Raw genomic sequence first — 144179 nt, 5'->3', positions numbered from 1 at the left:
CCTCCCAAGACCTTCTTCTCTCCTCCACACTTATTCGCTCCTCACCCAACTGCCTCCAAGACTTCTACCGAATATCCCCCATCCTCTGGAATTCTTTGTCCCAACAAGTCCGACTATCATCCACATTCGGATCCTTCAGATGGAACCTGAAAACTCACCTCTTCAGGAAAGCCTACAGCCTGCTCTGACCCCACTGCCTTCTCACCACTACCGAAGCTACCGCCTCACCAACACCGGAGCTCCTGCAACCCTCAACCCATTGTCTCCTTCGGCTGGAGTCACACTCAGCGTAAGACAATACGGTCCGTATATTACGGCCGTAATACGCTGAAAAGTCCCCAAAATAGTGGTCCGTAGCTCCTCCGTAGGTAGGGTGTTTCAGCGTTTTTTGCGCATGGCATCCTCCGTATGTAATCCGTATGGCATCCGTACTGCGTGTTTTCCTCGCAGGCTTGCAAAACCGACATACGGCTATACAAGGGATCCATGTGTAAAAAACAAACAAACAGATATAATGTCTATATATATATATATATATATATATATATATATATGTCAGTAGACACATATATGTATATATATTATTACTTCATACAGCGCTAGATAGCTTTAAAGCTGGTAATTCAATGACCGGCTTTTGCTATCTCCTTCCTAAACCCGACATGATATGAGACATGGTTTACATACAGTAAACCATCTCATATCACCTTTTTTTTTTGCATATTCCACACTACTAATGTTAGTAGTGTGTATATGCAAAATTTGCCCGTTCTAGCTATTAAATTAAAGGGTTAAATGGCGGAAAAAATTGGCGTGGGCTCCCGCGCAATTTTCTCCGCCAGAGTAGTAAAGCCAGTGACTGAGGGCAGATATTAATAGCCTGGAGAGGGTCCATGGTTATTGCCCTCCCCCTGGCTAAAAACATCAGTCCCCAGCCACCCCAGAAAAGGCACATCTTGAAGATGCGCCTATTCTGGCACTTGGCCACTCTCTTCCCATTCCCGTGTAGCGGTGGGATATGGGGTAATGAAGGGTTAATGTCACCTTGCTATTGTAAGGTGACATTAAGCCAAATTAATAATGGAGAGGCGCCAATTATGACTAGGGCTGAGCGACTTTTACTTTTTTAGGGTCGAGTCGGGTTTCGCGAAACCCAACTATCTCTAAAGTCGAGTCGAGTGAAATCGGCCAATTATGGCGAAAAGTTGGGGATCGACCGAAACACGAAACCCAATGCAAAGTCAATGGGAATTTTTTATTTTTTTAAATTTATTTATTTATTTATTTTTTTCTCTACCCCTCTCCCTCTCTCTCTCTCTCTCTCCCGTCCGTCCCTGAACAGAAAAGCTGGTGTTACACATTGCAAATCGCTACTGCGCATCGAGAAGATGACGATAGGCGTCCACGCCCCTAAGACCTATGTCATCACTCTGCCCACGCTCCTTCATTGGCTGAAAAAATGGCGCCAAGCGCGTCATACGAAACGCGACTTTGGCGCGAAAGTCGCGTACCGCATGGCCGACCCCACACAGGGATCGGGTCAGGTTTCATGAAACCCGACTTTGCCAAAAGTCGGCGACTTTTGAAAATGAACGATCCGTTTTGCTTAACCCTAATTATGACACCTATCCATTATTAATCCAATACTAGTAAAGGGTTAAAAAAAACACAAACACATTATTAAAAATTATTTTAATGAAAAAAATCACAAAGGTTGTTGTAATATTTTATTCTACGCTCAATCCACTCACTGAAGACCCTCGATCTGTAACCAAAAAAAAATAATAAACCAACAATATCCATACCTTCCGAAGATCTGTAAGGTCCCACGATGTAAATCCATCTGAAGGGGTTAAAATATTTTGCAGCCACGAGCTCTGCTAATGCAGCGTTGTTCGTGGCTGCAAAACCCCGGGGAATGAAGGTAATGTAGGTCAATGACCTATATTTACCTTCATTTGCGGTGAGGCGCCCTCTGCTGGTTGTCCCTAGATCGTGGGAACTTTCCTAGAAAGCTCCCAGGCTCGAGTTCATAAGAGGCGCCCTCTGCTGGTTGTCCTCATATGAACTTGAGCCTGGGAGCTTTCTAGGAAAGTTCCCACGATCTAGGGACAACCAGCAGAGGGCGCCTCACCGCAAATGAAGGTAAATATAGGTAATTGACCTACTTTACCTTCATTCTCCGGGGTTTTGCAGCAAGGAGCAGCGCTGCATTAGCAGAGCTCCTGGCTGCAATTTTTTTTTAACCCCTTCAGATGGATTTACATCGTGGGACCTTACAGATCTTCGTAAGGTATGGATATTGTTGGTTTATTATTTTTACTTTGTTACAGAGTGAGGGTCTTCAGAAGGATTGAGCGTAGAATAAATTATTACAACAACCTTTGTTTTTATTTCATTAAAATAATTTTTAATAATGTGTTTTTTTTTTAACCCTTTACTAGTATTGGATTAATAATGGATAGGTGTCATAACTGACGCCTCTCCATTATTAATTTGGCTTAATGTCACCTTACAATAGCAAGGTGGCATTAACCCTTCATTACCCCATATCCCACCGCTACACGGGAATGGGAAGAGAGTGGCCAAGTGCCAGAATAGGCGCATCTTCCAGATGTGCCTTTTCTGGGGTGGCTGGGGGCAGATGTTTTTAGCCGGGGGGGGGGGGGGGGGCAATAACCGTGGAGCCTCTCCAGGCTATTAATATCTGCCCTCAGTCACTGGCTTTACTACTCTGGCGGAGAAAATTGCGCGGGAGCCCACGCCAATTTTTTCCGCCATTTAACCCTTTATTTTAATAGCTAGAACGGCCAAATTTTGCATATACACGCTACTAACATTAGTAGTGTGGAATATGCAAAAAAAATGGGGATATGAGACGGTTTACTGTATGTAAACCATGTCTCATATCATGTCGGGTTTAGGAAGGAGATAGCAAAAGCCGGTAATTGAATTACCGGCTTTAAAGCTACCTAGCGCTGTATGAAATATTAATATATATATACATATATGTGTCTCACTGACATATATATATATATATATATATATATATACAGTGGGGCAAAAAAGTATTTAGTCAGTCAGCAATAGTGCAAGTTCCACCACTTAAAAAGATGAGAGGCGTCTGTAATTTACATCATAGGTAGACCTCAACTATGGGAGACAAAATGAGAAAAAAAATCCAGAAAATCACATTGTCTGTTTTTTTTAACATTTTATTTGCATATTATGGTGGAAAATAAGTATTTGGTCAGAAACAAAATTTCATCTCAATACTTTGTAATATATCCTTTGTTGGCAATGACAGAGGTCAAACGTTTTCTGTAAGTCTTCACAAGGTTGCCACACACTGTTGTTGGTATGTTGGCCCATTCCTCCATGCAGATCTCCTCTAGAGCAGTGATGTTTTTGGCTTTTCGCTTGGCAACACGGACTTTCAGCTCCCTCCAAAGGTTTTCTATAGTGATGAGTTCTGGAGACTGGCTAGGCCACTCCAGGACCTTGAAATGCTTCTTACGAAGCCACTCCTTCGTTGCCCTGGCGGTGTGCTTTGGATCATTGTCATTTTGAAAGACCCAGCCACGTTTCATCTTCAATGCCCTTGCTGATGGAAGGAGGTTTGCACTCAAAATCTCACGATACATGGCCCCATTCATTCTTTCATGTACCCGGATCAGTCGTCCTGGCCCCTTTGCAGAGAAACAGCCCCAAAGCATGATGTTTCCACCACCATGCTTTGCAGTAGGTATGGTGTTTGATGGATGCAACTCAGTATTCTTTTTCCTCCAAACACAAGTTGTGTTTCTACCAAACAGTTCCAGTTTGGTTTCATCAGACCATAGGACATTCTCCCAAAACTCTTCTGGATCATCCAAATGCTCTCTAGCAAACTTCAGACGGGCCCGGACATGTACTGGCTTAAGCAGTGGGACACGTCTGGCACTGCAGGATCTGAGTCCATGGTGGCGTAGTGTGTTACTTATGATAGGCCTTGTTACATTGGTCCCAGCTCTCTGCAGTTCATTCACTAGGTCCCCCCGCGTGGTTCTGGGATTTTTGCTCACGTTCTTGTGATCATTCTGACCCCACGGGGTGGGATTTTGCGTGGAGCCCCAGATCGAGGGAGATTATCAGTGGTCTTGTATGTCTTCCATTTTCTAATTATTGCTCCCACTGTTGATTTCTTCACTCCAAGCTGGTTGGCTATTGCAGATTCAGTCTTCCCAGCCTGGTGCAGGGCTACAATTTTGTTTCTGGTGTCCTTTGACAGCTCTTTGGTCTTCACCATAGTGGAGTTTGGAGTCAGACTGTTTGAGGGTGTGCACAGGTGTCTTTTTATTCTGATAACAAGTTTAAACAGGTGTCATTACTACAGGTAATGAGTGGAGGAAAGAGGAGACTCTTAAAGAAGAAGTTACAGGTCTGTGAGAGCCAGAAATCTTGATTGTTTGTTTCTGACCAAATACTTATTTTCCACCATAATATGCAAATAAAATGATAAAAAAACAGACAATGTGATTTTCTGGATTTTTTTTTTCTCAGTTTGTTTCCCATAGTTGAGGTCTACCTATGATGTAAATTACAGACGCCTCTCATCTTTTTAAGTGGTGGAACTTGCACTATTGCTGACTGACTAAATACTTTTTTGCCCCACTGTATATATATACCTATTCTATGTGTACACATTTATTCTACCTATTCTAATGTAAGCTGTCAGCGTGATTTTACTGTACACCGCACTGAATTACCGGCTTTTCTCTCTAACACCGCTGCGTATTTCTCGCAAGTCACACTGCTGGTCCGTGTGTAATCCGTATTTTTGGGGCTTCCATAGACTTTTATTGGCGTTTTTTTTGCGTAATACGGTGACAAAAGCAGCATGCTGCGATTTTCTACGGCCGTAGAAAGCCGTATAATACTGATCAGTAAAATACGGCAGATAGGAGCAGGGGCATAGAGAATAATTGGGATGTTTGTTAGGCGTGTTTTACGGACGTATTTTATGCGCTCATACATCCGTAAAATTCGCTAGTGTGACTCCAGCCTTCCCCACCATCCTGTAGAATGTAAGCCCGCAAAGGCAGGGTCCTCGCCCCTCTGTATCAGTAATTGTTAGTTTGCTTACTGTAAGTGATATCTGTAATTTGTATGTAACCCCTTCTCATGTACAGCACCATGGAATCAATGGTGCTATATAAATAATAATAAAAATGCACCAACTGTATCAAAGTCTGCATTTTGTCACGGAAGCGCATGACATACTCCACGATGGACACTTCTGAAGAGTTTGGCTCCAACCTAAGTCCGGGGACCAACCTAAGGGGTCCCCGGACTCACATGCCATACAGGAGCTCGAAAGGGGAAGAACCCCGTTGAAGCCTGCAGAACCTCTCGGTAAGCGAATAGCAGGTGTGAGAGGTACCACTCCCAGTCGCGTCCCTGGTTCTCAACCAGCATGCATAGCATCTGTTTGAGGGTCCCGTTGAAGCGCTCACACAAACAATTGGTCTGGGGGTGATACGCGCTCGATACCAGACGCTTCACCTGCATTTTCTTACAGAGAGCCTCCACAAGGTGAGACATGAATTAGGTCCCATGGTCAGTAAGCATCTCTTTGGGAAATCCTACCCGTGAAGAGATGGCCAACAGTGCATCCGCTACCTTATCCACCCTAGTTGAGGACCGAGCCACTGCCTCTGGGTACCGGGTAGAGTAGTCTACCACAGTGAGGATATATTGCTTTCCAGAGCTGCTGGGGATGGCCAGTGGGCCCACAATGTCCATTGCGATCCTCTGGAAAGGCTCCTCTATCATTGGTAAAGGGATCAGGGGAGCCTTAAGAGCAGGCCCTGCCTTCCCCACTCTTTGGCAGGTGATACAGGAGTGGCAGTAGTTTGACACATCTGTCCCCATGTTGGGCCAATAGAAGTGTTGAGACAGCCGGGCCTTAGTTTTGCTGATCCTCAAGTGTCGAGCGAGTGGGATGTCATGGGCAATCCGCAATAACTCACCCCTGAATTGATACTGGACGACCAGCTGTCTTTCCCTCAACCACTCTTTTTGGGATTGACCGGGCACTGTCTCCCAGTATAACCTCCCTCGTTCCCAGAACACCCTCTCCTTATCAGTCAATTCAATTCAATTCAGCTTTATTGGCAGGACTAAGTACATGTTAGCATTGCCAAAGCATATGGTAAAAATACGGGGGTGGGGGAGGGAGGCATATAGAGGTCCAGGGTATATCAAATTCCTTTTAGAGGATAGGGGATGTTTCCAGGGTGGGGTATAGGAGTCCATGACATATCAGGCTCTTTAGTCGGGGGATAGGGATATGTCCAGTGTTGGGGTACGGGAGTCCATGACATATCAGGCTCCTCTTAGTCTGTGGCAGGCACTGACATATTCCGCTGCTACGGCCACTCCACTTTCCTCTTCCCCCAGTATTATCGGTAGTTTCTCTTCCTCCTCCTTGGAGGTGAAGTCTGGGAGGAGATCAGACAATCTCTTGAAGTGAGTGTCCCTCAGTATTTGGGGCACCTCAGCAGGAAGTGGGCCTCATCCTCCATGGCCTCCTGGGGGCACTGCTGGCAGAGTCTGCTCTCTCGGGGCTTGTAGTTCTGTCGGTGCCGTCCGGATTCGATCAGTAGGCTGTGGGCACTCAGTCTGTACCGGCTCAGGATCTGTCGATCTTTGGGGTTTTCTAGTTTCTCTAGATATGGGGCCAGTTTGTACTCCCTCTGTAGATTCCGGTATATTGTCAGTTTCTTGGATTTGTTTATGTCGTTCCTCCAGATGCTGAGATATTCCTCTTTGACTTTGTGTACCAGTCACAGAGGTTGGAGTCTTAGCGAGGTGTCTCAAATTCTCCAGGCTCGCATCTGAGTGCAGAGCAGCCTGGAACTCCTGGCTGGGGGCAGCCAGAAGTGACGTCAGGGTCCCGTCCCCACGGGAACCCTCTGGGACCTGCTCTGGGTCCATCTCTGGTCCAGTCACCCCTGTGACTGAGGAGGGTCCAGAAGGCAGAACGTTATCTGCGTTCCGGGCACTCTGACTGCGGGTGACAGCAGCTAAATAGGCTGTCTCCCCGGGGATTTTCACAGACCCATCAGCCGGCACTACTATGGGTTCTACCTCCGCCTCCACCATCTCAGGAGCAGTGCTACCTATGGGGCAGTTATCTTCCTCTATGGCACTGGTCAATTGCACGGCATCACCTTCCTCACGGTTCCCATGCATCTCCCCATTTCTCTTAGCACCATCGCTTGCTCCTGTTAGAGGTTCCTCAACCATCCCACCCTGCAGAGTGATGTGGCTGAACACTCCTGCACCTGTAGACACATCATCCTTAGGAAATAAATGGTTAGCAGATAAAACATGCATATTTTAATTATCATCATCATCAGTATGAGATAAATCACTCTCAGGTAACGCATACAATTCATCATTATCATCAGCAGCATTAGCATCACCATTAGCATCAGATTGGGTAGGGGGATCAGGGACGTAATATTGCAAGCATTCTCCCAAATCCGTCCCCAATAAAACATAGGTGGGCAAGTTATCGGACAACCCTACTTCCTTCACCCCACTCCCAGCACCCCAATCTATAAACACCCGGGCCATTGTCAAGGGACAGCGGATGCCCCCAATCCCGGTGGCAGTCATGGTTTTCCCTGGAATAATCCCTTCAGGGGCCGCCCGTTCTGGTCGGATGAGGGTTAATTCAACCACGGTCTCCTTGAGAACTCTAGCGACATGGACCCCTACGAAGACGTGCTGCACGTTGTCACAGACCCTCCGAACCGCCCCACACACCAAAAGAACTGCAGCATTAGGCCCTGGCTTGGGGATTCTTCTGCTTTTCCAGACAGTTGGTGCTGATATGACCAGTCTTATTGCAGGCAAAACACTTGCGAAGGTCGGTGGTAGGTCTGGTGCTGGCAACGGGGACAGGACCTCTGGTGAGTCAGCTGGCAGGGGCACTGGGGTTAGTTGCAGGCTTACCCCTGTTGTGAATTCTGTGATCAAGCTCCCTCCTGTGGTCACGAGTGGTACTGCGGCTTCTGAGTTTCCTTCCTCAGGTGATGAGGTTAAGTCGTTAGGTGCTGCTCTATTTAACTCCACCTAGTGCTTTGATCCTGGCCTCCAGTCAATGTTCTAGTATTGGTCTTGCTTCCTCCTGGATCGTTCCTGTGGCCTGTCTGCTCAGCATGAGCTAAGTTCTGCTTGTGTTACTTTTGTTGCTATATTTTCTGTCCAGCTTGCTTTTTTGGTTTTGCTTGCTTGCTGGAAGCTCTGAGACGCAGAGGGAGCACCTCCGTACCGTTAGTCGGTGCGGAGGGTCTTTTTGCCCCTCTGCGTGGTTGTTTGTAGGTTTTTGTGTTGACCGCAAAGCTATCTTTCCTATCCTCGGTCTATTCAGTAAGTCGGGCCTCACTTTGCTAAATCTATTTCATCTCTGTGTTTGTATTTTCATCTTAACTCACAGTCATTATATGTGGGGGGCTGCCTTTTCCTTTGGGGAATTTCTCTGAGGCAAGGTAGGCTTATTTTTCTATCTTCAGGACTAGCTAGTTTCTCAGGCTGTGCCGAGTTGCATAGGGAGCGTTAGGCGCAATCCACGGCTACCTCTAGTATGGTTTGATAGGTTTAGGGATTGCGGTCAGCAGAGTTTCCACGTCTCAGAGCTTGTCCTATGTTTTGTGGTTTTTGTCAGATCACTTGTGTGCTCTGAACTTCAAGGTCCATTGTGGTTCTGAATTACCTATTTATAACAGTACTGGAGGCCCAAAGTACTATGCTTCTCAATAGAGGGAAAAAAGAAGTTCTGAGACCATTTTTTTTTCTTTGCACTGTGTTTTTCTTTTTATTTCCCCTAGACATTTGGGTGGTTCAGGACACAGGTGTGGTGATGGACATTAAAGGTCTGTCTTCATGTGTGGATCTTCTCACTGCAAGAGTACAAAATATTCAAGACTTTGTGGCTCAGAATTCTATGTTAGAACCAAGAATTCCTATTCCTGATTTGTTTTCTGGAGATAGAGCTAAATTTCTGAGTTTCAAAAATAATTGCAAACTGTTTCTGGCATTGAAACCTCGCTCCTCTGGTGACCCAGTTCAACAAGTTAAGATCATTATTTCTTTATTACGTGGCGACCCTCAAGACTGGGCATTTTCCCTTGCGCCAGGAGATCCTGCATTATGTAATATTGATGCGTTTTTCCTGGCGCTCGGATTACTGTACGATGAACCTAATTCAGTGGATCAGGCAGAGAAAAATTTGCTGGCTCTGTGTCAGGGTCAGGATGAGATAGAGATTTATTGTCAGAAGTTTAGAAAGTGGTCTGTGCTCACTCAATGGAATGAATGTGCTTTGGCAGCAATCTTCAGAAAGGGTCTCTCTGAAGCCCTTAAGGATGTCATGGTGGGATTTCCTATGCCTGCTGGTCTGAATGAGTCTATGTCTTTGGCCATTCAGATCGGTCGACACTTGCGTGAGCGTAAATCTGTGCACCATTTGGCGGTATTATCTGAGCATAAACCTGAGCCTATGCAGTGCGATAGGACTTTGACCAGAGCTGAAAGGCAAGAACACAGACGTCAGAATGGGCTGTGTTTCTACTGTGGTGATTCCACTCATGCTATCTCCGATTGTCCTAAGCGCACTAAGCGGTTCGCTAAGTCTGCCACCATTGGTACGGTACAGTCGAAATTTCTTTTGTCCGTTACTTTGATCTGCTCTTTGTCTTCCTATTCTTTCATGGCATTTGTGGATTCAGGCGCTGCCCTGAATTTGATGGACTTGGAGTTTGCTAGGCGCTGTGGGTTTGTCTTGGAGCCCTTGCAGTGTCTTATTCCATTGAAAGGAATTGATGCTACGCCTTTGGCCAAGAATAAGCCTCAGTATTGGACCCAGCTGACCATGTGCATGGCTCCTGCGCACCAGGAGGATATTCGCTTTCTGGTGTTGCAAAATCTGCATGATGTGGTCGTGTTGGGGTTGCCATGGCTACAAGTCCATAACCCAGTATTAGATTGGAAATCAATGTCTGTGTCCAGCTGGGGTTGTCAGGGGGTACATGGTGATGTTCCATTTCTGTCTATCTCATCATCCACCCCTTCTGAGGTCCCAGAGTTCTTGTCTGATTACCGGGATGTATTCGATGAGCCCAAGTCCAATGCCCTACCTCCGCATAGGGATTGTGATTGTGCTATCGAGTTGATTCCTGGTAGTAAGTTTCCTAAGGGTCGACTGTTTAATTTATCTGTACCTGGGCACGCCGCTATGCGGAGTTACGTAAAAGAATCCTTGGAGAAGGGTCATATTCGGCCGTCGTCATCGCCATTGGGAGCAGGGTTCTTTTTTGTGGCCAAGAAGGATGGTTCGCTGAGACCTTGTATTGATTACTGCCTTCTAAATAAAATCACGGTCAAATTTCAGTACCCCTTGCCGCTGCTATCTGATTTGTTTGCTCGAATTAAGGGGGCTAGTTGGTTCACCAAGATAGATCTTCGTGGTGCATATAATCTTGTGCGTATTAAACGGGGCGATGAATGGAAAACTGCATTTAATACGCCCGAGGGCCATTTTGAGTACCTAGTTATGCCATTCGGACTTGCCAATGCTCCATCAGTATTTCAGTCCTTTATGCATGACATCTTCCGAGAGTACCTGGATAAATTCCTGATTGTGTACTTGGATGATATTCTGGTCTTTTCGGATGATTGGGAGTCTCATGTGAAGCAGGTCAGAATGGTGTTCCAGGTCCTGCGTGCTAATTCTTTGTTTGTGAAGGGATCAAAGTGTCTCTTTGGTGTTCAGAAGGTTTCATTTTTGGGGTTCATTTTTTCCCCTTCTACCATCGAGATGGACCCTGTTAAGGTCCAGGCCATTTATGATTGGACTCAGCCGACATCTCTGAAGAGTGGAACTTCCACCTGATGAAGACGGTTTAACCGTTGAAACGCGTTGTGGTTCAACACTAAAATCCTTGTTTTGGTCTCATTCCCAGCGCTCCTAGGACCGTTATTACTATTTACTGCATTTTGTATCCTCCTAGAAGGTTAACGGCTGGAGCTGCGGTGGACCTTTTGCTTTCAATTGTAACTGTGACCCTCACAGCGCTCCCTAGTGACCGCTTTCTTTTCCCTTGAATTGCAAAAGTTCCTTGGCTTTGCTAATTTTTATCGTCGCTTCATCTGTAATTTTTCTAGTATTGCTAAACCATTGACCGACTTGACCAAGAAGGGTGCTGATGCGGTCAATTGGTCTTCTGCTGCTGTGGAAGCTTTTCAAGAGTTAAAGCGTCATTTTTCTTCTGCCCCTGTGTTGTGTCAACCAGATGTTTCGCTTCCTTTCCAGGTTGAGGTTGATGCTTCTGAAATTGGAGCGGGGGCTGTTTTGTCGCAAAGAGGTGCTGATTGCTCGGTGATGAAGCCATGCGCCTTCTTTTCCAGGAAGTTTTCGCCTGCTGAGCGAAATTATGATGTTGGCAATCTAGAGTTGCTGGCCATGAAGTGGGCATTCGAGGAGTGGCGTCATTGGCTTGAAGGAGCTAAGCATCGCGTGGTGGTCTTGACTGATCACAAGAACTTGACTTATCTCGAGTCTGCCAAACGGTTGAATCCTAGACAGGCTCGTTGGTAGCTGTTTTTCTCCCGTTTTGACTTTGTGGTTTCGTACCTTCCGGGCACTAAAAATGTGAAGGCGGATGCCCGGTCTAGGAGTTTTGTGCCCGACTCTTCGGGTTTGCCTGAACCGGCGGGTATTCTCAAAGAGGAAGTAATTGTGTCTGCCATCTCCCCTGATTTGCGGCGGGTGCTGCAAAAATTTCAGGCTAATAAACCTGATCGTTGCCCAGCAGAGAAACTGTTTGTCCCTGATAGGTGGACGAATAAAGTTATCTCTGAGGTTCATTGTTCGGTGTTGTCTGGTCATCCTGGAATCTTTGGTACCAGAGATTTGGTGGCTAGATCCTTTTGGTAGCTGTCTCTGTCGCGGGATGTGGGGTCTTTTGTGCAGTCCTGTGGGATTTGTGCTCGGGCTAAGCCCTGCTGTTCTCGTGCCAGTGGGTTGCTTTTGCCCTTGCCGATCCCGAAGAGGCCTTGGACACATATCTCTATGGATTTTATTTCGGATCTCCCCGTCTCTCAAAAAATGTCGGTCATTTGGGTAGTTTGTGATCGCTTCTCTAAGATAATCCATTTGGTACCCTTGTCTAAATTACCTTCCTCCTCTGATTTGGTGCCATTGTTCTTCCAGCATGTGGTTCGTTTACATGGCATTCCAGAGAACATCGTTTCTGACAGAGGTTCCCAGTTTGTTTCGAGGTTTTGGCGAGCCTTTTGTGCTAGGATGGGCATTGATTTGTCTTTTTCCTCGGCTTTCCATCCTCAGACAAATGGTCAGACTGAACGAACCAATCAGACCTTGGAAACATATCTGAGATGTTTTGTTTCTGCTGATCAGGATGATTGGGTGTCCTTTTTGCCGTTGGCTGAGTTCGCTCTTAATAATCGGGCCAGCTCGGCTACCTTGGTTTCACCGTTTTTCTGCAATTCTGGGTTCCATCCTCGTTTCTCTTCAGGACAGGTTGAGTCTTAGGACTGTCCTGGTGTGGATACTGTGGTGGACAGGTTGCAGCGGATTTGGACTCATGTAGTGGACAATTTGACCTTGTCCCAGGAGAAGGCTCAACGTTTCGCTAATCGCAGACGCTGTGTGGGTCCCCGACTTCGTGTTGGGGATTTGGTTTGGTTGTCATCTCGTTATATTCCTATGAAGGTTTCCTCTCCTAAGTTTAAGCCTCGTTTCATTGGTCCGTATAGGATTTCTGAGGTTCTTAATCCTGTGTCTTTTCGTTTGACCCTTCCAGATTTTTTCCATCCATAACGTATTCCATAGGTCATTGTTGCGGAGATACGTGGCGCCTGTGGTTCCATCTGTTGATCCTCCTGCCCCGGTTTTGGTGGAGGGGGAGTTGGAGTATATAGTGGAGAAGATTTTGGATTCTCGTGTTTCGAGACGGAAACTCCAGTATCTGGTTAAGTGGAAGGGTTATGGTCAGGAAGATAATTCCTGGGTCTTTGCCTCTGATGTCCATGCTGCCGATCTTGTTCGTGCCTTTCATATGGCTCATCCTGGTCGGCCTGGGGACTCTGGTGAGGGTTCAGTGACCCCTCCTCAAGGGGGGGGGGTACTGTTGTGAATTCTGTGATCAAGCTCCCTCCTGTGGTCACGAGTGGTACTGCGGCTTCTGAGTTTCCTTCCTCAGGTGATGAGGTTAAGTCGTTAGGTGCTGCTCTATTTAACTCCACCTAGTGCTTTGATCCTGGCCTCCAGTCAATGTTCTAGTATTGGTCTTGCTTCCTCCTGGATCGTTCTTGTGGCCTGTCTGCTCAGCATAAGCTAAGTTCTGCTTGTGTTACTTTTGTTGCTATATTTTCTGTCCAGCTTGCTTTTTTGGTTTTGCTTGCTTGCTGGAAGCTCTGAGACGCAGAGGGAGCACCTCCATACCGTTAGTCGGTGCGGAGGGTCTTTTTGCCCCTCTGCGTGGTTGTTTGTAGGTTTTTGTGTTGACCGCAAAGCTATCTTTCCTATCCTCGGTCTATTCAGTAAGTCGGGCCTCACTTTGCTAAATCTATTTCATCTCTGTGTTTGTATTTTCATCTTAACTCACAGTCATTATATGTGGGGGGCTGCCTTTTCCTTTGGGGAATTTCTCTGAGGCAAGGTAGGCTTATTTTTCTATCTTCAGGACTAGCTAGTTTCTCAGGCTGTGCCGAGTTGCATAGGGAGCGTTAGGCGCAATCCACGGCTACCTCTAGTGTGGTTTGATAGGTTTAGGGATTGCGGTCAGCAGAGTTTCCACGTCTCAGAGCTCGTCCTATGTTTTGTGGTTTTTGTCAGATCACTTGTGTGCTCTGAACTTCAAGGTCCATTGTGGTTCTGAATTACCTATTCATAACATACCCCCTCTCCAGCTGGCGGTGACTGGCTTTGCTCTTCTGATTTACGGTTGGCCTCATAGGCATCGGCAATCTGTGCTGGTTTATCTGCGTCTTTGGGCTCTCGGTCCATCACGAACTGTCGCACCTCAGCAGGGCAAAGATGTAGAAACTGGTCTTTGATCATCAGGTCTTGCAGCTTCTCAAAAGTGGTCGCTGACAGAACTTGGATCCCCTGGTCAAAGTGGGTCCTGAGTCCATGCACCACATCACTATAACTGTCGTGTGGGTCACGTTGGAGGTTCCGGAACTTTTTACGGTAAACCTCAGGGGTCAGTTGGTAGTTCTTTATCAGGGCCTGCTTGATGGCCTCATAGTCTTCATCTTAGTCTGGCGGGAGAGAAGCAAACGCCTCCAGAGCTTTGCCTTTTAGCCCTGGGTTCAGGTATCGGGCCCATTGGTTCTCTAGCAGCCGGTACTGTCGGCAGGCTTTCTCAAAAGCCCTCAGAAAAGTGTCCAAGTCCCCGTTCTTTTCCATCACAGGAAAGTGCTCTGGCCGGGGTTTGGGGAACTGAGCATTGCTGGACTCCCTGCCCTGGGTGGTGGATGGTACTGCCCCAAGTTGGGCCATCTACACTTCATGGGCCCTCCGAGCTTGGGCCTCCTACTGGGCTCTCTCCATCTCCCACTGCTCCGCTTTCTCTTGGTATTGCTGGATCAGTGCCAGACATCCATCACGGTAATCGGTGGAGAGTTGTTCCAAGGCCATCTGCAGGTGTGGGTGCAATCCGCCCTGGTTGCAAGTAGGGCCAGCATTCCGTGGTTGGACTTCTGCAGCAGCACCCTTTCCACTTGGGCTGGCTTCCGCGTCCACTAGGCTCTGAGCGATTTCCAGTTGCACCAGAGCCGCAACCAGTTGGCTTTTGTTTTTGCCCGTGGCGTCAATCTGTCTCAACCCGCAAAGGGCAATAAGAGTGTCCTGGTTATGCCTCTTATACCAGCCTTCTCCCAGCATAGCCATTGTTGCCAAATAAAAGATAGAGGATAGAAAAACAAAGAGAAAGGGAGGGGTAACCACCTATACACACTATTGTCTCAGGACTATTAAACACAGAGCTCGTTCTCCAAAACTTTTGCGCAGGGTCCTCACAAGAACCGTGCAAGTTTTTAGTGAGAGGAATGATTGCTCAAACCCGATCACTAATGCTCTATTATCCCACTATTGCCATCAATATGTCATGAATCACAGGGGGAAAATATTTGATCATCCCACCGCTGCCACGAATATGTCATGAAGCGGGGGTGTTTGGTTGCCTCCAATTCTTTCTTCAAGGATTTATTTATACCCCACTTCCCAGTTCCAGTTTGGAACTTGCAGCTCTCTGGCTCCCCCTTTACCCTCAGGTCAGTTCAGGAACTGCACCTAGGATAATTAGTTGCCAGAAAGGCTGCCTGCTGTGCACTGGCTATTGGGTACACACTGCAGTGAGGGCGATATAACTATTCCCAGCCACAGCCAGGCAACACACTTATAAGCCCCGTTCCATCACTACCAGCGTTACCCAACAAGCTCCATACGATCTGCTACCACCAGCTCCTATTCCTATGACTAATAGCGGGTCAGGAGCCAACCCAATCAGTAGCACTAGCTTAGGTTGGAGGACTTGGGGTACGTTTTAGAGCAAGGAAAACGAGGCTAGTAAATATTATAATATTTACTCCAAAAAAAGATTAGGCAGTGTTTACAAAATTATATAGAAAGATATTGCCAAAATGAGACAATCATAGTATGTACAAGACAATTACAAATAAAAAGGGATTAAAAGAAGAAAAGAAACTTGCAGATCTCTCATATCATGGCTGACCATGCGGTGTGGGGGAAGGGGTGACATCAAAATACATCACAGAGCTTCTCATAGGCTGGTTTCACATTTGCAGACGTGGGCTTTGCGGAGGGCTGCGTAGTTCCTACATTAAGCCCCGCCCACTGCCACACCTCTTCCATTCAGCTCCGCCTATGTCGAGATGCGTCCTGCGTACCTATCTTTAACATTGAGGTACGCAGGTCATGCGGATGTCTGCGCATGCGTCGTTTTGACGCTGCGCCGACCGTCATTGAACGCAACATGTGCAGTAATAGAATGGAGGAACTTGATGACAATGGTTAGTGACTTACAGGCCATGTTGCGGACATTCAGCTCAGGGAGAAGCTTGATATACACTGGGTGCGGAAAGTATTCATACCCTTTTTTATCACTCTTTGTTTCATTGCAGCCATTTGGTAAATTCAAAAAAAGTTCATTTTTTTCTTATTAATGTACACTCTGCACCTTATCTTGACTGAAAAAAACAAATGTAGAAGTGTTTGCAAATTTATTAAAAAAGAAAAACTGAAATATCACATGTTCATAAGTATTCAGACCCTTGGCTCAGTATTGAGTAGAAGCACCTTTTGAGCTAGTGCAGCCATGAGTGTTCTTGGAATGAAGCAACAATTTTTTCGCACCTGGATTTGGGGATCCTCTGCCATTCTCCCTTGCAGATCCTCTCCAGTTCTGTCAGGTTGGATGGTGAACGATGGTGGACAGCCATTTTCAGGTCTCTCCAGGGATGCTCAATTGGGTTTAGGTCAGGGCTCTGGCTGGGCCAGTGAAGAATGGTCACAGAGTTGTTCTGAAGCCACTCCTTTGTTATTTTAGCAGTGTCCTTAGGGTCATTGTCTTGTTGGAAGGTGAACCTTTGGCCAAGTCGGAGGTCCAGAGCACTCTGGAAGAGGTTTTCAGCCAGGATATCTCTGTACTTGGCCGCATTCATGTTTCCTTCAATGGCAACCAGTCATCCTGTTCCTACAGCTGAAAAACACCCCCATAGCATGATGCTGCCACCACGTTTCACTGTTGGGATTGTACTGGGCATGTGATGGGCAGTGCCTGGTTTTCTACACACATACCACTTAGAATTATCACCAAAAAGGTCTATCTTCGTCTCATCAGACCAGATAATGTTATTTCTCCTACCCTGGGAGTCCTTCATGTTTTTTTTTTTTTTTAGCAAACTCTCTGCGGGCTTTCATATGTCTTGCACTGAGGAGAGGCTTCCATTGGGCCACTCTGCCATAAAGGCCCGACTGGTGGAGGGCTGCAGTGATAGTTGACTTTGTGGAACTTTCTCCCATCTCCCTACTGCATCTCTGGAGCTCAGCCAAAGTGATCTTGGGGTTCTTCTTTACCTCTCTCACCAAGGCTCTTCTCCCACGATTGCTCAGTTTGGCTGAACGGCCAGATCTAGGAAGACTTCTGGTGGTCCCAAACTTCTTCCATTTAAGGATTATGGCGGCCACTGGACTCTTAGGAACCTTGAGCACTGCAGAAATTCTGTTGTAACCTTTGGCCAGATCTGTGCCTTGCCACAATTCTGTCTCTGAGCTCCTTGGCCAGTTCCTTTGACCTCATGATTCTCATTTGTTCTGCCATGAACTGTGAGGTCTTATATAGACAGGTGTGCAGCTTTCCAAATGAGGTCCTATCAGTTTAATTAAACACAGTTGCTCCAATGAAGGAGTAGAACCATCTCAGGGAGGATCACAAGGAAATGGACAGCATGTGACTTAAATATGAGTGTCTGAGCAAAGGGTCTGAATACTTATGACCATGTGATATTTCAGTTTTTCTTTTTTATTAAATTTGCAAAAATGTCTACATTTCTGTTTTTTTTTCAGTCAAGATGGGGTGCAGAGAGATTGAATTCATACTGGTTGGAGGTAGGAGAAGCAATTGGGAAATCGTATGGCTGTACAATCGCAAGCGATCCTGTGATATATATTTTGGAATGTGTGGAAGAGATCCGAGTTCCAAATCATCATAACATGGCCATAGCTAGTTTATTGTATGTTGCGCGAAAGCTAATTGCCAGGCACTGGTTGAGTGAGGTACCGCCAACTCTGCAGGAATTTTATAGACAGTCTGATATGGTTATTAATATGGAAAAGGTATTTATGAAAAAAGGAAAAGTATGAAAAGTTTTGAAACACTTTGGAAACCTTGGATGGAGAGGAACTGATTCCAGTGGGATGTTTTATTATGTAAGCAATGTATGCTATTGTCCTATTCTTGTTTATAGGGAGGGTGGGGAACTGGGAGATTGTTTCAAAATGTTTGTAAACATGTTTATTCTCCTTTGCTGACACAATTGTGTGTAGTTGTCAATGTGAATATTAATAAAAATTATCTGATTAAAAAAAAAAAATGGGGTGCAGAAGTGTACATTAATGTGAAAAAATGAACTTTTTTTAATTTACCAAATGGCTGCAATGAAACAAAGAGTGAAAAATTTAAAGGGGTCTGAATACTTTCCGTACCCACTGTATGTTAGGGCTGCATCTTGCATTCTTGATGCTCCTCACTCAACAGTATGACATGTTCATTGTACTTTAAAATAACAAAAGCAGCTATGTATAAACTGAGTTTGTCAGCAGGTTTTTGCTGTGCAATCTGAGAGCAGTGTGACCATGACCTTCCATTGATGTATCACTTACTCGGATGTTTGCTGCAGTTTTGATAAAATTGCAGTTTTATCTGCTGCAGATCTACGAATTCTCTGAATGCTGAGCCCAGTATAATATCACCCACACCACTGATTTCCTGTGTACACTGTGCATAGGCAGAGAGCTGCCAATCAGTGGTGGGGGCGGGGTTAACCTGAGCAAGAGGACAACATGGCACAGGACCCTAGTCCTGCAATTATATTCTCCTGCTTATAAAACACTGATTGTAATGGAACCATAAAACACAGCCCAGTAAGTGACACATCGCTGGAATCAGTGTTATGTTTGCTAATGACAGGTGTTATGAAGGCAATCCAGAAACACAGTGTGCTTAGCGATCAGAGCGCACACAGTGATCTGACAAATACCCAAAAATACAAGAACGAGCTCTGAGACGTGGAAACTCTGTAGACTGCACACCTGATCCTATCCTAAACACAACTAAAAGCGGCTGTGGATTGCGCCTAACAACTACCTAGGCAACTCGGCACAGCCTAAGAAACTAGCTAGCTTGAAGATAGAAAAATAGGCCTGACTTGCCCCAGAGAAATTCCCCAAAGGAAAAGGCAGCCCCCCACATATAATGACTGTGAGTAAGATGAAAAGACAAAACGTAGGGATGAAATAGATTCAGCAAAGTGGGGCCCGATATTCTAGGACAGAGCGAGGACAGTAAAGCGAACTTTGCAGTCTACAAAAAACCCTAAAGCAAAACCACGCAAAGGGGGCAAAAAAAACCCACCGTGCCGAACTAACGGCACGGCGGTACACCCTTTGCGTCTCAGAGCTTCCAGCAAAACAAAAGACAAGCTGGACAGAAAAAAAGCAACAAAAAAGCAAAAGCACTTAGCTATACAGAGCAGCAGGTCACAGGAAGAATCAGGAGAAGCTCAGATCCAACACTGAAACATTGACAAGGAGCAAGGATAGCAGCATCAGGCGGAGTTAAGTAATGAAGCAGTTAACGAGCTCACCAGAACACCTGAGGGAGGAAGCTCAGAAGCTGCAGTACCACTTGTGACCACAGGAGTGAATTCAGCCACAGAATTCACAACAGTACCCCCCCCTTGAGGAGGGGTCACCGAACCCTCACCAGAGCCCCCAGGCCGACCAGGATGAGCCGCATGAAAGGCACGAACAAGATCGGAAGCATGAACATCAGAGGCAAAAACCCAGGAATTATCTTCCTGAGCATAACCCTTCCATTTAACCAGATACTGGAGTTTCCGTCTAGAAACACGAGAATCCAAAATCTTCTCCACAATATACTCCAATTCCCCCTCCACCAAAACCGGGGCAGGAGGCTCAACAGATGGAACCATAGGTGCCACGTATCTCCGTATTCTATGGAATACATTATGTATGGAAAAGGAGTCTGGGAGGGTCAAACGAAAAGACACAGGATTGAGAACCTCAGAAATCCTATACGGACCAATAAAACGAGGTTTAAATTTAGGAGAGGAAACCTTCATAGGAATATGACGAGAAGATAACCAAACCAGATCCCCAACACGAAGTCGGGGACCCACACGGCGTCTGCGATTAGCGAAACGTTGAGCCTTCTCCTGGGACAAGGTCAAATTGTCCACTACCTGAGTCCAGATCTGCTGCAACCTATCCACCACAGAATCCACACCAGGACAGTCCGAAGACTCAACCTGTCCTGAAGAGAAACGAGGATGGAACCCAGAATTGCAAAAAAATGGAGAAACCAAGGTAGCCGAGCTGGCCCGATTATTAAGGGCGAACTCAGCCAACGGCAAAAAGGACACCCAATCATCCTGGTCTGCAGAAACAAAACATCTCAGATATGTTTCCAAGGTCTGATTGGTTCGTTCGGTCTGGCCATTAGTCTGAGGATGGAAAGCCGAGGAAAAGGATAGGTCAATGCCCATCCTACCACAAAAGGCTCGCCAAAACCTTGAAACAAACTGGGAACCTCTGTCAGAAACAATATTCTCAGGAATGCCATGCAACCGAACCACATTCTGAAAGAACAAAGGTACCAAATCAGAGGAGGAAGGCAATTTAGCCAAGGGCACCAGATGGACCATTTTAGAAAAGCGATCACAGACCACCCAAATGACTGACATCTTTTGAGAAACGGGAAGGTCAGAAATGAAATCCATCGAAATATGTGTCCAAGGCCTCTTTGGGACCGGCAAGGGCAAAAGCAACCCACTGGCACGAGAACAGCAGGGCTTAGCCCTAGCACAAATCCCACAGGACTGCACAAAAGTACGTACATCCCGTGACAGAGATGGCCACCCGAAGGATCTAGCCACTAACTCTCTAGTACCAAAGATTCCAGGATGACCAGACAACACCGAACAATGAAGTTCAGAGATAAGTTTATTAGTCCACCTATCAGGGACGAACAGTTTCTCTGCTGGACAACGATCAGGTTTATTCGCCTGAAATTTTTGCAGCACCCGCCGCAAATCAGGGGAGATGGCAGACACAATGACTCCTTCCTTGAGGATACCCGCTGGCTCAGATAAACCCGGAGAGTCGGGCACAAAACTCCTAGACAGAGCATCCGCCTTCACATTTTTAGAGCCCGGAAGGTACGAAATCACAAAGTCGAAGCGGGCAAAAAATAACGACCAACGGGCCTGTCTAGGATTCAAGCGCTTGGCAGACTCGAGATAAGTCAAGTTCTTATGATCAGTCAATACCACCACGCGATGCTTAGCTCCTTCAAGCCAATGACGCCACTCCTCGAATGCCCACTTCATGGCCAGCAACTCTCGATTGCCCACATCATAATTACGCTCAGCGGGCGAAAACTTCCTGGAAAAGAAAGCACATGGTTTCATCACTGAGCAATCAGAACCTCTCTGTGACAAAACCGCCCCTGCTCCAATCTCAGAAGCATCAACCTCGACCTGGAACGGAAGAGAAACATCTGGCTGACACAACACAGGGGCAGAACAAAAACGACGCTTCAACTCCTGAAAAGCTTCCACAGCAGCAGAAGACCAATTAACCAAATCAGCACCCTTCTTGGTCAAATCGGTCAATGGTTTGGCAATGCTAGAAAAATTACAGATGAAACGACGATAAAAATTAGCAAAGCCCAGGAACTTTTGCAGACTTTTCAGAGATGTCGGCTGAATCCAATCCTGGATGGCTTGGACCTTAACTGGATCCATCTCGATAGTAGAAGGGGTAAAGATGAACCCTAAAAATGAAACTTTCTGCACACCGAAGAGACACTTTGATCCCTTCACAAACAAAGAGTTAGCACGCAGGACCTGAAAAACCATTCTGACCTGCTTCACATGAGACTCCCAATCATCTGAGAAGATCAAAATGTCATCCAAGTAAACAATCAGGAATTTATCCAGATACTCACGGAAGATGTCATGCATAAAAGACTGAAACACAGATGGAGCATTGGCAAGTCCGAACGGCATCACTAGATACTCAAAATGACCCTCGGGCGTATTGAATGCAGTTTTCCATTCATCTCCTTGCCTGATTCTCACCAGATTATACGCACCACGAAGATCTATCTTAGTGAACCAACTAGCCCCCTTAATCCGAGCAAACAAGTCAGATAACAATGGCAAGGGATACTGAAATTTAACAGTGATCTTATTAAGAAGGCGGTAATCAATACACGGTCTCAGCGAACCATCCTTCTTGGCTACAAAGAAGAACCCTGCTCCCAGTGGTGATGACGATGGGCGAATATGTCCCTTCTCCAGGGATTCCTTCACATAACTGCGCATAGCGGCGTGTTCGGGCACGGATAAATTAAATAATCGACCTTTAGGGAATTTACTACCAGGAATCAAATTGATAGCACAATCACAATCCCTATGCGGAGGTAGAGCATCGGACTTGGGCTCTTCAAATACATCCTGATAATCAGACAAGAACTCTGGGACCTCAGAAGGGGTGGATGACGAATTCGACAAAAATGGAACATCACCATGTACCCCCTGACAACCCCAGCTGGATACCGACATAGAATTCCAATCCAATACTGGATTATGGGTTTGTAGCCATGGCAACCCCAACACGACCACATCATGCAGATTATGCAACACCAGAAAGCGAATAACTTCCTGATGTGCAGGAGCCATGCACATGGTCAGCTGGGCCCAGTATTGAGGTTTATTCTTGGCCAAAGGTGTAGCATCAATTCCTCTCAATGGGATAGGACACCGCAAAGGCTCCAAGAAAAACCCACAACGTTTAGCATAATCCAAATCCATCAGATTCAGGGCAGCGCCCGAATCCACAAACGCCATGACAGAAAACGACGACAAAGAGCATATCAACGTAATGGACAGAAGGAATTTGGACTGTACAGTACCAATGACGGCAGACCTAGCGGACCGCTTAGTGCGCTTAGGACAATCAGAAATAGCATGAGTGGAATCACCACAGTAAAAACACAGACCATTCAGACGTCTGTATTCCTGCCGTTCAACTCTAGTCATAGTCCTATCGCACTGCATAGGCTCAGGTTTAACCTCAGGCAGTACCGCCAAATGGTGCACAGATTTACGCTCGCGCAAGCGTCGACCGATCTGAATGGCCAAAGACAAAGACTCATTCAAACCAGCAGGCATAGGAAATCCCACCATGACATCCTTAAGAGCCTCAGAGAGACCCTTTCTGAACAAAGCTGCCAGCGCAGATTCATTCCACTGAGTGAGTACTGACCATTTCCTAAATTTCTGACAATATACTTCTATATCATCCTGACCCTGGCACAAAGCCAGCAAATTTTTCTCAGCCTGATCCACTGAATTAGGCTCATCGTACAGCAATCCGAGCGCCAGGAAAAACGCATCGACACTACTCAATGCAGGGTCTCCTGGCGCAAGAGAAAATGCCCAGTCTTGAGGGTCGCCGCGCAAAAAAGAAATAATAATCAAAACCTGTTGAATAGGATTACCAGAAGAATGAGGTTTCAAGGCCAGAAATAGCTTACAATTATTTTTGAAACTTAGAAACTTAGTTCTATCTCCAAAAAACAAATCAGGAATAGGAATTCTTGGTTCTAACATAGATTTCTGATCAATAGTATCTTGAATTTTTTGTACATTTATAACGAGATTATTCATTGAAGAGCACAGACCCTGAATATCCATGTCCACACCTGTGTCCAGAATCACCCAAATGTCTAGGGGAAAAAAAAAAAGTGAACACAGAGCAGAAAAAAAAAAAAAAAATGATGTCAGAACTTTTTCTTTCCCTCTATTGAGAATCATTAGTTTGGCTCCTTGTACTGTTATGTTTGCTAATGACAGGTGTTATGAAGGCAATCCAGAAACACAGTGTGCTTAGCGATCAGAGCGCACACAGTGATCTGACAAATACCCAAAAATACAAGAACGAGCTCTGAGACGTGGAAACTCTGTAGACTGCACACCTGATCCTATCCTAAACACAACTAAAAGCGGCTGTGGATTGCGCCTAACAACTACCTAGGCAACTCGGCACAGCCTAGGAAACTAGCTAGCCTGAAGATAGAAAAATAGGCCTGACTTGCCCCAGAGAAATTCCCCAAAGGAAAAGGCAGCCCCCCACATATAATGACTGTGAGTAAGATGAAAAGACAAAACGTAGGGATGAAATAGATTCAGCAAAGTGGGGCCCGATATTCTAGGACAGAGCGAGGACAGTAAAGCGAACTTTGCAGTCTACAAAAAACCCTAAAGCAAAACCACGCAAAGGGGGCAAAAAAAAACCACCGTGCCGAACTAACGGCACGGCGGTACACCCTTTGCGTCTCAGAGCTTCCAGCAAAACAAAAGACAAGCTGGACAGAAAAAAAGCAACAAAAAGCAAAAGGCACTTAGCTATACAGAGCAGCAGGTCACAGGAACAATCAGGAGAAGCTCAGATCCAACACTGAAACATTGACAAGGAGCAAGGATAGCAGCATCAGGCGGAGTTAAGTAATGAAGCAGTTAACGAGCTCACCAGAACACCTGAGGGAGGAAGCTCAGAAGCTGCAGTACCACTTGTGACCACAGGAGTGAATTCAGCCACAGAATTCACAACAAATCAGGCTCTCTGCCCCAACGTCAGGCAGCTCTCAAGATTACATAGCAAAAACCCTGCTGGCGGATACTTTTATTGATTAATATTCAAACTGAATCTTTACAAATACACATTTAATAGATTAATATTAGTGATCTAATATTGTCTATAACTGAGGGTGGAGAATGCATGTTGTCATCACGTGATTGACACATTCAGATATAGCACATGTAACAAAAAAAAAAATCAGGCCAGAAACTAAACCAGTCTCTTTTCAATACTACACTTAGATATGAATGCTAGAAATAATTAATGTGCATTTTCTTGTTCTCCGCATGAAAATGTGTGATAAATGCAGAAGTAAAACACATAAGCCCCTAGCAATAACTGCTGCAACAAATATCTCCGATGGCGCTGTGAAATGCTTCCACCACTAGAGGGGAGCAGAGACACAGTTTTGGCAGCGGAGCATCAAGCATTTTTATAGTTGCAGCTTTTTATCCCCATAGATGAGACCCTTCTGATCTGCAGGGGTCCGACCTTTGGGACCCCCACCAATTATAAGACTGAATGGAGTGGTGCAGCTCTCCATCCTGATGGGGAACTTCAAACAGGATTGTTGAGGTTCCCCGCTATCAGTTCAGTAAGGTCTCGCCTCTCCTTGTGATAACTTGCAAGTTTGGGAATAAACCTATTAAAGAAACAGGTGAAAATGATCCACTGTAATGGATGTGGCAGGATCTTGCACCCGGCATTTTCCTGGCTTATCTCTTTAAATCTGCAACATTGTAATGACGTGATACAAGAGACGACACACCGGGGCAGTGTTAATACACAATTTCTTTACTTTGGATATTTCTTGCCATGTCTGGGTCTCGGGATTAATCCTTCTCGTCGTTCTGTTTTGTTTTTTAAATTTTTTAATATAACATTTAAATTGAAACAAAAATAATTCTCTACAAAAAAAAATTTCATAATATACAATATATGAATAGAAGCTCTCTTGCTCTGCCCGCAATATCTTTATATATATAGATCCCATACGTCTCAGCCCCTTCTCTTCCCCACCCCTTCCCCCCCGGGGCCTCCCGAGGCTCCTCCCACCTGGAAAATTTCTGATCCCGGTGTGTCACAGTGAAGGTGATTGCTCCATATACACTAGGACGATGGATAATGAACTTTTACTGGAATTTCAAAAAATAAAATATCTAGATATCTCAGAGGGAAAGTAGGCAGATGGGATTAGAAATTTCCTCCCACCCTCCCCAAATAAAGCAGAGGGGGGGGGGTGTAACAGGCAGCAAATGGTTAACAGACAAAGAGAACATCAAACAGTCGGAGCCAAATGGGTTTAATTTAGATGCTCCCCTCCCCCCAGTTCTGCGTCCCCCAAAAAAAATCCCCTGGTGGCTGTGAGCGACGTCAACCCTCCAGATTGGTGTCTGTCTTGCTTTTGGCACAAGGTCCATGTCTGCTTAGTGATAAGTTATATATCATCGATCTAGGTCTCCGCCCCTATTTAATGCTGAAAGGGGGAGGTGCTTAAAGTGACGTCCATCTTGTATAACCGGGCATGGATTCAGCTGGGGCCCAACTATACGCCAGCTCTCAGAATCTAAAGCGTGGGTAGATATTGCCACCAAGTCTACAGAAGCCTGAATATGATTCTTCCACCTGAGGGCCGCAGTGGCATCTATCTCCACCTTGGATGCTAGAACATGGGCTTCTTCATGTTCTTCTAAAGTCCCATGTGACACGCGACAGTAAGGCACTGCAGAAGTGGAGTTACCATCTCCCGTAGGTCGGATGGTGCATCCTCACAGGAGGATTGCATGATGTGTAGACACCTCCTGCAGTTGTGCGCCCACGCGAAGAACCGTGGTGCAGGGTCGTTAAATGCCTTCCATGCTCAGGAGGATTGCACAGACGAGAAGCAGAGAGGAAACCATCAGCGTGCCAGAGGCGGAGTCACAGTTCCTGTGGGTGGAGTCACATTTAACATCTTGGCACAGGGCTCCTTTAAAGCCACTGGGGCAGATGCATCGCTGTCCCTGGTGACAAGTACCACCATTCTGGCAAATTAACAGTTCGTCATCACACACATTTGCTGGAATAAAAAGACAAGAGATTAGGGTTAGGGCATAGAATAATGGATCAATGAGTGGTTACTGTTTCCTGTATACAGAGATTACAAAATTACATGTCTACAGCCACCACTAGGGGACGCTCCCTGCAAATAGTTACCTGATAAGATTGTCTGCAGCCACCACTAGGGAGAGCTCCCTGTATACAGAGATACATGATAAGATCCTGTCTGCAGCCACCACTAGGGGGAGCTCCCTGTATACAGAGATACATGATAAGATCCTGTCTGCAGCCACCACTAGGGGGAGCTCCCTGTATACAGAGATACATGATAAGATTCTGTTTGCAGCCACCACTAGGGAGAGCTCCCTGTATACAGATATATAAGATCCTGTCTGCAGCCACCACTAGGGGGAGCTCCCTGTATACAGAGATACATGATAACATTTTGTCTGCAGCCACCACTAGCAATCTCAATTCCAGTCAATTTTGCATTGAAAAGTCAAACGGCACTCCTTTCCTTCTGAGCTCTGCCATGCTCCCAAACTGTGGTTTACCCACACATATGGGGTATCGGCGTACTCAGGACAAATTGTACAACAACTTTTGGGGTCCATTTTCTCCTGTTACCCTTGGTAAAATAAAACAAATTGGAGCTGAAGTAATTTTTTTTGTGAACAAAAGTCAAATGTTCATTTTTTTAAACATTCCAAAAATTCCTGTGAAACACCTGAAGGGTTAATAAACTTCTTGAATGTGGTTTTGAGCACCTTGAGGGGTGCAGTTTTTAGAATGGTGTCACACTTGGGTATTTTCTACCATATAGACCCCTCAAAATGACTTCAAATGTGATGTGGTCCCTAAAAAAAAAAAAATGGTGTTGTAAAAATGAGAAATTGCTGGTCAACTTTTAACCCTTATAACTCCCTAACAAAAAAAATTTTGGTTCCAAAATTGTGCTGATGTAAAGTAGACATGTGGGAAATGTTACTTATTAATTATTTTGTGTGACATATCTCTGTGATTTAAGGGCATAAAAATTCGAAGTTGGAAAATTGCGAAATTTTCAAAATTTTTGCTAAATTTCATTTTTTTAACAAATAAACGCAGGTAATATCAATGAAATTTTACCAAGAACATGAAGTACAATATGTCACGAGAAAACAATGTGAGAATCATCAGGACGCATTGAAACGTTCCACCTCATAAAGGGACAGTGGTCAGAATTGTAAAAATTGTCCCGGTCATTAACGTGCAAACCACCCTTGGGGTTTAAGGGGTTAATGTATGTTTTTTTTTTTGCGGTTTTATCGCGTTTTTATAGTGAAAAAACGCGAAATAAATGTGAAAATTCCTGAACGTGTGTATAGAGCCTTAGGTATCTTTTTAAACACTTAGGAAGCCTTTGCAGGTGTTTTTGTTAAATATTCTAATTTACTGAGATAATGACTTTTGGGTTTTCATTGCTGTAAGCCGTAATCCTCAACATTGACAGAAATAAACACTTGAAATAGATCACTCTGTGTGTAATGACTATCAGAGTTTCATTTTTTGTATTGAAGAACTGAAATAAATTAACCTTTTGATGATATTCTAGTTTTGTGAGAAACACCTGTATGTATATGTATGTATGTATATATACACTACCGTTCAAAAGTTTAGAGTCACCCAGACAATTTTTTGTTTCCCATGAAAACTCATACTTTTATTAATCATATAAGTTGCCAAATGAATTGAAAATATAGCCCAGACATTGACAAGGTTCGAAAAAAAGATTTTTATTTGAAATAATAATTTTCTCCTTCAAACTTTGCTTTCCTCCATGAATGCTCCCTTTGCAGCAATTACAGGATTGCAGACCTTTGGCATTCTAGCAGTTACCGTATATACTCGAGTATAAGCTGAGATTTTCAGCCCACTTTTTTGGGCTGAAAGTCCCCCTCTCGGCTTATACTCGAGTCATACCCAGGGGTCGGCAGGTGAGGGGGAGCGGGGGCTGCCTAATTATACTCACCTGCTCCTGGCGTGGTCCCTGCAGGTCCCTGGCTTTCCGGCGCCAGCAGCTTCCTCCTGTACTGAGCGGTCACATGGTACCGCTCATTACAGTAATGAATATGGGGCTCCACCTCCCATAGAGGTGGAGCCCCATATTCATTACTGTAATGAGCGGTAACGGTGACCGCTCACTACAGAAAGAAGCTGCAGCGCCGGGGAAGCAGGGACTGCACAGCGCCAGGACCAGGTAAGTATAACGGGGAGGGGAGCGCTGTGCGATACTCACCTGCTCCTCGTTTCGGCGCCGCTCTGTCTTCAGTAGTGGCGCTCAGGTCAGAGGGCGTGGTGACGTAGTCAGTGCGCGCCCTCAGCCTGAACGCCAGTGTCGAAGATGGAGTGGCGCCGGAACGAGGAGCACGTGAATATTGAAAGTGCCGGGGGCCTGAGCGACGGAGAGGTGAGTATGTGATTTTTTTTTTTTATCACAGGAAATGGGGCAATGTTGTGAATTCTGTGGCAGAGCTCCCTCCTGTGGTCACAAGTGCTACTTCGGCTGATTCTCTCTGTGAGCTTCCGTTGGTGGAGGAAAGTGGTACTGCGGCTTCTGAGTTTCCTTCCTCAGGTGATGTGGTGAAGTCGTTAGGTGCTGCTCTATTTAACTCCACCTAGTGCTTTGATCCTGGCCTCCAGTCAATGTTCTAGTATTGGACCTGTTTCCTCCTGGATCGTTCCTGTGGCCTGCTGCTCAGCATAGCTAGTTCCGCTTTGCTATTTTGTTTGCTGTTTTTTCTCTCCAGCTTGTCTATTTGTTTTTTCCTGCTTGCTGGAAGCTCTGGGACGCAGAGGGTGTACCTCCGTGCCGTTAGTTCGGTACGGAGGGTCTTTTTGCCCCCTTTGCGTGGTTTTTGTAGGGTTTTGTGTTGACCGCAAAGTTACCTTTCCTATCCTCGCTCTGTTCAGAAAGTCGGGCCTCACTTTGCTTAATCTATTTCATCTCTACGTTTGTCTTTTCATCTTAACTCACAGTCATTATATGTGGGGGCAGCCTTTTCCTTTGGGGTATTTCTCTGAGGCAAGGTAGGCTTATTTTCTATCTTCAGGCTAGCTAGTTTCTCAGGCTGTGCCGAGTTGCATAGGGAGCGTTAGGCGCAATCCACGGCTGCCTCTAGTGTTGTTGGAGAGGATTAGGGATTGCGGTCAGCAGAGTTCCCACGTCTCAGAGCTCGTTCTATGTTTTTGGGTTATTGTCAGGTCACTGTATGTGCTCTGACCTCTATGTCCATTGTGGTACTGAATTACCTTATCATAACAGTACTGGAGGCCCAAAGTACTAATGATTCTCAATAGAGGGAAAAAAGAAGTTCTGAGACCATTTTTTTTTCTCTGCACTGTGTTTTGCCTTTTTTTTCCCCTAGACATTTGGGTGGTTCAGGACACAGGTGTAGCGATGGACATTAAAGGTCTGTCTTCATGTGTGGATCAGCTCACGGCAAGAGTACAAAATATTCAAGACTTTGTGGTTCAGAATTCTATGTTAGAACCGAGAATTCCTATTCCTGCTTTGTTTTTTGGAGATAGAACTAAATTTCTGAGTTTCAAAAATAATTGTAAACTATTTCTGGCTTTGAAACCTCGCTCCTCTGGTGACCCAGTTCAACAAGTTAGGATCATTATTTCTTTTTTACGTGGCGACCCTCAGGACTGGGCATTTTCTCTTGCGTCAGGAGATCCTGCATTAAGTAATATCGATGCGTTTTTCCTGGCGCTCGGATTGCTGTACGATGAGCCTAATTCAGTGGATCAGGCAGAGAAGAATTTGCTGGCTCTGTGTCAGGGTCAGGATGAGATAGAGGTATATTGTCAGAAATTTAGAAAGTGGTCCGTACTCACTCAGTGGAATGAAGGTGCGCTCGCAGCTATTTTCAGAAAAGGTCTCTCTGAAGCCCTTAAGGATGTCATGGTGGGATTTCCTATGCCTGCTGGTCTGAATGAGTCTATGTCTTTGGCCATTCAGATCGGTCGACGCTTGCGTGAGCGTAAATCTGTGCACCATTTGGCGGTATTACCTGAGCTTAAACCTGAGCCTATGCAGTGCGATAGGACTTTGACCAGAGTTGAACGGCAAGAACACAGACGTCTGAATGGGCTGTGTTTCTACTGTGGTGATTCCACTCATGCTATCTCTGATTGTCCTAAGCGCACTAAGCGGTTCGCTAGGTCTGCCACCATTGGTACGGTACAGTCAAAATTTCTTCTGTCCGTTACCTTGATCTGCTCTTTGTCATCGTATTCTGTCATGGGATTTGTGGATTCAGGCGCTACCCTGAATTTGATGGACTTGGAGTATGCTAGGCATTGTGGGTTTTTCTTGGAGCCCTTGCAGTGTCCTATTCCATTGAGAGGAATTGATGCTACGCCTTTGGCCAAGAATAAGCCTCAGTACTGGACCCAGCTGACCATGTGCATGGCTCCTGCACATCAGGAGGTTATTCGCTTTCTGTTGTTGCATAATCTGCATGATGTGGTCGTGTTGGGGTTGCCATGGCTACAAGTCCATAATCCAGTATTAGATTGGAAATCCATGTCTGTGTCCAGCTGGGGTTGTCAGGGGGTACATGGTGATGTCCGATTTCTGACCATTTTGTCATCCACCCCTTCTGAGGTTCCAGAGTTCTTGTCTGATTACCGGGATGTATTTGATGAGCCCAAGTCCGATACCCTACCTCCGCATAGGGATTGTGATTGTGCTATCGATTTGATTCCTGGTAGTAAATTCCCAAAAGGTCGACTGTTTAATTTATCTGTGCCTGAGCACGCCGCTATGCGGAGTTATGTGAAGGAGTCCTTGGAGAAGGGGCATATTCGCCCGTCATCGTCGCCATTAGGAGCAGGGTTCTTTTTTGTAGCCAAGAAGGATGGTTCACTGAGACCTTGTATAGATTACCGCCTTCTAAATAAGATCGCGGTCAAATTTCAGTACCCCTTGCCGTTGTTATCTGATTTGTTTGCTCAGATTAAGGGGGCTAGTTGGTTCACCAAGATAGATCTTCGTGGTGCGTATAATCTTGTGCGTATCAAGCGAGGCGATGAATGGAAAACTGCATTTAATACGTCCGAGGGCCATTTTGAGTATCTAGTAATGCCATTCGGACTTGCCAATGCTCCAGTGTTTCAGTCCTTTATGCATGACATCTTCCGAGAGTACCTGGATAAATTCCTGATTGTGTACTTGGATGACATTTTGATCTTCTCGGATGATTGGGAGCCTCATGTGAAGCAGGTCAGAACGGTGTTTCAGGTCCTGCGTGCTAATTCTTTGTTTGTGAAGGGATCAAAGTGTCTCTTTGGTGTTCAGAAGGTTTCATTTTTGGGGTTCATCTTTTCCCCTTCTACTATCGAGATGGACCCTGTTAAGGTCCAAGCCATCCATGATTGGACTCAGCCGACATCTCTGAAAAGTCTGCAAAAGTTCCTGGGCTTTGCTAATTTTTATCGTCGCTTCATCTGCAATTTTTCTAGTATTGCTAAACCATTGACCGATTTGACCAAGAAGGGTGCTGATGTGGTCAATTGGTCTTCTGCTGCTGTGGAAGCTTTTCAAGAGTTGAAGCGTCGTTTTTCTTCTGCCCCTGTGTTGTGTCAACCAGATGTTTCGCTTCCGTTCCAGGTCGAGGTTGATGCTTCTGAGATTGGAGCAGGGGCTGTTTTGTCGCAGAGAAGTTCTGATTGCTCGGTGATGAAACCATGCGCCTTCTTTTCCAGGAAGTTTTCGCCTGCTGAGCGAAATTATGATGTGGGCAATCGAGAGTTGCTGGCCATGAAGTGGGCATTCGAGGAGTGGCGTCATTGGCTTGAAGGAGCTAAGCATCGCGTGGTGGTCTTGACTAATCATAAGAACTTGACTTATCTCGAGTCCGCCAAGCGGTTGAATCCTAGACAGGCTCGTTGGTCGCTGTTTTTTGCCCGTTTTGACTTTGTGATTTCGTACCTTCCGGGCTCTAAAAATGTGAAGGCGGATGCTCTGTCTAGGAGTTTTGTGCCCGACTCTCCGGGTTTATCTGAGCCGGCGGGTATCCTCAAAGAGGGAGCAATTGTGTCTGCCATCTCCCCTGATTTGCGGCGGGTGCTGCAAAAATTTCAGGCTAATAAACCTGATCGTTGCCCAGCGGAGAAACGGTTTGTCCCTGATAGGTGGACGAATAGTTATCTCTGAGGTTCATTGTTCGGTGTTGGCTGGTCATCCTGGAATCTTTGGTACCAGAGAGTTAGTGGCTAGATCCTTTTGGTGGCCATCTCGGTCGCGGGATGTGCGTACTTTTTTGCAGTCCTGTGGGATTTGTGCTCGGGCTAAGCCCTGCTGTTCTCGTGCCAGTGGGTTGCTTTTGCCCTTGCCGGTCCCGAAGAGGCCTTGGACACATATCTCTATGGATTTTATTTCAGATCTTCCCGTCTCTCAAAAGATGTCAGTCATTTGGGTGGTCTGTGATCGCTTATCTAAGATGGTCTATTTGGTACCCTTGTCTAAATTACCTTCCTCCTCTGATTTGGCGCCATTGTTCTTCCAGCATGTGGTTCGTTTACATGGCATTCCAGAGAATATCGTTTCTGACAGAGGTTCCCAGTTTGTTTCGAGGCTTTCCATCCTCAGACTAATGGCCAGACCGAACGAACCAATCAGACCTTGGAAACATATCTGAGATGGTTTGTTTCTGCTGATCAGGATGACTGGGTGTCCTTTTTGCCTTTGGCTGAGTTCGCCCTTAATAATCGGGCCAGCTCGGCTACCTTGGTTTCGCCGTTTTTCTGCAACTCTGGGTTCCATCCTCGTTTCTCTTCAGGGCAGGTTGAGTCTTCGGACTGTCCTGGTGTGGATAATGTGGTGGACAGGTTGCAGCAGATTTGAACTCATGTAGTGGACAATTTGACCTTGTCCCAGGAGAAGGCTCAACGTTTCGCTAATCGCAGACGGTGTGTGGGTCCCCGACTTCGTGTTGGGGATTTGGTTTGGTTATCTTCTCGTCATATTCCTATGAAGGTTTCCTCTCCTAAATTTAAACCTCGTTTCATTGGTCCGTATAGGATTTCTGAGGTTCTTAATCCTGTGTCTTTTCGTCTGACCCTTCCAGATTCTTTTTCCATACATAACGTATTCTATAGGTCATTGTTGCGGAGATACGTGGCACCTATGGTTCCATCTGTTGATCCTCCTGCCCCGGTTTTGGTGGAGGTGGAGTTGGAGTATATTGTGGAGAAGATTTTGGATTCTCGTGTTTCAAGACGGAAACTCCAGTATCTGGTTAAGTGGAAGGGTTATGCTCAGGAAGATAATTCCTGGGTCTTTGCCTCTGATGTCCATGCTCCCGATCTTGTTCGTGCCTTTCATATGGCTCATCCTGGTCGTCCTGGGGGCTCTGGTGAGGGTTCGGTGACCCCTCCTCAAGGGGAAGGGGTACTGTTGTGAATTCTGTGGCAGAGCTCCCTCCTGTGGTCACAAGTGCTACTTCGGCTGATTCTCTCTGTGAGCTTCCGTTGGTGGAGGAAAGTGGTACTGCGGCTTCTGAGTTTCCTTCCTCAGGTGATGTGGTGAAGTCGTTAGGTGCTGCTCTATTTAACTCCACCTAGTGCTTTGATCCTGGCCTCCAGTCAATGTTCTAGTATTGGACCTGTTTCCTCCTGGATCGTTCCTGTGGCCTGCTGCTCAGCATAGCTAGTTCCGCTTTGCTATTTTGTTTGCTGTTTTTTCTCTCCAGCTTGTCTATTTGTTTTTTCCTGCTTGCTGGAAGCTCTGGGACGCAGAGGGTGTACCTCTGTGCCGTTAGTTCGGTACGGAGGGTCTTTTTGCCCCCTTTGCGTGGTTTTTGTAGGGTTTTGTGTTGACCGCAAAGTTACCTTTCCTATCCTCGCTCTGTTCAGAAAGTCGGGCCTCACTTTTCTAAATCTATTTCATCTCTACGTTTGTCTTTTCATCTTAACTCACAGTCATTATATGTGGGGGCTGCCTTTTCCTTTGGGGTATTTCTCTGAGGCAAGGTAGGCTTATTTTCTATCTTCAGGCTAGCTAGTTTCTCAGGCTGTGCCGAGTTGCATAGGGAGCGTTAGGCGCAATCCACGGCTGCCTCTAGTGTTGTTGGAGAGGATTAGGGATTGCGGTCAGCAGAGTTCCCACGTCTCAGAGCTCGTTCTATGTTTTTGGGTTATTGTCAGGTCACTGTATGTGCTCTGACCTCTATGTCCATTGTGGTACTGAATTACCTTATCATAACAGGGCAAGTGACTGTATGGAGCATCTATGAGACCATAACATTTGTGCAGCACTATAAGGGGCCATAACGTTTGTGCAGCACTATAAGGGGCCATAACGTTTGTGCAGCACTATATGGGGCCATAACATTTGTGCAGCACTATATGGAGCCATAACATTTGTGCAGCACTATATGGGGCCATAACGTTTGTGCAGCACTATATGGGGCCATAACGTTTGTGCAGCACTATATGGGGCCATAACGTTTGTGCAGCACTATATGGGGCCATAACGTTTGTGCAGCACTATATGGGGCCATAACGTTTGTGCAGCACTATATGGGGCCATAACGTTTGTGCAGTATTGTATAGGGCAAGTGTCTATATGGGGCCATAACGTTTGTGCAGCACTGTATGGGGCCATAACGTTTGTGCAGTACTATATGGGGCCATAACGTTTGTGCAGCACTATATGGGGCCATAACGTTTGTGCAGCACTGTATGGGGCCATAACGTTTGTGCAGCACTATATGGGGCCATAACGTTTGTGCAGCACTATATGGGGCCATAACGTTTGTGCAGTATTGTATAGGGCAAGTGTCTATATGGGGCCATAACGTTTGTGCAGTACTATATGGGGCCATAACGTTTGTGCAGCACTATATGGGGCCATAACGTTTGAGCAGCACTATATGGGGCCATAACGTTTGAGCAGCACTATATGGGGCCATAACGTTTGAGCCGCACTATATGGGGCCATAACGTTTGTGCAGTATTGTATAGGGCAAGTGTTAGAATAACACGCGATCAAAAAGACGGATATAAATGACCGTGGTACCGCTGAAAAAATCATCTTGTCCCGCATAAAACGAGCTGCCATGCAGCATCATCAGCGAAAAAATAAAAAAGTTATAGTCCTCAGAATACAGCGATGCAAAAATAAATAGTTTTTATCATATAAAAGCGCCAAAACATTAAAAAAATGATATAAATGAGGTATCACTGTAATCGTACTGACCCGAAGAATAAAACTGCTTCATCCATTTTACCAAACGCGGAAGGGTATAAACACCCCCCCAAAAGAAATTCTTGAATAGCTGGTTTTTGGTCATTCTGCCTCACAAAAATCAGAATAAAAAGCGATCAAAAAATGTCACATGCCCAAAAATGGTACCAATAAAAACGTCAACTCGTCCCACATAAAACAAGAGCTCACATGATTCTATGGACCAAAGTATGGAAAAATTATAGCTCTCAAAATGCGGAGACGCAAAAACTATTTTTTGCAATAAAAAGCGTTTTTTGGTGTGTGACAGCTGCCAATCATAAGAATCCGCTAAAAAACCTGCTATAAAAGTAAATCAAACCCCCCTTCATCACCCCCTTAGTTAGGGAAAAATAAAATAAAAAAAAATGTATATATTTCCATTTTCCCATTAGGGTTAGGGTTGGTGCTAGGGTTAGGGTTGGGGCTAGGGGTTACGGCTACAGTTAGGGTTGGGGCTAAAGTTATGGTTAGGGTTGGGGCTAAATTTAGGGTTGGGGCTAAAGTTGGGGTTTGGATTACATTTATGGTTGGGATTAGGGTTAGGGTTATGGTTGGGATTAATGTTGGGGTGTGTTGGATTTAGGGGTGTTAGGGTTGGAGTTAGGGGTGGGGTTGGGATTAGGGTTAGGGACATGTTTGGGTTAGGGGTGTGGTTAGGGATATGGTTAGAGTTGGGATTAGGGTTAGGGGTGTGTTTGGGTTAGGGGTGTGTTTGGGTTAGGGTTTCAGTTAGAATTGGGGGTTTCCATTGTTTAGGCACATCAGGGCTCTCCAAACACGACATGGCGTCTGATCTCAATTCCAGCCAATTCTGCGTTGAAAAAGTAAAACAGTGCTCCTTCCCTTCCGAGCTCTCCCGTGCATCCAAACAGGGTTTTACCCCAACATATGGGGTATCCGCGTACTCAGGACAAATTGGACAACAACTTTTGGGGTCCAATTTCTCCTGTTACCCTTGGGAAAATACAAAACTGAGGGCTAAAAAATAAATTTTTGTGAAAAAAAAAGTTTTATTTTCACGGTTCTGCGTTATAAACTGTAGTGAAACACTTGGGGGTTCAAAGCTCTCACAACACATCTAGCTAAGTTCCTTAGGCGGTCTACTTTCCAAAATTATGTCACTTGTGGGGGGATTCAATGTTAAGGCACATATGGGGCTCTCCAAACGCGACATGGTGTCCCATCTCAATTCCAGTCAATTTTGCATTGAAAAGTCAAGCAGTGCTCCTTCCCTTCCGAGCTCTGCCATGCTCCCAAACAGTGGTTTACCCACACATATCGGGTATCATCGTACCAGGACAAATTGCACAATAACTTTTGGGGTCCAATTTCTTCTGCTACCCTTGGGAAAATAAAAAATTGGGGGTGAAAAGATCATTTTTGGGAAAAAATATGATTTTTTATTTTTACGGCTCTGCATTATAAACTTCTGTGAAGCACTTGGTGGGTCAAAGTGCTCACCACACGTATAGATAAGTTCCTTAGGGGGTCTACTGTTGTGAATTCTGCTCTTGGGCTCCCTCCGGTGGTTGTTGATGGTAATGCAGTTATTCCTGAGCAGCAGTCTTGGACAGGCGTTTCTGCTAATTGCAATTCTGACTGGGGTATTTAGCTGTGCAGGACTCATTAGTCCTTGCCAGTAGTCAATGTTCCTTTGGAAGTGTTGGTCCTCTGCCTGGCCTCTCCTGCCTGCTGCCAATTCAGCTAAGATAAGCGTTTGCTTCATTTGTTTAGACACACTGCTGTGTGTTTATTTTCTGTGCTTATATTGTTTCTATTTTTGCTCCTGCTAGACTGTGCCTGATGTTTTTCTCAGTCTAGTTGGACACGCTGGAGTCGCAGATATACTCTCCACATCTTTAGTTAGGTGGTGGAGTTTTTGTATTTTTCTGCTGTGGATATTTTGTAGTGTTTTAATGCTGACCGCATAGTATCCTGTACTTTCCTTTCCTATCTAGGTAGAAGTGGCCTCCTTTGCTTATCCCTGTTTTCTGTCTGCGTGTGTCTTTTCCTTTCCTACTCACAGTCATTATTTGTGGGGGCTACCTATCCTTTGGGGATCTACTCTGAGGCAACAGAGTTTTCCTATTTCCATCTTTAGGAATATTTAGTCCTTAGGCTGTTTCGAGGTGTCTAGGTCTGGTTAGGCACACTCCACGGCTACTTCTAGTTGCGGTGATAGGATCAGGGTTTGCGGTCAATAAAGTTACCACTGCTCCAGCGAAGGTCATTTCATGCTGCTCCAAGGCCACCTGATCATAACAGTCTACTTTCCAAAATGATGTCACTTGTGGGGGGTTTCAATGTTTAGGCACATCAGTGGCTCTCCAAACGCAACATGGTGTACCATCTCAATTTCAGTCAATTTTGCATTTAAAAGTCAAATGGCGCTCCTTCCTTTCCAAGCTCTGCCATGCGCCCAAACAGTGGTTTACCCTCACATTTGGGGTATCCGGGTACTCAGGACAAATTGTACAATAACATTTGGTGTCCATTTTCTCCTGTTACCCTTCGTAGAATAAAACAAATTGGAGCTGAAGTTAAATTTTTTGTGAAAAAAAGTTAAATGTTCATTTTTTTTTTTAAACATTCCAAAAATTCCTGTGAAACACCTGAAGGGTTAATAAACTTCTTGAACGTGGTTTTGAGCACCTTGAGGGGTGCAGTTTTTAGAATGGTGTCACACTTGGTTATTTTCTATCATATAGACCCCTCAAAATGACTTCAAATGTGATGTGGTCCCTAAAAAAATGGTGTTGTAAAAACAAGAAATTGCTGGTCAACTTTTAACCCTTATAACTCCCTAACAAAAAAAAAAATTGGGGTTCCAAAATTGTGCTGATGTAAAGTAGACATGTGGGATATGATACTTATTAAGTATTTTGTGTGACATATCTCTGTGATTTACGGGGATAAAAATTCAAAGTTGGAAAATTGCAAAATTTTCACCAAATTTCTGTTTCTTTTTCACAAATAAACGCAGATAATATCAAAGAAATGTTACCACTACCATGAAGTACAATATGTCACAAGAAAACAATGTCAGAATCATCAGGATCCGTTGAAGCGTTCCAGACTTATAACCTCATAAAGGGACAGTGGTCAGAATTGTAAAAATTGGCTCGGTCATTAACGTGCAAACCACCTTTGGGGGTAAGGGGGTTAAATCCTAGCTACACAGATTCTGATTATATCACTTGGCTAGCCCTGCATATAACTAGGCGAGCTGTTCTCCTTAGTCAGTCAGCTCAGGGAAGCTGACCAGAGTGGATGCGTCTTGGAGCTGAGGAGAGACACAACACAGAAACTGCAGTGGCGGTGTGCAGAGAACTGCAAATATCAATGGCCAATAGCTTCTTATTTGACCAAGCCTAGGCTAGCTCAGCCATGTATGAGTAGCCAGGGCCTATTATGTTTAGTGTCTAGGCAAGGCTAAGTTTATAAGATTGTTTGGTGCTGTGCAACCTCTAAAAAGCACTAAATACTGCATGTGTTTGTACCAAAGCGGCATTACCTGTGTGAACGCTACTTAATTCCTAGCAGAGATAGTGAATCCCTACAACATATGTTACGTGGCCTATGTATAAAGCTTTTTATTTGGTATACATACTACTATTCTGTTTGGCTTATTAACAAGGATTGTGTTTTAGGTGTTATTTTAAGTAAAGACTAAAGACACAAATCTTGTAATGCATCAGAACAAACGGAAGCATGTAGATATAGTGTATGGTCAGTTAATCTCCCGCCAGTAAAGGTGTAGGGCTCATACTGTGGGGAGCAGGTCTACAGAACACTATATCTGCTTGTCCTCCTAATCTGCGTCATTTGTCACAGTAATGAATGCAAATTATTCACCTACAGCAAATCATAATTAGACCGTGATGTACAATACAACTTACGTTGGCAACCCTGTCTCCAGTGGTAGCCAAGTAGGCACTCGTCACATTTTGTTCCGGTAGCTCCTGGCCGACAAACACAATCGCCAGTTTCATTGCAGCGTTCATGTTCAGAGCCATGCTGGTTACAGTTACATTCTACAAACCAGAAAACATGGAAAATTAGCAACAATAAAAAAAAGAAGCAGCATTTTAGTAGTTATATTCTTGCAAGTAGGAGCAGTGTTATAGTAGTTATATTCTTGTACATAAGAGCAGTATTATAGTAGTTATATTCTTGTTTATAGGGGGCAGTATTATAGTAATTATATTCTTGTAGGTAGGGGCAGTATTATATTAGTTATATTCTTGTATATAGGGGACAGCATTATAGAAGTTATATTCTTGTACATAGGGGCAGTATTATAGTAGTTATATTCTTGTACATAGGGGTAGTATTATAGTAGTTATATTCTTGTACATAGGGGCAATATGATAGTAGTTATATTCTTGTACATAGGGGCAATATTATAGTAGTTTTAGTCTTGTACATAGGAGGCAGTATTATAGCAGTTTATTATTATTTATTATTATTATACATTTTTATAGCACCATTTATTCCATGGCGCTTTACATGTGAATACGAGGCAAATATAGACAAATACATTAAACATGAGCAGATAACAGGCACACGGGTACATAAGGAGGGAGGACCCTGCCCGCGAGGGCTCACAGTCTGCAGGGGATGGGTGATGAAACACTAGGAGAGGGTAGGGCAGGTTGTGCAGCGGTTCAGTAACTTCAGGATCACTGCAGGCTGTAGGCTTGTCGGAAGAGGTAGGTCTTCAGGTTCTTTTTGAAGGTTTCTATGGTAGGCGAGAGTCTGATGTGTTGGGGTAGAGAGTTCCAGAGTATGGGGCAAGCACGGGAGAAGTCTTGGATGCGGTTGTGGGAAGAAGAGACGAGAGGGGAGTAGAGAAGGAGGTCTTGAGAGGATCGGAGGTTGCGTGTAGGTAGGTACCGGGAGACCATGTCACAGATGTATGGAGGAGACAGGTTGTGGATGGCTTTGTATGTCAGTGTGAGGGTTTTAAACTGGAGTCTCTGGGCGATAGGAAGCCAGTGAAGGGCTTGACATAGGGGAGAGGCTGGGGAATAGTGGGGAGACAGGTAGATTAGTCGGGCAGCAGAGTGTAGGATGGATTGGAGCGGTGCCAGAGTGCTAGAGGGGAGTCCAGAGAGTAGGAGGTTGCAGTAGTCGAGGCGGGAGATGATAAGGGCATGCACTAGCGTTTTTGCGGTGTCGCGGTCAAGGAAAGCACGGATCCGGGAAATATTTTTGAGTTTGAGACGGCAGGAGGAGGCAAGGGCTTGGATATGTGGCTTGAAAGAGAGGGCAGAGTCGAGGATCACCCCGAGGCACTGGGCATGTGGGACTGGGGAAAGTGAGCAGCCATTGACATTGATGGATAGGTCTGGTGGAGGGGTAGAGTGAGATGGGGGAAAGATGATGAATTCTGTTTTGTCCATGTTCAGTTGTAGAAAGCGAGCAGAAACGAAGGCTGAAATAGCAGACAGACAGTGCGGGATTTTGGTAAGTAAGGAGGTGAGGCCAGGTCTGGATAGGTAGATCTGCGTGTCATCAGCAGTTATATTCTTGTACATAGGGGGCAGTATTATAGTAGTTATATTTTTGTACATAGGGGACAGTATTATTGTAGTTATATTCTTGTACATAGGGGACAGTATTATAGTAGTTATATTCTTGTACATAAGGGCAGCATTATAGTAGTTATATTCTTGTACAAAGGGGGCAGTATTATAGTACTTATATTCTTGTACATAGGGGCAGTATTATAGTAGTTATATTCTTGTACATAGGAGCATTATTATAGTAGTTATATACTTGTACATAGGGGACAGTATTATAATAGTTATATTCTTGTACATAAGGGCAGTATTATAGTAGTTATATTCTTGTACAAAGGGGGCAGTAATATAGTAGTTATATTCTTGCATATTTGGGATAATGTGACAGTTGCTACTACTGTGGGTTAAAGAGAACATGAAATCTCTTGTGTCTTGTGATATGAGGGACATTCACAAGAAAAAAAAAATAATGGGTTTTGTGCAGGTACGGACTGGGGCTGAAATTCAGCCCTGGCATCTGAAATCACACAGGACCATGTTGTCCCCGTCCCCATGAACCAGATGGGAAACATTACTAATGTTACCCTGGATGGAGGAAAGGAAGATTTTCTACAAGACCAATATATCTAATGATACCCATGGGCTACTGGGGTAAGTGATTGAGTCAACGACTTTATTCTCCATCACAACTCTTAACAGTATGGGTGTCTTGAGAACATTGATTCTGTTAATAATGTGGCAGACAAGGTAGCCCATGACCAGACAGGCCCTTCTGGCATTTGCCAGAATTGCCAGATGGCCAGTCCGGCCCTGGTTTTATGTAAATCTTATGTTTCTGACTTGTATTTGGGCTAGTCAGACACTGTTTTGTTATTTATATTCTTGTTACATTTCGGTCTTCTCTTACGTTTTTGTAACCTTCATTGTGAAGCAGCATGTCGCCACCTAGTGGTGGTGTACTGGTCAATGCAGGCAGCAGATGACCGTGTGGAGCGGCACTTTATTATAGGTAATTGGGTTACTCTTGGATGGGTTTCCAGCCACTTCTGCTGTTATTAGTTTGTTAAGAGTCAGGATAATCTATAGCGGGAATACTGTGATCCACTCCAGTGTCTCATCCGCTCAGACGCTCCACTATTCACTATAATCATATTAGCGCAGCCTCCTAGGCCATTACTCAGCTGCACGTCTCTGCAGTCACCAGCTCGGTGCAGGGTCTCTAATGTGTTTATAGCTTGTCCTTATACAGAAATGACTGAATTATTCTCTACTGCTGTAGAAGGGACATTAATTGTAAGTGACGGGACGCAGAACATCAAGAGACTCGGGAAGGGGGGCACAGGACCATCTGACGTGTCACCCCAATACAACTTCTACTCCTCTACAGAAGAGGCTGGAAGAATGTTCAAGAAAAACTAGCGCCTGCCCAATATGACGCAATAGAAGGGGCAAAATATGGTCATATAGCAATGTCAGGAGATGGCAAAGTCACCAAAACCCATTCCTTCAATGATCTTCACTCTCAAAGTCACCAAGATCACACAGATAGCCAGCAATGATCGGGCAGTCTGGTCTGGGGTCATAATTGGGGACAGACCAGTGGTTGTACATAGGGGTAGTCCAGTCTGGGCTCTGTATAATTGGGGACAATCAGATCGGTGGTCTCTATATAGGGGTAGTCAAGTCTGAGATCTTCGTAATTAAGGATAGTCAGACCTGCGGTTGCATACAGAGGTAGTTCAGGTTGGGGTATGCATAAAGGATTGTGCTGAGGCCTGTATACAGGGTGTGGGAATGGCCCGTGGCCTTAGTTTAGCGAGGACTGGTCTGTATTAATGGCTGGATTAAGCAAATATCTATGTAAATGTCTGGGCTGGCCTGGGTCGGTATAAATCAGAAACTGGCCTGTGGACTGTGTAGAGGGGCGTGGAAATGGCCTGGGGTCTCTATAAAGGTCTGGGCTATAATGGGGTCTGTATAAAGGAGGGGTATCGCCTGAGGTCTGTAAAAAGATTTGTTCTATACTGGGTGTATATAAAGGAGGGGGTCTGGTTTGCAGAAGGGTTTGGCCTTGAGCTTGTATAAAGGTCTGGGGACTGTATAAAGGAATGGCAACTGGCCTGGGGTTGATGGCTTTATTTAGGGGGTGTATAATGGGGTTGATGGCTTTATTTAGGGGGTGTATAATGGGGTTGATGTCATTATTTAGGAGTGTGTCATGGGACTGATGTCTTTATTTAGGGGTGTGTCATGGGACTGATGTCTTTATTAAGAGGTGTGTCATGGGACTGATGTCTTTATTTAGGGGTGTGTCATGGGACTGATGTCTTTATTAAGGGATGTGTCATGGGACTGATGTCTTTATTTAGGGATGTGTCATGGGACTGATGTCTTTATTTAGGGATGTGTCATGGGACTGATGTCTTTATTTAGGGATGTGTCATGGGACTGATGTCTTTATTTAGGGATGTTAAATGAATAAGGCAGCACACTGCAGCACTAGAACATACAAACTTGAAATACGAAATTTGAACTGCATTACTGCACTAGAAATACGAAAAATGAGAGCGTTTAGCACATAAAAATGGCCAATTTTATGTGTACCTGGTAGCCACTTTACGGCATCTCTCTTATACCAGGTCCTATGCTTGCCTTACCTCGCTGAGAATAAACGTCTCCATCTGAATGGATACATGTGAAACCTCTTCCTAGACTAAAATTCTCTCTCTCTATGGAGGGGTATTGGACCTGCTGTAATTAAAACACCTGTGGCTAGAAGGCGGAGTGCACGATCAGAAGGCTAGAGAATACATTTCAAAAACCTGACCTGCACATCCAAACATACACTAAGTGTGAACAGGTGCTGAACCTAGAGTCGCCAACTCGTATATAGTTAAATAAATAAGGCAGCACACTGCAGCGCTAGAACATACAAACTTGAAATACGAAATTTGCAGTTCAAATTTCGTATTTCAAGTTTGTATGTTCTAGCGGTGCAGTGTGCTGCCTTATTTATTTAACTATATACGAGTTGGCGACTCTAGGTTCAGCACCTGTTCACACTTAGTCTATGTTTGGATGTGCAGGTCAGGTTTTTGAAATGTATTCTCTAGCCTTCTGATCGTGCACTCTGCCTTCTAGCCACAGGTGTTTTAATTACAGCAGGTCCAATACCCCTCCATAGAGAGAGAGAGAATTTTAGTCTAGGAAGAGGTTTCACATGTACCCATTCAGATGGAGACGTTTATTCTCAGCGAGGTAAGGCAAGCGTAGGACCTGGTATAAGAGAGATGCCGTAAAGTGGCTACCAGGTACACATAAAATTGGCCATTTTTATGCGCTAAATGCTCTCATTTTTCGTATTTCTAGTGCAGTAATGCAGTTCAAATTTCGTATTTCAAGTTTGTATGTTCTAGCGCTGCAGTGTGCTGCCTTATTTATTTAACTATATACGAGTTGGCGACTCTAGGTTCAGCACCTGTTCACACTTAGTCTATGTTTGGATGTGCACGTCAGGTTTTTGAAATTTATTTAGGGATGTGTCATGGGACTCATGTCTTTATTTAGGGGTGTGTCATGGGACTGATGTCTTTATTAAGGGATGTGTCATGGGACTGATGTCTTTATTTAGGGGTGTGTCATGGGACTGATGTCTTTATTAAGGGATGTGTCATGGGACTGATGTCTTTATTTAGGGGTGTGTCATGGGACTGATGTCTTTATTAAGGGATGTGTCATGGGACTGATGTCTTTATTTAGGGGTGTGTCATGGGACTGATGTCTTTATTTAGGGGTGTGTCATGGGACTGATGTCTTTATTAAGGGATGTGTCATGGGACTGATGTCTTTATTTAGGGGTGTGTCATGGGACTGATGTCTTTATTAAGGGATGTGTCATGGGACAGATGTCTTTATTTAGGGGTGTGTCATGGGACTGATGTCTTTATTTAGGGGTGTGTCATGGGACTGATGTCTTTATTTAGGGGTGTGTCATGGGACTGATGTCTTTATTAAGGGATGTGTCATGGGACTGATGTCTTTATTTAGGGGTGTGTCATGGGACTGATGTCTTTATTAAGGGATGTGTCATGGGGTTGATGTCTTTATTAAGGGATGTGTCATGGGGTTGATGTCTTTATTTAGAGGATCTGACTTGGGGTTGAAGTCTTTATTTAGGAGGGTTTAGCCAGGGCTTTATGTCTTTTTGTGTGTGTGTGTGGGGGGGGGGTGTCTTGTGTGTAATCTGCTTTATATTTATGTGAGAACATTTTACATCATTATTAGCCCCCTGTAAATTTGCTATGGATCCTCAGCCATTCCTGACACCTGCTGGGTACTTTTGGCATTAGGTGCATCATATGCAGAGTGACGCGGCTGGTAGCAGGTGACGGCGGCCGTACTAGAATTTCCGCACCATCACCCTGGGGACATGTAGGTCTGGTCTTACAGCTGACAGATCACTCACGTATGCAGACATTCTCATCCTCCAGCTCGGCAGACACGTTGCGGTAGAAGCCGAGGCGGCAATGCTGGCAGTGCTGACCCCGAGTATTGTGCTTGCAGCTGACACAAGTGACCACATTCAGGAAGTCGATGAAGCTGCATCTGCTGGAATGTCCATAACATTCACAGTCTGAAGAAGGAGGAAAACCAAATGAGAACAAGCAAAGAAGGACCCGACTCCTCAAGCACCTGGGATGTCCCATCACCTAATCCAGAGCATAGATCTTCTCTGCCCAAGCCGGAAAGTCATCAGAACCTCATGGCTGATCACAAGGATCTCAATTATCCATTACTAAAAGCCTTAATTCTACAGAAACATGGCTGACTGAAGGAATTGATATAAACTCTGAAAACTATGGGTCTCTTCCCCTCCATGAACCAGGCCGTGAGCTGCTAAGCAAATCTGATTTGTTTCTAGCCGGATTTAGCGTTGCCCTTTAAATTCTTAATCTTGACTCTTCCACCAGGTCGGTGACAACTAAAGTCATTGCAGTCCCCCGTCAATCACAATCCTCTGAGCTTATGGATGTTTCAATTAAGCTTCATTGTGCACAGGGAGAACGGTGCCGGATCCATGACCTTGCCGAGGGCTACGGACATCGCTACCAGATTCAATCAAACGAACCTCACATGTAAGTGTCTCTCCCTGCAGCTCGGCCTCAGGGCAGGAGCCAAGGGCAGCGACTACTTCACAAGGGTGATGCTGATCAAAATCTCGGACAACCCAAAGTCATGAGGAGTCGGCGTGAACATCAAAGCTGGGGGGTCATTCACATGCACGGTGATGACAAGTCATGATGATGGGAGAGGGGTGACGCGGGATGAAGGTATAGAAAGTCTTAAGTCACATTCACGCCGCCATTCATAGAAGAACATCCCCAAAAACTCACCAGCATCATAAATCATACAAGACATTTTATAGGATCTTCCAATATCTCAGCATTTATTATCAACCCAGGTAAAACAGTCACATGTCCAGAAATCGACTCCTGATGTGTCCCCCTGGTCCGAGTCTCAGGGGCGGAGGTAGGTGCACAACCCACTCCTGAGGCTGCTCCAAGGCCTGGATCCAAGAGATTAATCCACATGAAGATGGCATTCAAGCCAATCTCACCTGCAGGTGATCCCAGATAATCAACACCCATAGGATATGTAATAAAGAGGAGCTGCCGTCCGGTAAACATGCCCCATTAGGACTTCTGGTCACAGCTGCCAGACACCGCAAAGGAAGTCTTAGCACATAAGACGATGGCTGGTCCAACCTGACGACTTTGGTGGGATTGCCCAACAATCTAATATGCGTGATGTCTGGACTATGATAGATAAAAAAAAGATTGGGCATATCTAATTTCAACATGTCCCATCCTCTGCTCTTCAGGTGTCTGACACTGGCATGCTAACCTCTTCCCATTCAGAACATGTACATGCCCTATATAATGAGCGTGCATGTGATTAGGGGTCAGGAGTAATCCGTATCAGTCCAACAACAGAAATTGAAGGGAACCTGTCCACAGGATATACCTCTAGGGGATATTAGGAGCTTTATTAGCCTCTTTGTTTTTAGTGGTCCCTGTGTTTTATTTAAACTTTACATGTGTGTGTTTCCAAAAATGATGTTAAAGGGAACCTGTCACCTGAATTTGGTGGGACTGGTTTTGGGTCATATGGGCGGAGTTTTCGGGTGTTTGATTCACCCTTTCCTTACCCGCTGGCTGCATGCTGGCTGCAATATTGGATTGAAGTTCATTCTCTGTCCTCCATAGTACACACCTGCACAAGGCAAGATTGCTTTGCGCAGGCGTGTACTATGGAGGACAGAGAATGAACTTCAATCCAATATTGCAGCCAGCATGCAGCCAGCGGGTAAGGAAAGGGTGAATCAAACACCCGAAAACTCCGCCCATATGACCCAAAATCAGTCCCGCCAAATTCAGGTGACAGAGTCCCTTTAAATCCTCTCTGCTTGCGATTAGCGAACTGGTCCGGGACCACTGTCAATCACTGGGATAATGCCCACAGCCACGTGACTGACATCATAGTATGAGCAGGGATGAGGATGAGGAGAAGTCCCTCTTCTCCTCCCTGCACCCCCCCCAGCACACGTTGGTCTGTCAATCAGTGGACTAAAGCAATGATTGAAGGTGTCGCTGACTAGTCCGCTAACTGCAGGGATGATTTAATATTGTTTTTCAACACTTGGGCAGCATATAAGTATAACACGGGAATTCGTATAAACTCTCCGATGAGCAAATCCATGTGTGTGGCCACCTAATTGCGGCATGTGCTTGTGGTGAAGATACCAGGAAGGGCATACCAGTCAAATCCAATGATTGCCGAGACCCTGAGTGATCAACTGTGGCCACCAAAGTGGCTATAACATGTGCACGTCCCCCACAACAGCCACAAACAGACACACTTGGCCCCATTTACAGGACCTCTCTAAGACCTCGATGTGCCCCAATAAATAAGTCCCAGCAGGACAGACGAACCTCCAGTGTCATTAGTACCTTTCGGACTCTTGATCGTATCGGTGACATAGGCTGGAGTGGGTTCAGTACGAATGAAAACCTTGGAGGATTCTTGAATTTGGAGAAATCAGATATGATTATTGAGTCTAGGCTAATCAATACGAGTAAGTCCACACCGTGCAAAGTACCACAGGCATCTAGGCTACCACACGTCTACTGGGGGCCGTGGGAGTCACGATACCTGTTTCAGGATATTTCTCGGTGGGTGGCAGTGGCTCCTTTTGCATCGGTGGGTTGGCTGTGTTTTATAAATGTGAAGGGTATAAGAGACAAGGTCAAGGAGGAACCTCAAGGAGCAACTCCAGGTAATAAATAACCAATGTGGATACATTCAAATAGTAACATTTTGTTGCAATGTATCAAACTCATTTTGATACAATTTATATTGGCGCGAGTTCTCTTTGGCCACTCCTCTGCCCGAGATGTGCGCTGGACATCGCCGGAGGCTGCACTGACGCCTGGCTGCATCCACAATCTCCAACCTCTCCCCTTAAAGAACTCTGCAACTGTCAGAGCATGCTGGGAGTAGTAGTTGCACTGACGCTTGGCTGTTTCACAACATCTGGAGAGCCAAAGGTTGTAGACCATCTGCTACATTAAAATGCATGCAAATGTGAAAGAAGGCCAAGCTGCGGGGAGAAGGCATGGGACTGCGCCCCAAATACTGTCTGGGATAGAGCTTGATCAGTTGTGATGAGAGAGAATGACAGATGATCAGCAATAATTCTCTTTTTACCAACAGGGTTGAACAATAATTGTCTCCCGCGTAAAGTAATTTTACTAATATCCAAAGTAGAAACAACTATTTTCCTCCTATGCGATAGATTAATAATCGCTCATAAATTGGGGTACCGGGCACCATCATTGTTATGACGGCAAATGGGTTAACAGGCCAAAAACACGGATGGAAAATGTTTCACCTGCTTCTTTGCCATCCCATAAAAAAACTGGGCAGTATGATACTTCTAGGCTATGTTCCCACAATGAGATGTTGGTGAGTTTATGATGTTGGAGATTCTCTGAACATTAAGGATAAACAGGTTACTTGCATTTTTTTTTTTTTTTAAGATATGCAGAGTTAAAAACTCACCAAAAACTTATTATAGGAATGTAGCCTACATTCAATATGCACCCTGAAAAGAGCAACAAATCCTCTGCATAAGAAAGGAGTAAAATTCTGCGTGCAGCCACCACTAGGGGGAGCTCCCTGTATACAGAGATACCTGATAAGATTCTGTCTGCAGCCACCACTAGGGGGAGCTCCCTGTATACAGAGATACATGATAAGATCCTGTCTACAGCCACCACTAGGAGAAGCTCCCTGTATACAGAGATACATGATAAGATTCTGTCTGCAGCCACAGCTAGGGGGAGCTCCCTGTATACAGAGATACATGATAAGATCCTGTCTACAGCCACCACTAGGGGGAGCTCCCTGTATACAGAGATACCTGATAAGATTATGTCTGCAGCCACAGCTAGGGGGAGCTCCCTGTATACAGAGATACATGATAAGATTCTGTCTGCAGCCACCGCTAGGGGGAGCTCCCTGTATACAGAGATATATGATAAGATCCTGTCTACAGCCACCACTAGGGGGAGCTCCCTGTATACAGAGATACTTGATCAGATCCTGTCTGCAGCCACCACTAGGGGGAGCTCCCTGTATACAGAGATACATGATAAGATTCTGTCTGCAGCCACCACTAGGAGAAGCTATGATAAAAAAAAAAAAATCATATTCTCACCTTCCGGCGTCCACGGCAGCCTTTCCTGCTCCTCGCAATGCTCCGGTCCCAAGAATGCATTGCGGCAATGACCCCAGATGACGTAGCGGTCTCGTGAGACCGTTACATCATCACGGGTTATTGCTACAAGGCATTACTGGGAACGTCGTGACGAGCATCGCTAAAGGCCTGGGCTGCATCCGGGGGCCGCCGTAAGGTGAGTATATAACTATTTTTTATTTTAATAATTTTTTTTAACAGGGATATGGTGCCCACATTGCTATATACTACGTGGGCTGTGTTATATACTACGTGGGCTGTGTTATATACTGCGTGGGATGTGTTATATACTGCGTGGGATGTGTTATATACTGCGTGGGATGTGTTATACACTACTTCGCTGTGCTATATACTACGTGGGCTGTTCTACATACTACGTGGCTGTGCTATATACTACGTGGGTTGTGTTATATACTGCATGGGCTGTGCTATATACTGCGTGGCCTGTGTTATATACTCAGTCGCTGTGCTATATACTACGTGGACTGTGCAATATACTATGTGGACTGTGCTATATACTACGTGGCTGTGCCATATACTACGTAGCTGTGCCATATACTACGTAGCTGTGCTATATACTACGTGGCTGTGCTATATGCTATGTGGCTGTGAGACTAGCCTGGGGCCCTCAAAAACTTGGAGCCGGCCCTGGCTTCACTGATTGATTGTTGGCGGCCGGCCGGGCGCGGCCAATTAGCGAAGCATGGTTCAAATCCCGTGCCAATTCACAGCCGGACTGCGCCTGTTGCTGATTGTTCGTGGCCGTCCAGGCGTGACCAGCGACAGGCGCAGTCCGGCTGCGAATTGGCGCGGGATTTGAACCACGCTTCGCTAATTGGCTGCGCCCGGCCGGCCGAATCCTGTATATTCATTGCATTATTCTGAAATCTTCATAAATAAACTACATACATATTCTAGAATACCCGATGCGTTAGAATCGGGCCACCATCTAGTAAAATATATGCTAATAATCATCAAATCTTAAATAGTGGGAAAAAAACGTGCTTGCTTACATAATGAGGTCTTTATGGGCGTGTGTGGGGGGGGTAATTTTAATGTGTCTGCTCACAGGTTGCAGGGGATTGATCTCTCCTTTCCTGCTGTACTATAACTTCTGATATGTGCAAACCGATTCATAGAAGTTAATTAGGGAGATGCCATGCATGCAGTTTCCTAATACTTAGACTTGAGCTTGGCTTTAATGTTTGACAGCCCCTGCCGCCTTTGTGGAGCCTCTTGTCTGCAGCGACATTACTGCTTTCCTTCACTCCAGGATTTACTCCAAACTTCTGTCTAAATATAAACTTCAAGGCTTGAGCATTTTATAGAACTATTTCCTTGCCCCGCGATGTCATGGCAGCATCAGTCTTCTGGGTAACATCTAATTGGCATTTGCTACAGTATTGGAAAAGTTCCAAGTGACACTGGTCTGTGCTGACATAGGGGTCATTTAGAGGGGTGACAGTGTGTATTAATCATGGACGTACCTCTTATTCTCTCTGGAAGTTCCTGACGCTGAAGCTTAGGTTCTAGCAATGGAGGAGCTGGTGAAATCCAGGGTGCTTCAAACAAACAGATTACAGGATGAGATCTATAGGTGTCAAGAACAGGGAGCGGCATTGTCTCCTAGCACTTGTAGGCAACAGTAGTGCATAATAAGGAAGGCGGATGGCACAATTAAAGCAGGAGCTAATGCAGACAAAAAAGATTCACCGCAAATATTAGAACCCCAAATGATTAATTCTTTTCTTAGATCTCTAAATACCTGCTCAGTGCATAGATTTATAAAATCACCACTAGGGAAGCTCACTACATACAGATTTACACAGTAACCACTAGGGGAGCACAATACATACAGATTTATATAGTAACCACTAGGGGAACCCACTTCATACAGATTTATACAGCCACCACTAAGGGGATCTCACTATATTCAGATGTATACAGTCAACTCACCCCTATGGGGGGCCCACTACATACAGATTTATACAGTAATCACTAGGGGGCGATCACTACATACAAAATTATACAGTCACCACTAGGAGGTGACTGTATAAATGATAGCCATGTGTCATCAGTGTGACATGTACCGATGCCTGGGAATCAGCAGTACTGTTCACGCTGTTCCCCAGTACCAGGTGCTGAAGACCACTCACATCATTGTCCCTTGATTGTACTGTGATCAGAGCTAGCAGGGGAGAATGCTGAGTGCAGACAATGATGGGAGCGGTCTTCAGTACCCAGCGGCGAGGAACAGCGAGAACAGTACGGTTGATTCTCGTCTCAGGCGCCGGTACGTGTGATACTGATGCAGCACACGGTTGCCACACGTGTTAAACACACACACATGAACAAGGATATCTCTGGTACTGTTTTTCCAGTACCGGAAATATCAGGTGGTGTGAAAAAGTGCTTAGGGTATGTGCACATGATCCAAGGTTGCTGTGGGTTTGACAATGCGTACTTATGCAGTGTCAACCAGCAGCGTCTAGATGTTACAGCATAGTGGATGGGATTTCAAGGAATCCCATGTCCACTATACATCCACAAGATGCCTGCGGAGATGGATATGCGGCACGTCTTTCAGGACCACAACAAGCGAGTTTCTCTTGCGGAGATGCGAGTCCCTGCAAGAGATATTTCACCCATAGAATGTTTTAAATGCAGTGAAAATGCACGGTTCAGTGAACACAAGCGGATTTACCTGCGTTCAATAGATAGCAGCGCTTTGGATGTAGCCAACATATGCTGCATTCAAAGCGCTGCTATTTCCAGATCGTGTGCACCCGGCCTTAGTGAGGACTTCCTCTCTGCCAACAGTGCCAAGATAATCCATCCTCCCCACAGGTGTGGCAAATCCAGATGCTGATGACACATGATTATTGCACACCTGTTGCAGATCCAGATGCTGATGACATGATTGCACAGCTGTGGCAGATCCAGATGCTGATCAGACACATGATTATTGTACAGCTGTGGCAGATCCAGTTGCTGATCAGGCACATGATTATTGCACAGCTGTGGCAGATCCAGTTGCTGATCAGACACATGATTATTGCACAGGTGTGGCAGATCTAGTTGCTGATCTGACACATGATTATTGCACAGCTGTGGCAGATGCAGTTGTTGATCAGAAACATGATTATTGCACAGGTGTGGCAGATCCAGATGCTGATCAGACATGATTATTGCACAGCTGTGGCAGATCCAGATGCTGATCAGACACATGATTATTGCACACCTGTGGCAGATCCAGTTGTTGATCAGAAACATGATTATTGCACAGGTGTGGCAGATCCAGTTGCTCATCAGACACATGATTATTGCACAGCTGTGGCAGATCCAGATGCTGATCAGACACATGATTATTGCACATCTGTGGCAGATCCAGTTGCCGATCAGACACATGATTATTGCACAGGTGTGGCAGATCCAGTTGCTGATCAGACATGATTATTGCACAGGTGTGGCAGATCCAGATGCTGATCAGACACATGATTATTGCACAGCTGTGGCAGATCCAGATGCTGATCAGACACATGATTATTGCACACCTGTGGCAGATCCAGTTGCTTATCAGGCACATGATTATTGCACAGCTGTGGCAGATCCAGTTGCTGATCAGACACGATTATTGCACAGGTGTGGCAGATCCAGTTGCTGATCAGACATGATTATTGCACACCTGTGGCAGATCCAGATGCTGATCAGACACATGATTATTGCACAGCTGTGGCAGATCCAGATGCTGATCAGACACCTGATTATTGCACACCTGTGGCAGATCCAGTTGCTGATCAGACACATGATTATTGCACAGCTGTGGCAGATCCAGATGCTGATCAGACACGATTATTGCACAGCTGTGGCAGATCCAGATGCTGATCAGACACATGATTATTGCACAGCTGTGGCAGATCTAGTTGTTGATCAGACACATGATTATTGCACAGGTGTGGCAGATCTAGTTGTTGATCAGACACATGATTATTGCACAGGTGTGGCAGATCCAGATGCTGATCAGACATGATTATTGCACAGGTGTGGCAGATCCAGATGCTGATCAGACATGATTATTGCACACCTGTGGCATATCCAGATGCTGATCAGACATGATTATTGCACAGCTGTGGCAGATCCAGATGCTGATCAGACACATGATTATTGCACAGCTGTGGCAGATCTAGTTGTTGATCAGACACATGATTATTGCACAGGTGTGGCAGATCCAGATGCTGATCAGACATGATTATTGCACAGGTGTGGCAGATCCAGATGCTGATCAGACATGATTATTGCACAGCTGTGGCAGATCCAGATGCTGATCAGACATGATTATTGCAAATCTGTGGCAGATCCAGCTGCTGATCAGACACATGATTATTGCACAGGAGTGCACGGACCTCGAAGCTGACAAAGTAGAATCTCAGTTTAGCACTGCTCTCTGAAAACATCCACTTTAATTTTACTAGATAGATCCCACTGAATTGAACTAGTGTAAAGGAGACCTCCACCCGAAACAGACTCTGAAAAACACTGCTGCTGACCTTCCTCAGATGCAATGCACACAGGGAAACCATCAATAAGGTGCAATTTGTTTCTGAGTTTTCAGCAGGCATTGGGCGTTCTATCAGGGGTGTACATATTATTGATTTATGTCCACAGGGGTCTTGAAATAACATCAGTTTTAATAGATTATCCAATATCTCTGCTTACTGTAGGTAAACAGAAAATTGACCCACGCTAACCAAGTCCTGTCTGCACAGCTTATGGTTTGTTACAATGTATCCATGTAGGGAAACTTTTAAACTAAATATAACAGCAGAAAACAGCCCTTGCCTAAACTGATACTATTGTTCACATGTTGCATTTGCTACTTTCTTTTATGCAATTTTTAGCTGTGTTTTACAATACCAGCAAAAGCTGACACATGAGCACCACTGTTTTTTTTTTTTCCTGACTGAATTGGAAAACTGCAGCATGTCACTTCTTTCCGTTTTTGCAGTGTTTTTCACCCACAGAAAGCAATGAGTAAGTGCAAAAACACAGCAAAAAAAAAAACAACAACAAAAAAACCCAGGCATTAGGTTTTGCTGCGTTTTTGGAGCAGAAACCTTAAGGAGGTTGCATCATGTTTTTTGGGGGGGGCAATAAACTTCATCAGCATGCACAAGAGACAACAAAAACGCAGCAAAACCTGCTTTTTGAAAGCAGCTTCTTTAGGGTATGTGCACACGTTGCGGACTCCATTGTGGATATTTCCACGCAGATTCTGCAGAATCCGCAAGTAAAATGTCCTGTGTTTTACATGCTGATTCCCCACGTATTTACTGCGAAAACGCTGCGGAATCCGCACAAAGAATTGACATCCAGCGGAAAATAAACTGCTGCATTTCTGAGCGGAATTTTCCGCAGCATGTGCGCTGCGGATTTGGTTTTCCATAGGTTTACATGGTACCGTACACAGCATGGAAAACTGGTGCGGATCTGCAGCCAAATCTGCAACGTGTGCACATAGCCTTTCTGCCAACAGAGCAGGTTTCGACTACAGAAAAAAAAGAAAAAAAAACGCAACATGTGAACATAGCCATCCATTGTAACAACCTGGGCCGCTGACAGAGTCAAAAAGGTTATTCGGCATAATTAATGTTCCCATTCACTAACCGCAAGCAGAGATTTTTTTTAAATTGAAATAAACTGAAACGTAAAGTCCATCGCTAATCTAACAATTCCCTTTAAGGAGAAGGTCGGAATTCTACTCTACATCTCGTCTACCGGATGATACCTGCTTTCTCCTCGGTTTCCTCTGTACGAGCGACATCTGACGTCTGAATGACCAGATCCCCTGAGATCATCATAGATTGCAAAAAAATTTAAAAAAAAAAGTCAGTCCAAACTACTTAAAGGGGAAGCACCTACTTTGGCATCTAAGAGCTACATACAGCATACTACTACTCCCATCATCTACAGCAGCAATCAGTATATATCAATGTGTCATCTGTACGTCACAATCTTGGAAAATGCAGTTTTGGTGACATTCTTAGAAATTATAGATGCAGCTTGTGCAGGGAGTGGAGATTGTGCAGATTTTATGCAAACAACTGGCAGGATTGGCAGATACAAGTGCTGCGCAACTTCCCAACAGGGCGGAAACGTTTGGATGGTTGATGATTTCCCCTTTAAATTCTCGCACCGGCGGCATAACCTTCAGCCGAGAGAAGGGGAAGCCAATCTCATTGAATTACACAATCTTTAAGCGTTGACTGCTTTCTGCCACGGAAAATGAGCTGAGGATTTGTGCCGCTGCCGGTGCCAGCTCCCTTCACCCGCTGATGAATTGCTCTGTAATTTACTTGTGCACAGACAGGACATGTAATAGAACAAAGGCGCTACCAACGGCCGCAAATTTATAGCATTTTAATACCGGGGAAAGCCTGTTAGATAAGTACTAAAAGTAAAGAAATATTACAGATTCTGTTGGAAAATCGCTTAGTGGACAATTCCCTAACAGACAATGTTTAAATGAAGGCGCAGAGAAGGTGCCATCACGAAGCGGGAAAGCGGCCTATTATAAAGTTGCTCCAGGGATGGGGTCGTAGTGATGACATATTACATTGAAGCCCCATTTCACCAGTCAGTAGTGACCATGAAAACCATCAGTAAGTAGGCCATGGGTTTCTATTTATGGCTTGTGTTCCTTAGTAAATCCTGGAGCTCAGCTTCTTAACGCACGGACATCCAAATCCTTTAATTGGCTGTGACCTCACTGCAGCCGTCTTGGTTTGTTTTGCTGCGATTTTCCAAAACTACCGGAGAATACTGAGAAAAAGTGCAAAGTTTGATCGCAACTAAATACAAGTGTCAGTGAGTCACAGCGCAGAAAATGGTACGGTCAGAAAGACTTGTGCTATCTGCCATCAGCAGCTTGCTGACAGTTTCCAGTTAGGAGTAAGAGAGCTCAAAATCAGTCTACTCAGATGATCATCAGCTCAAGTATTAATGCCAGTATGGAGACCATGCCTGGAAAGCAATAAAGCCATGGGCAGCACGGTGGCGCAGTGGTTAGCACAGCAGCCTTGCAGCGCTGGGGTCCTGGGTTCTAATCCCACCCAGGACAACATCTGCAAAGAGTTTGTATGTTCTCTCCGTGTTTGCGTGGGTTTCCTCCGGGCACTCCGGTTTCCTCCCACATTCCAAAGACATACTGATAGGAATTCTAGATTGTGAGCCCCATCGGGGACAGTGATGATAATGTGTGCAAAACTGTAAAGCGCTGCGGAATATGTTAGCGCTATATAAAAATAAAGATTATTATTATTATTATTATATATCAGCAGCAGCTTGCTGACAGTTTCCAGTTAGGAGTAGGAGAGCTCAAAATCAGTCTACTCAGATGATCATCAGCTCAAGTATTAATGCCAGTATGGAGACCATGCCTGGAAAGCAATAAAGCCCTTATTTATCAGCAGCAGCTTGCTGACAGTTTCATAGCAGCATGAGATCTCAGAATCATAGGTGTTATCACTGAGTACTGATTTTTGAGCTGAGCTTTCCTGTGAATTCCTACTATATTGGAAATACAAATATATCCATAAGCTAATCTACTTGTTGATGGTTTCCAGTTTGTTTGTTTTTTTAATTTATGACTTGTTGTGACAGTTTAGATATATAATAATGTGGCTCATAGTCTGTAATGGGTAAAGGAAGAGGAAGGAGCCTTGGCCTCGGTCACCCAGGAATATAGCAGAAGGGGAGCTATGCAGCGGAAGGGGGTTGTGGCACTTGCTTTACTGTAAGTCACAAACCTGCTGTAGTGATGGAAACAAGGGTCGTGTAGGAAGTTTTGGGGTCGGATGTGCGGACTAGTCTGGCCGTGGTGACCTCAGGCCTTGCAGTGTCTGACACTAGTGAGACACAAAGACAAGATATGTCTATTCACCACGTGCTCTCAATGTCTGGTGGCAGCTAAAGTCTGGACTCACACTCCACTCACATCCAGAGCTGCAAGCAAAATTCTGCTCGTTCCCCAGGATCTGCTGGTGCATGCTGTATTGTGGAGCATGTGCGGCTCAGTTCATTGTCGCATTTGTACCTATTTTTTCCTCTGATTTTCCGTTTTTTAAAGCAAAAACTCTCAATATCTATTAATGTCCCAATACTTAATGAATCTGCAGCAGACATTTGGGTTACAAAAACCACAGAAGCATGTGGAAAATAGGCTCAAATTAAGGAGAACTTGGCGCAAAACAACAATAAGAACGGCCTTAAAACAGGGAAAACTAGACAAAAAAAAACAGGTGCAAATGCGATAATGACTGGAACCTGTAGGTTTCCTTGTGACTGCAGCTCTGGATGTGACCGGAGTAAACAGGATTAAACTAAAATGCAGATTAACCCTTTTAAAATAAATAAAGTAAAAAAAGGAGACAAACCCACCGGACACTTAAAGGGACGGTGCACCTGTACACATCTGACATGTTGTTAATCGGGGTCTGTGCACAGTGACCCCCACAATTGTTGGAACACTGGTGGTCACAGCGTTCATCCGAATATCACACCCCACAGTCTTAATTTTAAATGGTCTTAGAATCTCCCCAACATGAAATGGCTGATTACAAGGATCAATAAATTGTTTCAACTGCACAGCAAAATGGAGAGAAGACGGGCGTTAGTCAGGACATGTCGGCTAAGTGCACCCCGGACCTGTCTAGCAATAGGCACTTGCAGTTACTTCATCACGCCCTAAGGTGGCGCTGCGGCTACGTAACAGTTCAGACACATTGTGCTGCAAATGTAAAAAAAATCATAAAAAACTGAGAGGGGGTAAATGCACAGCACCTGCGCCCCCTCCCGTGGGATCACCCTCTGTGTACACCAGGAGACGTACTGGTGGCTGATAACAGTGAGCAATTGCATGGACACATCAGTGCTATATAGAGACCTGTACGGGGCGGCACACACACATCCTCGTCCTGGGCGCACACCACAACGTAACGGGTCACCGAAGCCAGGCAACGTGCTACCAGGATGCGGGGAGGAGAGATGAGATGGGGGCGCATATGGTGGGGACAAGACTGAGGAGTACAAGGGGTCTACTCACTGCCCAAGGACCCCGACGCTGCACCTAGAAGTAAAAACATGTGATTAATCAGGAGGCTGCAGACTGAATTCAACGGGGCCAACCTCCCCATATCGATTCAACACTGGAACAGAGCGATGGTTAATTGTAACGTGTCCATTCACTGACGGCATGCAGAGGTCTTGAAAATGGTAAAGAATTGAAACAAAGCATATTAGAAAATAGCCCACCATTCTCCATTGTATCACACCTGGCGCAGGCGCTGAGGGGGCGGAGCAAAACAGACCAGGGAGGTTGGCGGTACAGGCTCCGCCCCTGCACTAAGGCCCGCCCAGTCTGAACCTGTCTCATGAGGCAGGTACGGACTGGGGCTAAATTACAGTCCTGGCATGTGAAATCACACAGACCCATGTTGTCCCCGTCCCCATGAACCAGATGGGATATATTACTAATATTACCCTGGATGGAGGAAAGAAAGATTTACTACAAGACCAATATTTCTAATGATACCCGTGGCCTGGTGGGGTAAGTGACGGAGTCAGTGACTTTGCGCTCCATCACAACAGTTAATAATATGGGAGTCTTGAGATCACTGATTATGCTAACAACGTTGCAGACAAGGCAGCCCATGACCAGACAGGCCCTTCTGGCATTTGCCAGAATTGCCAGATGGCCAGTCCAGCCCTGTCATGAGGGGTAAATTTGATCTGTAGACACTTGTCAAACTTTAGACGTCAAATTAGTTGGCACCACTTTTTTGTCCCCAAAAATGTTAGCGCATGTTGCGACATTTTAAACCGGCCCCATTCCATCTAAGCCATGCCCCTTGTTGAATAAGGCACAAAACGCACAATAAACAGATCCAACAATAGAAGATCGGCTCCAATGTATCATGCAGGGACGTGACAACTTCTGCACCCAGAGACCAGGTTGTCACCTGGTGATCTACTCACCTACTGTATCCTCACCCATCCCTTGTAGATTGTGAGCCCTCGCGGGCAAGGTCCTCATTCCTCCTGTACCAGTTGTGACTTGTATTGTTTAAGATTATTATACTTGTTTTATTATGTATACCCCTCCTCACATGTAAAGCGCCATGGAATAAATGGCGCTATATTAATAAATAATAATAATAATCTACTGACATGGGAGGAGCCGGAGGATGGGCAAAACAGAGCCCCACCCGACTCTAACCTCCAGGATCCAGCGTAGGGGATCATACCCTCCCCCATTACCGTACCGTCCTACGGCACATGACCCCACGGCAGATGGGCAGGCGCTGCAGCCTCGTTCCCTCCGTGCGAGCTGCGATTAGTGGCGGCTTCCCCTCGCTGCACTTGTAATCTGCAGATTATGCTTCCTACCTGCGGCTGCTTTGTGTTTCCATTCTTCACCACTTTCAATATCTCTGCTTGCTGCCAGTGAATGTGAAATCTCTTCTTCACTACTGATCTAATACAGGCCTTCAACAAGCATGGATCCAGAAAATCTGCCAGGCCGCTACAGTGGATCACTGCAGACAGAATAGTCCAGGCCGGACACTTCCCACAGCAGAGGGTTTGTTACAATCGGATCAAGTTGGATGTAAAGAAAATGATTCCCATTCTGTGCCAGCAAGCAGAGGAATGGAAACACAAAGCCTTGTGTAGGGATCCGTATATGCCAGCCTATCGTTTTCTATACACGACTGTGTGACGTACGCCAGCACTCCGGCCAGTCAGGGGTTCCATCTCACCAAGAGAAAGGGCAAAGCGGAGGACAGAGAGGAAAACTTACAAAACAAGGAATCCGGAGAAGAACAAGGCTCAGCGGCCGGGGCTTGTCAGGTCCTGTGAAGGGATGCGGACTGCTGACAAGCTTGTTCTCTATGAAATCCTCCACTGTGGTGACTCCCGGGTCTCTGCGCCGCGCTCGGGACTGTGGTCACTGAAAATGCAGATGTTTGTAAAGGGGAAGGGGAGGCTGTCTACTTGGAAGACCCCCAGAACCGACCCCGAACGTCCACAGAATCCGCCATCTGCAGAGGACGCCATGGCCAAGTCACGTATATGGGGGCTCCGACAGGTGGAGTCCAGCGGTTGTGGCCCTATACCACTTGCTTGGTGCCAATGGCGGTCTCCCAGATCCAGGGCCGACGCCAGGTTTACACAGACCCTTGGGTGACAAAGTCCCAGGGGCCCCTCTTCACTTTCCACTATTGCTCCTTGCCTTCCATGACTAAAAGCTATTTTCAGAGAAAGACATGCATTTTTTATGGCTTGATAAAGGCTCTGCGCAGTATCGCGTTATATGCAGATGACATCTTACTGTTCCTGGCGGACCCGGATGAAGCCTTGAATGGGGCTATCGAGATCATTGGGAAATTTGGAGCCTTGTCGGGATTGAGGATAAATTGGGATAAATCGGTCCTCTTCGAGGTGGATGGGGTGGAGGAGAGCAGAAGTGAGCCATTGGGAGAGGGGCGGCTTAAGGTGGCATCCCTTTTCAAATACCTGGGAATATGGATCTCGATGCCAGTTACAGAGTTTTTGTATAGGAATTTGACTCCTCTCATGGGCGCCCTTAAAGCAAAAGTGGATGCGTGGAATAAATTACACCTATCGGTGGTGGGTAGGGTTAATCTCATTAAAATGGTTCTGATGCCCAAATTACTTTACGTCCTACATAATGCGCCAGTTTGGATTCCACGTGGGAAATTCCGGCAGATTAATGCTCTTTTTAGAAGCCTGATATGGGGGAGGCGGTACCCACGTATTCGACTGGAGACGCTTCAGCGACCCAAGGAAGATGGAGGATTGGCTTTACCCAATCCTGAGTTATATTTTCTTGCAGCCCAGAGCCAGCATTTGAAGGGCTGGGCGCGGGGAGCGTCTACCAGTGCGGTACAACACTTGATGGAGAGGGTGACAAACCGAAGACCGGTGGCGCAGTGTCTGGAGGATGGCTCCTTGGGAGTATTGGGGAAATTATACCCAACTATGTTTTTGATACATAAATTATGGACCAGACTGCGACATATTCGGGGGGTTACGGGGCTGACTAAATTTACACCGATATGGCTTAATAATAATTTGGTGGAGTTTGCGGCTCTTGGAGTGCTGGCGGAGTGGCAGGCCAAAGGAATCCACTTGGTGGCTCAGATAATTCAACAACAAGGATTAAAGTCCTTTTCGCAGCTGCAGGGGGAGTTTGGATTGAGACCGACTGGGGAGTATCAATATGCTCAGATGAAACATGCCTTTAAAGCGCAAAGCAAGGGCGGTGGTATTGAGATCCAGGAGGACATAGTTCTGGAATACGTATGTGGGGAAGGGTCCACAAGGGGAGTCATTACCACCCTTTATAAGGACCTTCTACATGCATATTTACTAGACTTCCCTCTAAAAGCGAGAGCGAAATGGGAAAGAGATTTAGGCCCAATGGAGGATGAAACCTGGGAGTCGGTGTTGGAGTGGGTTCCACGAGTGTCACTGAGCGAGCCGTATAGACTATCGCAGCTGTACATCTTGCACAGAGTCTATAAATCACCGGAAGTGTTGTACAGAGCGGGGTTGCGTGCGGACTCTGAATGCCCGAGATGTAAGACTGAGAATGCAGGAATATACCACATGATGTGGATATGTCCAAGACTGGTTGCTTTCTGGTTGGTGGTAATGAGCCGTGTGGAAGGGGCGTATAAATGCAGAGTGCCGAGAGATCCGATAGTGTGTATACTGGGACATGTAGAGGAAATTAGAGTGGATAACACCTGGAAGATAGCAATAGCTAGGCTATTATATATGGCAAGGAAGGTAATAGCAAGGAACTGGATCAAGGATGAGCCGCCTACAAGGGGTGAATTCCTGAAATATGTTAAACATGGTCTCAATTTGGAAAAGGGGGTATACAAAAGACGTGGGAAAATAGAAACGTTTGATAAAATGTGGTCTCCGTGGCTCGAGCTGGGATAGTAGGTATGGGAAATGGGAGGATGAGGGCCTCTGAAAGGAAGAGAGTGCTAAAGAACAAGCGGACATAAGTGATTCAAATGGCTCAAAGAGCCATCAATACTGGTAACAAAGTATAACTGGGTATGAGCTGTCAGGGGAGGGGGAGGTTTGGGTTTTGTTGGGATTGTTGGGGGTTTAGAAAATGTAAAAATTTTGTAATATACTGGAAAATGCATAAATTGTATTGTTCATATTCGCTTTCAATAAAAATCTATTTAAAATAAAAAAAAAAAAAAGGCTCTGCGCAGTGAAACGTTGTGATTTTTCTGCATTAATAAAGATACATAAAGGAGGCGGTCTGGTGCCCTGGTTCTTGCTGCAGCCTTGTGGGGGGTCGCACCAAGCATGCACGGACAGCAGAGCGGGGCCTCATCTATCGCGAGAACGGGCTTTACTTTTCGGCACTGCTACCATTTGGGGTCCACATGACTTTCTGAGCTCTTTTTATCCACTTTCGTTTTGTTTTTTAGCAGAAGTAACCAGAGTATCAGCATTTCTGTCATGCATTTTTAAAGGGGTTTCCCTATACTAGAAGCACAGGGAGGCATCCTTAGGTTTCTCTATAAGTTGTGACTCGTAATGCAACTCTGTGGAAGTAAGTAGTGCCGAGATGCAATACCACACACAGCCTGTGGACAAGGGTGGCGCCTTTTCTGGACTAGAGCAGCCATGTTTCTCTAATCCTGCACAACAGTAATGAAAGAGAACTCTGGCTCTGTTACTTACATGAGTTTGGAGACCCATGAGGCAGCGGTGTGTAGGACCCTGCTCGCCACGATCGGTTGCGGAAGCTTTTCTTGCACCTGCCGCAGTCCTGCCCGGTGGTGTTATGCTCACATTCACACTGCAATGCCCCCTCTCGGAAGTTACATGCGTTGGCGTGTAAGTTACATTTACACCTGTGAACAGGGAACAGTCATGTGAATATTGATAGGCGGCCATCAAGCAAGATGCTGCAAGATCATCCGGTCAGGAAACAGATGGCGAATAAATGCTCCAGGCAGAAAACTAACAATGACACCAACCACAATGTACAACATGTTCCATCCCTCCACACTGTCCTTTAAGATTACTGTGTTTTGGGCCCAAAACTTCATAGGAGAATCACAGGCTTACACATCTTCTATATTCAAAGAGCTCCCCCTAGTGGTGCCTACAGACAGACAGAACTTTATAACATATCTCTGTGTACAGGGAGCGCCCCCTAGTGGTGGCTTCAGACAGAATCTTATCATGTATCTCTGTATACAGGGAGCTCCTGAAGAAAAGAAAAAATCGTTCCAGCTCCAAATAGTAAAATCCAAATTCCAACTTTATTAAACCAATATAAAAACAACGGTGGACATATACTCTACATGTGCATATCAGGACACGAGCTCGTGTCCTGATATGCACATGTAGAGCATATGTCCACCGTTGTTTTTATATTGGTTTAATAAAGTTGGAATTTGGATTTTACTATTTGGAGCTGGAACGATTTTTTCTTTTCTTCAGGAGATGACTGCGTGGATCAGCGTTGGGTTCCGTGCTCCTGCGGTGGCTACTTGGTGAGCTGGCTTTTTTTCTTCTTTGCTATACAGGGAGCTCCCCCTAGTGGTGGCTGCAGATAGAATCTTATCATGTATCTCTGTATACAGGGAGCTCCCCCTAGTGGTGACTGCAGACAGAATCTTATCATGTATCTCTGTATACAGGGAGCTCCCCCTAGTGGTGACTGCAGACAGAATCTTATCATGTATCTCTGTATACAGGGAGCTCCCCCTAGTGGTGACTGCAGACAGAATCTTGTCATGTATCTCTGTATACAGAGAGCTCCCCCTAGTGGTGGCTGCAGAGAGACAAAATTTTATAACATATCTCTGTGTATAGGGAGCTCCCCCTAGTGGTTCCTGCAGGCAGAATCTCATTAAGTATGTCTGCATGAAGGAGCTGTATACTGAGGTGCAGTGGCGTAATGACCGCAATCGCAGGGTCAGGAGCCCACCGAAACCAGCAAAAACTTCAATTAGATGTGAGTCATTGCACATGCAACTGAAGTGTATTGCCCCGCACAGACACATTGGTCTGTGAGACATAATACTCACTGCCGGCCAACCAGAAGGCAGCAGTTAACGTAGGCGTGCATGTGACCAGGAGCACATAGCAGTGACATCATGTGCTCCCGTTGCACACTGAACTTAGCTGCCGGCTTCAGGAGAGGATGTGCGCGGCGGGGGAGCGAAGGGAAGGTGAATATATATTTATAAATAATTGGCCACACTAGTACATGGATAACAATGGGCTGAGTAGTATATTACATGAGGACTATGGCGAGTGCATTATAGTTCTGCTATGGAGCCCTTCGTGAGTATAGTCATTTATTTTTTTCTATACATTAAAGCACAGCAGCAGAACGGGGGACATACAAGTGTTTCTTACTAGTGTCATTACAAACAGAGTGATCGATTTCAAATGTTTATTTCTGTTAACGTTGATGATTATGGCCAGTGCCGTCATCAGGGCATTACTGCCCTGACTGGCGTATGGGGCCAGATGAGTAGAGGGGGCCCGCATTGGGTCCCGTCTCTTCTGCTCATAGGCCCCCAGCGGCAGGATTCTGCCGGTGCAGAAACTGAACCTGCATCAGAGATAAAATAGTTAAAGTTATAATAGTTAAAAGCCGCCAGCCAATCGGAACCTGGCATCTGACATCAGCGCGCACCTCGCCGCTGTATAACGTCATTGTCATTCGCCGACAAGTATGTGCTTGAAATGCCTAAGGTGGAACATCGGCACTGGACCGCGACCAGGTAAGGAGAAAGTTTTTTTATTTTTATTGAAAGCTGCAAACCGGGGCAGAATGGAGACATGGGGCAGAATGGAGACAGGGGGCAGGATGGAGACACAGGGGGGCAGGATGGGACATCACATGAGGGGCAGAATGGATATTCATGAGGGCAGGATGGGAAAACTTATGGCTAGAGCCAGGAATGAGACACATGGGGGCCAGGATAGAGGATATTATTATCACAGGGGCTAATTAAGGGATATTAATACTGCAGTGATGCATTTATTTATTTTTTTAGGATACTGTTTTAAATTGGGGGGCGGTCCTGATACTGTGCAGAGCGACCCTATGTCGACTTTTTCTTTATCTGGTGTAGTGTAGAAGTTGGGGAAAAATTAAGCAATGTGTTCTGCAAGCGGTGCTCTAGATAACTGTTATTTCCTGCAGAGACAAGCCATGGCTGGGATAAGTGATGGCGGTCTGTGCTGGATGAAGATGAAAAGTGAAGATGAAGGACTTCACCTAGAGATGTCACTGGTGAGTCAGTGTGATACCTATACACTGACACTATACACTGTATACTATATACAGAGGTCCTGTGTACAATGTCTCTGGTGATCACTGTATTACCTTTACAATGACACTATATACAGAGCTCCTGTGTATAATGTCATTGATCACTGTATAACCTGTACACTGATATTGTATACAGTGCTCCTGTGTATAATGTCACCGGTAATCACTGTATTACCTGTACCAGGACACTGCATACTATGTACAGATCTCCTGTGTATAATGGCACTTATGGTGATATTAGAATTGTGATTTTCTATTAATGATCAGTATTGTAGTATTCAGTCACTATGTGGTGGTAATATGTTGTCTGGCCATGGTGTGCCAGTATTTGTTCCTTGTATGTGCTGTTATTTGGTCACTATGTAGTGGTAATATGTTGTCCGGTCATGGTGTGATGGTATTTGTCCCTTTGTATATGCTATTATTTGGTCACTATGTGGTAGTAATATGTGGTCTGGTCATGGTGCGGTGGTATTTGTCTGTTGTATGATATTATCCGGCCACTGTGGTGGTAATATGTGATCTGGTCATGGTGCGATGGTATTTGTCCCTTGTATGTGATATTATTGGTCATTTTAAAAATTGAAAAATAAATAAGAATATACCTAAATTGGGGGGCGTGGCCTGAGAGTCCATGTGAGCGGACGTGCGGCTGTGAGCTCCCGCCGCTGTATATTGTAAAATCCTGCAGAGCCGCTGCTGTTTGGTCCCTGCGGGGGCTTACTGGCTGCGGGGAGACTTGGAGAGGCCGGCGGTGCTGTTCGGTAGCGCTGGAACCGACGAACATGACCAGGAGACGGCAGAAGGACGCGGGAGCCGGGGATGCAGGCGCAATCCAAGATGGCGCCGACTTGAGGGAAAAGGCAGACAAGGAGAACGCCGCATGCAGAAAGCGCATGGAGGTAGCGGCAAAGCTCCAGCAGTTTGCGAGAGCGGAGGCCGCAGAGGAGGGAGCCGGAGCTGATACCGAAGAGGAGGAGGAGGAGGAGAGCCCAGCAGGAGAACATGAGGTACAACAGGGGAGAAAGGAGAGTAAAATGGCGGTGGCAGAAGGGGGACCCGAGGAAATGGCGCCAGAAGCTGAGCCTACCCTAAGAGACGTTTTTGCGCTAGTCTCTTCATGTAAACAATCTCTGACCATACAGATACAGGAGGTTAAGGGGGACACAGCCCAGATAAACGCAGCCATGCAGAAGATTGACAAACGTGTGGGGGAGGTAGAGGAGAGAGTGAGCACTGCAGAAGACCATATAGTGCAGCTGCAAAAAGCAGAGAAAAAGTTCACTCAAGCAATAGCTGAATTGGCTGCGAAAAATGAGGACCTTGAGAACAGGTCCAGAAGAAATAATATTCGCATAGTGGGCATCCCTGAAAAAGCTGAAGGGAGGAATCCAACGGAATATATTGAAAAATGGCTGTTAGAGACATTTGGAGATATGGCGCTAACAAAAGTGTTCGCGGTAGAAAGAGCGCATAGGGTCCCGCCGAAACCACCTGTCCCTGGAGCGAATCCCCGTACCATGCTCGCCAAAATTCTAAACTATAGAGACAGAGACATTATCCTGAGGAAGGCCAGAGACATGACGGATCTGACAGTTGAAGGTCAAAAGATTGCTATATACCCAGACTATTCTACTCTGGTGCAGAAACAACGGATGATGTTCACGGGTATCAAGAGACGGCTGAGGGAATTGGGTGTGCAGTATTCCATGATGTTCCCAGCAAGACTGAGGGTGGTGGCGTTTGATAAAATTCATTTTTTCCAGAAGCCGGAGGACGCTACCCAGTGGATCGATATTAATGCTAAAAAGCTTAAAGGAAAAGGAGACTGAAACTGTGGGAAGAGTCTGAAGTTGTTTACTTATCTGTCAGTTGGAAAAGAGTCATGTGATTGACAAGCCAAGGGGTTTGGGGGGGGAAGAAGGGAAAGGGATGGTGTAATGGCTGCTGGGAAAGGGGGAGGAAGGGTTTGCGACATATTTTAAGTTTATGCAGACTTCTTGTGTGTGCAAATAATTCTAAGTTAAAATGTTTTGAGAACGTTATTTTTCAAAATGTCTGAAATCCTGTTATGTACAGTGGTGGGAGGAGGGTTGGGAAGGTAATGCCAAACGGAGTGTTCGCTATGGGCGATGATGCCCCACTCTTGGAAAGAGGTGGAATGGTTAGATGTGAGGGGGGAAGGGTGGGAGGGGGAGTTGGGAGGGGGTGGGGGGAGGGTAGTTAGACAGCCTGAGCTCAAAATTGATGATACTTATAGTGAAGATGAGCCAAGTGATGGGGACCCGTTTTAAGATTTTGTGCTGGAATGTGAGAGGCCTAGGGGAGAAATCTAGACGTGCTGCGTGTTTGCAATATGCAAGAGACCAAAGGGCCTCAATGATATGCTTGCTGGAGACGCATTTGGTAAGGGAAAAAGTGGATGTTTTGAATAGACGATGGATCCAGAGGGGATATCATTCTACCTTCTCCACGTATGCAAGAGGAGTCTCAATCTTGGTTCCAGCGGGAGTTCAGTATGAGGAGGTGAAGGTATATGTGGACGTGGAGGGACAGTATGTACTATTACGGTGTATACTGTATGGAGTGATGCTGTGTGTTGCCGCGATGTATATTCCGCCTCCCTACTCTAGCAGGAAGATTAGAGAAGTAATGGAGCGAGTGGAAAAATGGGGACAGACACCGTTAATAATTATCGGAGATCTAAATAACATCTGTGATGAATATTGGGATAAAAATAAAAATACTCAGAATAGGTCGGAGGGACACATAACATTTGGCACCTATATACAGGAGATAGGTTTGATTGATCTGTGGAGGGTTAGACATGTGGGGGAGAGAGGGTACTCATGTTATTCACCGGCACATGCCACACTCTCTAGGATTGATATGGCTCTGGGTAACAGGATTTTGGACACATTGGTTGGGGAGGTGAGATATCTGCCAAGGGCCTTGTCGGACCATAGTCCAATTGAAGTAGAGGTTAGATTGGAGGGGGCTCGCTCGCTAAGTGGGAGAGAATGGAAGATTCATCCTAATTGGTTACAGAGTATTGAGTTGGAAAGTATAGGACGGGAGGTGGCGGAAATCTTTCTCTTAAATGATGGAAGCGCCGACGCTCTTACAATTTGGGATGCAATGAAGGCGTACCTGAGGGGACTACTGTTTAGGGACATTAGTAGGTGTAAGCGGAGGACGAGAGAGGTAGAAAAAGCGGCAGTTGAGGAGTTGAAGGAAGCAGAGGATGGGATGGCCACACTGGGAACCCCTGAGGCAGAGAGAAGAATGAAAAACGCACAAAATCATTTGGAAAAAATTCTGCTAGGCAAAGCTGAGAGGAAACGAGATTTCCAAAGGGTATTGTTCTATCAGGAGGGAGAAACAGTGGGACATATGCTGTCGGTAGTGGCTGCTGCTCAGAGAGGTTCTTCATATATACACTCTTTGGATTCTGCTAGTGGAGGTAAAATAACGGAAACACCTGAAATTTTGAGAGCCTTTGCGGACTTCTATGCAGATTTGTATTCCTCTCGGGTTGGTGAATCGGTCGAGGATGCACTGACTTTCTTGGAAGGTCTGGATTTGCCGAGACTGAGTGAGGCAGATAGGGAGAGCCTTGAGGCCCCTATCACTGAGGAGGAATTGAGTCGGGCATTGATGTCTATGGCCAATGGGAAGGCGCCTGGGGTCGATGGGTTACCCGCTGAGATCTATAAAGGGTTGGCAGAAGTGTTGATTCCTAGATTAAAAATGGTATTGGAGGAAGCTAGGTCTTGTGGGCGCTTGCCAGCCTCTATGAGAGAGGCCATAATAGTGGTCATTCCAAAGGAGGATAAGGACTTGGGGAAACCGGAGTCGTACCGCCCAATTTCTTTACTAACAATTGATGTCAAGCTTCTGGCCAAGGTGTTGGCTCTCCGCCTCTCTAGTGTTATTGCGAGTCTGGTGCATTCGGACCAATCTGGCTTTATGCCGGATAGATCAACGGCGATCAATTTGCGGAGGTTATATGTAAATTTGCAGGTAGAGTCTGATAACTGTGGTCGAAGAGTGATTGTATCGCTAGATGCACACAAGGCGTTTGACAGCGTCGAATGGGGGAACCTCTGGCAGGTGCTGGAATGTATGGGGTTTGGCCCGCAGTTTGTGGCCTGGATACAGCTGTTGTACTCATTACCATCCGCCAGAATTAGAGTAAATGGGGAGCTATCTCGTCCTATAGGGCTGGCTAGGGGTACTAGGCAGGGATGCCCGCTTTCACCCCTCCTGTTCGCGTTGGCTGTAGAACCTCTTGCTGCTAAGATTCGGCAGTCGGATGGGGTCCCTGGGTTTAGGTATGGCAAAGTAGAGGAAAAAATAGCGTTATATGCGGATGATGTTTTGCTGTTCCTGGAGGATCCAGACAATTCACTAAGAGGGGCCGTTGAAATTGTTGAGAGATTTGGTACTGTGTCGGGACTAACAATTAATTGGGATAAGACGGTTCTTTTTAGAGTGGATGACGTAGGAGAGAATGTGAGTGAGGATGTTGGGGATGAGAGGCTGAAGGTGGTTTCCCAATTTAAATATCTTGGAATATGGATTTCGGTGCCGGTGGCGGAGTTTCTGCAAAGAAATTTGACTCCTGTTATGGGGGTACTCAAGGCAAAGGTAGACGCCTGGAATAAGCTACATCTATCGGTCGTCGGTAGGGTAAACCTTATTAAAATGGTCCTTATGCCCAAAATTCTTTATGTTCTGCATAACGCACCAATTTGGATCCCTCGGGGGAAGTTCAGGCAGATTAATGCCCTCTTTAGAAGTTTGATATGGGGTAGACAATATCCACGTATTAGCTTGGAGACGCTTCAACGACCCAAGGAAGATGGTGGTTTGGCTTTGCCCAACCCGGAAATATACTTCCTTGCGGCCCAGAGCCAGCATTTGAAGGGCTGGGCGCGAGGGGCGTCATCCAGTGCAGTACAACAGCTATTGGAAGAGGTGACGGACCGACGACCGATGGCCAGGTGTTTGGAGGATGGCTCATTGGGCGCGCTGGGGAAAATATACCCAACCCTGTTCCTGATTCGTAAATTATGGAATAGATTAAGGCAGATTCGTGGGGTTACAGGGTTGACTAAATTCACACCGATATGGTCTAACCACAACTTAAAGGATTTTGAGGCCCTGGGAGGATTGATGGAATGGCAGAATAAGGGAATTTGCTTTGTTCACCAGATAATCCAGCAGCAGGAGCTGAAGTCCTTTTCCCAATTGCAGGAAGAATTTGGTTTGCGATCCACAGGGGAATATCAGTATGCGCAGATGAGACATGCCTTTAGAGCTCAGAATAAGAAGGCTGATATCAGGGTTCAAGATGATATAGTGTTGGAGTATGTGTGTGGTGAGGGTACTACAAGGGGAGTTATTTCCACTCTGTATAAGGACCTTATGCACACATTTCTGCTAGATTTCCCTATAAAGGCGAGAGCTAAGTGGGAGAGAGAAGTGGGGCCGATGGAAAATGAAACCTGGGAATCGGTGATGGAGTGGGTTCCGCGACTATCCTTGAGTGAACCATATAGGCTCTCGCAGCTATACATTTTGCATAGGGTATATAAATCTCCGGAAGTGTTATACAAAGCGGGATTGCGTGCCAATTCTGGGTGTCCGAGGTGTGCGAGTGAGAAGGCAGGAATATATCACATGATGTGGACGTGTCCGAGACTGGCTGCCTTTTGGGTGGTGGTTTTGAGCCGAGTTGAAGCAGCGTATAAGTGCAGAGTTGTTAGAGACCCGATAGTATGTGTGCTGGGATATGTGGAAGAAATTGGAGTTGACAATACTTGGAAGATTGCAATTGCTAGGCTACTCTACATGGCCAGGAAAGTAATAGCACGAAACTGGATAAACGCGGAACCACCTGTGAGAAGGGAATTTCTCCAATATGTTCAACATGGTCTAAAATTGGAAAAGGGGGTGTACAGTAAAAGGGGGAAAATAGAACTCTTTAATAAAATATGGTCTCCTTGGCTTGATTTGGATTGAGGAGTATAGGCGTCGTGTTTCCTAAGACCTGGAAGAGGATAAATTACAAGAGGCAGATAATGCCTCGGTGGGGTGGAGATTGAGACTGAGCTGTCTTATGGGGGAGGGGGGTAGTTGGGGTAATGTTGGGGTTTATTAAAGTAAGAAAATGTGTATCTGATATAATGCAATGTAAATGGCATTCTGTTGTTCTCCTTTTTTTTTATATTGTTAATAAAAATCTATTTAAATTAAAAAAAAAAAAAGAATATACCTAAATTGTATTGCATTTTTTAACAAATGTTTAATAGGTTAGAGTAGAGTAGTGCCTGGCCAAAAGATTCTACCTTGTGGTAGCGGCTTAAAAAATCTTTTGGCCAAAACCAAAGCTGCTGGCTATGTATGTGATATGGTGAAGGGAACCGTGGAAGGTTCGAGGGGTGGAGGCGGGGCTGGGGTGGATCCTGGGCAGAGTCTCAAGGGGGCCCTGAAAATTTTGCCAGTATGGGGCCCCTAAATTCCTAGTGGCAGCCCTGATTATGGCTTAAGGTACCTTCACACATAACGATATTGTTAACGATATCGTTGCTTTTTGTGACGTAGCAACGATATCGTTAATAAAATCGTTATGTGTGACAGCGACCAACGATCAGGCCCCTGCTGGGAGATCGTTGGTCGCTGAAGAAAGTCCAGAACTTTATTTCGTCGCTGGATCTCCCGTGGACATCGCTGGATCGGCGTGTGTGACACCGATCCAGCGATGTCTTCACTGGTAACCAGGGTAAACATCGGGTAACTAAGCGCAGGGCCGCGCTTAGTAACCCGATGTTTACCCTGGTTACCATCCTAAAAGTAAAAAACAAACAAACAGTACATACTTACCTACCGCTGTCTGTCCCCGGCGCTGTGCTCTGCACTCCTCCTGTACTGGCTGTGAGCGTCCGTCAGCCGGAAAGCAGAGCGGTGACGTCACCGCTCTGCTTTCCGGCCGCTGTGCTCACACAGACAGTACAGGAGGAGTGCAGAGCACAGCGCTGGAGGACAGACAGCGGTAGGTAAGTATGTAGTGTTTGTTTTTTTTACTTTTAGGAAGGTAACCAGGGTAAACATCGGGTTACTAAGCGCGGCCCTGCGCTTAGTTACCCGATGTTTACCCTGGTTACCGGCATCGTTGGTCGCTGGAGAGCGGTCTGTGTGACAGCTCTCCAGCGACCAAACAGCGACGCTGCAGCGATCCGGATCGTTGTCGGTATCGCTGCAGCGTCGCTTAATGTGAAGGGGCCTTTATTGTAAATGAAAACCCAAAAGTCATTATCTCAGTAAATTAGAATACTTTATAACACCAGCTTGAAAAATTATTTTAAAATCCGAAATGTTGGCCTACTGAAGTGTATCAATTTTGTATCAATTACTGCATCAATGCGGTGTGACATGGAGGCGATTAGCCTGTGGCACTGCTGAGGTGTTATGGAAGCCCAGGTTGCTTTGATAGCAGCCTTCAGCTTTTCTGCATTGTTGGGTCTGGTGTCTCATCTTCCTCTTGACAATACCCCACAGATTCTCTATGGGGTTAAGGTCAGGCGAGTTTGCTGGCCAATCAAGCACAGTGATACTGCTGTTTGTAAACCAGGTATTGGTGCTTTTGGCAGTGTGGACAGGTGCCAAATCCTGCTGGAGAATGACATTTCCATCTCCAAAAAGCTTCTCGGCAGAGGGAAGCATGAAGTGCTCTAAAATTTCCTGGTAGACGGCTGCGCTGACTTTGTTCTTGATGAAGCACAGTGGACCTACACCAGCAGAAGACATGGCTCCGGAAACCATCACTGATTGTGGAAACTTCACACTAGACCTCCAGCAGCTTGGATTGTGGCCTCTCCACTCTTCCGCCAGACTCTGGGACCTTGATTTCCAAATGAAATGCAAAATGTACTTTCATCTGAAAACAACACCTTGGACCACTGAGCAACAGTCCAGTTCTTTGTCTCCTTGGCCCAGGTAAGATGCTTCTGGAGTTGTCTATTGGTCACGAGTGGCCTGACACAAGGAATGTGACACTTGTAGCCCAGGTCCTGGATACGTCTGTGTGTGGTGGTTCTTGAAGCAATGACTCCAGCAGCAGTCCACTCCTTGTGAATCTTCCCAAAATTTGTGAATGGCCTTTTCTTAACAATCCTTTCAAGGCTGCGGTTATCCCGGTTCCTTGTGCACCTTTTTCTATCACATTTTTCCTTACACTCAGTTTTCCATTAATATGCTTGGATGCAGCATTCTGTGACCAGCCGGCTTCTTTAGCAATGACCTTTTGTGGCTTACCCTCCTTGTGGAGGGTGTCAATGACTGCCTTCTGGACATGTGACAAGTCAGCAGTCTTCCCCATGATTGTGGAGCTACTGAAACAGACTAAGGGACCTTTTTTTAAAATGCTTAGGAAGCATTTGCAGGTGTTTTTTGTTAATTATTCTAATTTACTTGGATAATAACTTTTGGGTTTTCATTGGCTGTAAGCTACAGTCATCAACATTAAGAGAAATAAACACGTGAAATAGATCACTCTGTTTGTAATGACTCTATATATGAATTTCACTTTTTGTATTGAAGAACTGAAATAAATTAACTTTTTGATGATATTCTAATTGAGTGAGAAGCACCTGTATATACCAGGATGAGGCACATATATACTAGGATGGAGGGCACATATGTAGATATATATAAAATGCATTCAGGATGGGGGGTGCTCCAGTCCAAATCTTGCACCTGGGCCCATCAGCCTCTACTTATGCCTCCGCTGAGGTGCTATAGGCAATGCATGCAATCCTCATAATGTAACACCCTCACACACATATATTTGTAACCCCTTTCCATGGTGTATACAACTCCCAGCAGCAGGCGGTGGCACATGACATCACTTTGGTGGAGGCCCCAGGAGTGGTGACTCTGACAAGGTGCTCAGTCTCCAGTCCTGCGTGCACCGAGCAGCCCATCTCCACCAAGGATCCTTTGATATATCATCCAGATTATAAATTAACGAGGAGTTGGGGAGACGGCGCAGGAATTAGTAATTTTTTCAGTGTTTGATCTGCAATGAGAGGCCCCACAGCTTAGATGTAAATTTTATAAGCTTTACTGGAAGGACAGATTGTGAATTGGTTAAATGCACCGACTAACGTGACATTGAGAGGTCGTCACTGCTGGAGAAGAACTCGCCAGGGTAAGAGAATGATGGGGGTAGTGCTCTGATATGAGGATGTAATGGCGAGGACACAGATGAAGAAGCGGGGTCAACTAACAGCACAGAGTGTTTCAGGAGAGGTGTGTGCTGATCTTTTGGAGGGTTAGAAACTGAAGAATACATAAAGGAAAGAACAGGGCCCCAGCAGCACAGAGTATTTCAGCAGATCAGAGTATGGCTCCTATGTTGGTAGTGACCTGCTCACTTATGTCACCGCACAGGCTAATAGAGGAGAATTCCTCGATCCATCAGTCATTTTCCCCTGTTCTTGATATGAGGTGACAGGTGAACATTATTCAGCAGTTTATAGAGAAAGCCCTGACTCAATGGAGCACAATCTGCATTTCTGTCCTGTCCACTTGCATAAGGAAACAATGAGGATGTGAATTATTTAATGTCCACGGCCGGCTGCATCCGGCACCTGCCACTTTAATCAGTGAGGTTACTGTAAGATGGGCACATATGTATACACACCCTGCCTGGTGCAGGCACACATGAGCGAGCACAGGCCATGTTCACCATTCGATACACAGAAATGCCTCAGGAGCTTCCATCACTCCACAATCATGGACGGGATGCGCAAGGATGACTCCACCACGTGCATGAAAATGAGCCTTCAAAGGGCATTACATCATGGATCATCTGGGGGTTTTTAGATGAAGAGTGTGAAATAAACAGTTAAATTACTTTCTTAGGTTTAAAACTGAATTTTGAACATATTCTTGTGGTTATTAGCTGTGTCTCCATGACATCCTTGTTTGTGGAAATGCTGAGTAATATTTGGCCTTGACAAGACAAGAGTTTGGCTATAGTGGTGACTGTATAAATCTGTATGTAGTGATCTCCCCCTAGTGGCGACTGTATAGTGGTGACTGTATAAATCTGTATGTAGTGATTTCCCCCAAGTGGCGACTGTATAGTGGTGACTGTATAAATCTGTATGTAGTGAGGTCCTTCTAATTGTGGCTGTAGAAATCTGTATGTACTGAGCTCCTCCTAGTGGTCACTGTATAAATCTGTATGTAGTGAGCTCCTCCTAGTGGTGGCTGTAGAAATCTGTATGTAGTGAGCTCCTCCTATTGGTCACTGTATAAATCTGTATGTAGTGAGCTCCTCCTAGTGGCCGCTGTATAAATCTGTATGTAGTGAGCTCCTTCTAGTGATGGCTGTATAAATCTGTATGTAGTGAGCTCCTCCTAGCGGTCGCTGTATAAATCTGTATGTAGTGAGCTCCTTCTAGTGATGGCTGTATAAATCTGTATGTAGTGAGCTCCTCCTAGTGGTGGCTGTAGAAATCTGTATGTAGTGAGCTCCTCCTATTGGTCACTGTATAAATCTGTATGTAGTGAGCTCCTCCTAGTGGCCGCTGTATAAATCTGTATGTAGTGAGCTCCTCCTATTGGTCACTGTATAAATCTGTATGTAGTGAGCTCCTCCTAGTGGCCGCTGTATAAATCTGTATGTAGTGAGCTCCTCCTAGTGGCCGCTGTATAAATCTGTATGTAGTGAGCTCCTCCTATTGGTCACTGTATAAATCTGTATGTAGTGAGCTCCTCCTAGTGGCCGCTGTATAAATCTGTATGTAGTGAGCTCCTTCTAGTGATGGCTGTATAAATCTGTATGTAGTGAGCTCCTCCTAGCGGTCGCTGTATAAATCTGTATGTAGTGAGCTCCTTCTAGTGATGGCTGTATAAATCTGTATGTAGTGAGCTCCTCCTAGTGGTCACTGTATAAATCTGTATGTAGTGAGCTCCTCCTAGTGGCCGCTGTATAAATCTGTATGTAGTGAGCTCCTTCTAGTGATGGCTGTATAAATCTGTATGTAGTGAGCTCCTCCTAGCGGTCGCTGTATAAATCTGTATGTAGTGAGCTCCTTCTAGTGATGGCTGTATAAATCTGTATGTAGTGAGCTCCTCCTAGTGGTGGCTGTAGAAATCTGTATGTAGTGAGCTCCTCCTATTGGTCACTGTATAAATCTGTATGTAGTGAGCTCCTCCTAGTGGCCGCTGTATAAATCTGTATGTAGTGAGCTCCTCCTAGTGGCCGCTGTAGAAATCTGTATGTAGTGAGCTCCTCCTATTGGTCACTGTATAAATCTGTATGTAGTGAGCTCCTCCTAGTGGCCGCTGTATAAATCTGTATGTAGTGAGCTCCTTCTAGTGATGGCTGTATAAATCTGTATGTAGTGAGCTCCTCCTAGCGGTCGCTGTATAAATCTGTATGTAGTGAGCTCCTTCTAGTGATGGCTGTATAAATCTGTATGTAGTGAGCTCCTCCTAGTGGTGGCTGTAGAAATCTGTATGTAGTGAGCTCCTCCTATTGGTCACTGTATAAATCTGTATGTAGTGAGCTCCTCCTAGTGGCCGCTGTATAAATCTGTATGTAGTGAGCTCCTCCTATTGGTCACTGTATAAATCTGTATGTAGTGAGCTCCTCCTAGTGGCCGCTGTATAAATCTGTATGTAGTGAGCTCCTCCTAGTGGCCGCTGTATAAATCTGTATGTAGTGAGCTCCTCCTATTGGTCACTGTATAAATCTGTATGTAGTGAGCTCCTCCTAGTGGCCGCTGTATAAATCTGTATGTAGTGAGCTCCTTCTAGTGATGGCTGTATAAATCTGTATGTAGTGAGCTCCTCCTAGCGGTCGCTGTATAAATCTGTATGTAGTGAGCTCCTTCTAGTGATGGCTGTATAAATCTGTATGTAGTGAGCTCCTCCTAGTGGTGGCTGTAGAAATCTGTATGTAGTGAGCTCCTCCTATTGGTCACTGTATAAATCTGTATGTAGTGAGCTCCTCCTAGTGGCCGCTGTATAAATCTGTATGTAGTGAGCTCCTCCTAGTGGCCGCTGTATAAATCTGTATGTAGTGAGCTCCTCCTATTGGTCACTGTATAAATCTGTATGTAGTGAGCTCCTCCTAGTGGCCGCTGTATAAATCTGTATGTAGTGAGCTCCTTCTAGTGATGGCTGTATAAATCTGTATGTAGTGAGCTCCTCCTAGCGGTCGCTGTATAAATCTGTATGTAGTGAGCTCCTTCTAGTGATGGCTGTATAAATCTGTATGTAGTGAGCTCCTCCTAGTGGTCACTGTATAAATCTGTATGTAGTGAGCTCCTCCTAGTGGCCGCTGTATAAATCTGTATGTAGTGAGCTCCTTCTAGTGATGGCTGTATAAATCTGTATGTAGTGAGCTCCTCCTATTGGTCACTGTATAAATCTGTATGTAGTGAGCTCCTCCTAGTGGCCGCTGTATAAATCTGTATGTAGTGAGCTCCTCCTAGTGGCCGCTGTATAAATCTGTATGTAGTGAGCTCCTCCTATTGGTCACTGTATAAATCTGTATGTAGTGAGCTCCTCCTAGTGGCCGCTGTATAAATCTGTATGTAGTGAGCTCCTTCTAGTGATGGCTGTATAAATCTGTATGTAGTGAGCTCCTCCTAGCGGTCGCTGTATAAATCTGTATGTAGTGAGCTCCTTCTAGTGATGGCTGTATAAATCTGTATGTAGTGAGCTCCTCCTAGTGGTCACTGTATAAATCTGTATGTAGTGAGCTCCTCCTAGTGGCCGCTGTATAAATCTGTATGTAGTGAGCTCCTTCTAGTGATGGCTGTATAAATCTGTATGTAGTGAGCTCCTCCTAGCGGTCGCTGTATAAATCTGTATGTAGTGAGCTCCTTCTAGTGATGGCTGTATAAATCTGTATGTAGTGAGCTCCTCCTAGCGGTCGCTGTATAAATCTGTATGTAGTGAGCTCCTTCTAGTGATGGCTGTATAAATCTGTATGTAGTGAGCTCCTCCTAGTGGTCACTGTATAAATCTGTATGTAGTGAGCTCCTCCTAGTGGCCGCTGTATAAATCTGTATGTAGTGAGCTCCTTCTAGTGATGGCTGTATAAATCTGTATGTAGTGAGCTCCTCCTAGCGGTCGCTGTATAAATCTGTATGTAGTGAGCTCCTTCTAGTGATGGCTGTATAAATCTGTATGTAGTGAGCTCCTCCTAGTGGTGGCTGTAGAAATCTGTATGTAGTGAGCTCCTCCTATTGGTCACTGTATAAATCTGTATGTAGTGAGCTCCTCCTAGTGGCCGCTGTATAAATCTGTATGTAGTGAGCTCCTCCTATTGGTCACTGTATAAATCTGTATGTAGTGAGCTCCTCCTAGTGGCCGCTGTATAAATCTGTATGTAGTGAGCTCCTTCTAGTGATGGCTGTATAAATCTGTATGTAGTGAGCTCCTCCTAGCGGTCGCTGCATAAATCTGTATGTAGTGAGCTCCTTCTAGTGATGGCTGTATAAATCTGTATGTAGTGAGCTCCTCCTAGTGGTCACTGTATAAATCTGTATGTAGTGAGCTCCTCCTAGTGGCCGCTGTATAAATCTGTATGTAGTGAGCTCCTTCTAGTGATGGCTGTATAAATCTGTATGTAGTGAGCTCCTCCTAGCGGTCGCTGTATAAATCTGTATGTAGTGAGCTCCTTCTAGTGATGGCTGTATAAATCTGTATGTAGTGAGCTCCTCCTAGCGGTCGCTGTATAAATCTGTATGTAGTGAGCTCCTTCTAGTGATGGCTGTATAAATCTGTATGTAGTGAGCTCCTCCTAGTGGTCACTGTATAAATCTGTATGTAGTGAGCTCCTCCTAGTGGCCGCTGTATAAATCTGTATGTAGTGAGCTCCTCCTATTGGTCACTGTATAAATCTGTATGTAGTGAGCTCCTCCTAGTGGCCGCTGTATAAATCTGTATGTAGTGAGCTCCTCCTATTGGTCACTGTATAAATCTGTATGTAGTGAGCTCCTCCTAGTGGCCGCTGTATAAATCTGTATGTAGTGAGCTCCTTCTAGTGATGGCTGTATAAATCTGTATGTAGTGAGCTCCTCCTAGCGGTCGCTGTATAAATCTGTATGTAGTGAGCTCCTTCTAGTGATGGCTGTATAAATCTGTATGTAGTGAGCTCCTCCTAGTGGTCACTGTATAAATCTGTATGTAGTGAGCTCCTCCTAGTGGCCGCTGTATAAATCTGTATGTAGTGAGCTCCTTCTAGTGATGGCTGTATAAATCTGTATGTAGTGAGCTCCTCCTAGCGGTCGCTGTATAAATCTGTATGTAGTGAGCTCCTTCTAGTGATGGCTGTATAAATCTGTATGTAGTGAGCTCCTCCTAGCGGTCGCTGTATAAATCTGTATGTAGTGAGCTCCTTCTAGTGATGGCTGTATAAATCTGTATGTAGTGAGCTCCTCCTAGTGGTCACTGTATAAATCTGTATGTAGTGAGCTCCTCCTAGTGGCCGCTGTATAAATCTGTATGTAGTGAGCTCCTTCTAGTGATGGCTGTATAAATCTGTATGTAGTGAGCTCCTCCTAGCGGTCGCTGTATAAATCTGTATATAGTGAGCTCCTTCTAGTGATGGCTGTATAAATCTGTATGTAGTGAGCTCCTCCTAGTGGTGGCTGTATAAATCTGTATGTAGTGAGATCCTACTACTGGTGACTGTATAAATATGTATGCAGTGAGCACCTTCTAGTGTTAGCTGTATTAATCTGTATGTAGTGAGCTCCTTATAGTGATGGCTATATAAATATGTAAGTAGTGATCGCCCTCTAGTGGTGGCTATATAACTATATGTTGGGAGCTTCCTCTAGTGCTGGTTGTATATCTGTATCTAAGGAGCGCCCTCTAGTGGTGGCTGTATATCAGTATGTAATGAACTCCCTCTAGTAGATGCAAGCAGCAATAATCATACAATTTATCAAATAGGAAGAGTTGACATGTGAAGCCCATTTAACAGAAATCTTTGTGGGTCCCGGCCTGATTTTAGCTGATTTCCGAGCAGTCTTAACTATAACATGGGCACCTTATGACTCCAATTAGGTGATACTCAGATACAGTGGCGAAGGTATAAGGGGTGCCGAGCAAGCAGTACCATTGTGGCCCTAGAGATAAAGGCGGGCCCCTATTATAAGCACACTATGAAAGGTTTGGGGCCCATGATATATACTGTGTAATTGGGGCTCGGCTCAGCAAATGCCTCTGCTGGGATAAATATCAGCGTTCTGCTGACAGCGTCTCCCCCTCGAGCTGTACTCACTTGTGACACCATGCTCTGTTTAAGTAACTGGAGCTAAATATCGCCCCATGCCTGATTACCTCCAATTAGACCCTATTAGGGCTGTCGGAGGCAGAGCGAGGGGGGTGCAGGCACAAGGAGCTCCGATTATCTTATAATCTAGAGACAGGGAACGATTTCCCCAACAGGAGGAGGATGGGGGTAAGGGTCAGGATGATGATGATGGACCCCTGGAAGTCATAGTTATGTGTCTACCCCTTCTGGCCATTAAAGGGTGCCCTCAGCATTTCATGATGTCACTCCAGCGCCCCAGGGGGCTTCTAACGTGTTAGTCGTCTCAGCGTTGCGTTAAGCATTTGTCCGCTATCGATCCAGGGCTAACAATATCCTTACTCCAATTTAGCCGTGTGCTGACATCTCTCTATTTTTACTGCCTTTCATTAGTCTTCTGATATTGACGAGTCCTGGACAAAGAGCTGACAATTGGAACGGAGTGCCGAGCCAATTTACTTAGGATTATCCCTCTGGTTACTGCTGCCCTGGGAGATGTGCGGACCACTGTGTGTCACCCCCGGAACAGGGAGATGCTCAGATGCATCATAGGTCTAAAGGGCCAGGGATGGTTTGCAGGAAAAAAGAAAAGGGGCAAATGCCCAAGAGGAATATAAGGAGAGAGAGAAGGGGCAAATGCCCAGGAGCAACCACCTTGGGTTAAATTCCTTGTTTTTCGGGGCTGTATGGAACAATTATTAACGATAGAAGAGCAATATTACACAATGGTCTAAACTAGTTAGTTAATATAAGATTCTTCCAGATTCCTATGAATTTGGGGCCCCTGTGTGCAGAATTGGGTGATTGAGTCTGAGTCGTGTCTGCATACATGGGAGCCTGCAAGTAGGGTGCTATTGTTTATGATGATCATTGTGCAATTTGTACCTTCTGTCTGTAGCCTAGTCAGATAATAAAAGATCCAGCCAGAGTCTAATGGCCATGGGGTCCCCACTATCCCATAGAAGGACCCCTTGCAGAAGGGGCTTACCCTAGTCCTCAGCTGTACCGCTATACTTGTGAACTTGGCAATATGGGCACAGCCTTTTGCCATTATCAGGAGAACGTACAATGAGATCAGCCCTTAGCACAGGCTGGGATTGTCGTCTCCTGTTTTCCTCTCCTCCAAGCAGAGCTGTGATGAGGACATGTGTCTGGATACACCGATTCTTAACTTACACTTTACCAACATTGGACCTTTTTGCTAAAAAATATCCATAATCTGCAATATTAGCAGCGAGTGCACGGAGTCCTGCTGCAGTCAGACACGACCCATGGCCAAGGTGACGGTCTGTTTTGGGAATTCCTTGGGGGCGTCCGTGCTCGTCTTGGGAACAGCAGATGGGATTCTTTTTGCAGTGCATATGCTGGAGATACAACTAGCTCTGCACTTCTCATGACTTAATTAGACGTTTGCCAGCCTTGTGATGATGCACGGGGTCTGGGGGAGATCAGTAGGTTGCCTGCATATTAACTATATATGCACAGTACATGGAGTCGGACTTATGTGTCACAGCTACTAGCCAAGGGTGGGCTGCTTATTCAGGCAGTGCCACTACCAGAGGAGGCTCATGGCCACATGCACAAAGCTGTTTAGTTTGGAGGAAAGTACTAAGTCTGGGCTAATAGACACCTAGAATGGCTTGTGAAGGCCTCCAGGACTCTTGGCAGGCACAATCTTTGCCAATCACAACCTCCCTAACGCCCTGGCTGGGCCTTACTCCTTCTACTCTAGTCACATCCAAGGCTGTATTCACAGTTCTGTCACTCTGGCTGTGAACGGAGTATCGCTCATCTTGGGAGACTCACCTCGCTGACACCTCTATGTTGGAGATAGCATAGAAATACTTTCTCAGGTTGTCTCGCTGCACGTAGGTCCCACCGAGCGCTGGCCTCAGGAGCCGTAGCCGCAGGTCGGTGAAAGTGAAGAAGTCCTTCAGACCCTTGGCGCTCTCCATCCTTGTGAACAGGTTCTCCATCTTTCTTAAGTCAGGACCAGCAAAGATGGAGAAGCGTTCTCGAACCTCGAAGACCACGTTTTTCTCCTTCTTGGAGCCGGCCCAGCGGGAATATTCCTCGGTGCATAGCACACGGCTAACGTTGCTGGCTATAAGGTTCACCACCTTCTTGGGTGTCATGCCAAATGCTTCGATACAGTCATCGGCATAGTATTGGTATGGGTGCCAAGTCCTTCCATAGTCCAAAGACTTCTCCAACATCATGGCAGTAGGACGTCCATATTCAAAGGTCACCAGAATGTCATCGGTTAACTCTATGGTTTTGTTCCAAGACATGGTGATGTTGGCAACCAGAGGCTCCGGGTATCGTTTCCATGTGACACTTTGCCAGTAAGTGGCTAGACCTTCCTCGTCCTTGTCGACCATGAGACTGGGGGGATGGGCCAGGTCAGGCGTGGAGGCATCGCATTCATCGCTGCAAAGATATGGGTTCTCCTACAAAGGGCGACAAACAAAGGATTGGTGACTGGTATCTAACAGTCCATGGGGCTACATTACATTACATAGCTAACCGTTCCTACAATATAGGCTCAACTGGTCCAGTGTCAAGATATCTAGACATGGAGAACGTCCATCTGCAGAAAGTATCCAGCGATTAGAATGCCCAGTCCCATGAGCTTATAGTGAATTAATTACCATTGCCACCATAGTCATGCAGCCCTGGAGCCAAAGGTCCAACATGGATTACACTATTGTCACCATGATATAGCCCCACCATACATTGCCCATATAAGACAACATAGTATCCATCAGTACTTGCATAACACCAAAATATAGTGTCCACATACCACACTCAACTTATCGTCACTATACAGTGCCCACATAATACCACAACATAGAGTACCCACATACCACTAAATGGTTCTAATAAAACACTGCCATACAGCACTTACTCAACACCACAACATAGCAACACCATACAGTACACACATTCCACCGCCATACAGTATGCAACACTACAACATACCACCACCATACAATAAACACATACCACAATATACTACCACCATATAGTACACATACCACCAGTGCTCACATAATACCAAGATGTCCCAACATGCTACAATATACCACCACCATTCAGTGCCCACATAGCAAAACATAAAACTGCCATATAGTGCTCACATAACACCATGATATTCCCATATTATAACACATTGCACCTCAATACAGTGTACACAGCACAACATACCACCAACCAATGCTTACATAAAATGCCATACAGTGCCCACGTAATACCATTACATTCCAACATAATACAGCATACCACCATATAGTGTCCACACAAATCACAATACAATGCCACCATACAGTACACAATACAACAACACAGTGTGAAAATACAGCACACAAAACCACAACAGAGTGCCACCATACAGTACACAATACCAAAACATACCGCCACCATACAGTGCACAATACCACAACATACTGCCACCATAAGTACACAATACCACGACATACCGTCACGATACAGTACACAATACCACAACATACCGTCACGATACAGTACACAATACCACAACATACTGCCACCATAAGTACACAATACCACAACATACCGTCACGATACAGTACACAATACCACAACATACCGTCACGATACAGTACACAATACCACAACATACTGCCACCATAAGTACACAATACCACAACATACCGCCACCATACAGTACACAATACCACAACATACCGCCACCATACAGTACACAATACCACAACATACCGTCACGATACAGTACACAATACCACAACATACCGCCACCATACAGTACACAATACCACAACATACTGCCACCATAAGTACACAATACCACAACATACCGCCACCATACAGTACACAATACCACAACATACCGTCACGATACAGTACACAATACCACAACATACCGCCACCATACAGTACACAATACCACAACATACCGCCACCATACAGTACACAATACCACAACATACCGCCACCATATAGTACACAATACCACAACATACCGCCACCATACAGTATACAATACCACAACATACCGCCACCATACAGTACACAATACCACAACATACCGCCACCATACAGTACACAATACCACAACATTCCGCCACCATACAGTACACAATACCCCAACATACCGCCACCATACAGTACACAATACCACTACATTCCGCCACCATACAGTACACAATACCACAACATACCGTCACGACACAGTACACAATACCACAACATACCGCCACCATAAGTACACAATACCACAACATACCGCCACCATACAGTACACAATACCACAACATACCGCCACCATACAGTACACAATACCACAACATACCGCCACCATACAGTACACAATACCACAGCATACCGCCACCATACAGTACACAATACCATATAGTACCCTCATAACACAATGACATTCCCGCATAATACAGCATACCACCACAGTGTCCACACAACTCTACAACCTAACACCGTCAATCAGTGCACACACTACAGCATACCACTAACAGTACCATATAATTCTGCTATACATCACCACAAAAGGCAGTCATAATAATACGAATGTGATTTACCCCAATAAGCTGCACATGGCCGGACCTCACAGTGTAAGACCCCACATTGTGTATAGTCCGTGGTAACTGCCCTTTTGCCCACGCCACTATCTGGATCCACAGCCAGAACAACCCGCTGTCCGGTCAATGAGGAAACTGCAAGAAATTCTATTGCTGCGCTTTCCCCGAAAGTTAGGTGTCCAGGTGCCAAGATCTTTGCAACTGGTTCCCAACTTTGTTTTCTATTGAAATCCATGAGAACCTGAAGTCCATTCTTCACGGTGCAGACAAATGGGCGATATAAAGAGCATCACTGCCAGGAGCGATTAGATCAACATCACCCCGTTTTCACAAACCCCCACTAAGAAGATACTCCCCCTGTAAATGTCCGATATCATCACTTCTGTATAGATTTCCAAAAAACCCCGACCTGATCCATCGGCAGGATTCTTCTGGATGCTACTTAGCAGAACATTTCCCCTGGTAATGGAGTAAAGGTCATATAAAAGCTGCGCTGCGTTTGCCAGGATTTCTTGTGGATCCTGAGAGACGAGGTTTAAAGGATCAAGCAAAAACTCCATATAATGATTGTGAAATGATGTGCAATGGGGCGTGAATACTAAGTGATAATGACGGCGAAGCAAACAAACGCACAGCGCCGCAGGCCGAGTATACGGAGTAACATCTACGGCTCTGCTCATCCTGGCTCATGAATACAACTACAGGGGAAACACACTCATATCTCTTGCAGCTGAGGGTTTGTCACAATGTTTACAGTCCTCTGTGAGCTAGACAAAGCAGGAGGACAAATCTCTCTCCTGAGCTGTTAGTTTGCTGCAATGTATCAGTGTGGAGCCACAGAGGATGGTCTAGGATGGATACAATTGTGACAAGTGCATGGCAAGCCTGGGTCCGAATGCTCTCGCTCCTGGCACCATGCATGGCACTCAGAGGTTCTCACTGGTCCCCTTTCTTCCTACTTGCCGTGGGGTGGTGTGGTCCTGAAGATTGACAGTTCAGACCAGAGGCAAAAAGGCACCTCTCCGATGCCACTAGCACAGACATAAGAGCAGCGCAGGGAACCAGCGATCCTGCCAGCTACAGAGCAGCGCTTACGAGCTCCACAGCAAAGGGCTTGTAAGTCCTGCGCCCCATGTCTTGTAGACAGGCCACCACTGATAGATGGCAGAGGTGGCTGGTAACCTAGGACACGTGTAGAATTAAAAATTCTTCCAGAGATGATTTTTCATTAGGTAAATTGCAAAGTTGCTTGTGCTTATAAGCAGTTTGTAATTGCCCCCTTTTATGATGATGAGAAAACCCCTTTAAGTCTGGTGGTCCATGGCCTAAATCCCCCCCCCCTTCCACTGCTCTCCTGCTGAGGAAAGTGTTCTGTGTGTCAATCGGCCTGTTCTCCATTCACTGACAGGAAGCAGAAATCCTAAACATGGTGAAAAGTAAAAAAATAAGGACACCAAAGGCAAAAATGAATCATTTGTGACCACACTTCAGCCACTTTTCCGTTGTGCCTTTTTGACCGCAGGAATAATTTGCCCCAAATTGATAAAACTGGCACCTTTTCACGCAAATATCAAACGCTATTTCCACCTGGATAATTTAGACATTGCCGCATAACAGGTTCTATGGCACCGATGCTGCAAACATCGAATAAAGGAGCCGAACACACGCCATGAAGACCCAGAACGATGGAGAACGCAACTGGAAAGAAGCCGGACAGGAAAGAAGGCAAGGAAAAAGGGGCAAACAAGTAGGATAAAGCTCTCCAAGTCTATCAGAACCCAAACCTTGCCGCTATTTGTAGGCGCGGTCGGGGGCGTCATTCACCGCTCGCTCCCTGGGGTCATTACTCTGACTTGTCATCTGGAGGAACGCCGTGTCTGCACTTTCTGCCCGGGATGGAGATGCTTTGGTTTACATATTCCACAGCTGCATAACAGGTGTCAGGACAGCGCAGCAGATTCATCACCGACCCATCCCCCGCTGGGCCGCCACATGTCCTACACTGTACTGTACCCACACTTAAAGGGACCCAAACTATCTGGTATCAACTAGACCCTTAGAAATAAAGAGCTGGCCCCTATATCACATAATTCTGCAGCATGCAGTGTAAACCATGGGGGGTTTCATTGTGGCGGCGATACAGGGATCTGTGTAGATCTCAACTGTAATTGTGTTTATCTTTAATAGTTAAACACAATAAATATATAAATGGCCCTGGATGTAATTATCATAATCAGAAAGCCCTATCATTGCTGGGAGATTTTAAGTCCAGCCCCATCCCTCACAGTGAGCCCCCTCACCTAACCTAGCCGTGAGAAACCTCAAATCCCAGACCAGACATTAAAGGGTTAAGAAGAAAATTTCCTTTACTGAAAAGGGATATTGCCTATGTAGCTAAATAAAATGTCTACAATTCACCAACGCAATTTGCGCAGGAATGCCGCTTGGCTTTCAAGACCACTGCTTGCTGAGACTGGACGGGAGCCACTTGGGGTCACATGATGATCACAGGGGGCATCAGAACCGTGTGCCCATCATATGCCCAGGATGGCTTAATACCCCCAAAGCCTAAACAGGGGCACACTTATCACCACTTGTGTTGGGGGTATAAGACCCAAGCACGAGAGCCCCCAAAACGACATTCAGGACAGACTCAGTAAATTGGTGGCAGCTGCCAAACCGGCTTTTGAATTGCTATTAAATGGCAGCAAGCAGAGATGTGGGAAAAATAAAAAAAGTAAACTGGAAAATTGCAAAACATTCTCTTATGTAGAAAATCATATTCATGCCAAAACCATAATATGCCTTTAACCCATCACATCCAGGTGCTCCTCCTCCTCCCCAAAATAATCATGTGATCTCTACTGGCTATAAAGGGGTTAAAAGCGCTTGCACAGCAACTCCATCTGCTCTGTAAGTAAAAAAATAAAGGGACATGCGGAAAAAAAAGCCTTCTTTGCAAAGAAGCTATTTCCTGCCTACTGGTAAGACAACTCTGAGCCGAGATAAATTATTCACGGGGCGGAAATGGGGCCCTTGTTTCGCAGAGTTTCTAAATCTGGCTCCTGAATGCGCTCACTCGCTCTCACGTTGAGGATTTTATCGATTGCTGCATTTTGCTGGCATCTTCCGTGTACAATCCATAAGTGACTGGACTGCAAGGTCAGCGATGGTGCCCTCTTACCAGGGTGACACCTGCTGGAGGGGGCACTCAGTCCAGGGTGGGAGCGACCGCAGGCAACATACTAGTGAAAAATGCCTGCAGAGAATGAACACAATTATCTATGAAAAGGAGGATACAAAATGATGAGAAAATAGAAAGAATCTGGGGAACAAATAGGAATGTGGAGATCCTTCTGCACATTGGGCCCCATGAAGCGGGTGGTGCAGTACCTATGGCTTCCCCTTGATGGCACTCACCTAATGCATTAGATGTAGCAGTCGCTCATCTGCCGGCAGCAGCGCAGAGTAATTGGCGCAGCGGCAAACTATTTCCAATCTATTTAAAAATTGTATAGTCGTTAATTAAAAAAAAAAATCTCTCTCTCACACCAGAATCCTGGTGCGATCACTGGTCTCCAGCTGTCATTAACTACAACTCTCATCGGGTCTGTTCTGTCATGCTGGGAACTATAGGAGAGGCGCAGGTTGGTGAGGCGCAGGTTGGAGAGGCCGCATGCTCACGATGAGGATTCTAAGCGGTTATCGTGTTGCAGATTCTCTGCAGCATTTCTTACCTATCTTAGTCACTGTGTACTGAGTGTGCGTTTTTAAATGAGAAATGTTTGAAATAAAGCGGCTTGGGTTGGAAATGTCCCGCTACGCAGCTTTGGTGAAACCGTAGTGATCAAGTCATGAGTTATGTGCATTTTCGGTGACTTTTTACCTGCAGATTTTCCTCATATCATTCAAGTTTATGTGTAAAATCATCAAATTATCAAATAAACCCAGATTAACCGCAAATAGAATCTGACATGTTGCTGATTTCAAAAAGGTCGGTTTACACTGTGCAAAGAAAATAAGCAGTGAGTAAGTGGGAATTAAGCCTTAGAGGGTCTGACTGGTGGTGTATACAGGAAAAAGTAATGTCCCTCATTATGAGCTTTGTTTTCCACACAATTTCTATGACCCTCGGGATTATTTTACTCCTTTCGCTAGTTGATGATGCAGAGCTCTGCCTCCCAATTGTCCCAGATCCAGCAGGCCATACTGGATTTGGCAATTTATCCTGGGAGGCGGGCAACAAATCACGCTTTTAACTGTTTGATGCTTCCACAGTGCTTCCAAGACATACTATGTGGGGGTACCATAGGGCCATCACACTGTGGAGGGTACTGTGGGGGCATCACATTTTGTGGGGGTACTGTGTGGGCATCATACTGTGTGTGGGGGTATTGTGGGGTCATCATACTGTGTGGAGGGTACTGTGGGGGCATCATACTGTGTGGGGTTACCGTGTGGCCATTACACTGTGAGGAGGGCACTGTGGTGGCATCATATTGTGTGTGGGTACTGTGGGGACATCATATTGTGTGATTGATACTGTGGAGGCATCATACACTGTGGGGAGTATTGTGGGGTCATCATAATGTGTGGAGGATACTGTAGGGCAGGGCTCCCCAACCAGTAGATCGGGAGCCACATGTGGCTCTCGGCCCCATGAATTGTGGCTCGCGACTGTCTGCCAGCTTGATGCATTAGGTCCAGGTCTAGCAAACAGGTATAAAGAGCACATCTCAAAATGGTTAATTTTGTGAGTAGCCCTGCACAGAATTGCAGATCTGGATGCACATTTGCTGGTCTTAGGGGTTTAGAGATGTTTTACGTATGGTACGCTGGAGGTTTGTACTACCTGTTAGAGGAGGTGCTCAAAGCTGGATGTGACAGTGTGTTGAAAGAATACTGAATGGGGGTATTGTGGGAACCCCTGGATCTCAGTGTCCTGCTCTGGAATGATTTATGTGGAAAAGCTTTGGTTATCATTATACCTGTAATGGGGGCTTTGGTTGATACTACTTTGAAGGAGGTGGGAGCTGGATGTGGCCCGCGACCCTCTCTGTGCTGAATGTGGCCCGCGACCCTCTCTGTGCTGAATGTGGCCCGCGACCCTCTCTGTGCTGAATGTGGCCCGCGACCCTCTCTGTGCTGAATGTGGCCCGCGACCCTCTCTGTGCTGAATGTGGCCCGCGACCCTCTCTGTGCTGAATGTGGCCTGCGACCCTCTCTGTGCTGAATGTGGCCCGTGACCCTCTCTCTAAGCTGAATGTGGCTCTCAAGGTCAAAGGTTGGGGACCACTGCTGTAGTTAATCATACTGTGTTGGGGGTATTGTGGGGTCATCATAATGTGTGGAGGGTACTGTAGGGCATCATATTGTGTGGGGGGTACAGTGGGGTCATCATATTGTGTGGAGGGTACTGTGGGGCATCATACTGTGTGTGGGGGTACTGTACGGTCATCATATTGTGTGGAGGGTACTGTGGGGGCATCATATTGTGTGATTGATACTGTGGGGGCATCATACTGTGTGCAGGTACTTTGGAGGTATTACACTGTGTGAGGGCACTGTTGAGGCATTATAAAATGTGAGATGTTCTGTGATGGCATCATAATGTGTATGGGCACTGTAAGTGCAATAAACTGTGGGGGGGTCACAGTAAGGGAATAATACTGTCTGGGGGTTTTATACTGTGATGGTAAAGGGGCGACGTGTTTGCATCAATGTGTGTGAGGGTCATCTGTGGAACATCATATTGTGTGATTGATACTGTGGAGGCTTCTTACTGTGTGGGGGGTACAGTGGGGTCATCATATTGTGTGGAGGGTACTGTGGGGCATCATACTCTGTGTGGGGGTACTGTAGGGTAATCATATTGTGTGGAGGGTACTGTGGGGGCATCATATTGTGTGGAGGGTACTGTGGAGGCATCATACTGTGTGGGGGGTATTGTGGGGTCATCATAATGTGTGGAGGGTACTGTAGGGTATCACTGTGTGCGGGGGTACAGTGGGGTCATCATATTGTGTGGAGGGTACTGTGGGCATCATACTGTGTGGGGGGTACTGTAGGGTCATCATATTGTGTGGAGGGTACTGTGGGGGCATCATACTGTGTGATTGATACTGTGGGGGCATCATACTGTGTGGAGGGTATTGTGGGGTAATCATACTGTGTGCAGGTACTTTGGAGGTATCACACTGTGTGAGGGCACTGTTGAGGCATTATAAAGTGTGAGATGTTCTGTGATGGCATCATAATGTGTATGGGCACTGTAAGTGCAATAAACTGTGGGGGGGTCACAGTAAGGGAATAATACTGTCTGGGGGTTTTATACTGTGATGGTAAAGGGGCGACGTGTTTGCATCAATGTGTGTGAGGGTCATCTGTGGAACATCATATTGTGTGATTGATGCTGTGGAGGCTTCTTACTGTGTGGGGGGTACAGTGGGGTCATCATATTGTGTGGAGGGTACTGTGGGGCATCATACTCTGTGTGGGGGTACTGTAGGGTAATCATATTGTGTGGAGGGTACTGTGGGGGCATCATATTGTGTGGAGGGTACTGTGGAGGCATCATACTGTGTGGGGGGTATTGTGGGCTCATCATAATGTGTGGAGGGTACTGTAGGGTATCACTGTGTGCGGGGGTACAGTGGGGTCATCATATTGTGTGGAGGGTACTGTGGGCATCATACTGTGTGGGGGGTACTGTAGGGTCATATTGTGTGGAGGGTACTGTGGGGGCATCATACTGTGTGATTGATACTGTGGGGGCATCATACTGTGTGGAGGGTATTGTGGGGTAATCATACTGTGTGCAGGTACTTTGGAGGTATCACACTGTGTTAGGGCACTGTTGAGGCATTATAAAGTGTGAGATGTTCTGTGAGAACATCATAATGTGTATGGGCACTGTAAGTGCAATAAACTGTGGGGGGTCACAGTAAGGGAATTATACTGTCTGGGGGTTTTATACTGTGATGGTAAAGGGGCGACGTGTTTGCATCAATGTGTGTGGGGGTCATCTGTGGAACATCATATTGTGTTGCGTCATCATACTGCAAAGAGGCCAGAAATAGTGTATTAAACTGTGTGGAGACATGGATGGGCTTCACTAGGACCACTAATTTCTGTGGGGGCACTGTACAAGGACTGAGGTGGGTTTTGGAGTCTGACTTTGCTGCAGTGCACTACACGTGACACAGTATCAGTCCCTCGGAGTTGGGAAGTATGGACCTATAACTATCATAGATTGGTACACATGCACTTGGATATAACGTCAGCAGATGGAGGTCTGCGGGGGCCACATTATCTGCACACTACTGTGGAGGATGGAGGCCTCTACACCACACAGGATTCTCTGGAGGCCGCGGTAGGCAGACTCTGAAGTGACTGATAACAGAGAGCACTAGCCCGCACTGGACTGCAGCAGTGTCTACTCCTCTCATGGCTTATTACATACATTCCTGGCACCTGAGAGTCAGGTTACTAGAACAATAACCATAGACATAGATGGTCCCCTGGAGTGCGACGGGGCAGGGCCCGGGGCCACAGTCTGCAGGTTTTATCAGTCTGTTGGATAGAGGATGAGATGATCTTTGTACTTGGCAGTTTCTGAAGCTTCTCGTCTGATCCGTCACCTCCCTCCTCATTGACTACAACAGATGTGAGGGCAGAAAGCAGCGCAGTGTGAACTAAGGCGTGAGCGGCCGCACTACTATGTGGCTCTGCCCCCTCTGCTAAATATATACCGATCACAGGGGCTGGAGGATACTACGCTGCATTCACACAACCTTTCACACATTAGGTTTAGGCACAAGCGAAATCAATGTCCAAAACCGATTTAATACATAATGGAGGCAGAGGGGCCTGGGACTGATGAGGGGGCAGAACCCCCCAAAGGGCAGGCACATAACGGACCCCAAAATACCAGTGCCCCTCGCCCACTAGAGGTATACGCTATGTAATGTATGCCTTCTGGACATTGATTTCATTTGTGCCTAAAACCTAATGTCTGACCGGAAGAGTGAACGCACCCTAGGATCCTGTATCTAATCTGATCGTGTGATACTGACTGCTGAGATGTGTATCTAATCTTGTCATCTGATACTGTCTGCTGAGCTGTGTATCTAATCCTATCCTGTGTGATACTGTCTGCTGAGCTGTGTATCTAATCCTATCCTGTGTGATACTGTCTGCTGAGCTGCGTATCTAATCCTATCCTGTGTGATACTGTCTGCTGAACTGTGTATCTAATCCTATCCTGTGTAATACTGTCTGCTGAGCTGTGTATCTAATCCTATCCTGTGTGATACTGTCTGCTGAGCTGCGTATCTAATCCTATCCTGTGTGATACTGTCTGCTGAGCTGTGTATCTAATCCTATCCTGTGTGATACTGTCTGCTGATCCGTGTATCTAATCCTATCCTGTGTAATACTGTCTGCTGATCTGTGTATCTACTCCGATCCTCTGTGGTACTGTCTGCTGAGCTGTGTATCTAATCCTATCCTGTGTGGTACAATATGATGAGCTGTGTAGTGGCCACTATGAATGGCCTCTCTCACTACCATGGAGTCCCGGGGCTGAGGATTTTGGACGGCCGTGCTCTAGGACCACCCCGGTGCTGTACTTATAGATGGTAGAGCCCCTTAATAAGGCCTCGGGGGGATTTGTGATCTTCTTACAAGGTTATTACAATTTTATCACTAATCCTGCATACGAGGACGCAATGCACCACAACAAACTCCAGGACCTCCCTGAACACGATGGCACCAGATCTGCCGCCACTCGCTGCACAGGACGATGGTTATATATGGTGTTCGGAGAATATAATGCAAAGAGGCAAGGCCAAGAGTACACAGCACCTGCTGCAGGTCACACTGCATCCGGCCACGCTCCGTATTTGGTCGGTATTTTACCTCAGTATTTGTAAACCAGGAGTGGGTGATAATCCAGAAGTGGTGACGTGTTTCTCTTATACTTTTCCTCTGATTGTTCCCTCCTGGTTTTGGCTTATACATACTGAGGTAAAATACTGACCAAATACTGAATGTGTGGACGTGGCCTAACACTTTCAGGTCAATGAACAAGTGGCACGATGGCGATAATTCACATTAATTAGCCTTGGATGAGATGTGACAACGAGGATTTGTCTGTCGAGCCTCAATACAGCGGTGCCAGAGCCGAGAGGTGCAGGTGGTCAATGGAGGTGAAACAGGCGAGGTCCCTACAGGAGGGAGCAGCCCTGGTATGCTGGGGGTTAATCGCCTGTACCAGGGATAAGAGGATAATCTGTGCCTGCTTGGGCTGAGAGAGGCAGGATCGGGCAGGTCACCCGTCCCCCATCCTTCCCTCCCCGCCATCTGTACTCCGACCGTCCTGATCTACGCAGAGGCCTCCGCACCCATCTGCTGGGCAGTAAGCGACACATACACGTGGGGGGCTTACAGGGTCGGGCCGGGGGACTGTCCAATGTACAAACCCGTGGCACGAAAGGAATTACGGACCGACCCTTCCCTGCCACTAAACTGAAAAATCAGTAATACGTCCCCTACAACGTATCAAGAGCACATGAGCCTAGCAACTCCCAAGTGACAACTCCTCAGGCTGCAGACGTCATAGTGGTTGTCAGACCTCATCTCTTACAGAGGGACATGGGAAATAATGTGTCTTATTCCTGCGCAGTGATCCCCGTGGTGACCCCTGGACTCCCTCATACCGCTAGGACACAGCGGCCTCATGGCAGGCAATGGTGGTCCGCAGTAATGCAGTCGGGAACAGGCTATCTCAGCCACCAGAGTCGGGGTCACCAGTGCCTCCACTTCTCTATCCTGAAAATGGGATTCTTGCTACTCATGGAGCAATGTACTGTACCTTTAAGCGGTTAACTTGTCTTCTGTAATCAAATCTTAAAGAGGTGATCCAGAAATAGAAGCAACATGTCGTCATTACTAAACCAGCGCCTCCCTTGTCCACAGGTTGTGTCTGGTATTGTAGCTAACCGGCATTGTAGTGCAGTGATGGAGCTAGGCTGCAATATCACAAGCATCCTGTGGGGGCGCTGGTTTTCTCATCACTTTACATTTTGATTCCTTCCCTTTCTGGAGGCTCTTCTTGCTGTCAGTGATTGGGGACATTCATTGCTTATATCCAGAAGTATCAGACCTCCAACAACTTTTATATTAGGCAGTAAGTCTAAGGCTGTGTGCACACGCTGCGGATTTTGCTGCGGATCCGCAGCGGATTTGGCCGCTGCGGATCCGCAGCAGTTTTCCCAAAGTTTAAAGTACAATGTAAACCTATGGGGAAAAAAACCCGCTGTGCACATGCTGCGGAAAAAGCCGCGCGGAAACGCTGCGGATTATTTTCCGAAGCATGTCAATTGTTTGTGCGGATTCCGCAGCGGGTTTCTACCAGCACCAATAGGAAAGTGCTGGTAAAAACCCGCAGAAGAATCCACAGAACAAACCGCCTGAAAATCCGCAGTGAAAACCGCAGTGGTTTTGCACTGCAGATTTTCCAAATCCGCTGCGGAAAAATCTGCAGGAAAATCCGCAGCGTGGGCACATACCCCTAGATATGTTGGGAGTTGTAGTACCACAGGCTCAAATTACATACATCTGGACAGTCCCTTAAAATGTTACTGATTAGCTACAATACATAGAGAAGCCCTGCAACACAAGGAGACGCCACATCCGCCGCCCGGGATTAGACGAACGTCTTTATCCTTGCAGCTTCCTTATGCTTCTTCCATTAAGGCAATTGCATCCTCCAAAAGACGTCTCATTTACATAATGTATGATTTACGCTACACAGGATCCAGGAGGTTTGGCCAGACTGCAAAAGCCGCGTCGGACGCATGACAGCCCACACTGCTGCGCTACTTCTTCCAATCTCTGCCATTGTGGGGACCAAGTGCTCCCCTCAGAGCTGCTCTACATGTACAGCCCTTGGGTACCGCACAGATCAGCTCTGCACAAAGATGTCCAAGCATGCTGGGTGTACTCAAAGAGAATTTAAAGGGCCACACAGTGACGAGCGTTACCCACCCCTATATGCAACAGAACCTAACAAGCCGACTGGCCCTTAACACCTGCACATTACAGTAACAGCACAAGAAGGGTGTAAATCCAACCACAGGAACATCACACAAGGCAGACATCGCATCACACGTCTTGTCACCCGCCGGACACCACAGTCCGCTCCAAGAGAAGCGCTAAAGAGCTCTCACCTCTCCGCTGCCACAATCTGATCACTGCCCATAGGGACCCTACACCGCTAATTAACAACATGTATGGCAAGAAAGGGAAGGAAAGGAGCCCACCTGGGCAGAAGTCTAAGGAACATACCGAACAGTCATTATATGACATCTGCACAACACGTCTCCCCCAAAGCCACACAGGGTCAATAACATTCTAGGGATGGACACCCCCTTATGTACATTCTCTGCTATCATAGCAGCTATATTCTTGTACATAGGAGCAGTATTATAGTAGTTATATTCTTGTACATAGGGGCAGTAATATAGTAGTTATTTTCCTGTACATAGGGGCAGTATTAAAGTAGTTATATTCTTGTACATAGTGGGCAGTATTATAGTAGTTATATTCTTGTACATAGTGGGCAGTATTATAGTAGTAATATTCTTGTACATAGGGGGCAGTATTATAGTAGTTATATTCTTGTACATAGGGGGCAGTATTATAGTAGTTATAGTCTTGTACATAGGGGGCAGTATTATAGTAGTTATATTCTTGTACATAGGGGGCAGTATTATAGTAGTTATATTCTTGTACATAGGGGGCAGTATTATAGTAGTTATAGTCTTGTACATAGGGGGCAGTATTATAGTAGTTATATTCTTGTATATAGGAACAGTATTATAGTAACAGGAACACATGGGCTACTCGCACAGTGAACAAGTCTGTAGGAACATGCTCACACACCACCAAGAAACTTGAAGACACAAAAGAGCATAGTAGAACCAAAAACACTCAGTTTCAAAAAAATCACAGTAATCCGCAAGTGACGTTTGGTGGAGCAGCTTAGTATATATTTTTTGCAAAAAACGTATCAACCAAATACCCTGTTTTTTACATCTTTCTACTAGCACTTGCGGATTACTGTCATTTTTTGAAACTGAGTGTTTTTGGTTCTACTATGCTCTTTTGTGTCGCACAGTATTATAGTAGTTATATTCCTGTACATAGGAGCAGTATTATAGTAGTTATATTCTTGTACATAGGAACAGTATTATAGTAGTTATATTCTTGTACATAAGGGGCAGTATTATAGTAGTTATATTATTGTATATAGGAGCAGTATTATAGTAGTTACAGTATATTCTTGTACATTAGGTGCAGTATTATACCAGTTATATTCTTACACATAGGAGGCAGTATTATAGTAGTTATATTCTTGTACATAGTTATATTCTTTCACATAGAGGGCAGTATTGTAGTAGTTATATTCTTGTACATAGAGGACAATATTATAGCAGTTATATTCTTGTATATAGGGGCAGTATTATAGTAGTTATATTTTTGCGCAGGGGGCAGTATTATAGTACTTATATTCTTGTACATTGGGGGCAGTATTATAGTAGTTATATTCTTGTATATAGGGAGCAATATCATAGTTGTTATATTTTTGTACATAGGGGGCAGTATTATAGTAGTTATATTCTTGTATATAGGGGCAGTATTATAGTACTTATATTCTTGTACATTGGGGGCAGTATGATAGTAGTTATATTCTTGTACAACATGTAATTAGATAGAAGGAAATTCTGGGGCTGTGTCTTTCTCTTTTCCGGAGCAGTGGCCCCAGGATAGTGGTCCAGGCCTTGTGCTCAACATAAACTACCATCGGCCCTAAGTGCATTATTGATTGGAAGACTCAGAAATGCCTACAAAGTAGGAAAAGGGTAGTGATGTTTAAAAGCTTATGCGGGATGAACGCTGGATACAGAGAGACTTCTGAGAGGACCTTGCAGCAAACACATCAATATTTCATCACGGAAAATAAAAATCAGCTCATTTGAAAGACAGATTATTGAAGAGGAATACTGATCACCCAGGATAATTGTGGAATGTTTATGATGGCACGTCTCAATACGTCATCCGATCTGATAGGAGAATTTGTTTTTTTAAACCTTCAAAAACACATTAACTGTGTGCAAACTTTTTTTTTAATTGTAATGTTTGGAAACTTAGATTCTGATTCTTATTTACATTTGTTGTGGATTCAATTTGCAAATTAGTTATAGAAAATAGTAATAAATTGTCAGATTAAGTAGCAAAGAAAAGTTCTAAATGACATCTCTTTGCTGGTGCAGATGTGCTTGACCAGAGCCCCCAGTAAATAGGACATATGGTCCAAGGGCTGGAGTCACAGCCAGGTAAAAGGGCAGATGCCAGTTCTAATGGGCTTGAGGAGCATCTGGAAATAGCAGAGGATGGTACTCCCGAGATAGTTAACCCCTTCTATGTTTGCTAATTAACTAGCGCTACTAAAAGGTTTGGTCAGAGCACCCGATTAAAAGCAGAGTTGAACCAACCAGAGCTTTGCACCTGCACCCAATGGGCCCCTTGGCACCAGCTTTTTCTGTGTATTTGGGATACATGTCCTTTTTTTTAAGTCTTAGACAAATCCTATCTTCAAGATTTGGTATGAGGCCATGAAATCAGACATTCAGGGACCAGTTTTGTATCTTTTCCTCACCATTAGGCAGGACAGTACTTACGTGTGTGCAGAAGTACTCCGCGGGGTCACCACAGGTAATTCCAGGAGGGTCCACCTTGAGGATAGCATACTCTTTCATCACCATGGGCTTTGGTTGACAGGCATAATATTCCCAGGATGGGCCATCATCAGATGTCACCCAGGATTTACAAATGTCATAGTGTCCCAATGCCATAGGCAAGCAGTGTAAGATGAAGACAGCCAAAGGCAGCATGGCAGCTGGAGCGGACAGTGGTGTCCTCCTGGAGTGGAGATGACCAAGTTATGTAGAGGGGAAACTTCAGGGGGCTTATCTGCTACTGTCAGGATCAGCATGGAAACACTTCATTGGCTCTAATACCGATGCAATTAGGCTGTGCAGCTATGGGAGGATAGTCATGTGTGGTACATTAAAAAATCTAGAAATCTTGGACAGAACATCTAGAAGACGTTCTAGGTGATGCATAGATATTTCCCAACTATCTGGGTCTCTTTGTCTCTGCATTGACTCATAAAGGTGTTAGGCAAGACTTAGACAGCCAACTCTGGTGCACAGATCAGGACGAGAGCATGAACTCATTTTACTCTTCACAGGTCTAGAGGGTGGACATCTTTTCATCTTTAGGCTTGGAGGTCCACACGAAGGGTCCACTGACCTTCCACACTCTTGCTGGATCCAAACTTGGTCATGTAAGAACTCTAAACTCCAGGATCATTAGACCCAAGACTCTGTAGGTGTCTCCCACTGACATTGGAACCAAACCTTGGGAGGAGAGCTTGCCTGTGCGATCAGGGACCGTTGCAGTCTTCTTGGTGAGATGTCCTCGTGTTCATCTCCAGTCCAGGAACTGATGGATGTTATCCACCAGCAGCGCCTGCAAGGATATAGCGGACATGTTTACATGGGGAAAAAAATAACAACGTGCCTTGGAACTCGATCTTCAGCTATTTTATCTGCCAACCACATCCACACAACAGATGCTTTGTCTTTTCTATGGAGACATCGCTTTCCTTGCAGAATTACTGCATTTATTTCATATCACAAGGGAAAAAATAAGCTAAATGTTCACACAGAAGACACTACCTGTGGGTGATACTGCACTAGCTTCTATTTAGCTCTGCTCCATTGGGTGACTCCAGCTTAGTGACATTATCTGCTGGAGTCAGTGGTAGTCTGGAGCACTAAACTGGAGCTCCTCCGTGCTTTATACTACATCTCTGCTCTATTAGAATACATCTATAACCCATGACTCCAGCTTTGCGGCATTGTTAGATGGAATCAGTGGTAGTCTGGAGCACTAAACTGGAGCGCCTCCGTGCTTTATACTACATCTCTGCTCTATTAGAATACATCTATAACCCATGACTCCAGCTTAGTGGCATTGTTAGATGGAATCAGTGGTAGTCTGGAGCACTAAACTGGAGCGCCTCCGTGCTTTATACTACATCTCTGCTCTATTAGAACACGTCTATAACCCATGACTCCAGCTTTGCGGCATTGTTAGATGGAATCAGTGGTAGTCTGGAGCACTAAACTGGAGCGCCTCCGTGCTTTATACTACATCTCTGCTCTATTAGAACACGTCTATAACCAATGACTCTAGCTTTGCGGCATTGTCTGCTGGAGTCAGTGGTAGTCTGGAGCACTAAACTGGAGCTCCTCTGTGCTTTATACTACATCTCTGCTCTATTGGAATACATCTATAACCCATGACTCCAGCTTTGCGGCATTGTTTGATGGAGTCAGTGGTAGTCTGGATTCACCTCTCCTGTCTCAGCACTAAACTGGAGCGCCTCCGTGCTTTATACTACATCTCTGCTCTATTAGAATACGGCTAAAACCCATGACTCCAGCTTAGCGGCATTATCTGCTGGAGTCAGTGGTAGTCTGAATTATCCTCTCCTGTCTCAGCATTCAGATTGCTCCTCTATGCTTTATACTACATCTTTGCTCTATTAGAATACAGCTATAATCACAGGCTGTACTCGTTTGGAGCCTAGTGTCTCATTGGAGGATCAGGTTGTTGACTCCCCTTGCTTTACACTGCAGCTTTGCTTCTTTAGACTGGTTACGGGGCTTAGGCATAAGACCAACCCGGAGTGAGTACACTGAAAGCAGATTCCCATTACTACAAGGACAGATTTATTTCAATCTAAGTAAAAAGCCCAGAAGTTCTTTGCAATATGTCAGTAAATGCAGATGATGTATGCGTCTCTCTGACAACACTTCTTGGCCTTGGGTTCTGCGTATTCTGTTTTATCATATGGACACTCGGCACCATACTAACCAATCAGTAAAGCATTTGACCCGATCAGTAGCCATGAGGTCCACTACTCTAATAAAATCACAGGGACAGGAAGTGTTGTCATGAGGACACAGCCAGTGGGGCTCTTTTCAAAAGGAATAAGATATTTAGAAAAATGTTTTCACCCCGAGGGGGAATTATTAGGATGAACAAACGGATGGCATTTAATTGGGAAACCTATATTAGCCACTAAACAAAGCGACAAAGGGCAACGTGGGAGATGCAGCAATTAAATCCCATAAAACTAACAGAGAAATCGTGTTTGTGTCTGCCGACCGGAGCGGCATCCGCGAACAGGGTTTAAATATTTTACAAGAGAAAAGCAATTTAGGTCGTAACAGAAGTGAATTAAAAATTAAAATTTCACTTCCGTATATATTAAATGTGTATATTAAAAAACAGCGGAGATTACAGTGTAACGAGGGCGACGGGAAGGGGAGGCGTGGCCTAAGGCAGACGCGGAAAAAGGGGGCGTACCGGCAAAAATCACACAGCGCCCCCAGCATGGGGCAGAGACCCTTCCCACTTCCTTCTGCTCTGCACAGAGTTCTGCACAGGTTTCCATCAGTCAGAGACTGGGCCCCTTCTCTCCAAGGGCCACGTTGTATCTACAGGGGTAACTCAAAAATTAAACAAAAAAAGCCCAAAATCAAAATGCTAATAACAAAAATTGCTGAGTATTATGTTCAGTCCACTCCTGGATTATCAGAATTTCAAAACCATCATTTGAAGTAAATTCCTTTAATCTGAAATTAAAGGGATGTGTCAGATTAGGACATTGAGTATCAAACTGATATTTAAAAAAAAAAAATGCAGAAAATCAAAATTCTAAGAAAAAACTGTAGCCTCTGATTCAATTTTCTTTGGTTTACTCCTGGATTATCAGACTTTATAGATCATCAGATGACACATTAAAGGAATTTGTAGACCAATGGATGCCAGATTGAAGTGATTTTACTAAATAAATGCGTCTTTCTCTTGTCGACATATTCACAGTGTTCACAGAAAATGGTGTTCTGCCTCTTTAAGAGGATTTAGGACTTTATTATGACACAGTGACCAAGCATGCTCATGTAGGAAGGGTCAGAGCTGAAATCTAGGAGAAAATCAAGAGCAAATATTAGGTTTTGCAGGCCGGGTGCTGCGGGAATAGTATGCACACATTGATCTGAGTTATAGCATTCATATATCTGCGTTAAGGTCTCTTTCGTCCCCCTCCCAAATGTGAAGACCACCTGATTGAGACAAATGACCAGAGCGGCCAAAAATCCATCTCTCATCCCCCAGATCCGAAGGTTATTGAGATTGCACGGAGCAGGGCACCTCATCTTCACCCCCGCCCCGCCATTAATGCCTGCGGAGGATTATTACATGGCGGCTCCTGTCCGCCATCTCATCTACACAACCTCACGTCTCATGCGGTTCCCAATTAATGCCAGAGACTTTTCAGCCACAAGTGTTACTAGTGCAGGAGGGAAACTGTGCGGCCCAAAAAAAAAAACCTCATTAAATCTCCGATAATAGAATAATTAACCCTTAAAAGGGAACAAATAGGGATGGAATGCATTAAAGAGACAGCGCTTATTATTGGAGCCAATATTATTCTAAGACACTTGAACATTGCACAAAAGCTTTGGGGATAATTAATAACGATCCGATTATTAAAGGTTAAAAGAAATATATGACAAATTCGGAACTTTATAGACACCCAAGATGGTGACCAGGCATTATTATATTAGGAGTTTTAGGTTTAGTAAAAGGAGGTGGGAGCAAAGAGGCAACATATACAGTATACTGTCTGTAATCAGTCCTGAGCGCACAAAAGAGGTCGTTATGACGGAAAATCAACATTTAAACGACTGAACTGGTATTGGAGCAGTTATATTCTTGTACGTAGGGGGCAGTATTATGGTCATTATATTCTTGTACATAGGGGGCAGTATTATAGTAGTTATATTCTTCTACATAGGGGCAGTATTATAGTAGTTATATTCTTGTACATAGGGGCAGTATTATAGTAATTATATTCTTGTACATAGGGAGCAGTATTATATTAGTTATATTCTTCTACATAGGGGGCAGTAATATAGTAATTATATTCTTGTACATAGGGGCAGTATTATAGTAGTTATATTCTTGTACATAGGAGGCAGTATTATAGTAGTTATTCTTGTACATAGGAGCAGTATTATAGCAATTATATTCTTGTACATAGGGGCAGTATTATAGTAGTTATATTCTTGTACATAGGGAGCAGTATTATAGTAATTATATTCTTGTACATAGGGGCAGTATTATAGTAGTTATATTCTTGTACATAGGAGGCAGTATTATAGTAGTTATTCTTGTACATAGGAGCAGTATTATAGCAATTATATTCTTGTACATAGGGGCAGTATTATAGTAGTTATATTCTTGTACATAGGGAGCAGTATTATAGTAGTTATATTCTTGTACATAGGGAGCAGTATTATAGTAGTTATATTCTTGTACATAGGGTGAGTATTATCTATATACATAATTGTCTAAGGGGTACTTCCGTCTGTCTGTCCTTCTGTCATGGTTATTCGTTCGCTGATTGGTCTCGGCAGCTGCCTGTCATGGCTGCCGCGACCAATCAGCGACGGCCACAGTCCGATTAGTCCCTCCCCTACTCCCTTGCACTCACTGCCCGGCGCCCGCTCTGTAATCCCCTCCACTCACCGCTCACACAGGGTTAATGGCAGCGGTAACGGCCCGCGGTGTAACGCACTCCGTTACCGCTGCTATTAACCCTGTGTCCCCAACTATTTACTATTGATGCTGGCTATGCAGCATCAATAGTAAAAATATGACATGTTAAAAATAATAAAAAAACAAAAAACCTGCTATACTCACCCTCCGCCACCTTTCTAGCTCCTCTTCACGCTCCCGGGACCGCTCCATTGCAAGCGGCAGCTTCCGGTCCCGTCCCAGGGCTGGTGTGCGACAAGGACCTGCCGTGACGTCACGGTCATCATAGGTCCTGCTCACACCAGCCCTGGGACCGCAAGCTGCCGCTTGCAATGGAGCGGTCCCGGGAGCGTGAAGAGGAGCGAGAAAGGCGGCGGATGGTGAGTATAGCAGGACTTCAACGGGCTATAGGTGAGTATATGTTTATTTTATTTTTTTAAGTCTCTATACTACATGGCTCTGTGCTGGGCAATATACTACGTGACTGGACAATATACTACGTGGCTCTGCTATATACTATGTGGCTGGGCAATATACTACGTGGCTCTGCTATATACTATGTGGCTGGGCAATATGTGACTGGGCAATATACTACGTGGGCTGTGCTATATACTATGTGGCTGGGCAATACGTGACTGGGCAATATACTACGTGGCTCTGCTATATACTATGTGGCTGGGCAATATGTGACTGGGCAATATACTACGTGGGCTGTGCTATATACTATGTGGCTGGGCAATACGTGACTGGGCAATATACTACGTGGCTGGGCAATATACTACGTGGACTGTGCAATATACTATGTGGACATGCATATTCTAGAATACCCGATGCATTAGAATTGGGCCACCATCTAGTAGTAGTTATATTCTTGCACATAGGGGCAGTATTATAATAATTATATTATTGTACATAGGGGCAGTCAGTATTATAGTAGCTATATTCTTCTACATAGGAGCAGTATTATAGTAGTTATATTCTTGTACATAGGGGCAGTATTAAAAATAGTTATATTCTTGTACATAGGGGAAGTATTATAGTAGTTATATTCTTGTACATGAGAGCAGTATTATAGTAGTTATATTCTTGTACATAAGGGAAGTATTATAGTAGTTATATTCTTGTACATAGGGGAAGTATTATAGTAGTTATATTCTTGTACATGAGAGCAGTATTATAGTAGTTATATTCTTGTACATAAGGGAAGTATTATAGTAGTTATATTCTTGTACATAGGGGAAGTATTATAGTAGTTATATTCTTGTACATAGGAGCAATATTATAGTAGTTATATTCTTGTACATAGGAGCAGTATTATAGTAGTTATATTCTTGTACACAGGGGGCAGTATTATAGTAGTTATATTCTTGCATATAGCAGCAGTATTATAGTACTTATATTCTTGTACATAGGGGGCAGTATTATAGTAGTTATATTCTTGTACATAAGGGAAGTATTATAGTAGTTATATTCTTGTACATAGGGGAAGTATTATAGTAGTTATATTCTTGTACATAGGAGCAATATTATAGTAGTTATATTCTTGCATATAGCAGCAGTATTATAGTAGTTATATTCTTGTACACAGGGGGCAGTATTATAGTAGTTATATTCTTGCATATAGCAGCAGTATTATAGTACTTATATTCTTGTACATAGGGGGCAGTATTATAGTAGTTATATTCTTGTACATAAGGGAAGTATTATAGTAGTTATATTCTTGTACATAGGGTCAGTATTATAGCAGTTATATTCTTGTACATAGGGGGCAGTATTATAGTAGTTATATTCTTGCATATAGCAGCAGTATTATAGTAGTTATATTCTTGTACATAGGGGGCAGTATTATAGTAGTTATATTCTTGTACATAGGATCAGTATTATAGTAGCTATATTCTTGTACATAGGGGAAGTATAGTCCTTGTAGATTGTGAGCCCTCGCGGGCAGGGTCCTCTCTCCTCCTGTACCAGTTGTGACTTGTATTGTTCAAGATTATTGTACTTGTTTTATTATGTATACCCCTCCTCACATGTAAAGCGCCATGGCATAAATGGCGCTATAATAATAAATAATAATAATAATAAGTTATATTCTTGTACATAGGGGGAGTATTATAGTAGTTATATTCTTGTATATAGCAGCAGTGTTATAGTAGTTATAACATAGAAGCAGTATTATAGTAGTTATATTCTTGTACATAGTGGAAGTATTATAGTAGTTATATTCTTGTACTTAGGGTCAGTATTATAGTAGCTATATTGTTGTACATAGGAGAAGTATTATAGTAGTTATATTCTTGTACATAGGGGCAGTATCATAGTATATTCTTGTACATGAACAGTATTATAGTAGTTACATTCTTGTACATAGGGGAAGTATTATAGTAGTTATATTCTTGCACATAGGGGCAGTATTATAGTATATTCTTGTACACTGGAGCAGTATTATAGTAGTTATATTCTTCTACATAGGGGTAGTATTATAGTATAATCTTGTACACTGGAGCAGTATTCTAGTAGTTATGTTCTTATACCGGGTCAGTGTTACAGTAATATATTCTTGGATGTAACAACAGTAGTATTTTATAATATACAGAACATGTTGTGCGATATTATAGTAGTTCCAGACTTTTCCATGAGTACGTGTTATGATAGAAATCATGAATAAAAGATGGTAACAGGTTTATGTAGGATGTCAGGGTTTACTTTTGAGAACCTGAGTGCAGTCAGTGATCAAAGGTCCGATAAGCCCAGAGTCTGGAGCGTTATAAGAGCAGCGGCTGACTTCAGTCACAAGTAGGGATGTAAATGTCTCTGGCGGAGATATGTGACATAAAATAGCTGTCATGGGGAACAGGGGGTTTTCTGTCTCTCCTATCATTCAACGTATTAGAAGAAACTACATTTTCACCCTAGGGTGATAACAGAGTACAATAGATTTTATTCACCTGCTCAGCAGATGGGGAGAGGACAGATATGAGTTTTGTGTCATTTTAAATAGAGATATTGTTAGATACGGATAGTGTATTACACTGTAAGTTACATGGAGAACAATCGTGTTCCCTAATTTCCATGCACAGAATACAGAAAAATCCAGGATTTAAAGGGGCAGGCAACCATCAAGGCAGCTGTGGTTTTCAGCCTCTGGAAATGTAGCAAAGCTGGAGCCATATAGTATAACATTGTAAAAAAGAAACTGAGCAGCAATCCTCAATTCATTAGCTGCTAGATTGATCAGATACATGCTGTTTTACATAGGACTGCAGTAAAGCCTACCATAATATGAAAACCCTGAGAATAATTACAATTTGCAAACAATACAGCCCTACCAAGTGTGTAGGATGGATTCCACTCTACTACATCTGCACATTTTCTGAAATAAAGACATAACTGGGAGATGATAATCTGGAAACTTTGTGCCCCCCTCCCAGCTGGGCTCTTTATAGTGGCTTGGTGAGCAGATGCACCAGCCACCAGGCTCCTTAATGAGGGGATTTCATGTAATGAGCCTGTAGATATCTGTAAGGTAACAGAATGGGTGATGTATTATTTATCTGCAGTCAAGGTGCTGAAATCATCCACTAATGGTGCCGGTACATCTGTGTCCCATTCATTAAATACGCACGCGTTTGACATGTATATATGTGTGTACGGTGATGTAGCAGAACACAATCTGCAATTTAAAGTGTTTCCATATATTGGCTACATTCACTATACAGACAGAAAGGCCTGTGTGCGAGACATCCACTACATCCACAGGGGCACAGGAGACCAAAGGACAGAACTAGCCCCGACAGCTGGCTACACATAAAACAATTGGGCTCAGTGCAGTCCCATGTAAAACACAGATAATGTGGTGTTAGGATACCATATCTGTCTAATATCTCTTTATCTCACATCTATCTAAAATCTCTCCTATTTATTTCACATCTATGTATCTATCAAGAGAAAAAAGTAAAAGTATCACCCAGGTATAACGAGGGTGTAAAGCCTGGGTGATGACATAACAGACAAGACAAAGTAGGCAGCGTGCCAAGTGTGCAACGCAGCGGAGAACACCACTGACCTATATCTTGGGTAAGGTTTTGGCTCCCAAAAATACAATCAGCTTTTCAGAAGCATGGGAAAGTTGTGTGCAAAGTGTGGACACATTATCCATTCATTAACATAGTTATGTACAACAGATTACTACAAAGTGTCAGCGCTGAATGAGAAATACCCATAATACGTTCTAGCACATAACGTGCCGCGATCCAGGGTGATCACAGGTGGAAACCGCTGCACAGGTCCAGAGTCCGCACACACTTTTATTTTGTGTGTTTGGAGAGTTCCTATTTTGCCTTGTCTATCTATCTACCATCTACTATCTTTCTCTCTCTATTATCTATATACATATCTATTATCTCTATTGTCTATCTATCTACCATCTATTATCCATCTATCTATTTATCCCATATCTATCTATGAATCTAATATCGATTATCTAATATATTACCTTTCTCTATTATATATCTCCTATCTATCTGTTATCTATGTCCTATATATCTATCTATTGATCTATTATCTATCACCTATTTAAGGGTCTAATATCTATTACCTCTCTCTATTATCTATGTCCTATATATATATATATATATATATATATATATATATATTTATATTTATTTTATCTATCTGTGTGTCTAATATCCATTACCTCTCTCTCTATTATCTATTTCCTATCTATGTATCAGATATCTATTATCTCTCTGTCTCCTATCTATTGATCTATTTATATATCTTTTATCCATCACCTATCTTTATATTATGTATGTCTTGTATATCTATTATCTTTCTATCTCTATATTATCTCTGTTTATTTTCTATCTATCAGACACAGATAGAAGATGGCCTCTGAACTCATCATCTTGCACCCGCTTATATGTCTGTGAGTAACGCCACTTGCTGCTTTGGAGGTGGATGTGGCCCCTGTGAACAGGTTGCCCCAATGGTTTAGGGCAGCACGGTGGCTCAGTGGATAGCATTGCAGCGCTGGGGTCCTGCGTTCTAATCCCACCTTGGACAACATCTGCAAGGAGTTTGTATGTTCTCCCCATGTTTGTGTGGGTTTCCTCCGGACACTCCGGTTTCCTCCCACATTCCAAAGACATACTGATAGGGAATTTAGATTGTGAGGCCCAATGGGGACAGTGATGATAATGTGTGCAAAATGTAAAGCGCTGCGGAATATGTTAGCGCTATATAAAAATAAAGATTATTATTATTATTACTATTAATTGTTTGTCCGTCCCTGTCTCTGTCTACCTAAATACCTACAAAATGACAAAACATGACCAATACCTCTTTACAGAATGAATCAAATGTGAACAGGTACAAGCTGCTGTGACTGCTTTATATCATCTACAGAATACAGCAGCCACTGTATGCAAAGAAATATGCAAAAAAATTGAATATATTAATTATTTTAAACTGTGTCTATCTCACATCCATCTATCTCCTCCTCTGGCACAATCATACTGCAGTCTGAGGCTTTAAGGACTTTAGTTTTTTAATTATTAAATATATTTTATTTTACCTTACAATTTATCTTCCCCGCTACGTTTTTCTATCTCTCTCTGGCACGCTACCAGTTAATTTTACAGACTAATCCTTTGAAGACTTTTTTAATTGTGAAATATATTTGCTCTCATGACTTCCACTCTACAGGAATAATGGACATTCTCGCACTCGTTCACATTTACACCTTCCGGCTGTAGATATTTACACCCTACAACCCCAGCCGCCCTTGTACTAACCGCGCCACAGCCGCTGTGTGTGAAGGCGACCTTCCAAGTCGTCCCCAAGGTCGCTGGGGCATGGTGTCAATACGACCCCTTAGAAGTTTGTTGCCGGGATGTGGCGGGCCTGTACAGCAGCAGACATTATTACATCCAGGCTCGGAGCTGAGGATCGATGACTCTTCCCTCCTTTTAGAAGAACTTACTCACCACTGGGGACTGATAAGCCGAGTATTGTGAACATGAAATTAGATTGGAGCTGGATACATAAACCTGAGTTTCCCTTTTCTCTTGGTTATTTTTTCCTTTCTATCGAGTCGACATTTTCCGGGATACATTAACCCTTTCTTTCTTTTACCTTGATGCAATATTTTTAATGTACCTGGAACCTTTTTCGCTGCACTAATAAATTGGTGAAGTTTTATATCCGGACTCCTTTGCTTGCTTTGTCATTTACTCGTTCTTGCCTTTTCCAATAACAAGGCCTACAAGTCAAGTATGGGGTCATGTGATGGCGCTAACTTTCCAATTACTAGTGCCCCATTTCAGTGTATCTTGCCCTGGCAATAATGTCATCAGCGCCATCGTGTCATTATTTCCGTGTATGGCGCGGGCAGCCTGGCAGGGACACACTGAGACTCCAGGACCCTATTGTTGGGACTGGACCCCACTAATTACACCCCATAACCATCCCCTTATTCACAATTCAGAACAGTTATTAAAGGGAGGGCAGAGGCTGCAGTCACACCCAGGTCCTGGAGCCCGAGATGAGCAGAAAGTGATAGCGGGGGAATTATGATGCCAATCATTGCTATATTAACCTCTGCTGGTCATTTTAGGATGAGCGCCCAGCATAAGGGCATAGCAGGTGTCCATATACATCCAAAGGGAAGGACAGGCAGGTGCCACAAGGAACCATAGGCCATGGTATTTAGGTACTGGGCTAAAAAGCAGAGCTCACCACGGCCACCATGCATGTGCCCCAATGAGTTAATGAAGCGCGCAGACATGGCATAGAAGCAACGACAGATGGGATGTTCTGCAGCAGCCTGTACCAGGGAGCGCCGAGGCTTCATAAATAAATGATATTAGTGATTGTGCTTATATAGGGTCATGTCGGAATAATCCCGGACCCCTACACTAGGTGCACTATAGGAGTATAGGACCACCGGAGGGAAACATCATATCATTATTCTAAAAAAACAGGTTCATTCTCAGAGAAGCCATTTATTCCTGTCCTGGAGGACGAAGTGTGAGGACTGGAAGAAACCTTCGGATAAGAGATCATGTGTCTAAGAGATTCATCATCTATGGTGTCATGTGATGTAATGTCCGACTGTCCTGCTGATGTCTGAACTATCTACCCATCGTGTATCCATCCCATATTTATCCAGGATGTAGCTGTCAATCTATCTCACATTATCCATCTCATATTTATCCATCTAGAAATTTACTGCAAATGTATCTCAGTTATTTATCTCTCATATCTATGTATATTATATATCTATATTTCTTCGTATAACTATGTAGGTAGCTCTCCTGTATATCTATTGCTTATATATATATATATATATATATATATATATATATATATATATATATATATATATTATCTATATAGAGATATATATATATATATATAAATATATATATATATATTTATAACCATCTATCTCCAATCAAACTATTCATTACCTAACTATAGTTATCTCTCATATCTATGAATGATCTATGTATATCAATGTAGCTTTCCTGTCTATCTAGAATAAAACATAAATAAATCCATCTATCCCAGTATTCCACAGCACACACACAGATTGCTGCCCAATAATTGGAGTTTCTATGTGCAGAGTGTGCTAACAGTTTAGAAAACTCCCCGAGAGCAGCAGAAATGCGGGTACTATAGAGTGATGAATGCAGATCGGAATATGTCATAAAATGGCTTAATATGCAGATCAAGTATCAGGGCTGCTGTTTATTTGTCAATCCGGGGAGAATCTGCTTGCACTGCAAATGTTTCCATGAACTGATCCACTAACTATGAGAGAGAGAGGCAAGAACCTCACACACAAACTAATGTGACATTACAGCTCCATTGTGCTGACTGCAAACCCACAACCCAGGGGCGAGGAGAGGGGCTGATAGCCAAACTTCTATTCCAATCACATCCTCCTAAGCACTAATGTGGAAGCCTCACTGCCCTCCACACAGCTCAGGAAGAGTATACATATATACACATCCACAGCTGGCAGAAGTACCCCAAGGTAACTCACAGCCCTGGACCCACTGGGCAACCGGCCCGAGAGGGAGGAAAGGAACTAATAAACTTCCCACAAACTGTAAATACTAAGAACACACTGTATGGGTTAGATAGATAGATAGATAGATAGATAGATAGATAGATAACATAGATAGATAACATAGATAGATAACATAGATAGATATATAACACAGATAGATAAATAGATAGATAGATAACACAGAGATATAGATAACAGATAGATAGATAGATAACACAGATAGATAGATGATAGATAGATAGAAGGAATGAGATAGATAGAAGGAATGAGATAGATAGATAGAAGGAAGGAATGAGATAGATAGATAGATAGATAGATAGATAGATAGATAGATAGATAGATAGATAGATAGATAGATACAAGGAATGAGATAGATAGAAGGAATGAGATAGATAGATATATCTGTAGAAAGATAGACAGATAGGAGATAGATAATATATATGTGATAGATACATAGATAGATGTGTGTGCTGCCCCCAGTTCAGGTGGTTGTCGACCCCCCCCCCCCCCTTGTGGTCCCGGATGAGCCCCCCCCTTAGCTGTGTGCTGCCCCCGGTACCCCTGAGGCTTGTGGTCCCGGATGAGTCCCCCTTAGCTGTGTGCTGCCCCCGGTACCCCTGAGGCTTGTGGTCCCGGATGAGCCCCCCTTAGCCGTGTGCTGCCCCCGGTACCCCTGAGGCTTGTGGTCCCGGATGAGCCCCCCTTAGCTGTGTGCTGCCCCCGGTACCCCTGAGGCTTGTGGTCCCGGATGAGTCCCCCTTAGCTGTGTGCTGCCCCCGGTACCCCTGAGGCTTGTGGTCCCGGATGAGCCCCCCTTAGCTGTGTGCTGCCCCCGGTACCCCTGAGGCTTGTGGTCCCGGATGAGCCCCCCTTAGCCGTGTGCTGCCCCCGGTACCCCTGAGGCTTGTGGTCCCGGATGAGCCCCCCTTAGCTGTGTGCTGCCCCCGGTACCCCTGAGGCTTGTGGTCCCGGATGAGCCCCCCTTAGCCGTGTGCTGCCCCCGGTACCCCTGAGGCTTGTGGTCCCGGATGAGTCCCCCTTAGCTGTGTGCTGCCCCCGGTACCCCTGAGGCTTGTGGTCCCGGATGAGCCCCCCTTAGCCGTGTGCTGCCCCCGGTACCCCTGAGGCTTGTGGTCCCGGATGAGCCCCCCTTAGCCGTGTGCTGCCCCCGGTACCCCTGAGGCTTGTGGTCCCGGATGAGCCCCCCTTAGCTGTGTGCTGCCCCCGGTACTGCTGAGGCTTGTGGTCCCGGATGAGCCCCCCTTAGCCGTGTGCTGCCCCCGGTACCGCTGAGGGCTGCTCTCCTTACCGCTGCGCAGTCCGCGCACTTTCCACTTCCAGATTTCCGCGAGTCTTACATTCTGGTAATGATCCGCGATCAGTCGGCTGCTCCCCGGATTCCTGTGCACAAATCACCTGCAAACTTTTCTGTGTCCCAGGTCTCCGTCCAGTGTGCAGCCCCCGGCGGCTCCGCTCCTTCCAGACACCGGCAGATGGCAGCGGCTTAGGAAATCTCCCTCCGCTTCCTACCTCTCCAAGTTATTACTGAGGCTAAATCCTTGAGCCATCACTTTCAATCGCAGCTTTTTATCTCAGGGCACGAACCAGGCTGCGTAACTTCCTCCAGAGCTCCGTGCACCATCCCACCACAGAGCAATGTGCTTCTTAAAGGCGCCTCACTGTGTGTGCGGGAGCACAGCACCGGCTCTGTGGACAGCTCCTCACACAGCTCCGTATGGAGAGCCTGACTGATCGGCACCACCCTGTAAGGAGAGCCTGACTGATCGGCACCACCCTGTAAGGAGAGCCTGACTGATCGGCACCACCCTGTATAGAGAGCCTGATCTGATCGGCACCACCCTGTATGGAGAGCCTGATCTGATCGGCACCACCCTGTAAGGAGAGCCTGACTGATCGGCACCACCCTGTATAGAGAGCCTGATCTGATCGGCACCACCCTGTATGGAGAGCCTGATCTGATCGGCACCACCCTGTAAGGAGAGCCTGATCTGATCGGCACCACCCTGTATGGAGAGCCTGATCTGATCGGCACCACCCTGTAAGGAGAGCCTGATCTGATCGGCACCACCCTGTAAGGAGAGCCTGACTGATCGGCACCACCCTGTATAGAGAGCCTGATCTGATCGGCACCACCCTGTATGGAGAGCCTGATCTGATCGGCACCACCCTGTAAGGAGAGCCTGATCTGATCGGCACCACCCTGTATGGAGAGCCTGATCTGATCGGCACCACCCTGTAAGGAGAGCCTGACTGATCGGCACCACCCTGTATAGAGAGCCTGATCTGATCGGCACCACCCTGTATGGAGAGCCTGATCTGATCGGCACCACCCAGTATAGAGAGCCTGACTGATCGGCACCACCCTGTATGGAGAGCCTGATCTGATCGGCACCACCCTGTAAGGAAAGCCTGACTGATCGGCACCACCCTGTATAGAGAGCCTGATCTGATCAGTACCACCCTGTATAGAGAGAGCCTGACTGATCGGCACCACCCTGTATAGAGAGACTGATCTGATCGGCACCACCCTGTATAGAGAGCCTGACTGATCGGCACCACCCTGTATGGAGCCTGACTGATCGGCACCACCCTGTATGGAGAGCCTGACTGATCGGCACCACCCTGTATGGAGAGCCTGATCTGATCGGCACCACCCTGTATAGAGAGCCTGACTGATCGGCACCACCCTTTATGGAGAGCCTGATCTGATCGGCACCACCCTGTATAGAGAGCCTGATCTGATCGGCACCACCCTGTATAGAGAGCCTGATCTGATCGGCACCACCCTGTATGGAGAGCCTGATCTGATCGGCACCACCCTGTATGGAGAGCCTGATCTGATCGGCACCACCCTGTATGGAGAGCCTGATCTGATCGGCACCACCCTGTATGGAGAGCCTGATCTGATCGACACCACCCTGTATGGAGAGCCTGATCTGATCGGCACCACCCTGTATGGAGAGCCTGATCTGATCGGCAGCACCCTGTATGGAGAGCCTGATCTGATCGGCACCACCCTGTATGGAGAGCCTGATCTGATCGGCACCACCCTGTATACAGAACCTGATCTGATCGACACCACCCTGTATGGAGAGCCTGATCTGATCGGCACCACCCCGAATAGAGAGCCTGATCTGATCGGCACCACCTTGTATACAGAGCCTGATCTGATCGGCACCACCCTGTATGGAGAGCCTGATCTGATCGGCACCACCCTGTATTGAGAGCCTGATCTGATCGGCACCACCCTGTATGGAGAGCCTGATCTGATCGGCACCACCCTGTATGGAGAGCCTGATCTGATCGGCACCACCCTGTATGGAGAGCCTGATCTGATCGGCACCACCCTGTATGGAGAGCCTGATCTGATCGGCACCACCCTGTATGGAGAGCCTGATCTGATCGGCACCACCCTGTAAGGAGAGCCTGACTGATCGGCACCACCCTGTATAGAGAGCCTGATCTGATCGGCACCACCCTGTAAGGAGAGCCTGATCTGATCGGCACCACCCTGTATGGAGAGCCTGATCTGATCGGCACCACCCTGTAAGGAGAGCCTGATCTGATCGGCACCACCCTGTATGGAGAGCCTGACTGATCGGCACCACCCTGTATGGAGAGCCTGACTGATCGGCACCACCCTGTAAGGAGAGCCTGACTGATCGGCACCACCCTGTATGGAGAGCCTGATCTGATCGGCACCACCCAGTATAGAGAGCCTGACTGATCGGCACCACCCTGTATGGAGAGCCTGATCTGATCGGCACCACCCTGTAAGGAAAGCCTGACTGATCGGCACCACCCTGTATAGAGAGCCTGATCTGATCAGTACCACCCTGTATAGAGAGAGCCTGACTGATCGGCACCACCCTGTATAGAGAGACTGATCTGATCGGCACCACCCTGTATAGAGAGCCTGACTGATCGGCACCACCCTGTATGGAGCCTGACTGATCGGCACCACCCTGTATGGAGAACCTGACTGATCGGCACCACCCTGTATGGAGAGCCTGATCTGATCGGCACCACCCTGTATAGAGAGCCTGACTGATCGGCACCACCCTTTATGGAGAGCCTGATCTGATCGGCACCACCCTGTATAGAGAGCCTGATCTGATCGGCACCACCCTGTATAGAGAGCCTGATCTGATCGGCACCACCCTGTATGGAGAGCCTGATCTGATCGGCACCACCCTGTATGGAGAGCCTGATCTGATCGGCACCACCCTGTATGGAGAGCCTGATCTGATCGGCACCACCCTGTATGGAGAGCCTGATCTGATCGACACCACCCTGTATGGAGAGCCTGATCTGATCGGCACCACCCTGTATGGAGAGCCTGATCTGATCGGCAGCACCCTGTATGGAGAGCCTGATCTGATCGGCACCACCCTGTATGGAGAGCCTGATCTGATCGGCACCACCCTGTATACAGAACCTGATCTGATCGACACCACCCTGTATGGAGAGCCTGATCTGATCGGCACCACCCCGAATAGAGAGCCTGATCTGATCGGCACCACCTTGTATGGAGAGCCTGATCTGATCGGCACCACCCTGTATGGAGAGCCTGATCTGATCGGCACCACCCTGTATTGAGAGCCTGATCTGATCGGCACCACCCTGTATGGAGAGCCTGATCTGATCGGCACCACCCTGTATGGAGAGCCTGATCTGATCGGCACCACCCTGTATGGAGAGCCTGATCTGATCGGCACCACCCTGTATGGAGAGCCTGATCTGATCGGCACCACCCTGTATACAGAACCTGATCTGATCGACACCACCCTGTATGGAGAGCCTGATCTGATCGGCACCACCCCGAATAGAGAGCCTGATCTGATCGGCACCACCCTGTATACAGAGCCTGATCTGATCGGCACCACCCTGTATGGAGAGCCTGATCTGATCGGCACCACCCTGTATTGAGAGCCTGATCTGATCGGCACCACCCTGTATGGAGAGCCTGATCTGATCGGCACCACCCTGTATGGAGAGCCTGATCTGATCGGCACCACACTGTATGGAGAGCCTGATCTGATCGGCACCACCCTGTATGGAGAGCCTGATCTGATCGGCACCACCCTATATGGAGAGACTGATCTGATCGGCACCACCCTGTATGGAGAGCCTGACTGATCAGCACCACCCAGTATAGAGAGCCTGATCTGATCGGCACCACCCTGTATGGAGAGCCTGATCTGATCGGCACCACCCTGTATGGAGAGCCTGATCTGATCGGCACCACCCTGTATGGAGAGCCTGATCTGATCGGCACCACCCTGTATAGAGAGCCTGACTGATCGGCACCACCCTGTATGGAGAGCCTGATCTGATCGACACCACCCTGTATGGAGAGCCTGATCTGATCGGCACCACCCTGAATAGAGAGCCTGATCTGATCGGTACCACCCTGTATACAGAGACTGATCTGATCGGCACCACCCTGTATGGAGAGCCTGACTGATCGGCACCACCCTGTATGGAGAGCCTGATCTGATCGGCACCACCCAGTATAGAGAGCCTGACTGATCGGCACCACCCTGTATGGAGAGCCTGATCTCATCGGCACCACCCAGTATAGAGAGCCTGACTGATCGGCACCACCCTGTATGGAGAGCCTGATCTGATCGGCACCACCCTGTATGGAGAGCCTGATCTGATCGGCACCATCCTGTATGGAGAGCCTGATCTCATCGGCACCACCCAGTATAGAGAGCCTGACTGATCGGCACCACCCTGTATGGAGAGCCTGATCTGATCGGCACCACCCTGCATAGAGAGCCTGACTGATCGGCACCACCCTGTATGGAGAGCCTGATCTGATCGGCACCACCCTGTATGGAGAGCCTGATCTGATCGGCACCACCCTGTATGGAGAGCCTGATCTGATCGGCACCACCCTGTATGGAGAGCCTGATCTGATCGGCACCACCCTGTATGGAGAGCCTGATCTGATCGGCACCACCCTGTATGGAGAGCCTGATCTGATCGGCACCACCCTGTATACAGAACCTGATCTGATCGACACCACCCTGTATGGAGAGCCTGATCTGATCGGCACCACCCCGAATAGAGAGCCTGATCTGATCGGCACCACCCTGTATACAGAGCCTGATCTGATCGGCACCACCCTGTATGGAGAGCCTGATCTGATCGGCACCACCCTGTATGGAGAGCCTGATCTGATCGGAACCACCCAGTATAGAGAGCCTGACTGATCGGCACCACCCTCTATGGAGAGCCTGATCTGATCGGCACCACCCAGTATAGAGAGCCTGACTGATCGGCACCACCCTGTATGGAGAGCCTGATCTGATCGGCACCACCCAGTATAGAGAGCCTGACTGATCGGCACCACCCTGTATGTAGAGGCTGATCTGATCGGCACCACCCTGTATGGAGAGCCTGATCTGATCGGCACCACCCTGTATGGAGAGCCTGACTGATCGGCACCACCCTGTATGGAGAGTCTGATCTGATCGGCACCACCCTGTATGGAGAGCCTGATCTGATCGGCACCACCCTGTATGGAGCCTGACTGATCGGCACCACCCAGTATAGAGAGCCTGACTCATCGGCACCACCCTGTATGGAGAGCCTGATCTGATCGGCACCACCCTGTATGGAGAGCCTGATCTGATCTGCACCACCCTGTATGGAGAGCCTGATGTGATCGGCTCCACCTTGTATGGAGAGCCTGATGTGATCGGCACCACCCTGTATAGAGAGCCTTATATGATCGGCACCACTCTGTATGGAGAGCCTGATCTGATCGGCACCACCCTGTATGGAGAGCCTGATCTGATCGGCACCACCCTGTATAGAGAGCCTGATCTGATCGGCACCACCCTGTATAGAGAGCCTGATCTGATCGGCACCACCCTGTATAAACTGTTCCTGCTAAGGCTACTTTCACACTTCCGTTGGTACGGGCCCGTCGCAATGCGTCGGGCCGACGTACCGACGGACGTTGTGAAATAACTGCAAGACGTGGGCAGCAGATGCAGTTTTTCAACGCATCCGCTGCCCATTCTGCAGTCCGGGGAGGAGGGGGCGGAGTTTCGGCCGCGCATGCGCAGTCGAAAATGGTGGACACGTCGCACAAAAAAACGTTACATTGAACTTTTTTTGTGCGTCGCGTCCGCCAAAACACGACGGATCCGTCGCATGACGGATGCGACGTGTGCCCATCCGTCGCGATCCATCGCTAATACAAGTGTATGGGCAAAAAACGCATCCTGCAAGCACATTTGCAGGATCCGTTTTTTGCCCATAATGACGGATTGCGATGGAGGACAAAAGACGGAAGTTTGAAAGTAGCCTAATCAGCAGCACTCTGTATAGAAAGCTCCATCAATTCAGCACCACCCTGCAATAACAACTCCCTGAACTCCAACAATTCAGCACCACCCTGTATGGATAGTTCCTGCATGCTCACTACTCAGGATCATCCTATGTACAGCTCCTTGCATACACACTTAGGTTAATCTCTCCCCTACATGGAAAGTCCCTGAATACTTGGGTTAATTTCTCCCCTACATGGAAAGTCTCTGAATACTTGGGTTCAGCACTCCCCTGCATGGATAGTCTCTGCACACTTAGGTTAAATACTCTCCTACATAGACAGTCTGCGCACCCTTATGTTAAAACAAACCTGTCATCAGGATTTTGCTGCGTAAACTACAGGCATTGTCAAGTTGGCACGGTTACACTGATTGAAATGATACCTGGGTTGAAGAAATCCATCTTGTGGTTGTTATTTAATATGTGTTTGTAGTTTTGAGTTAATGAGATTCTCATGCTCTGGAGCGGGAATATCGGAGGGTTTTTTGGGGCTCTGGCCTTATCATCATCATTCTGGGCTTAAATGACAGGTCACTGAACCTTCAATTACCTGCCTCCTATTTTAAATACTGCGCCTGCGCATTTACTATTCAGGTCTTTAAAAAAAAAATTGCTTTAACAAAATTGTGCCGACGCCTGTGCAGTAGCATCTATCGGCAAGCGATACTCTTAATCTTCCGCCGCTTGCAGCATTTTGTTGAAGCAAAGTATTTTTTAAGACCAGAATATTGATTGCAAAAGTGCAGTGTTTAAAATATGAGTCAGGTCACGATGGTGCAGACAACAAGGATTCGGATTCCTGGACCACAGTGTGAATTACTGGTACGATGGACTCCTCGCCAGAGACGGACTACACCTCAACAAACCTGGGAAACACACATTCGCCAGAAGACTCGCTACACTCATCAGGAGGGCGTTAAACTAGAAGAGGGGACGGGAAGAAAAACATTAGACTCGAACAAAGAAGACCCAGGAAAACATACTCAGAAGGGAGGTAAGAACATTTCTAAAACAATCCACAGCGAGGAGATTGGAACAAAACAAAATCCTCTAAACTGCATGCTCACAAACGCCAGAAGCCTGACAAACAAGATGGAAGAACTAGAAGCAGAAATATCTACAGGTAACTTTGACATAGTGGGAATAACCGAGACATGGTTAGATGAAAGCTATGACTGGGCAGTTAACTTACAGGGTTACAGTCTGTTTAGAAAGGATCGTAAAAATCGGAGAGGAGGAGGGGTTTGTCTCTATGTAAAGTCTTGTCTAAAGTCCACTTTAAGGGAGGATATTAGCGAAGGGAATGAGGATGTCGAGTCCATATGGGTCGAAATTCATGGAGGGAAAAATGGTAACAAAATTCTCATTGGGGTCTGTTACAAACCCCCAAATATAACAGAAATCATGGAAAGTCTACTTCTAAAGCAGATAGATGAAGCTGCAACCCATAATGAGGTCCTGGTTATGGGGGACTTTAACTACCCGGATATTAACTGGGAAACAGAAACCTGTGAAACCCATAAAGGCAACAGGTTTCTGCTAATAATCAAGAAAAATTATCTTTCACAATTGGTGCAGAATCCAACCAGAGGAGCAGCACTTTTAGACCTAATACTATCTAATAGACCTGACAAAATAACAAATCTGCAGGTGGTCGGGCATCTAGGAAATAGCGACCACAATATTGTACAGTTTCACCTGTCTTTCACTAGGGGGACTTGTCAGAAAGTCACAAAAACACTGAACTTTAGGAAGGCAAAGTTTGACCAGCTTAGAGATGCCCTTAATCTGGTAGACTGGGACAATATCCTCAGAAATAAGAATACAGATATTAAATGGAAAATGTTTAAGAACATCCTAAATTGGCACTGTAAGCGGTTTATACCTTGTGGGAATAAAAGGACTAGAAATAGGAAAAACCCAATGTGGCTAAACAAAGAAGTAAGACAGGCAATTAACAGTAAAAAGAAAGCATTTGCACTACTAAAGCAGGATGGCACCATTGAAGCTCTAAAAAACTATAGGGAGAAAAATACTTTATCTAAAAAACTAATTAAAGCTGCCAAAAAGGAAACAGAGAAGCACATTGCTAAGGAGAGTAAAACTAACCCCAAACTGTTCTTCAACTATATCAATAGTAAAAGAATAAAAACTGAAAATGTAGGCCCCTTAAAAAATAGTGAGGAAAGAATGGTTGTAGATGACGAGGAAAAAGCTAACATATTAAACACCTTCTTCTCCACGGTATTCACGGTGGAAAATGAAATGCTAGGTGAAATCCCAACAAACAATGAAAACCCTATATTAAGGGTCACCAATCTAACCCAAGAAGAGGTGTGAAACCGGCTAAATAAGATCAAAATAGATAAATCTCCGGGTCCGGATGGCATACACCCACGAGTACTAAGAGAACTAAGTAATGTAATAGATAAACCATTATTTCTTATTTTTAGGGACTTTATAGCGACGGGGTCTGTTCCGCAGGACTGGCGCATAGCAAATGTGGTGCCAATATTCAAAAAGGGCTCTAAAAGTGAACCTGGAAATTATAGGCCAGTAAGTCTAACCTCTATTGTTGGTAAAATATTTGAAGGGTTTCTGAGGGATGTTATTCTGGATTATCTCAATGAGAATAACTGTTTAACTCCATATCAGCATGGATTTATGAGAAATCGCTCCTGTCAAACCAATCTAATATCAGTTTTTATGAAGAGGTAAGTTATAGGCTGGACCACGGTGAGTCATTGGACGTGGTATATCTCGATTTTTCCAAAGCGTTTGATACCGTGCCGCACAAGAGGTTGGTACACAAAATGAGAATGCTTGGTCTGGGGGAAAATGTGTGTAAATGGGTTAGTAACTGGCTTAGTGATAGAAAGCAGAGGGTGGTTATAAATGGTATAGTCTCTAACTGGGTCGCTGTGACCAGTGGGGTACCGCACAGTAAAATATCAATATTTGCAGATGATACAAAACTATGTAAAGCAGTTAATACAAGAGAAGATAGTATTCTGCTACAGATGGATCTGGATAAGTTGGAAACTTGGGCTGAAAGGTGGCAGATGAGGTTTAACAATGATAAATGTAAGGTTATACACATGGGGAGAAGGAATCAATATCACCATTACACACTGAACGGGAAACCACTGGGTAAATCTGACAGGGAGAAGGACTTGGGGATCCTAGTTAATGATAAACTTACCTGGAGCAGCCAGTGCCAGGCAGCAGCTGCCAAGGCAAACAAGATCATGGGGTGCATTAAAAGAGGTCTGGATACACATGATGAGAGCATTATACTGCCTCTGTACAAATCCCTAGTTAGACCGCACATGGAGTACTGTGTCCAGTTTTGGGCACCGGTGCTCAGGAAGGATATAATGGAACTAGAGAGAGTACAAAGGAGGGCAACAAAATTAATAAAGGGGATGGGAGAACTACAATACCCAGATAGATTAGCGAAATTAGAATTATTTAGTCTAGAAAAAAGACGACTGAGGGGCGATCTAATAACCATGTATAAGTATATAAGGGGACAATACAAATATCTCGCTGAGGATCTGTTTATACCAAGGAAGGTGACGGGCACAAGGGGGCATTCTTTGCGTCTGGAGGAGAGAAGGTTTTTCCACCAACATAGGATTCTTTACTGTTAGGGCAGTGAGAATCTGGAATTGCTTGCCTGAGGAGGTGGTGATGGCGAACTCAGTCGAGGGGTTCAAGAGAGGCCTGGATGTCTTCCTGGAGCAGAACAATATTGTATCATACAATTATTAGGTTCTGTAAAAGGACGTAAATCTGGGGATTTATTATGATGGAATATAGGCTGAACTGGATGGACAAATGTCTTTTTTCGGCCTTACTAACTATGTTACTATGTTACTGAAGGTTCAGTGACCGGTCATTTAAGCCCAGAATGATGATGAGGCCACAAAACCAAAAAAAGCCCCACCCACAGCCTCCCAGGCCGCCCCGAAGCGCGAGAATCTCAGCAACGTAAAACTGCAAACACAGATTAAATGACAACAAGACAGATTTCATCAAAGTATCATTTTAATCAGTATAACGGTGCTGACCTGACACTGCCTGTGGTTTACGAAGCAAAATTCTGATGACAGGTTCAGGACAGGCTCATAGACAGTCTCTGCACACTTGGGATAAGCACTACCCAACATGGACAGTCTCTGAACAGTTGAGTTGAGCACTAGTACTACCCAACATGGGCAGTCTTTGAACAGTTGAGTACTAGTACTACCCAACATGGGCAGTCTCTGAACACTTGGGTTGAGCACTAGTACTACCCAACATGGACAGTCTCTGAACACTTGGGTTGAGAACTAGTACTACCCAACATGGACAGTCTCTGAACACTTGGGTTGAGCACTAGTACTACACAACATGGACAGTCTCTGAACACTTGGGTTGAGCACTAGTACTACACAACATGGACAATCTCTGAACACTTGGGTTGACCACTAGTACTACTGTTATGATACGGTGGTCTAGGAGTAACATGGAACGAGCTCTGAAGGAAGTGGTAACTGTACTGACCGCAGTCCCTAAGCTCAACACAACACTAGAAGTAGCCGTGGAATGCTCCTAACTCTCCCTAGGCATCTCGTCACAGCCTAAGAGCTAACTACCCCTAAAGATAGAAGCAGGAAAGCTATCTTGCCTCAGAGAAAATCCCCAAACGATAGATTAGCCCCCCACAAATAATGACTGTGAGTGGAGAGGGAAAAGACATACACAGAATGAAACCAGGATGAGCACAGGAGGCCAGTCTAACTAAATAGATAGGACAGGATGGAATACTGTGGACTGTCTCTGAACACTTGGGTTGAGCACTAGTACTACACAACATGGACAGTCTCTGAACAGTTGAGTTGAGCACTAGTACTACCCAACATGGACTGTCTCTGAACACTTGGGTTGAGCACTAGTACTACCCAACATAGGCAGTCTCTGAACAGTTGAGCACTAGTACTACACAACATGGGCAGTCTCTGAACAGTTGAGCACTCCTCTGCATGGATATTTCTTGCACACTTGGGTTAAGAATAGAGTTGAGTGAATTTTTCAAAATTCCGTTCCAATTATGATCGGCAGCAAATATTGTTTTTGCAATAGTTGTTGAACACAGCCGAACGTCGTTAGAGGCAATGAGAGTAGATATTACTGATCATGTTCAGAACTGATCATCAAGCATAAATTCGGCACAAATGAGGCACCAATATGACACTAATATGGGAAATTCAGATTCTGCAACCGAATCCGAACAAATTAGCTGAACTCTAGTTAAGAACACCCCTGTATGGGCAGTCCCTGCACGCTCAGTATTCGGCACCACCATGTATAGACAAGCTGTATTGGGGAACCACCACAGGCAGTAAATAACTCACTGCCTGATGGGATTTAGCACCACCCTGTATGGACCAGTCCCTCCGATCAGCACTCTGACCAGTCCTGCACTCCTCTGACTCTTCAGGGCGTTGTCTCTACATGACCTCTGCTGTTTAATTAATGTGGGAGAGGAGAAGCAGCTATTAATTCTGCCTTCCTTCATCTGCCAAGGATGTTTGTGCACAAGGATCTCATCACAACCCACTGGGGAGCGCAGGGAAGAGCCTGGCTTATTTATCAGTCAGCCCCTGCAGTAGACAGCAAGGCTGCAGTCAGGAATATAGAGGAAGAAGTAACAAAGTTACAAAAAGTTATATACAGGGTGGTCCAAAAGTAGGTGGACTGTATGTGTAATAGGGTTATGAAGGGGGAGATTTATCAAACATGGTTTTTGGGGTTCAAAGTTCTCACCACACCAAGTTTCTTGGGGGGTCTAGTTTCCAAAATTGGGTCACTTGTGGGGTTTCTACTGTTTAGGTACATCAGGGGCTGTATTCCAAAACGTCACTACTTCTCTTCCGAGCTCTGCCGTGCGCCCAAACAGTGGTTCCCCCCCCCCCCACACACACACACACACACACATATATGGGGTTTCAGCGTACTCAGGACAAATTGGACAACAACTTTTGCGGTTCACTTTCTCCTTTTACCCTTGGGAAAATTAAAAAAAATGTTGCTAAAAGATCATTTTTGTGACTAAAAAGTTAAATGTAAATTTTTTTCTTCCATGTTGATTCTGCTGCTGTGAAACACCTGAAGGGTTAATAAACTTCTTGAATGTGGTTTTGAGCACCTTGAGGGGTGCAGTTTTTAGAATGGTGTCACTTTTGGGTATTTACAGCCATACAGACCCCTCAAACTGACTTCAAATGTGAGGCGGTCCCTAAAAAAAAATGGTTTTGTAAATTTTGTTGTAAAAATGAAAAATCGCTGGTCAACTTTTAACCCTCATAACTTCCTAACAAAAAAAAAAATTGTTTCCAAAATAGTGCTGATGTAAAGTAGACATGTGGGAAATGTTATTTATTAACTATTTTGTGTCACATAACTCTCTGATTTACCAGAATAAAAAGTCAAAATAAATAACAAATCAAAATAAATGTTATTATTTTCTGTCCACCTACTTTTGGACCACCCTGTATATAAAAAAATTACTTCTCCAAAGAGGTGTAAAAGTACTAGCACCCCAAGAAACAGCGCAACCCTCATCCATGGCTGTTACTTTGCATCAGCCCCAATTACCTGCCTGCAGTAGCAGCCATGGACATGGGTGGCACTGTTTTTAGAAACGTAAAAATGTAATTGTCTCAAACTACCACTGCCATAATGGTGTCCAATATATAGGCGATGAGTGTCAGGAGTCAACCCCAGTACAAGGACAGGAGACACCACAATGAACTTTTAAAAAAAAACAGTTGGAGAAAGAATAATATATTTTCATGTAAATCTCGCTTTCCTTCCCATTACAGCACCCTCCGTTTATTAAAATGTATGAGAGCCTTAAGAGAAGACAGTCTCCTGGGCTCCATGTGGGCATTTCTTTCCCCGAGAATAGTAGGAGTCAGATGATCTATGTGCCCCTGTGCTGGGGGGCTGCAGATAGCTCTTCATGGCCTTTACAATGGATGAAGCACTCTGTCTTCAGTAGGAAACGCAGCTCTGAAGCACAAACTTAACTGAGGGACAATTATATTAGCTGGAGGTACAACATTTATAAACCTGTTCCCTGCCTTAGGAGCTGACCATGGAAGACATATTGATTGTTCAGCAGCCAGACACCTTCCATAGCGGGTCAAACAGTCATTACTTCTGACCCTCCATAGACATCCACAATGGACTCCTGAAGGTGTTCTCAATGGGGAAAGGGGAGAAAGCTGCTGACACATTCCTCTGGTGTTTGCTTCTATCACTTGAAACCTAAAGGACTGGGCATGTAAAAATCCAACATGTCCAACCCTTTCTTCTCCCCTGACAATTGCCAGGAGGGAATATAATTGCTGGTCAGCCAGATTATGTATGTTTCTTCCCTCCATCTGCTGCCTCCCATTTTCCTTGCAGCTTCTAAAATGAACCTAAAATAAGAGGTTGCAATAGAGAGTGAAGGGGAATCAGCCAGAAGGAGCTAGACACAAAGGATGAATGGAGATGACTCCTGATACATTCGCCAAACCATACATAATAGTCACTTCAGCTGAAGGTTGACAAGCGGAAAACTCTTTTTTTTCTTTTACCATTTTGATCTTTTCAAGGATGTGTTGTTTTTATCGTGTATTACGCCTTGTGAATCCGGATGTTAAAGGGGCTGATGCCACCGAATCACAACACAGCCACAATGGGCACCTCTTCACCAGGCATAAAGGGGAGATCTGACAGTGATTATTACAGGGGCACTCATTATTTATTATTATTTAGGCTTTACTTATATAGTGCTATCATATTCAGCAGCGCTTCACATACATTAACACGCATGGAAATAAAGCAACATTGGATCCGGAAAACTACGGATTGCAGTTGTAAAGATGTTTCCATGGTGTCAGTACATTGCTCTCCTAATTCTGAAGGTTTGTGCTGCACATATCGCTTTGTAGCTCTGGGTGTTTGCCTCTATGTATCAGTGCAGGTAAAATATTTGGATCTAACTCTTATCTGTGACATGCGACATTGAGATCGTGTTGTCGTATTGTGACATCGCATCTAATCACTTCCTCTGGTGTAGCATTGTGACCTCCAACCTTCCGAGTCTGCGACAGAGAATGGCAAATGTTTCCTAATGTCTCCTGTGAAAACACTGCAACATATCAAACAATGTGGCAAAGCAATACCGCACCACAGTGCTCAATAGTAACAGTATTATGCAGCGGCCAAAAATAATGGTCCCATACAGTGCCAGAGAGACACCTCTGCTCAGTGCCCTACACAGTCACCATTAATAGTAAATATATTATACTAACATATAACATATTAACCTCTTTATTAATGACCTAGTGGATGGGATTGAGACTAAAGTAACAGTCTTTTCTGACAACACCAAACTATGTAGGATACTAAAATCTGACCTTGACATTACAATATTACAAAATGATCCGGATAAGATGTCTGAATGGGCAAACACTCGGCAAATGAGGTTTAATGTAGATAAATGTAGAGTAATGCACCTAGGACCGAGTAATCCTATGGCTGCATATACATTAGATGGGACCATACTCGGTGTTATAGAACAGGAGAAGGACGGGGGATTCTGGTTGCAAGTAAGCTGGGCAGCAGTACTCAATGTCAAGCAGCAGCAGCAAAAGCAAACAAAGTTTTAGGATGTATTAAAAGATAAAATCCTGTGATCTCACCGTATTGTTACCCCTTTATAAATAACTGGTGAGGCCATATCTAGAATATTGAATCCAGTTTTGGGCTCCACATTTTAAAAAGGATATTCACAAGTTAGAGTCAGTTCAACGACGGGAAACTAGATTATTACAAGGGATGGAGGCCTCTCATATGAGGAGAGGTTGCAAAATTTGGGCTTGTTTAGCTTAGAAAAAAGATGCATCAGAGGGGATCTCATTCATATGTATAAATATATGTATGGCCAGTACAAAACACTGGCACAAGACTTGTTCCTTCCAAAGACCATACTGAGGACCAGAGAAAACTCATTACGGGTGGAAGAAAGGCAATTCCTACAGCTAAAAAGGAAAGGGTTCTTTACAGTTAGAGCAGTCAGACTGTGGAATGCCAACCACAAGAGGTAATAATGGCAGACACTACAACCCCTGACAAAAAAATTATAGAATCACCGGCCTTGAGGGATATTCATTCAGTTGTTTAATTTTACAGAAAAAAAGCAGATCACAGACATGGCATAAGACTAAAGTCATTTCAAATGGCAACTTTCTGGCTTTAAGAAACACTAAAAGAAATCAAGAACAAAAAATGTGGTAGTCAGTAACGGTTACTTTTTTATCCAAGCATAGGGGAAAAATTATGGAATCACTTCATTTTGAGGAAAAAAATTATGGAATCATGAAAAACAAACAAAAAAAACACTCCAAAACATCACTAGGATTTTGTTGCACCACCTCTGGCTTTTTAACAGCTTGCAGTCTCTGAGTCATGGACTTAATGAGTGTCAAACAGTACTCCTCATCAATCTGGCTCCAACTTTCTCTGATTGCTGTGGCCAGATCAGCTTTGCCGGTTGGAGCATTGTCATGGACCATTTTCTTCAACTTCCACCAAAGATTTTTAATTGAATTGACATCCGGACTATTTCCAGGCCATCAAGTAATTAAGGCAGCACACTGCAGCGCTAAAACATGCAAACATGAAACACGAAAATTGAACTGCATTACTGCACTAGAAATATGAAAAATTAGAGCGTTTAGCGCATAAAAATGGCCAATTTTATGTGTACCTGGTAGCCACTTTACGGCATCTCTCTTATACCAGGTCCTACACTTGCCTTTCCTCGCTGAGAATAAACGTCTCCATCTGAATGGGTACATGTGAAACCTCTTCTTAGACTAAAATTCTCTCTCTCTCTGGAGGGGTATTGGACCTGCTGTAATTAAAACACCTGTGGCTAGGAGGCGGAGTGCTCGATCAGAAGGCTAAAGAATACATTTAAAAAAACTGATCGTCACATCCAAACATAGACTAAGTGTGAACAGGTGCTGAACCCAGAGACGCCAACTTACTTGACTATATGCGAGTTGGCGACTCTGGCTTCAGCACCTGTTCACACTTAGGGTATGTGTCCACGTTCAGGATTGCATCAGGATTTGGTCAGGATTTTTCATCAGTATTTGTAAGTCAAAACCAGGAGTGGAACAATTAGAAGAAAAGTATAATAGAAACATATGCTCCACTTTTGCATTTATCACCCACTCCTGGTTTTGGCTTCCAAATACTGATGAAAAATCCTGACCAAATCCTGATGCAATCCTGAACGTGGACACATACCCTTAGTCTATGTTTGGATGTGATGGTCAGTTTTTTTTAAATATTTCCAGGCCATGACATTGATCTTATGTGTCTTTTTTCAAGGAATGTTTTCACAGTTTTTGCTCTATGGCAAGAGGCATTATCATCATCCCCAAACATCCTTTCAATTGATGGTATAAGAAAAGTGTCCAAAATATCAACATAAACTTGTGCATTTATTGAAGATGTAATGACAGCCATCTCCCCAGTGCCTTTACCTGGCATGCAATCCCATATCATCAATGACTGTGGAAATTTGCATGTTCTCCTCAGGTAGTCATCTTTATAAATCTCATTGGAACGGCACCAAACAAAAGCTCCAGCATCATCACCTTGCCCAATGCAGATTCGCGATTCATCACAGAATATGACTTTCATCCAGTCATCCACAGTCCACGGTTGCTTTTTCTTAACCCATCGTAACCTTGTTTTTTTCTGTCTAGGTGTTAATGATGGCTTTCGTTTAGCTTTTCTGTATGTAAATCCCATTTCCTTTAGGCGGTTTCTTACAGTTCGGTCACAGACGTTGACTCCAGTTTCCACCCATTCATTCCTTATTTGTTTTGTTGTGCATTTCCTGTTTTGGAGACATATTGCTTTAAGTTTCCGGTCTTGACGCTTTGATGTCTTAATTGGTCTACCAGTATGTTTGCCTTTAACAACATTCCCATTTTGTTTGTATTTGGTCCAGATTTTAGACACAGCTGACTGAACAACCAACATCTTTTGCAACATTGCGCGATGATTTACCCTCTTTTAAGAGTTTGATAATCCTCTCTTTTGTTTCAACTGACATCTCTCATGTTGGAGCCATAATTCATGTCAGTCCACTTGGTGCAACAGCTCTCCAAGGTGTGATCACTCCTTTTTAGATGCAGACTAACGAGCAGAGCTAATTTGATGCAGGTGTTATTTTTGGGTATGAAAATTTATAGGGTGATTCCATAATTTTTTCCTCAGAATTGAGTGAGTCCATAATTTTTCCCCTATGCTTGGTTAAAAAAATGGAACCATTACTGATAACTACATTTTATGCTCTTGATTTCTTTTAGTGTTTCTTAAATGACTTTAGTTTTGTGCCATGTCTGTGATCTGCTTTTTTTCTACAAAATTAAACAACTGAATGAACATCCTCCAAGGTCGGTGATTACATAATTTTTGCCAGGGCTTGTATAACAGCTTATATACAAGGGCTGGATTGTTTCCGCTATACACATAACATTGTGGGATATAGTTAATTTAGTGACAAAATGTAAAATTGGTGCAGAAAGGTTGAAAGTGATGGACCTAGGTCTCTTTTCAACCTATGAAAGTATGTAACATATATAATAGCGCTATACAGACCCCACCTGCCCTCGTCTGTTGTTGCACCATACTCACCAACGTCCTGAGAACTGATACTAGAGGGCAGATCACAAGCCCCTGCCACGTGCTGTGCCCAGAGGGAGTCCATTGGGGAGCCCCTATGTCAGCTCTGTACCCTGTCTCCCCTGTATATAGCATTAGGTGATTAGTGAGAGGCAGTATAAATGATGCTGCGCTCAGTGCCGGGGATCTGTATTGATGGATCTGTTTTTCAGGGTCTACCTCTCCAAATGCTTCTTTTGGCTTCCAGAGTAGTTCGCTAATTCAGAGACTTGTGTGGGTGAGCCGGAGCTGGAAGCAAAGCATTAACCATTCGCTGGCAGCCTGTTGTTTGCTGGGAGACACAGGGACCTTAGCTAGGACTGCACTAATATCAGTGTTATTTAAAGACACAATGACCCAATTTTTTAAAAGCTTTGCCATGTGGCTTGTTATGCAGTGGGGGAGGGGGCGCAGGCTACATGCGGAGTGACCAATGCTTCTACTATACGTTTATAAGCCCGTGCATCCTAGCAGAGAGTTCTGGCTCAGTGTGTATACCATGGGTAAAACTGGCAACCTACCGCTCCGGGAGGGTCAAGGCATAACAGATAGGAACGAAGATATCAATGACAAGTCAAGGCTAAAGGCATGCAATTATTTAGTTGTTTCAACATACTTTACACTGCAGCTTTGCGCCTTCAGAACACAGCTATGATCAGTGACTCCACCTTATCTGCATTGGAATCACCTCGTGTCTCATCAAAGGTCCACACACTGCAGCTTGGCTTGTTCTGCTTGGCAGCTGTATAGAAGCACAAGCTCTGCAGGAATTAGTGTCTGGAGAGATGATCTCCGCCAGAGGAAGGATAGAAGGCTACAAACTACAAGAGATTAAACCTCAGTGAGGAAACTGCCTGTCATACACTGAAGGAGGAGCCTCTGCACAGGGGAGGGGTCTAAGTAAAGGTGAGGCGCCTGTGTAAAGGGGAGGAGCATGTGCAAAGAGGAGAAGCCTCAACATGCGTTTCACCATTGCTTCGTCTGAGGGGTTGATGCCTCCTGACAAAGCAAGAGTGAAACGCGCGTTGGGGCACAAGGACCACATGCTAGTAGTACCTGCCATATGACATCTGCGTTATTACCATCACATTTTGACAGACTTATCCTCCCACTAGGGGTAAAATGTACAGTGTTACACTTGATTTTTTCTTGTCTCAAGGAAGGTTTTTATTATCTGATATACTATAATATGTTCGCTCAGACCTGGGAAAAGTGCGGCCCTGCGGACCACCGGCCCTCTGGCTGTCTCAGTCCAGCCCACGGACTGAGACAGTCGAAGGGCTGGAAAACAGAGGCCACAGGCCACTCATTGCCCACCCGCTCCCTGTCTCCATCTGCGCTGACTTCATTGGTGGAAGAGGGGTCTCCGGACACTTCCTCCACAAATAAGTGAGTGAAACAGCTGACGTAATCACATAATTTCATCAAGTCAGCTGTGCACTGTGGAGAGTCAGCGCACTGGAGACACCGAGACAGAAGCAGAGTGCCAGAGAACATGACCGAGGGGAGAACGTGTTTTTTTTCATGTATATGGGATGTTTGGGTGGACATGGAGAGGCTATAGTAGTGTAATGCTGCACATGGGGAGGCTATGGGGGTGTCATGCTGCACATGGGGAGGCTATGGGAGTGTAATGCTGCACATGGGGAGGCTATGGGGGTGTCATGCTGCACATGGGGAGGCTATGGGGGTGTCATGCTGCACATGGGGAGGCTATGGGGGTGTCATGCTGCACATGGGGAGGCTCTGGGAGTGCCATGTGGCACATGGGGATGCTATGGGAGTGTCATGCTGCACATGGGGAGGCTATGGGGGTGTCATGCTGCACATGGGAAGGCTATGGGGGTGTCATGCTGCACATAGGGAAGCTATGGGAGTGTCATGCTGCACATGGGGAGGCTATGGGGGTGTCATGCTGCACATGGGGAGGCTATGGGGGTGTCATGCTGCACATGGGGAGGCTATGGAGGTGTCATGCTGCACATGGGGAGGCTATGGGAGTGTCATGTTGCACATGGGGAGGCTATGGGGGTGTCATGCTGCACATGGGGAGGCTATGGGGTGTCATGCTGCACATGGGGAGGCTATGGGAGTGTCATGTTGCACATGGGGAGGCTATGGGGGTGTCATGCTGCACATGGGGAGGCTATGGGGGTGTCATACTGAACATGGGGAGGCTATGGGAGTGTCATGCTGCACATGGGGAGGCTATGGGGGTGTCATGCTGTACATGGGGAAGCTATGGAAATGTAATGCTGCAGATGGGGAGGCTTTGGGAGTGTCATGCTGCACATGGGGAGGCTATGGGGTGTCATGTTGCACATGGGGAAGCTATGGAGATGTAATGCTGCAGATGGGGAGGCTATGGGAGTGTCATGCTGCACATGGGGAGGCTATGGGGTGTCATGCCGCACATGGGAAGGCTATGGGGTGTCATGCTGCACATGGGGAGGCTATGGCGGTGTCATGCTGTACAAGGGGAAGCTATGGAGATGTAATGCTGCAGATGGGGAGGCTATGGGAGTGTCATGCTGCACATGAGGAGGCTATGGGGGTGTCATGCTGCACATAGGAGGCTGTGGGGCGACATGCTGCACATAGGGAGGCTATGTGGGCATCATGCTGCACATGGGGAAGCTAAGGGGGCATCATTCAGGACAAGGGGAGGCTTTGGAGGCCTCATGCAGTATCTGGGAAGGCTCTGTAGGGTTCAAGCTGAATACGGGGAGACTGTGGGACTCATGTTGTATATAAGGGAGGCTGTGTGGGGCTCATGCTGTATATAGGGGAGGCTGTGTGGGGCTCATGCCGCATATGGGGGAGGCTGTGTAGGGCTCATGCAGCATATGGGGGAGGCTGTGTGGGGCTCATGTCGTATATGGGGAGGCTATCTGTGGCTCATGCCATATATAGGGAGGGACTGTAGGGCTCATGCTGCATATGGGGGAGGCTGTGTAGGGCTCATGCTGTATACAGGGAGACTGTGTAGGGCTCTTGCCGCATATTTGGGAGGTTGTGTGGGGCTCATGCCACATATGGGGGAGGCTGTGTAGGGCTCATGTCGCATATGGGGGAGGCTATGTGGGGCTCATGCCGGATATGGGGGAGGCTGTCTGGGGCTCATACCGCACATGGGGAGGCTGTGTAGGGCTCATGCCGCATATGGGGGAGGCTGTGTAGGGCTCATATCGTATATGGGGAGGCTGTGTGGGGCTCATGCAGTATATAGGGAGGGACTGTAGGGCTCATGCTGCATATAGGGGAGGCTGTGTGGGCTCATGCTGTAAACAGGGAGACTGTGTAGGGCTCATGCTGCATATGGGGGAGGTTGCGTGGGGCTCATGCCGGATATGGGGGAGGCTGTCTGGGGCTCATGCCGGATATGGGGGAGGCTGTCTGGGGTTCATGCTGCATATGGGGAGGCTTTGTAGGGCTCATGCCGCATATTGGAGAGGCTGCATGGGGCTCATGTCGTATATGGGGAGGCTGTGTGGGGCTCATGCCACATATGGGGGAGGCTTTCTGGGGCTCATGCTGCATATGGTGGAGGCTGTGTAGGGCTCATGCCGCATATGGGGGAGGCTGTGTGGGGCTCATGTCGTATATGGGGAGGCTACGTAGGGCTCATGCCATATATAGCGAGGGACTGTAGGGCTCATGCAGTATATGGGGTAGGCTGTGTAGAGTCATGCTGTATACAGGGAGACTGTGTAGGGCTCATGCTGTATACAGGGAAACTGTGTAGGGATCATGCTGTATATGAGGGAGGCTGTGTGGGGTGTCTTAGGCCATGTTCACACTTTGCGGCGTCCCTCTGCGGGTTCTCCCGCAGCGGATTTGATAAATCTGCAGGGCAAAACCGCTGCGGTTCTCCCTGCAGATTTATCGCGGTTTGTTCCGCGGTTTCCGCTGTGGGTTTCCGCCTATACTATTGATGCTGCATATGCAGCAATATGCAGCATCAATAGTAATGTTAAAAATAATAAAAATTGGTTATACTCACCCTCTGATATCCGGATCTCCTCGGCGCTGCACCCAGCGGTCCGGTTCCAAAGATGCTATGCAAGAAGGACCCTTCGTGACGTCACAGTCATGTGACCGCGACGTCACCGCAGGTCCTGTTCGCACAGCAACTCTGACTGGACGGCCGCGTGCAGCGCTGAGAGGTGAGTATAACATGATTTTTTATTTTTATTCTTTTTTTTACCCCAAATATGGTTCCCAGGGCCTGGAGGAGAGTCTCCTCTCCTCCACCCCGGGTAAGAACCGCACATTAGCCACTTACTTCCCGCAACGTGGGCACAGCCCCATGCGGGAAGTAAGCGGTTCAATGCATTCCTATGGGTGCAGAATCGCAGATATTCTGCACAAAGAAGTGACATGCTGCGGGTTTTAAACCGCTGCGTTTCTGCACAGTTTTTCCCGCAGCATGTGCACAGCGGTTTGCGGTTTCCATAGGGTTTACATGTAAATGGAAACGCTATGGAAATTGCTGTGGACCCGCAGCATCAAAATTGCGGCGGTTCCGCGGTAAAAACCGCAAAGTGTGAACCCAGCCTTACAATCCCTGACAGGAGTTATGTCGCTTATTCATGTTATGTACATAAAAGCTTATAACCTGATGTTAAATTCATCCATTGGTTGTATAAATTATTATTTTGAAAGCTGAAACCCTCCAAAATGTGGTTTATGTTAAGAAAATAAATTGGCATCAATGCCGAAATATTGATCAGTTAATGGACATAGAATGGTCAGATTTTGGCAAGACAAAAGACTCGGGTTCAAACAATATATAGAGGGATGTCAGCATACTTAATTCGACTGAATATTAAGTGATACAATTAATATTAATATAATTAGCAATAATGTAATTATAATATATTTGTATCAATATTGAGTAGAATTAATTTCAGTCTATTTGTTTGGCCATCAACAATAGTCACAGTCTCTCAGGTGGGCCATCGGGAAAATTACTTGCCCACCCCTGTTAGATTGTCATAAATATTATATTTTTGATAAGCCTGTCTTTCTGTTTGGTAGGGTATATAGTGTTTACCTCACATATCATCATCATTGGCTCCAGGAAGGTTATTTAACCCCTTTACCCCCAAGGGTGGTTTGCACGTTAATGACCGGGCCAATTTTTACAATTCTGACCACTGTCCCTTTATGAGGTTATAACTCTGGAACGCTTCAACGGATCCCAGTGAATCTGACATTGTTTTCTCGTGACATATTGTACTTCATGACAATGGTAAAAATTCTTTGATAGTACCTGCGTTTATTTGTGAAAAAAACGGAAATTTGGCGAAAATTATGAAAATTTCGCAATTTTCCAACTTTGAATTTTTATGCAATTAAATCACAGATATATGTCACACAAAATACTTAATAAGTAACATTTCCCACATGTCTACTTTACATCAGCACAATTTTGGAACCAAAATTTTTTTTTCTTAGGGAGTTATAAGGGTGAAAATTTGACCAGCAATTTCTCATTTCTACAACACCATTTTTTTTTAGGGACCACATCTCATTTGAAGTCATTTTGAGGGGTCTATATGATAGAAAATACCCAAGTGTGACACCATTCTAAAAACTACACCCCTCAAGGTGCTTAAAACCACATTCAAGAAGTTTATTAACCCTTCTGGTGCTTCACAGGAATTTTTTGAATGTTTAAATAAAAATGAACATTTAACTTTTTTTCACAAAAAATTTAATTCAGCTCCAATTTGTTTTATTTTACCAAGGGTAACAGGAGAAAATGGACTGCAATCATTGTTGTACAATTTGTCCTGAGTACGCCAATACCCCACATGTGGGGGTAAACCACTGTTTGGGCGCATGGCACAGCTCGGAAGCGAAGGAGCGCCATTTGACTTTTCAATGCAAAATTGACAGGAATTGAGATGGGACACCATGTTTCGTTTGGAGAGCCCCTGATGTGCCTAAACATTGAAACCCCCCACAAGTGACACCATTTTGGAAAGTAGACCCCCTAAGGAACTTATATAGAGGTGTGGTGAGCTCTTTCACCCACCAAGTGCTTCACAGAAGTTTATAATGTAGAACCGTAAAAATAAAAAATCATATTTTTTCACACAAATTATCTTTTCGCCCCCAATTTTTTATTTTTCCAAGGGTAAGAGAAGAAATTGGACCCCAATAGTTGTTGTACAATTTGTCCTGAGTAAGCTGATATCCCATATGTGGGGGTAAACCACTGTTTGGGCGGATGGGAGAGCTCGGAAGGGAAGGAGCGCCGTTTGACTTTTCAATGCAAAATTGACAGGAATTGAGATGGGATGCCATGTTGCGTTTGGAAAGCCACTGATGTGCCTAAACATTGAAACCCCCCACAAGTGACACCATTTTGGAAAGTAGACCCCCTAAGGAACTTATCTAGAGGTGTGGTGAGCACTTTGACCCACCCAGTGCTTCACAGAAGTTTATAATGCAGAACCGTAAAAATAAAAAAATCATATTTTTTCACAAAAATTATCTTTTCGCCCCCAATTTTTTATTTTTCCAAGGGTAAGAGAAGAAATTGGACCCCAATAGTTGTTGTACAATTTGTCCTGAGTGCGCTGATACCCCATATGTGGGGGTAAACCACTGTTTGGGCGGATGGGAGAGCTCGGAAAGGAAGGAGCGCCGTTTGACTTTTCAATGCAAAATTAACAGGAATTGAGATGAGACGCCATGTTGCGTTTGCAGAGCCCCTAATGTACCTAAATAGTAGAAACCACTCACAAGTGACACCATTTTGGAAAGTAGACCCCCTAAGGAACTTATCTAGATGTGTGGTGAGCGCTTTGACCCACCAAGGGCTTCACAGAGGTTTATAATGGAGAGCCGTAAAAATAAAACAAAAATTTTTTCCCACAAAAATTATTTTTTAGCCCCCAGTTTTGTATTTTCCCGAGGGTAACAGGAGAAATTGGACCCAAAAATGTGTTGTCCAATTTGTCCTGAGTGCGCTGATACCCCATATGTGGGGGGAAACCACTGTTTGGGCGCATGGGAGGGCTCGGAAGGGAAGGAGTGCCATTTGAATGCAGACTTAGATGGAATGGTCTGCAGGCGTCACATTGCGTTTGCAGAGCCCCTAATGTACCTAAACAGTAGAAACCCCCCACAAGTGACACCATTTTGGAAAGTAGACCCCCTAAGGAACTTATCTAGATGTGTGGTGAGCGCTTTGACCCACCAAGGGCTTCACAGAGGTTTATAATGGAGAGCCGTAAAAATAAAACAAAATTTTTTTCCCACAAAAATTATTTTTTAGCCCCCAGTTTTGTATTTTCCCGAGGGTAACAGGAGAAATTGGACCCAAAAATGTGTTGTCCAATTTGTCCTGAGTGCGCTGATACCCCATATGTGGGGGGAAACCACTGTTTGGGCGCATGGGAGGGCTCGGAAGGGAAGGAGTGCCATTTGAATGCAGACTTAGATGGAATGGTCTGCAGGCGTCACATTGCGTTTGCAGAGCCCCTAATGTACCTAAACAGTAGAAACCCCCCACAAGTGACCCCATATTGGAAACTAGACCCCCCCGGGAACTTATCTAGATGTGTTGTGAGAACTTTGAACCCCAAGTGTTTCACTACAGTTTATAACGCAGAGCCGTAAAAATAAAAAATCTTTTTTTTCCCACAAAAATTATTTTTTAGCCCCCAGTTTTGTATTTTCCCAAGGGTAACAGGAGAAATTGGACCCCAACAGTTGTTGTCCTATTTGTCCTGAGTACGCTGATACCCCATATGTTGGGGTAAACCCCTGTTTGGGCACACGGGTGAGCTCGGAAGGAAAGAAGCACTGTTTTACTTTTTCAACGCAGAATTGGCTGGAATTGAGATCGGACGCCATGTCGCTTTTGGAGAGCCCCTGATGTGCCTAAACAGTGGAAACCCCCCAATTATAACTGAAACCCTAATCCAAACACTCCCCTAACCCTAATTCCAACGGTAACCCTAACCACACCTCTAACCCTGACACACCCCTAACCCTAATCCCAACCCTATTCCCAACTGTAAATGTAATCTAAACCCTAACTGTAACTTTAGCCCCAACCCTAACTGTAGCCCTAACCCTAGCCCTAACCCTAGCCCTAACCCTAGCCCCAACCCTAACCCTAGCCCTAACCCTAGCCCTAACCCTAGCCCTAACCCTAGCCCTAACCCTAGCCCTAACCCTAACCCTAGCCCTAACCCTAGCCCTAACCCTAACCCTAGCCCTAACCCTAACCCTAGCCCTAGCCCTAGCCCTAACCCTAGCCCTAACCCTAACACTAGCCCTAACCCTAGCCCTAACCCTAGCCCTAACCCTAGCCCTAATGGGAAAATGGAAATAAATACATTTTTTTATTTTTCCCTAACTAAGGGGGTGATGAAGAGGGGTTTGATTTACTTTTATAGCGGGTTTTTTAGCGGATTTTTATGATTGGCAGCCGTCACACACTGAAAGACGCTTTTTATTGCAAAAAATATTTTTTGCGTTACCACATTTTGAGAGCTATAATTTTTCCATATTTTGGTCCACACAGTCATGTGAGGTCTTGTTTTTTACGCGACGAGTTGACGTTTTTATTGGTAACATTTTCGGGCACGTGACATTTTTTGATCGCTTTTTATTCCGATTTTTGTGAGACAGAATGACCAAAAACCAGCTATTCATGAATTTCTTTTGGGGGAGGCGTTTATACCGTTCCGCGTTTGGTAAAATTGATAAAGCAGTTTTATTCTTCGGGTCAGTATGATTACAGCGACATCTCATTTATATCATTTTTTTATGTTTTGGCGCTTTTATACGATAAAAACTATTTTATAGAAAAAATAATTATTTTGGCATCGCTTTATTCTCAGGACTATAACTTTTTCATTTTTTTGCTGATGATGCTGTATGGTGGCTCGTTTTTTGCGGGACAAGATGACGCTTTCAGCGGTACCATGGTTGTTTATATCTGTCTTTTTGATCACGTGTTATTCCACTTTTTGTTCGGCGGTATGATAATAAAGCGTCGTTTTTTGCCTCGTTTTTTTTTTTTTTTTTCTTACGGTGTTTACTGAAGGGGTTAACTAGTGTGCCAGTTTTATAGGGCGAGTCGATACGGACGCGGCGATACTAAATATGTGTACTTTTATTGTTTTGTTTTTTTTTTATTTAGATGAAGAAATGTATTTATGGGAATATTTTTTTTTTTTTTTCATTATTTAGGAATATTTTTTTTTAATTTTTTTTACACATTTGGAAAATTTTTTTTTTACTTTTTTACTTTGTCCCAGGGGGGGACATCACAGATCAGTGATCTGACAGTTTGCACAGCACTCTGTCAGATCACTGATCTGACATGCAGCAGTGCAGGCTTCACAGTGCCTGCTCTGAGCAGGCTCTGTGAAGCCACCTCCCTCCCTGCAGGACCCGGATCCGCGGCCATCTTGGATCCGGGACCTGGAGCAGGGAGGGAGGGCGGCAAGACCCTCGCAGCAACGCGATTACATCGCGTTGCTGCGGGGGTCTCAGGGAAGCCCGCAGGGAGCCCCCCTCCCTGCGCGGTGCTTCCCTGCACCGCCGGCACATCGCGATCATCTTTGATCGCGGTGTGCCGGGGGTTAATGTGCCGGGGGCGGTCCGTGACCGCTCCTGGCACATAGTGCCGGATGTCAGCTGCGATAGGCAGCTGACACCCGGCCGCGATCGGCGCCGCTCCCCCCGTGAGCGCTGCCGATCGCATATGACGTACTATTGCGTCCTTGGGAAGTAGGGCCCACCCCCCATGGACGCAATAGTACGTCTGATGGCAGAAAGGGGTTAACCTAGTGAAATATGTGGTCCTCTCTCGGGTTAATCTGTTGTTTTATTATTGGTTTTAATGTATATTTTAAATCTCAACAAAAGTTACCATATATACGCTAATATAAGCCGAGATTTTCAGCCCATTTTTTTGGGCTGAAAGTCCCCCTCTCAGCTTATGCTCGAGTCATACCCAGGGGTCGGCAGGGGAGGGGGAGCGGGGGCTGCCTAATAATACCCACCTTCTCCTGGTGCGGCCCCTGCTGGTCCCTGTTTCCCTGGCGCCGCAGCTTCTTCCTGTACTGAGTGGTCACATGGTACCGCTCATTACAGTAATGAATATGCGGCTCCTCCTCCCATAGGGGTGGGGCCGCATATTCATTACTGTAATGAGCGGTAACGGTGACCGCTCAATACAGGAAGAAGCTCCGGCACCGGGGAACCAGGAACCTGCAGGGACCGCGCCAGGAGCAGGTGAGTATAATGGGGTGGGGGAGCACTGAGCGATAGTCACTTTTCCTCGTTCCGGTGCCGCTCCGTCTTCAGCATCTTCTGCAGTGACGCTCAGGTCAGAGGGCACGGTGACGTGGTTAGTGCGCACCCTCTGCCTGAGCGTCAGTGGAGAAGACGCTGAAGATGGATCGGCACCGGAACTTGGAGCAGGTGAATATAGCAAGTGCCGGGGGCTGTTATGAACAGGTAATTCAGAACCACAATGGACCTTGAAGTTCAGAGCACACAAAGTGACCTGACATTTACCAAAAACATAGGACGAGCTCTGAGACGTGGAAACTCTGCTGACCGCAATCCCTAATCCTATCACACCACACTAGAGGTAGCCATGGATTGCGCCTAACGCTCCCTATGCAACTCGGCACAGCCTGAGAAACTAACTAGCCCTGAAGATAGAAAAATAAGCCTACCTTGCCTCAGAGAAATTCCCCAAAGGAAAAGGCAGCCCCCCACATATAATGACTGTGAGTAAAGAAGAAAATACAAACACAGAGATGAAATAGATTTAGCAAAGTGAGGCCCGACTGTTATGATAAGGTAATTCAGTACCACAATGGACATAGAGGTCAGAGCACATACAGTGACCTGTGTTGTGAATTCTGTGGCTGAGTTCACTTCTGTGGTCACAAGTGGTATTGCAGTCTCTGGGCTTCCTCCCTCAGGTGTTTTGGTGAGCTCGTTGGCTGCCTTGCTATTTAGCTCCACCTGAGTCTGTCTTCCTTGCTCCTTGTCAATGTTCCAGTGTTGGATCTGAGCTACTGCATCTTTCCTTGGGCCTGCTGCTCTGCTAGATAAGTGCTTCTAGTTTGTTTTCTGTTTTTTCTGTCCAGCTTGCTATTAACTTTTGCTGGAAGCTCTGAGAAGCAAAGGGGTGCACCGCCGTGCTGTTAGTTCGGCACGGTGGGTCTTTTTGCCCCTTTGCGTGGTTTTCGTTTTAGGGTTTTTTGTAGACTGCATAGTTCTCTTTGCTATCCTCGCTCTGTCTAGAATATCGGGCCTCACTTTGCTGAATCTATTTCATTCCTACGTTTGTCTTTTCATCTTGCTAACAGTCATTATATGTGGGGGGCTGCCTATTCCTTTGGGGTATTTCTCTGAGGTAAGTCAGGCTTGTATTTCTATCTTCAGGCTAGTCAGCTCCTCAGGCAGTGCCGAGTTGCATAGGTAGTGATAGGCGCAATCCACTGCTGCTTATAGTTGTGTGAGGATAGATCAGGTACTGCAGTCTACAGAGATTCCACGTCTCAGAGCTCGTCCTATTGTTTTTGGTTATTGCCAGATCTCTGTATGTGCGCTGATTACTGCACGCTGTGTTGCCTGATTGCCAGCCATAACAGTACAAGGAGCCCCACCAATGATT

At 45.4% G+C, this 144179-nt stretch overlaps 1 protein-coding gene across 3 annotated transcripts; it reads right to left on the bottom strand.

The window, feature by feature from the left end:
* Positions 1 to 25318: 25318 nt before the first annotated feature.
* NTNG2 (netrin G2) lies at positions 25319 to 115304 on the bottom strand. 3 transcript variants are annotated; one of them, XM_069747575.1, is made up of 12 exons: positions 114669 to 115099; positions 100287 to 101139; positions 83774 to 84417; positions 64002 to 64174; positions 59308 to 59331; positions 55993 to 56052; positions 51695 to 51769; positions 48602 to 48658; positions 48400 to 48471; positions 45855 to 46022; positions 39764 to 39898; positions 25319 to 26603 (listed from the first exon to the last, which is right to left on the bottom strand). In XM_069747575.1, the coding sequence occupies exons 2-12, from the start codon at positions 100497 to 100499 to the stop codon at positions 26389 to 26391; spliced, it is 1836 nt and encodes a 611-aa protein (XP_069603676.1). In that variant the 5' UTR covers positions 100500 to 101139; positions 114669 to 115099; the 3' UTR covers positions 25319 to 26388. The 3 variants fall into 3 exon arrangements, with proteins under 3 accessions (XP_069603676.1, XP_069603677.1, XP_069603678.1); XM_069747576.1 differs by lacking the exons at positions 48400 to 48471; positions 48602 to 48658; positions 51695 to 51769; positions 55993 to 56052 and having other exon boundaries at positions 114669 to 115304; XM_069747577.1 differs by lacking the exons at positions 48400 to 48471; positions 48602 to 48658; positions 51695 to 51769; positions 55993 to 56052 and having other exon boundaries at positions 114776 to 115239.
* Between the last annotated feature and the right edge of the window lie 28875 nt (positions 115305 to 144179).

The sequence above is a fragment of the Ranitomeya imitator genome, chromosome 2 (assembly GCF_032444005.1).
Source record: "Ranitomeya imitator isolate aRanImi1 chromosome 2, aRanImi1.pri, whole genome shotgun sequence".
In the NCBI taxonomy this organism is placed as follows: domain Eukaryota; kingdom Metazoa; phylum Chordata; class Amphibia; order Anura; family Dendrobatidae; genus Ranitomeya; species Ranitomeya imitator.
This window is presented reverse-complemented; position numbering and strand designations above follow the sequence as displayed.

Coding starts and splice junctions, on each gene's coding strand:
- NTNG2 (XM_069747575.1), bottom strand. CDS start 100,499: ATGCTGCCTTTGGCTGTCTTCATCTTACACTGCTTGCCTATGGCATTG. Junction 84,418..100,286: donor CGGAGTACTTCTGCACACAC/GTAAGTACTGTC, acceptor CGCCCTTTGTAG/GAGAACCCATATCTTTGCAG. Junction 56,053..59,307: donor AGCGTCGGGGTCCTTGGGCA/GTGAGTAGACCC, acceptor TGATGATCTCAG/GGGATCTGGTCATTCAGACG.